The 113060-nt window shown below is 31.5% G+C and overlaps 3 protein-coding genes and 1 long non-coding RNA gene across 7 annotated transcripts; 2 read left to right on the top strand and 2 right to left on the bottom strand.

Moving 5' to 3' along the window:
* The first annotated feature begins 1489 nt into the window (after positions 1 to 1489).
* On the top strand, positions 1490 to 31331 carry LOC144837029 (Krueppel-like factor 6). Of its 2 annotated transcripts, none has more exons than XM_078692021.1 (3): positions 1490 to 1643; positions 18602 to 19187; positions 27336 to 31331. In XM_078692021.1, exons 2-3 carry the CDS (start codon positions 18614 to 18616, stop codon positions 27509 to 27511), a joined length of 750 nt encoding a protein of 249 aa, XP_078548147.1. In that variant the 5' UTR covers positions 1490 to 1643; positions 18602 to 18613; the 3' UTR covers positions 27512 to 31331. The 2 variants fall into 2 exon arrangements, with proteins under 2 accessions (XP_078548147.1, XP_078548140.1); XM_078692014.1 differs by lacking the exon at positions 1490 to 1643 and adding an exon at positions 7390 to 7758.
* Positions 31332 to 41731: 10400 nt separating this feature from the next.
* LOC144837064 (uncharacterized) lies at positions 41732 to 99840 on the bottom strand. 3 transcript variants are annotated; one of them, XR_013611433.1, is made up of 6 exons: positions 90465 to 90677; positions 89695 to 89724; positions 87547 to 87649; positions 61898 to 61992; positions 42423 to 42505; positions 41732 to 41918 (listed from the first exon to the last, which is right to left on the bottom strand). It is a non-coding gene; the product is annotated as an uncharacterized LOC144837064 (long non-coding RNA). The 3 variants fall into 3 exon arrangements; XR_013611440.1 differs by lacking the exons at positions 87547 to 87649; positions 89695 to 89724; positions 90465 to 90677 and adding an exon at positions 66093 to 66169; XR_013611432.1 differs by lacking the exons at positions 41732 to 41918; positions 42423 to 42505; positions 89695 to 89724; positions 90465 to 90677 and adding exons at positions 47286 to 47476; positions 99797 to 99840.
* Positions 97087 to 99592, bottom strand: LOC144837046 (ankyrin repeat and SOCS box protein 8-like). Its single transcript, XM_078692032.1, has 4 exons — positions 99510 to 99592; positions 98859 to 98910; positions 98027 to 98283; positions 97087 to 97731 (listed from the first exon to the last, which is right to left on the bottom strand). Exons 3-4 carry the CDS (start codon positions 98255 to 98257, stop codon positions 97102 to 97104), a joined length of 861 nt encoding a protein of 286 aa, XP_078548158.1. The 5' UTR covers positions 98258 to 98283; positions 98859 to 98910; positions 99510 to 99592; the 3' UTR covers positions 97087 to 97101.
* Positions 99841 to 99923: 83 nt separating the features above from the next.
* On the top strand, positions 99924 to 112358 carry LOC144836963 (TGF-beta receptor type-1-like). The gene is made up of 9 exons (XM_078691918.1): positions 99924 to 100090; positions 101691 to 101990; positions 102560 to 102724; positions 103155 to 103382; positions 105784 to 106014; positions 107171 to 107338; positions 107801 to 108082; positions 109376 to 109506; positions 109669 to 112358. The coding sequence occupies exons 1-9, from the start codon at positions 100018 to 100020 to the stop codon at positions 109792 to 109794; spliced, it is 1704 nt and encodes a 567-aa protein (XP_078548044.1). The 5' UTR covers positions 99924 to 100017; the 3' UTR covers positions 109795 to 112358.
* The last annotated feature ends 702 nt before the right edge of the window (positions 112359 to 113060 follow it).

Here is a 113060-nt window from a genome sequence, read left to right as displayed (position 1 = left end):
TTTAATTAACCAATTATTATTTTGTTCTTCTTGTTAAATTCACTAAAATAACATGAAGTGGATACTGCTAACATTAGAGGGCGCTAAACAGAAATTCACAAGTCACAAGAAAACGGATCCAAGATGAAGTTATATTAAAACGACAATGACGATGTTGATGATGACGATGATGATGATTACGATGATGATGTCAAATGATGATAATGTTGATGACAACGATGATGGTAATGATGATGATGAGTGGTAATGATGATGATGAGTGGTAATGATGATGATGAGTGATAATGATGATTATGATGATGATGAAGATGATGATGATGATGATGAAGATGATGATGATAATGATGATGATAATGATGATGATGATGATGATAATGATGATGAAGATGATAATGAAGATAATGATGATGATGATGATGGTGATGATGATGATGATGATGATGATGATGATAATAATGATGATGAAGAAGATGATAATGATGATGATTAAGATGGTGATGATGATAATGAAGATGCAGATGATGATGGTGACGATGAAGCTGATGATGAAGATGATGATGAAGATGATGAAGATGATGATGATGAAGATGATAATGATGATGATGATGATGATGATGAAGATGATGATGAAGATGATGATGATGATAATGAAGATGATGATGAAGATGATGATGACAATGAAGATGATGATGATGGTAATGGTGATGAATATGATGATGACGACGGTGATGATGTTGAAGATGATAATTTATTTATGATGATGATAATGAAGATGATGATGAAGGTAATATTGATAAAGATGATGATGAAGATGATGATGAAGATGATGATGAATGATGATGATGATGTTTCGATCATGATAAATAAGTAAATGATGATAATATAGATAAAGATGATGATCATCAGACCATGGTAATGATGATAAAGAAGGTGGGAATGATGGATGATATTGATGTTAATGATGGTGATGATGTTGATGATTATGATGATGTTGCTGATAATAATAATAATAAAAGTTTATAATTAAGATGGTGAAATAATGATAATAGGATGTTGAAGGCCTATTATTAATAGTCTTAATACAGTAATACTAGGTGTATCTATTTATACAACAGTAATAGTAATGACAACAATAAACATTTATGAGACCAGACTCTAAAATAATTAAAATATACATACATAAAATACAAAAAGTAGTATATTCTAGTTCTTCTTCTAACGTCTACAGAATTTTAAACTCAATTTCTGGTGCAAACCAGCAGAAAAAAAAATGTGTAAACAACAGGATAAAATGACTAATGCTGGAGAAATATTTAACGGTACCTGGAGAAGGAATCTTATTAAAAAGAAGCAATTGCATAAAAATTAGCATTGTTCCGTCGCTCTCTATATGAACTTTTACCTTCAAGTTCAAAACGTTTCTCGCGCGCTCATGAATATTCATGATGGGTGTAGACTCAGTCAGCGAATGAACTGATCGGTCGCTGATCGACTATTGAAATTCTAGTTAGTACCAAGTACGCTGTGAGCTTATATTAATTTCGAGCCTTTTTGTTGATTTTTACAATGATATTTTACTTGATAACAGTGGAAATGTATAAAACTACACATTTTAAGGGATATTCAGTGGTTGGAAAACGCAGGTATGTTTTTAAATTGTTTTTATTGAATGTGACGTTCGCTAACTGCACTGTGTTCCTTCGTAACTCGCTTGTAAACAAAGCGATTTTGTAAGTTTCCCTCTACCAACGCCCTATTACGCCACGACAGATTTTTTCCACAGAACAATACTAAAGCAGCGTTATTGGTAATGATATCCTATATATGTGTATAAATATATGATTGTTTAATAGAATAAGGGAACGCAAAGGAAAAGAGTTTATATATTATCTAGGCTATGAAATATACTATCCAGTTCTATGCCAGATGAGGCCATCGTACCATAGGCCTAGCGCCACCAAGATACGTTGCATATCGGGTGTGGTTGGAAATTGCGCGATTATAAAATTCATCACATAACATTCCGAATTTCTAGTTTATTCTTTATTGATTTAAATTCTTAACTCCTAAAAATAATTTATTAATAATAGAACTGGTGTTTTTGTTTAAAATTGTGTTGAAAAGAGGTTTATTACAGAACTATAAAACATGAATTATAACAACGAATATTTAGTTTGAGATTCTTCGCCTGGAGGAAGTCCAAGACGATTCGTGACATATACTAATATCTAACCATTGAGCAGCTATACAATCTGACTTGATGATTGTAGGCCTACTCTACTATATGGATAATAACATACAACATGTTTCTTTGTTTTCTTATTATTGACATTATTAAGGAATTGGTTAAGCTTATGTAATGATAGCTAAAGTAGGCCTATTGGTGAAAGAGGGTCTGATGAGGAAGAGAAATTAAGGTTTAATACGTCTACATCATAGATTAGATTTTTATTAACATTCCGTCTGAGAAAAAACCCAGTATTTCAACAGTCTCTTGTTCATGATATCAGTAGCCCTATTGGTAAGACAATTGGCTGGAAATCACTACGGGATGTATTCTCTTGAAAAAATGTATTAATTACATATTTCGTGCTTACAGAGAGAAATCATTACTAAATATTAACGTTAAACCAGGGCGGTACAAGATACTTATGCTACAGTATTTTTACAGTTTGTAAGCCTAGGCCTATACATGGAATTTGTTTAAATTGTGTGCGCGTTGATTTTGTTAGAAAGGCGCTTAATAAATAAAATTAATACTATAAAACTCTATAGTTAAATTCAAATAATAAAAATGTACACCAACAAAAAGGTGCCAATATTGACTAAAACCATAAACTACTACGACGTATTGAATGCTAGGCGTGTGCTTTTATATGTCTGGTCATATGGAAATTTACAATAGATGAATATTATGTGGTTCACTGCATCCTGGGAGATTTTGGGAAATACCCCCATTAGTGGTATTGTTCTTATGCGGCCTGGTCGTTGCTATGGGATACGTTTTTAACAGTATAATGAAAAAACCACAGAAAAAATATTTATTTGCAGAAAAAATAATAAAAAATGATTTAGCAATAATGGATCGGAAGTCTGAGAAAAGTGACATAATTTGGTGACATGTCAATAATAATAATTCCTGTATTGATGCTGGGTCTTAGGAATTCATGATATGTTTTTCTAATAATTACTTAGTCATGTACATATGCACATATTGCAAGTTCATGATAAACAATAATGTTTTAATAGCCAGTGCCTTTAATAAACAGGTTCAATAGACCAATCAATTATAGTTTTTGTTTTCAATGATGTGGATAAATTGATATGTGTTTACTTTAAATTCACTTATTCATTCAAAATAAAACAGTAGGCCTACTTAACATGTTAAAGGAAAACATGTGATCCGCGTTAAGTAGGCCCACAACATTACATCGTTTATACGTGTTTGAAATTTAAATATTCTGTTTGCTAATTAGGCCAAATGTTACATATTTCCATTAAAAAAATACTGAAATATAAATTTTAAAAGTCTGTCCTTGTTAGCAATTATGATTCAACGTGCGTCGAAAATACCTTTCTTAGAATCGTTGACGTCTCAAACACAAAACGGTAAACTATTACATAATCTAGCCTATAACACGATGTCTGAGCTCATGATATCATAAACTATTATCATTTGATTAGTACATTTATTTTGTAATTGTGTTCTTACCTCCGTTCGTGAGCACATACTTAAACGTGGATGGTATGTTGAGTGTGCAGGCTTGTTGTCGGTTTATGTAAATTTACCACAAAAAAAAAACAACTTGTTTGACGTTCACATTTCAATATATTATATTTTATTTAAAAAATTGTGTGACATTTAATATAATATTTTTGTAGCAAAACCAAGAAAAATAGCATCGGAAATATTTAATTTGTTTTGTTTATATTGCTGTCTGTTGATGTGAAAATAAATATACAGATACTGTATACATACACACTCGAGGCACTTCAAACGATGATGATATGACAAGCGTTAAAATTGATATAGCGCCCTCTATAGTTGAGTACATACTTATTTGGGATCTAGATAAAATACGGAACTGTTATTCTTCCCTGCTTGCTTGAATTCATAACTTTAATTTGATCATAGACTTTTGTTTTGTTTTTCAGTATGAAGTCACTAGCATTAGCATTAAGTAAATTATGTTTTCTTACAAAAAATACACGATGGTAATAATTGTTTAAAACGGCACTAAATTCCGTGTAGATAGTCTACCGCTACTCACACACAAAAACGTCTATTTTCAAATTAAAAACAAAGTTCTTTCAGGATATTAGTAATTACCTGTTTTAATTATCTTTTAAGTGCTTTTCAAATATCATTTAGATTTTACATTTTAACTCTGTATTTCCCTCCAGAATTGTGAACAATTGAATAGTTTGGTGAGCAGGAATATACAAGTTTGTACAAATGTCTTTTTTATTTAAGTCCCACCATTCGGCGTTTCGATTTTTGTATGGAATGAAAGTACGGTGATTTTTATCTAAATACTATTCTAATGGATCCGATTTAATATAAAATATATCATCGTAGAAGATATTTTGTATTCGATTTAATGAGTTTACGGAACATTTAGCGCCCTCAACAATTAAACAACTTTATTACGGTATTCATTACTCACATATTATCCACAAATACGTGTTTTTTTTACACAATTATTTTCTTAATCTTTCAAACCTTGACTTTAAATGCATTCAAATACAAATCCTTTTAGTACTATAATAAGCTTCCGGGTTTGATCAACTTTTTTTCTGTAAAGCGGCCATTATACTTCCGCCCACAAACATATTTGTGGTTTTATTATTTTACAAAAATCTTTACAATATGTACACACAAGAATACGTCAATAAACATACATACACAAACCTACGTAAAGTGACCTTCACCATCTATAAAGGAAACCCCCAAACTCCGTGTTTTGGGGTTTTTAAGTATGATTAAAGGCCAATTTACACTGACGAGCGGTAATGGTAATACAAATATAGAATCTATGTTATTCCTTATTATGACCATCAACGCGAAGGATAGTACAGATTCTACTAAGCGTGGTTTCCACTAGAGACGCAACGCGCAATGCAAGCGTGTTGACCAATGACAAGCCAGTGTTCGAATAATCTAACGCTTTAGTCAAATCACTTGAGTTACGTCCTTGCGTTGCGTCGCTAGTGGGAACCAAGCTTTACCGCTCGCCTGTGTAAACTGTCCTGTAGAGCTGAGATTATAAAATCATGGCGAATTCTCCATGACATAAGTGAATGTATAAATGAAAAAAAAAAACAATGGACTTGATAATGTGGGCCTGGATGTCTAATAAGGACGCTGTCGAATAATGGTTCCGGAGTGTCTTACCGATTGGCTATCCGGAAATGGGCGATGCCTGTTTGGGTCAAGAAGGTTATTGTTTTGAGAGGATGTAGATCCTGAATTGTTTTCCGTTATTTTCAAGTTGATGCTCATCGTTGTAATATTATTTAGCAATCGTATAAACAATCGTCGCACAGCCAAGGTCCTACTGAAATACGTTCTGTCAGTTTAAGTAAAATATGAGGTTGCAAAAAAAAAAATACAGTAATATGCGTGTGACTTCATTTTATATTCCGAGGGTGGTTCAGTCGAAACTGATCATAGGGGCCCTCACGATGTAGGGGCCCTCACGATGTAGGGACCCTCACGATGTAGGGGCCCTCACGATGTAGGGACCCTCACGATGTAGGGGCCCTCACGATGTAGGGACCCTCACGATGTAGGGACCCTCACGATGTAGGGACCCTCACGATGTAGGGACCCTCACGATGTAGGGACCCTCACGATGTAGGGACCCTCACGATGTAGGGACCCTCACGATGTAGGGGCCCTCACGATGTAGGGACCCTCACGATGTAGGGGCCCTCACGATGTAGGGACCCTCACGATGTAGGGACCCTCACGATGTAGGGACCCTCACGATGTAGGGACCCTCACGATGTAGGGACCCTCACGATGTACGGACCCTCACGATGTACGGACCCTCACGATGTACGGACCCTCACGATGTAGGGACCCTCACGATGTAGGGACCCTCACGATGTAGGGACCCTCACGATGTACGGACCCTCACGATGTACGGACCCTCACGATGTAGGGACCCTCACGATGTAGGGACCCTCACGATGTAGGGACCCTCACGATGTAGGGACCCTCACGATGTACGGACCCTCACGATGTACGGACCCTCACGATGTAGGGACCCTCACGATGTAGGGACCCTCACGATGTACGGACCCTCACGATGTACGGACCCTCACGATGTACGGACCCTCACGATGTACGGACCCTCACGATGTACGGACCCTCACGATGTAGGGACCCTCACGATGTAGGGACCCTCACGATGTAGGGACCCTCACGATGTACGGACCCTCACGATGTAGGGACCCTCACGATGTAGGGACCCTCACGATGTAGGGACCCTCACGATGTAGGGACCCTCACGATGTAGGGACCCTCACGATGTAGGGACCCTCACGATGTAGGGACCCTCACGATGTACGGACCCTCACGATGTACGGACCCTCACGATGTACGGACCCTCACGATGTACGGACCCTCACGATGTAGGGACCCTCACGATGTAGGGACCCTCACGATGTAGGGACCCTCACGATGTAGGGACCCTCACGATGTACGGACCCTCACGATGTACGGACCCTCACGATGTAGGGACCCTCACGATGTAGGGACCCTCACGATGTAGGGACCCTCACGATGTAGGGACCCTCACGATGTACGGACCCTCACGATGTACGGACCCTCACGATGTAGGGACCCTCACGATGTAGGGACCCTCACGATGTAGGGACCCTCACGATGTAGGGACCCTCACGATGTAGGGACCCTCACGCCGGTGTGTGTATGGAATACAGTACACATTTTACACTTCTGACGGGGTTTTCCTAGGCAATGTAAATGAGGTACACGAAATATTTCTAAATTCCTTTACAATATTTCGTATTATTGTAGTACTGTATGCAGTCTATATTTAATAATAAAATTACATGGCCCAAATAATTAATATATAAAGTACAGGGAACATCAAAGATTGGTTGAATCGTTAGAAGCTAATTGAGCCATATAGATACTTTCACTTGTTTTTAGTTATTTTACGATTGACTGTGTCATATCTGTATTACTAATAATGATGATTTTCAGAAATTAAAATCGAGAAATTAATACTAAAAGGTTATCATTTGACTTAGATATCGAAAATAATAAATTTATATTTTAATATCGTTGTAAAAAAAAATGTGATTTAACTTAACACGTCACCGCTGTGGATTACACTACCAGTGCGCTGATTGGTCAATTGTGACCTGAGTTACTTAGATGGCAAAACGCATTTTGATTGGCTATCATGCTAAGTAGCCGGTTGATTATGGATTCTTTCGATTCACTATGCATTTCTATGTTAGTCATCGAAGCCAGGCTAGCTAGGACAGCGTTAGTAGTTTTGTAGGCATTCTAGGATTTTCGCAACCCTTGGACGGTTTATAGCCTTCATAGCTCCTACTATTTTCGCTCGTTTGTTGGCTCATTGACTTTAGTGTGCTTTGCACCTAAGTTTGCCTGCAAAGATGGATGTTTTGCCGAGTGGTGGGATATTCAAAGAGTTGCAGTTGGTCCACGATACTGGTTACTTTTCGGCTTCAAGCTCACTGGAAGAGGACTGGCATATCGTAAGCTACTTTTTTTCTGCCACTTGGCAACTAATATGACCATTAAAAATAAACAAATAATGGAGTATAATACAGACTTTGTAAATTAGAAATCTGCAGTACGTGGAATAAAACCGGTACATCATAGGACGTCATCACCACCACCATCATGAGTTAAGTGACTAGACTTAACCGGTTCAATGCAAAATCATAGATGGTTTTAATGTTTACCATTTTTGGGTTATAAAACTTATGTTTATGCCACTCAGTCTCAAAATAGTCAGTCATACATATAGTTGTGCAAATGAGGCAAAATCAATGCAATATTTAAGTGCCTACCAGGTAGTTTTTCATAGTAGTGTCATACAAACTGACACCAAATTATTAGCATACATACTGTATGTACTGTACAATTCTATTTCTGGATTAAAAAATCATGTTGATCTATAAAAAAATATATGTATAATCTGGAATAAACAAGAAATCATACGAAGAAAAAAAATCTTGGCTTAAGCTGTCGTGTTGAAACTATGCCGGGTTCGTTGGTATTAATAGTAAATACAAATGAATATAATGATATACGTAATTTTATTGCATTTTTTAGTATCACTTTAGTACAGTAGGAAGTGTTTGACTTTGAACACCAAACTAGGAAGTAACAATAATTTTGACCTATTGTATAAATCTACTTGTCAAACCAAAGTATAATAACTATTTTAGTTCCTTATGAGAAAACATCTGTATTTTGTGTATACAGTATATTTATAACATAAATGCGATTGGTACTGCAATAGCCGGTTTACAATGTGACACCAACTCTAGGTCTTGTAACAGCATGATACCAAGTTTATTATGCTTCAGTAATTTTACAACCCTGGAAACTTTCCCTTCCAAATTTATATGCGTCTTTGCCAATGTCATGAATACATGCATTATGCTGTAATAGTACGTAGTTATATGCATAAATTAACATTAATGACTGTACATGATTATTAATTAATTTGTATTAATTATAATTATCTAAAATTAAGTCTAGTAGTACGCTAAAAGAAACAGATTTACGGATTTTATTGAAACATTTTCATAATTACATTACTTTCAAATTAATATCAAATGTTATAGTAAATTAATATTTTTAATTTATTCATCAATAATTTTTGATTTTACACCAGTGTACCTGATTTCATTATGGCTGCCAATCCGGTCTATTTCAGCTCCACTTATTCGCTATGAATCAAACTTGGCTGGTTGCCAGAACTTAGCTCGTTCATAATATCCTAATATGCAGTCTGATGCCCTTATATGGAAAGCGAATAAATTAGCAAATATTTGACCTCCAAACAACTGCCAATAATCGGTTTGGTTTGATTTCTATAGGCATGGGCACGGAATGGTTCTATAGCCGAGTCTAGGGGATTCATGTTTTTTTGCCAAACATGTTTTTAACTCTCAACCCTCTTGTCCCAATTTTTTTTTATCTCCTGGATTTTTTTTCTCTTTTTATAATGGTATTTTTTATTTAGAGTTTTTTTAAATAAATGAGAAATTTATATTATTTTAAGAATTCAGAATTACACATTTTTTTTGTAGGATAGTTATTTCCAAAGGTTATTAAGTAATATAAATATTTATTATGTGTCACATCAGTCATTACATTTGTCACATGATTGGAATGTCACTTAACTTGAATCATTTAAAATGTGTTTCTTTTCCTAGTACTGTACACATTAATGAATTTAACATTTCTGATTTTGATTATTTATTTATTAAAAAAGATATTTATAGTAAAATAATTATCCTTCCATGTAAATTGTTCAAGCCAATATTTTATTTTAGATACAAAATATTTATATTTTTTATGTTCATTCAAATGTTTCAGATACTGTGCTTATCAAAGGCCCTTGATATTAAATATTAGGAACATCTCTATTCCGGGTAAACCCCTTATAAGGGGACACTTTCCTGTGAAATCAAGAAAGGGAAATATTAAGAGGATAATTTCCTTTACTGAATGGGAGTCAATATACCCCTATTAAATAAATTTGGGTGTTTTATGGTAATGTTTAAATAACACCACAGTACATACTTGACAAACCCCTATTACAGTAAGAAGACATTTCTATGGGCCCCCAAGTTGTCCTCTTTATAGGGGTTCTAGTGTTGTACTATGAATATGTAAGATTTAACAAGTAAATCCATATTACTTTACATACTTTTTGAGTACTGTAAATACTACAGTATTACACTATTATTGAAAAGCACTATTTTAAGCATTTTAGGCACCTGGATATATACTATAGTTATTGGAGCTGTGTGAATTAACAGACATACCAGTATTAGAATGGTTTGAAAGGATTTGTTGGTCCCATTCATGCGTTCCTGCGCTCTTGTGAACGCAAACAATGACCGTATTATATCCTTTATCTGTTTATACTCAATAGTATACATTTTTGTTTTCATGAAAAATTCCTGATTTAGAGATTCAAGCATGAAGAATAAGTGAATTTGTTTGTGTTATTTTGATGCTATCAAATGCCAGGCCCTGCGGGGGTTAATAGCGAGGGATTTTGTTAAAAACAGGGGGCCATTCTTATGCAATCAATGCCAAGCCCTGCAGGGGTTTATATCGAGGGATTATGTTATAAGTAGGGGGCCATTCTTATGCAATTGAATGCAACACTCTGTAAGAAATTTGTTTAGGAAAACAGCCAATGAGAACCAATGAATTTAAAGATATTTCCCTTTAGATTCCATAACTTTCAAAACGTTGAATCTTGCTGGTTTTGAGTTCACTCTTAAATTACCAGAATTGTTTTTTCAATAATCCATTACGTGGAAGGAAATAGTTTCTTTCAGTTTAATTGGGTTCAGAGAATGCGTATGAAAGTCTTTAAATAAACAGTTCTAAATAAACCGGACTGATTTCATTTTTAATGTCTTTAAGACAATTGATATGGATATACAAAGCGATGAAAGTAAACTATCTTCACCTCAAATACACCCGTAGCCAAAGTTGTAAAATGTTAAAAGAACCCTTAAATACAGAGCAACTTTTCTTTACTTTTAAACCTTCTAACTGGACCACTACGTTACTGAAAATGCAATCCAGTCAAAAGAAAAAATAAATAAAATCTCCAACACATTCATTTGCCTCTATATATTATCATTTGATCATATCCTTTAATCCATACATTCACCATTTGACTCCAGTTAGCTCTGCAATTGGAACGAGTGAAAGCACATCACATGGCATGCCTCACTTTTGAATCATTAGCCTATTTTAAGAAGCCAGAGATCGGAAAGAAGACCTCGGGCTGGTGACTAGAATTCCATTTGCGTGTTGCTTACATTCATTGGGGCAATTAGTGTCCATTATTCTCGGACAATTCTTAGTGATGTATGCCAAATGTGTTTACACACTTACCAAGACCATTTTAGGAATATCGGACATCTTGCCTATGGATGCTACAATTACTATATAAATTGAGATCCATTAATATACTGTACAGTGTACCTTGCATGCATAATACAGTAAAGTAAACCCCTTTCTACGGTTCATTTCAAACACATTTTTATTGATAAATTTGAGATGTCCAAGGAGAATAAATGTATAATATAAAATGCACAGCTGTCAAAGACTGTCTACTAACTATTTATGGTTAAAATAAACCTGTTTTCATAATGTACATTTCTACCAGCATTGATAAACAGGAATGACAGTTAACATTTTCTAAATTTTGACTGGTAATATTGTGATGTTATTCCTCTTTGGTAATGCGAAGTAAATTTCAGTATTTATCATCTAAGTGTAATGTTTGGATTAGGCTGTCTATGGAATGATATAATTGAGATCAAATATGATCGTCATATCATTGCTATAGTAAAAGTGATGCAATTCACATTTGTCATTGAGGGTGTGTACAAGGTTACACTTTTTAAGGAACTTTAGCATTAAATAATGCTAAAATGGTGTACTGTACCTTGCACATTAAATCCTACTGTAACTCGATGACATTGCTTAAACTTAGACTAGAGAGAAATTGACTAATTGCGCATTATTAGGACAGTATTAATCCATATACTTTTTGCACTCAGTAATATTAAACCATACTTAGACTTTACTGATGTATATTCCATACTTAGTGGATTCATAATTATTCATAATACAGAAATGACAATACTCTCCTACTACAGTACCAATTCTAACTTTACTTACTTTATGAGTGGGTGTTATAATAGAACTTGGCAGCACTGTAAATGGGTCAGTTTCACATTCCATTCCTGCACTGTGTAACTTGATCATGACCTCCGACCTACAACATACTGGGTATGGAATTCTCACTTATTCTACAACCTGTTGGGAGTGATTCAAACACAGGAAATTTAACACTTATTTATGAAATGGTATATAATTCTATTTATTAAATTTGTTAAAGTCTACAACTTCATAATATGAAAATATTATTAAATATGAATACTAGATCTATACAGTATTACTTAGGTATTACGAATTAACCGTAGAAACATCGGGTAATATCATTTCATATCGTCATACAGAAATTACACTATTATATGAGGAATTCTGAAGGATGGAATACTAAATAGTAAAATGATGGTACTTTTCTACAGTAGGTTAATTGAAAATTTATTTTTAAAAGATAGTTTAGATTAATTTAACAATTTGGAAGCAATAAAATAGAATCTAGAGTTTCTTTTATTAGTATTTTCTATGAATAATGAAATACAAGACTCTAGGGAAAAGGTTATCATTCAATCAAACACGTCATTTGCATATCGCTCTTTTTTTTATAATAAAGGTGACATTTTCTTTATTGAGCTTGGATGAGAGAAGCTAGTTAAAGCGTGTGAAACTGTGTTTGCAGTCGTTGTTTTTTACTTGTATAATTACGTTCGCAGGTGATAATAACGGAATATTGTCCCAATGTAATTTAAAGTAGATGCTTAATTATTCTCTAGTGTAGAATTAACACAACTGACTAATGGAGTTTGCCAGGTCGTACGCATTCATTTTAAGGCTTCATAATTGCTAATAGACAGCATATGCAGACTGTATACTCTGTATCACGTCCCTCAAAATGGCGTCATACATCATCTCCTATCTAATACTGTACTCTTTATGTTACTGTATAATGTTGTTTTCAGTTGTTATTTTTAAAATGTGAATTTAAGTCTACAATGAAAGTAAACATGTATCGGTTGCAGTTTTGTTGTCGCGGTCTTGTTTTGTCTAACTCGTATTAAAATTAAAGTAACTGTAACTATATTTAAATAAATTTAGTGCAATTCTTATTTGTTATACAATTTTATATCCAGGTTTACTGTTTATAAATTCATAATTAAAGAACTACAACAACTTGTATTCATCACACAAATATGAAAATCTGCAAAACCCATCATATTAGTTATATTAGTGTCAATATTAACCATCGGTAATTTAATTATGGTAATTTAATTCATATGTAAATAGATGACGCTGAGCTAGTTGGGTTTTAGCGTGGAAGTGAATTATTCAGAGTGACGGGCGAATTAGTGTTTGGTATCATGGGTAGGTAAAATACCAAGTGGATTTTATTGACTTATCTTCCCAAGGCTTTTAGGTCATCTAATGCAACTTAAGACGAAGAATTAGATGATGTACTGTAAATGATTAATTTAAAAAGATGATGCATGTGTACTCATACATTATGTGTTAAAAGCACATTGTATGCTCAAAGGTCATTCATCATCACATTATTTATTTATTTCACTTCTCTAAACCAGTCATTCACTGATAAATTTTTCCCATCTCATGCAATTTTCAATTCCTTTTCTCCCATATTGTCCAGTTAAAAGTTCCCAAATATTTCTTGATACTGTACAGAATCTCTAGTATCTTATTTTTTTGTCTTCCAAGGTCCAATACATTCTACCTGCCTACTATACCCTGGAAAACTGTACAGTACATGTGTATTGTACAGTCTGTATACTGCATTCATACTATGTAAAATACTTTGTTCAGTTTTGAATAAGTTTGAATGCAATATACAGCAGATGACAAAGACAAGATAGCTCAAAGGTTTTGATTGTTTTTCGATTATTTATCCACATTTTCCCTCCCTCATTCTAGTATCGATGAATGAATACATGTTGGCACTAATCCAAGCAGATGCATAAAAATCAATAGGGCTGAAAAAAAACTGCAGATTTGTATTTGAAATTGCGTGTGGTGTACAAATTGCAAATTAAACCATCGGACACTGGATTATCTATGGAGCAATTTACTTGGATTATTATGTTAATAAATGATGATAATGTCCATATTTCATTTCTGGTACGCCAGGCATTAAACAAATTTTGGCATATTCATGGAAAATATGTCGCATTTTCAGCTTTAGTAATGAAACAAAATTTCACATTTATTTGTTTGATGCTGCAAATTTTTTAAATACTGTAGTAGCAAATTTCATAATGTTGTAATTTAATAAATAAATGATATTCTAAATTGTTGAAGTTAAATGATGAAGTTTGTTGAGATGCTTTGACCTAGATACTTTACTACCAATTTCTCTCAAGGCCTAACATTCTGTAGTAGTAGTGTTTTTATTAATTTTTACTGACCAATTTGGAAGGTTTATTGTTACAAAATTGAGATGGACCCCATGGGTAACATAAACAAGCCTAGGGTGTAATATTGGGGTCAAGCTAGTTACAATCATAATATAGATACAGGTGGGACATCACCATCCAGGGTAGTATCAAACAATTTCACTTTCAGTCCCTGGAAAAAATTATCCCTTTTAAAAGTAAAATGCTTATGTATTTTGTATAATATATGCGATATAAACATTGTAAACACATAACACATAACACATTGTAAACACATAACTGCTTGTATGAATGTATACATAATTTTAACATCAACAAAATTATTCAACATTATTCAACAATGTTTACTGTACTGTATTTAACTGTATCTTGTCTATATATTTTCCTTCTGGCCCTGTATTATTTTTAACTATATATACTGTACATGCATATACTGTATGTAATACTTTAACTATTAACTGGCATTATACTGTACATGTATATTATACAGTAGTACTGTAATACTGTACAGGGCATACATGTATATTATTTTTGCCTGCTTCTTAATAAAATCTATAAATTCATAGTCAGCTGATGATAGAGTTGACAATACCAGCATGTTGGTGCTTGTTGTATATGATTCACATTCATATATTTGAGGGTTGTCACTTTTGACAGTTTAAACCTACCAGGTAAACTTCTGTCATAGAATCCGAAAAAATAATTCTAGAAACGAAAAAAGGGGTAATGCAAGACTTTTTGCAATTAGGAATTTGAAATAAATGTTTGCAATCACAAATATTAAGTTCTTAGTATCATATTTGGTATATTTAAGCATGAGATGCTCCTTAGGGGTCAACCAAATGTCAGTTAATCCACTGCCCTTGAGATTGAGATCGATATTAACATAGCTAGTCTACAGTACCTTGGTCAGATGGAGGAGATTACAACATAGCACTCTTCATTATTAAGATTTCCCTTGAGTTTAGAGGCGTGATAACGGTAAGCTTTATATTAAAACCTTTGCTCAAGATTGATTATTGCAATAATGTTTGCAAGGAATAATAATTAAAACTCACGAAAATCCATAAAAAAAATATTGTTTCATGTATTTTTGTTTAATGTATTTTGTTTCTCTGTTTCTCAACTCGATATGTTGGTGGCCTGTAGACACACAGGATTAATAAAAATATATGTGAATCGATCAGCGGTAAAAACGCAAGCTTTGCATCAACCAACCAATCAAAGTCATTTTTATTGATTAGCGTTTCATGATTAACGTACAGGCTTCATGTTTTTTCTGACATTTCTCTAATAAAAGCTTTTTAAGAAACTGCACTGAAAATTAGAATGTATTTTGTTAGTGAAAGTTGATATATTATGACAGGATCTACAGTAATGTATGGATATGCAAGTTTTACTATTTACTTTACTACCGCAGCGGCACTAATTCATGAATACGTCTATTGTAAGCACATGAAGGTGTGTACCGTTATGTTTACATTTCCCTTCGTTAAACACTTTCACCCAGTTTCAAGATTTTATAAGGAATAATACTACAATGTACATAACTACAGACTAAAATGATATCATTTCAAAAAATCTTGTCACAGTTTTTTCCTTATTTTTGTTACTGTCAGTTTAATACTCTCATAATGAAGTATAGAGAACAATTAGGTTTTATCTGCAACATGTATTTTTGGAGAATTATTTCTGGATATGTTTTGCTACAATTTAAATATGTTCATTTTGCTATACTGTATCTACATTAATTATGGTTTAGATCCCCCTATCCATTCCTTCGTTTTGTGCTATTATTATTTATGTATGTTTATGATTATTCGAATGGAAATAAAGAAAGAAGACAACAAAAATGGTGTTTTTTTAGAAACATAAATCAGAACAAGTCTTTGTCTGAACTTCGTCAAATGACTGGTTCCAAATGTCAGTTTCTTTATCATTCTACTTAAATTGGTTTGATTTCCTTATTTTTTTACTGATAACATGTTACTTATACTCGTATTTCATACTTGTTTTATTGTGTAAAATCAAATTAAAAGCATTTAAATATGAGATAAATTGAGGAACTTCCTGAACCACAGGTAATAATCTTGAGCAAACATATCATATTTTGTATTTGCGTACAGTATTACAGATTTTGAAATAATTGTGTAATCAAATAAACTGTAATTTTATTAAACCACCTTAATATTACATTAAATTATAAGAAGATTGTATAGTAATGTTCTTACAATGTTATTTTATCTCCTTACTTATGCATGAATTAATTGATTTTGTTTTTAATATTTCAAAATAAAAAATAATCGAGAAACGTAGATTGATTAATTTTACGACAGAGCTTTTTAATTAAAGAATGATATGTTTCTGACAATAATAGAAGAGAATCCCTTAACGGAGATTTTGAGATGGTCCCTGAGTGTTCAGACTATGTATGCAGTGAGTCAACTCCATATTGATCTTTAGCGTTATTGCATGCACGACTTTATCTTGTCTACTTTTAGATTACAATTTTTGTCGCGTCTGTACACCCATGCATCACGAACGCACATTCTCGCGGGAATCGGTAATGAATAAACCGAGAAAATAAATCTTTGGGGATTCATGTTGGGTTTCTTCCTTATATAGGCATGGTCTACAATATTGATTGATTGTTTTGGATGAAATGCAATTAAAATTCTATTTAGATTGAGTGGCATATTTTACAAAGTCTTTAACAAAGCGATGCGGGATCTTTTGGTAAAGAGCACCTATATATTCAAATTATTATTATAAAAAAGAACTAATTAATAATAATATTATAATGATGCAGTACAGTAGTAGGATGACATGTACAGTTTATTGAAATGTGATTGTACACATATCATTACCACATAGTACTACAAACTTGACAAATAAATGCTATTTTTTGCTGGTATCCCATGATTCTAATGTTGTTTTCACGGATTTCGACAACAATACAGAATTCAATTTTCATTTTCCAAATAGTTTCCGGTATAATAGTTTGGTTCTTAGAATATTTAATACTACAGGAGGAATGATCTAAACAAAATAAGTTGTTTGTTGTTACTTATACTATATTAAAGTGGGTTAGAAATATCCCATTTTAAAGATCTTTTGTTGTTCACCAATGTTTCTAGGGGGTGGGGGAAATACACCCCTGGTTTTATTAATTAACTAATTGTTTAAAAATTGACTTGTGAATGAAATTAGGTCATATATTAGTTTGTCCAGGAAGTAGTTAATTATATTGTTTTTGTTTCGTTTCTAGTTTAATAATTTACTTAGCTAATTTGAGATTTATAACCACACTTCCTCATTCCACAACTTAAATGATACTATATTTAATTCAAACAACGTGCAGCATTTATTCTTTTTAATATTTTTTTCCTTTTTAATATTTATTAAAAATAGTTGAAACAATTCAGCTCAATGTTGCTTACAATGAAGAAATAGAAATTGGTTTTTACCAACTTTATATCGCCTAGTAGAAATGTAGGCCTACACATGTCGATGCTAATTTCGTTTCCTCCCACTTTTTAGCTTTGATTGCTTATTTCCTGAACTTAAATGTATTCAAATTGCTTAATTAGTTTGGTTGAACCAAGACTCAATTCTTGGGGAGTTACATGTGAAGATAGCACAAGATGCAATAAACCAATGTAAACAACATTAACAACATTTCATGATATTTAATGTTCCCTACTACATTGTTACCTCATCCAAATGTTATTTTATTGTGTTGAAAATACAAGGAATTTTTTAGACCACTACATTAGCAGCACCATTTACAGTTTGTAGGAACTTAAGTTTCTATTAAGTAAACAATCAATAGAGTCTGTTAATATTTATTTAGTGGTGTTTGTACTTTTATTGCAAACAGACCATGGTTTCTTATTTAAATTGCCGTGTACTTAAGTGCTTATCATTAGTCATCTTCGCCCTATTCAAATAAGATATATTGTGTTACGAGACGAATGGTGTTTGGTGGAATGTTTGGGTGTTGGTATTTACCTTGTACTAATACACAAATTAATAAACTATGCATATATAATTATAATTTACTTGTTTGTATGCAGTATCGTCATAGAGCAGCCTATTGTTTCTTTTATGATAATTACAGTATGTTTGCAATGAGCAATGCTGGTGACATTTACGATGTTTGAGTGTTAGGTGGGAGACAATGAGGCCTACTATTTGAATGATTTATTTTTGGTATATTTTCAAAATAATTTAATGTTAAATTTAATTGTTCTTTCAGAATTGTTTGGAAATGGAACGATACTTGAAATCGGAACCATGTAGGTCACCAAAGGTCAAAGAACCAGAAAATCCATGGAATAGATTCTTAATGAAATGTTCAGATATTGACCAATCAGCAAGTAGCTCAGATTCTGAATTAAATGACAGCAAATTTGATACAATTAGTCTTAGCTCTAGTTCCAGCAGTATTTCATGGGATAGTTCAGGTGAACTTTCACCTTTACCCTCAGCATCCTCATTAACCTCCGACCCTTTTAAAGCAGAATTCAAGACCTTTAATTTAGTGGAGAATAGTTTAACACCGCCGTCATCGCCAGAACTTAGAAAAACACTTTTACCAGTAGCTGTTCCTGTAACTACGTTAACTGTTAATGTGGTGAATTCCGGTAATGGCGTCTTGAATCCTGGATTTCGAATGCCTTCACGCGGCGGAAGGACTATTTCACAAACTCGTAACTTTACAAAGAAAACTGAGTCGTCGCAAGACGACGATAAGAGACGCATTCATAAGTGTCCCTTTAATGGTTGTAGGAAAGTTTACACTAAAAGTTCACATTTAAAAGCCCACCAACGCACACATACAGGTGAATATTTTAACTTTATATATAGTACTGTAGTGTTATTATAATATTATGTTTAGTTTCATTGTTTAATGTTGTTTGTTTCCATCCACATATCATAACCCTATTATAGTATAAGCTCATACCAAATTTGGAATAATTTTCAAGCAAAATCAATAGAGGCGAACAAATTACAATTCATGGTGAGTTGGTATAATACCAATCTTTTCTCCCAAACCCAACATCATGTTGAAGTGGGAGGTTGGCTGTACACTAACATGAATACAACATGTTTCTATGTTCTGGTAGTTTTACAATACTTTACATAGTTCATGACCCCATTCTATTCTTAGTTCTGTTACTCAGTACAGTGAGACTCTAGGGGCAATGCTATCATTGTATTATGTCATACAGTACTCAGAAGATTTATTTTCTGAGAACTCTTTTTCTAAAGCAAAATATTTCATTGAAGATAAAATATCAAAAATAGCCACAAGTGGCAATTAATTTGAATCCCCTCAAAACTGCTTATTTTGTTGGAATTTGATTATTAATACAGTTATATTGTTTGCATATTCTACTGCATGTTAGTGGTGTACCACAAACTTTATATCATTTATTATCATTCGTAGTATTACAATGCTGTATTCATCAATGTTCTTAATTGCATTGTACTGAATCGATTCACATTGTTGAAATAGATTTGCATAAAGTACAGTGATTTCCTTTTAGCTATGCAGTAATAGACTACCAAATTGAACTACACACACTATCTATTGACAAAATGTTCAGTGAATTATCGTGGTCAATAGATAGTGTTTGATCTAGCCAGTAAATTTAATTAACGCAGATATTAAAATCTAGAAGCCGACTGGTTTGTCAATATCGTGGCCGATATTCCTGGCAGGATATTTTTAAGCGCTCAACACAAGCTTTGACGTGCCCTAGAAATTAGTGACAATGTTAATATAAAACAAATTAATCAATCAAAATATCTAAAAATGAAAGAAAAAATCCTGTCATCGTTTCAGACTATAATGTTTAGTGGCATTCTTTGAATTTGTTTGTGGTTACCAGGGCAACTTTACAAACAAAATGTGACATTTAAGAATGTTAAATGTCTAATAAAAACAATTGGTGGCTCAATAGGCCACTTAAGCAGTACTTGCTGACATGTTAAGCAGGCCTTCATACAGTACAGTGAAATTCATTATTGATTGTAAATGATAGAAGTGAATATACAATTTCAAAATATATGTAAATTCAAATATTTTATTTTGTATTTAAATTTTAATTATTATTCAATTGAATAATTTCTTTTCTTGGCCACAATTAATAAAAAACCTATCTTGAATTAGTGCTAAACAATACCAAGTCTAAGGTAAGAGTCATTTCAGCGCATCATTACCGATCTCGTGAGATGGGCAGTACAACTGCTATCTTCCTTAATAAACTTGATGTACTAGTGCAAATGATATATTACACAAGTCTGACCTAAAAAGTATTGTTTTGATACATAAAGAAAATAACAACATTGAATTAAATGCGGTAATGTTCTTTGTATTATTTAGTCCATCTAACCAGAACAGATGGACTAACGATTTAAAACAAAGAACAGTTCTAATTAAATTGCTTTTTAAACGGCCTAATTGTATAGTACAGTAGGTTAGCAGACAATTGGACGACGGATGAAAAAAAACAGATCAATTTTACATAAGTTGAGCTTGTCTGGTTTTCCATAGATTTTGTTTTCTATTACGATTTAGGAAAGAGACCTTTATTTAGAGATTCCTGGTTCCTAGTGGATTCATACGTAATCACAAAGGTGTAGGTAGATTTTAGGCTCGGTTTGTGGCTTAAAAATAAACCCAACATGACAGCGTGTAAACCTGATTTGCTACAGGTAACACCCTGGTTTAGACTAGTCATACCCGTATTCACCAACTTAAGTATTTCCTTTAAAATATAGTACAGACTTTCACTTAATTCAATAAATAATCAAGAATTTCACTGAAGTGATATTCACTTTTTGTCAGTAGAATTTTCCCTTAGCCTACAGAAGTGTGAATGTTGAATATGGCCACAGGTAAAGTATTATATTTTACTACAGTCAGTAGTCGGCCATTTTGGTTTCACTATTACAGACCGAGAAAAACCGAGTTTAGATATTGATATTTCATTATGATATTGTAACATAATACATTTTACTGCTTGGTGTATTCAACAAGACCTAAAACATTTGTGAAAGCCCTCAGGTGGTGCCAGATTAAATTACAACATTTCAATAAAGAACTAACGATGTAAATTTTTGAACTTTTCGAACAATTTGTTGATTTTAAAAATTGTATAAACAGCAAGAGCTTTCAAAGATAAAACTGATACCAATGTACTTAATAGTTAGCCAACCTTTATGGTTCTTAAATATTTAAGTGATAACGGAGACCGATAAGAAGCAGATCGTATTTGTCAGGCCTAGATGTTGAGAAAGATTTAATAGCATTCGAAACGGCTGATACAAAATGGTATTATATGACAAGCAAGCGAACATAAAATTCACACCATGTATTCAGGTACCAGAGGAGAATTCACATTAGTTTAGACATGGTTTTGTGAGGGGTTGCTTGACAGAAGGAACATAGTTAGGTAGAGGATAATTTAGCCACATTTATACAGAGCTCATCATTTGTAGAATGACACTATTCTGCCATAGTATGTAATACAATTCCACTATTACACAAATATTTCCACATATTTCAAAATCCTAAAATTTGTGTAAAACTAGGTCAATAGTATTATTTTCATTTGTCTATTATTTTAGCCTTGAAGTGGGTAATTTACATTGATGTAATGTTTCGGACAACATAACTGTTTTTGTGTATATTTACCTTAAATTGGATTTTTTCATGGTGGGATTTTATAAACATTAACAGTGAAAGTTTCCAAATGTTTATCTTTAAATTAATGCCCGATTCTCACAAAAAAAATTGTGTAATTTCAAGATAGATTTAAATATGTGTATCAATAATAAACTCTTCTTCTTCATCCATTCCCAATGATTAATCACTTTTCCCAATGGATAATAAAAGCTTGAGTAAGTAATTGCTCTAGATTTCCACAAGGGTCAATAGACAATTTTAAAAGCTTTTGCGCTGGGAATTTTTAGATGGTATACTATAAAGCACCAATACAAAATGTCTTATTCACATTCACACAAGTGGTCTTATTATCAGCAAGGCCTACTTGATGAATGCATTCTTTTAGGCATGGCGTTGACAATTTGTATTGGGTTCAATTCAAGTGTTTAGCCTTTACTGATTATCTCTAATATTCATTAATAAGAAGGCTAAGAATTATCAAGCCAACAGATGAGTAATGATGTCCAGGAATGTTGGGAATTTGTTGATTAGGTTTATAAAAAAAAATTACAGAGATGAAACTACTGTAAATATAGTATATCAGCCACGAGAAATAAAGTTGTAAGGTTGTGATTGTAAGGAAAAAAAAGGAACAATCCCCTGTGCAGGCCACTGGGTTATCAAAGGCCTCTGTGAAAAAGTGGTCAGGTTGAAACCTTACCAACCATACAACTGGTGACTACGGCCCTGTATGTTTTACAGAAAGATAGGAAGTAGGAAACAAAAATAAATTCTAGTACTACTGTAGTAAAGAAATCTATTCCAGAAATCTTGGCTTGTTTCCCACAACATTTTTTATGGCATCTGTCATCAAGTGTGTTGTTTTGCGTTGCTAGGAAACATGATGTGTACAAGAATTTGCCAGGCTGTTGTATGTGTTAGTTTTATTATATACTATTTTCCCAGGTGAAGCATTTCACTTTCCCACAACACCCCAGAGTGAGTAGAAATCAGGTAGCTATAACTTTCACCACCTTGATCCAGGGACCGATAAAATAGATCCAGGGGCCAATAAAATGCAATCCAGAGGCAATACTCATCTTAGCACATCATTGAGATCACTTAACCATAACAAACTCCGCTTGATCCCACCACGAAAAAAGCCAGGAGACACCCTAGAATTGACCCGAAACCAGCTTGGGACAACAAGTTTATTATCTATCATGTTGTGTTTAAGCGGCTTTCGAGATACCATTACACAAGTTTGATGGGTGATAGAATAGCGCAAGTGGTCCATCACCCACGGTTTGGGAATTCCTCATTCTTTAAAGCTTGTACATTCTATACTTCTTGGATAACACACTGATAAATCACTGATAAACACAGTTTCCTTCCCTTGGTTAGGTCAGCACATATAAATCGTTCTTCCCACACAGTTTAAAACTATCAAACTCTGATTGACTATGTAATATCTTTCTAATAAATAAGTAATGGTCAGCTCTAAAGTAAAGAAAACAAATACCAACAGAAGCTTGAGGGTGAAAAATGCTTACAATTTATACCTTAGCACAACATTTACAGTGCTCTGTAGTGAATCTAAACATATTTTAAATTTTGCAACTGAGATAGTTAGTAATCATTGCTTTACCAAATAACTACATAGAAATAATAGTACAAGTCTTTCAATGGCAACTTTGTCAATTATTAATAAATGTACAACTGTGGAATTTTATTTTATGTGATTATTATTGACATTCTTTACTAAAGAAATTATAATTTCATGGTTGCTAAGGACCGCTAAAACCCTAAGTGGTCCTTTGTTGGAGGCAATATAGAATTACCTAAATAAAAATATTTATGATATATTTAAGTTGACTGAGGATACTGGTACTGTAATTGAACTGGGATTAAATTGAATATCCAGTAATTTATGTAAATCCAGTAATATAAACAATATTAGAATAACCTTATAAGGCCTGATGCAGCATTAGTCTGCCATATGTGTTAATAGCATGCATGTGACTAGTATTATAATGCCTGTTAATAGTTACGTTTTAAAGTAGGATAACTACTACAATCAAGCTAAATATTAATGACTAGGGTGTTTACTATGAAAACTTGCATTACATTTTAAGAGGACAATAATTGGTGTCTGTTCCTTCCGCTGTTCGTAAACGACTTGGCTGTTTTAAAAAGCTTAATACCGATTTATCTAACGATTAGGTTTATAACCAAGAGGCCATTTTAAGGACTTCTGTTAAAAAGTAGGATTGAGTATACTTAATTTATTAAGTTTATACTTAATTATGCGAACACTAGCTGAGTTGAATGCTCAATATGTTTGTTTTTACCAGAATTGATTATACAGTACCTTATCTTCTAGTTCTAATTAATTGTATACATGCAATATTTTGCATAAAGTACATTCACTATCAAGTTACAGTACATTCACATTTTTAGTTATTATGTAAAATTGCAATGATTATCTCACTGTATAATGAAGGATGATCTCCTGTGAGAGTATTGTGTATGACATAATGAATTAAGCGTTTATCAATACATTACAAACTACAATCTCAATGTATACATTTGAAAAATACAACAAAAATTAATCCGCGTCATTGAGAATCTCAATATCTGCATGACAAAGATGTTGATTTAATAGCAACAAATGCAAATCTATGCCAACAGTGAAATGAATAATGATGTAGACAGTCAACAATATAGACCACGGACAATATGGACAACGAATAATACGGACAACGAATAATAGACATGGAATAAGAGACAGTGGTATACTGTATTAAACTAGAATCAAGACTGTATGAATAATAATGGCATCGAATAATGATGGCATCGAATAATATAGACATCGAATAATGATGACATTGAATAATATTAAATCAAATAATTTTGTATTGTCTGTATTGAACTAAAATTTTGAACAATTAGTAGAATCCTGTTCTAGAATCATGTGATATCCTTTTTATTATTTGTAGTTCAAAGGTTAATTGTTGAAATTAGCATAAAGCTGGTACTTGTCAATTACAGACCAACTTGACCAAGGTTTGTTGAAGGACAAGAGATCTGTTCTCATCCTTTTCAATGCCAACATTATATTATCCACATTGAATAATCAATGACAATAATGTTTACAATTTTGTTTTCAAATGTTAATGTTTTTGCACAAGAGTGTGCTAGAGAGATATAGATATAAAAGAGATACAAATAAAAGTGTTTGATAAATTATTTTTATAGATTCATAAAATCTATTTTAACTTATGATATACACCTACTAAAGTATGTACTTTATAAGAAAACAATATTATTTAAATAACCATATTAATTATTATTAATTAAAATTATGATAGATAAACCAGAAATAGCAAACTATAGTTATATTATGTTCAATTATAAATTTAATACAGTATACAGTACAAATATCTTAGCGCCAGGGAGTTGTATTAAATATATTACAACTCCCTGATCTTAGTATGATATTTGTTAATTATTAAGCTGTCATCAGCTGTGTTATTGAGTGGCTACTTGACCATAGACCTTGTAAAAACCTTGGGTCAGTTTCCTTAATATACACTGACCTTCCGGAAAAACTATTTGTTATATTATTATTTGGCGTTCAAGTTCAAATTAATATTTTTCCAACCCTGGACAACCATAGTGTACACTGTACAGCCAAATTTACTTTTAGTTTTTAGTAAAAGTGATGATTAATATTTGGCAGTTCTTTTAATTGAAACAAGTCAGAATATATACATATTATTTATGGGGATTACAACTTTAGAGTCCATCTTTAATAAATGATTTACATTACATACAGACATGCTATTTTTATATTGACCATCTCCCATCTGACCGTCCAGTGGCATCTTTAATAAATAAATAATGAAACCAAAAGTAGATGCATTTATTGAAATTTATTTTAGATGGCTAGGGTTCACAAATATTTTACTGGTTCACCAACTAATATACAGAACTGAGGCTTATTTTATTTTTATGAACTATCTGTACTAATTTAATAGGAAAACATAAAGCCATAGAAAGTGAGAACCCACTGCAAATGTACTATGAAAGTGAGAGACGCCACAACCAGTTTTAGAATATTCTTTCCCTAGAGGAAAATTTTAAAAGGAAATTATGATTCTGTTCACATGATCATTAAACCAGCTCATGAATATGCAAATTACTTGTATTAAGTATTTCTCCAGGGATGGAATATGTTGTTCATTTTAACAGTCAAATTTTGTCCAGATGTTGTGGTGATGTAAGGTCAACATTAATGTACAGTTACTATACCACTTTACATACATTATCACAATCGGGTCTAATTTTAGATATAATGCCAATCAAATGTACACAATTGTACAACATGCAGACTTGGCAGTTAAATTAGGAATTAACTCGCTATACAGTATTATGGGTTCAACAAATAACACTGTTTCAACAAATAACATTGTTTCAACAAATAACATTGTTTCAACAAATAACACTGTTTCATCTATAGATTTTCCATAATGTACAGTAGTAGTTTACTATATAGGCTTTCTGAATCTAGTAAAATATTGTGAAACCCTGGTTTCTTTTCATAAAATGTAAGATGTGTGGTTGATGTCTATGAGTTGATCATGTGATCTTGTTTAGTTGAAAAATAGATCAACAAAAACAACTCATGATTGCAATACAGGAGGGCCTACTGTCATGTTCTGAATAATTATGATGACCTAGCTAGAATAATTTTTAAAAAATTTATTATTCTTTTGTAAAACGTTTACTTGCAAATTTATTGTATAATTAATGATTTTGACATTTTAATTATATTTAATAATTTTAATTTTGTGAGTCTAAAAGGAATGTTTTGTAATATTGTTAATTCAACGTCATAGTCTTATGATTAACATCAATATAGTAATATAGTTTTATGAGGAAATCTTGATCAGTGATTGGTTTAAAAAATACATTACATGCTGGTTGCCAAATAAAGTGTATTTAACATGTGCGTAGTTAAAACTAAAATAGTGTAGTTAACCATGTGATGTTTTGACAGTGCAGTTATATTGGTTTGGATAATTTGAAATATATTAATACAACTTTACTATCATTTATTTATAATAATGTTACACATCCAATTGAATATTTTATAATAAAACATTAGTATGTATAAATTATAAAAATGTAATTTCCATAATGCGATAATGTTAATATATGGTATTTAATCATATTTAAAATGTGCATATTGTGTTTACATGAATCACCTGTCATTGCATATAACTAAATACTTGTATTTGTTTATATTTTCCAGGTGAGAAACCGTACAAGTGCTCATGGGAAGGGTGCGAGTGGCGGTTTGCCCGTTCTGATGAACTAACGCGCCATTATCGTAAACATACCGGTGCTAAGCCGTTTAAGTGCAATCACTGTGATCGCTGCTTCTCACGATCCGATCATCTCGCTCTTCACATGAAACGTCACTTGTGAGGTATTTACTGACGCTTTTCTTCGTGGAAAGAATGGTTATATGGGAATGTAATGATTCGTTACGAAAAACCCAGCATAGAAAGATAGGAAGTGAGGTATGATGACCAAGGCATTGGTTAAAAGGATAGATTTTGTTTTGTTTCAAATATCCTTATGTGATTGGACAGTTAGAAGGGTCGTCATAACAACCATGATTGCTTTGGTATTCTGGACTACAAATTGGGTGGAATTTGGTTTTATCTTATAAATACATTAATGGTATTTAGTTAGGGCAAACACGTTTAGTTACGCATATCTCGCATTATCTGATTGCATGTTTAAATGTATCAAAGTTGAGGGTAAAGGTCAAGGGTTATTCATTTATTGTGAGGTCATGAGAAGCCAAAAACATTTTTTTGATGTCCGCAAGAAAAAAAATTCCTAAATTTACCAGAAAAAAAGCTAAAACTATTGAATGCTTATTTAAAATGTCAGAGCAAAGTCGACTTAGTGTGAGAACAGGATAAGATGTTCAATCAAGCAGAACCATTGAATGACCTTTGAACTGCTGGTGAAGTAGTTTTATAAACCAAAGACAGATTCAAGCCAACCAATAATTTGCCAATTAGATTTTAAAAATTTGGAGATAATTTGGTGCACTTGTTAAACTTGGCCCATTCCAGCGAGCAAGTCAGTGGTAATAGGAAAAGTTTGTTAAGCATATAGGTATAAGAGCAATTAAGACATTATGTAACCCCCAAAACAGTTAATACATTTAGTAAGGATTTACTTATGCTGTCTCTATTTTTATAATCATTATGATACTTGCCACTATTAATAATTGTTGTAATTAATTAATCATATCATTATTATAATTAATATTAGGGATCATAGGACGACAAAATAATATGGTAATAGTTACTATAATTAAGTGCATATACAGTATTGTAAAAGTATTTTAAGCATATAGGATAATTAAGTATAGCTATAATTGATATAAAAACTAGGTGTAACTATTTAGTGTTGTAAACGTAAATGTGATGGATCCAAAGAAGAAGTGTTAACCGCATTCGGTGACGACCTTGATACTCAAAAACATGAAAGGTCACAGAGCCTGAGGTCAACTTAGCGAATGAGTACATGCTAGTTATGTCTGCTGAAAAGGGTTAAAAAATATCTTATTAATATTAAGTGTTGAGATTTGTAAAAGTTTAAAAAAATTGTGAAGGTCATTAATTTGTGAAGCTTCCTTCCGGGATTTTTGAGATCCTGTCATCGCCTTTTGGATAAAGTGAACTGTTTGAACCGGTTCTTGACCAATTACTGTCCCTCATAGGTGACCGATCATGTCTCGAACCCATGACAACAGTAACTACATTTATGCCATTTAAATTTTTGAAAACTAAATGTATTGATTCGTGTGTGTACCGTTTAGTACCACTGTATCCCTAACCAAAAAAAAAACTAAAAACGAAAGAAAAATATTCCTGTGAATTGTATAACATAGTAGTGTCGTTGATAAATCTAAAGTATGTATCCCAAGTATATCCTATATGTTGTATGTGTGTATTTGTGGGTATATTCCAAATGTGACAAAAAAAATGTCAAATGTTTTGTGAAATTACAAGTAACCCTTAAATAAATCAAACCTATTATTATATGGTTGATTAAAATTTGGTTATTTTCAGGCAAAAAATAGTTGAGCCATGAATTTTTTCATCAGAAAACACCTGCTTTTAGGCAATTTCCCTTGTAAAGCAATCAATAGTAAGATTCGCATAAAGAAAAACACAATTACCGACAACCATTCTTTAATTATCTTAAATTAATTCAATACGTAGAACAAAGTAGGCTTTAATTTTGTACAATGCAAAACAGCTATAGCTCAAATTGTGATTCTAAAATTGAATTTGTGATTGTAAAATTTCAGTTTTTAAAAAAGAAGCCTGGAATTATGTAGTGAGAAGAACTTTGTTTTGATTATATGTTGTTTACATTGTCTACCAGGAGAGTATCCCTTTATTCAATGCATACACTAGTAGCTTAGTATTTTTTTTATTGGAAGAAAGTTTAAATATTATTTTTTTATATAAAGAATATATACATATATAATATATATAATATAGTGCGATGTATACATATATTGTGTATATCCACTATAAAAAAAAGTCCTTTATGATATTAAAAATATCATTAAGTACCAAAATTACACAAAAAAATGATTTTTTAATTGGTTAAAATTAAATTTTAAAGTAAGAATATAACTAATTAATCATGCACATTTCATATTCAAGTCCTTTTGTAATTCTAATTAATATCAGACATTATTAGCAGATGCTTAGGCTATGGCCGATGGTCGATGAGTCTTTGTGTTTAAGCCTAGCATCTGCCAGTTGTTACATATACACGATGCCTATTTTGATGCATAATTTTGATATATCTTTTTGGTGTTTCAAATGTTTATTATGATCCATTTTGAACTTTTTATTGTACTTGCGTGATCAAAACTTTCCTAAGATTCCATAGCTCTGAATTCTTGATGTAGCTTAAGGTTTTAGTATTAAGTATTTAAACATTTATACTACCATAATAAGTAAACAGAATAGAAGCATTTTTAATTAGCTGCATTTTTAATATAACATAGACTTTACATGAGTAATCCACTAAACTATTCATTCTTAACATTCTTAAGACTGGTCACATAACATTAAGTTCTTTTATTGTGGTTTTATTGCACTAAAACTACTATTATTTGAAAACGTCTTTTTTCTACCATATTACCCAATTTAAAACCATTGCTTCAGGAAAGAAATACAATTTAATTAAATAGTATATTTGTGGGAAGATATGACTAATACTCTAAATATAATCATCTCGATATAAATAGTATTTGTAGTGCGATGTCAAAATGTGGCAAAACATACTGTAACATATAACATAACATCTGATACTGATATGATGAGCCTATATTGACACTATCTCCTCTCCTCTTAAACTTGACCAAATTTCATACTTAAGAAGGTAAACTTTGTCTGAGTGAATACTTTAATTTAAGATATGGAGATATTTTTACCTAAGTTCTTTTTGTATTTTAAGTACCTGATAAGAGAAATAAGTTGGTACCATTTTAGTGCAATTTTATCAATTTTGGTCAGATATTTTTTATCAATAATTCAACGCAAAAACTGCAGAAAAATAAAAGCAAAATAATAACAAGCAAAATATTTTAATAAGAAGAAAATTAAATAAAATATTTGAAAGGTAACTGCAGCTAATATGGGAAAATTAAGTGTAACATTTATTTAAGTATTAATTTTTATTTTACAAAATTCATTAATGTATGTATACAAATTAGAGTTTAGTATGAATTTACATATTTTTTTTTATAATCGTATATAAAACATGATTTACTGATATTTATCAAATTCATGTATAATGGTAGAAAAGGATGTATATTGAATTATTACTGTGTTTTATGTTATTCTTTCCACTCCTCTATAGTAAGCAGTTATGTTTACTTAGAGTCCATGTTCTAATGTGTACGACAACTCTGTTCTATGTGTATGACAACTCGCTTTGTATTTCCCATATTAGTACGAGATAAGATTTAGTTTAAATTAATAGTATACTCTACTACAAAGGGTATTTTGATATAAAACCCATCTAGCTTGTAGAATAACATTATTAATATTACTCCTTGTTATTGTTATCAAAATTGGAGTACAGCTCATTTCATGTGCATATGCTATTGCCATATAAGGTCATATGAATATGCGTTTGGCTTCTTAATTAGTCAGCCTGTACTGGCTGTCAGCCAATCGGCTTGCAGACAACCGTACTGTGCATATTATCTGTTTGCATGACCTTACAGCTAAAAAGGTCATGTGTTATTTTATATCTTCTAATGAAGATCAATAATAAAATGTTATGTTATAAAAAGCGTACATAATTTTGTTTTGGTAACCAAAATTTTCTATCCGAATATTTGCACTACAGTAGTTAAATGAATTATTTTATATCTAATTATTTTACTATTAATTTCAATTTTTAAAACAGGCTTATGCGTCTTTATTCTATTGTATATGTAATGTAATGTATATTAGCTGAAAACTTCTAATAAATAATAAAATGTAAACTAAAATATATTACTTTGTAGTTTTTATTTTTTTGGTTAAATATGATTGGAGTCCGTATGCTTGGTAGGGAATCTCCCTGCTAGACGGTTGTTTTCCTTAAAACAAAAAAAGGATTACAATTCTTTGTCTACGCCATGCGCCATGATAGACTGAAAAAGAGGCAATTATAGTATGAATTGGTGATGTATTTTAATTGATGAAGAATAATATTTTCCCGGAAAGGGACTACAATGCTGTGTGTTTACCCATAGCGTAGGCTGTACGCCTGGTGGATACGATGACAAAGTGACAGTTATAATATGTTTTGATGATGTACATTTTTAAATTGAGGAAGATTGTTTTCCTGGAAATGGACACCAACAATGCTCTATGTCTACCCATAGCGTATACGCCCAGTGGATACGCTGACAATTAACAGTGACAATTATAGTATGATTTGGTGATGTACACTTGGCCCTCTGGGAGACCAGTCTTTGACTGAAGAGGTCGCCAAGTATAAATAAAATATTTCAATTCAATGTACATTATTGAATTGAAGAAGAATGTTTTCCTGGAAAGGGACTACAATGCTGTGTGTCTACCCATAGCATATACGCCTGGAGAATATGAAGATAATTGGTGATGTATTTTAATTGAGGGATTGTTTTCCTAGAAAGAGACACCAACAATGCTCTGTGTCTACCCATAGCGTATACGCTTGGTAGATACAAGGACAATTGGTGATGTATATTGAAGAAGAATACAGTAGTCCTATAAAAAGAAAAATGATTGAAATCTCTGTCACAGTGATAAATGTGTTTACTGTTTTTGACAATTACTAATTAATGTTTATTGAGGATTTTCATAATGCTACAAACAACCTTTAAAAAATGACTAATTCATGTTTATAACGTATTGATTTGTTTACGATGAGTGTACGCTACCATGAAATAAATGAGCACAGTTAATTAATCACCATATATAGAAATTGTATTTCTTATGACGATGAATCATCAAAGAGATTGCATATGTAATGGTACTCTCATTAACATGTTATATTACTATAGATTATGAGATATTTTAGGACAATTGGCTTTTTTTCTAGGCCAGGCTCCTTCAGAGCTCATCAAACTTTGATAGGAAGATTATTGGCAGACAGGCAAATGTTATAAGGATTTCTCAAGGTTAAACAACAGTCTCTTTTATATATTTATGGTTTAAATTCACGATTCTTATAACTATAATTCTTATCATATTCCGGTTGAACACACCAGAACCATTATTACTACGATAATCTTATCCATCCTACTGACAACCGGCATCAACATGTTTGTATTTACCACCATCATTGGTTACCACCACAACCGACAAACTCACAGATCTTGGCAACTCATCACGATTGATCACAACCAGTACCTCATAATAACAACCAACCATATTAATTTTATTACCACTGAACCAGAACCTCATACTTTATCACACCATGACCGTCTTAACAGCCAGTACCTGATTATCACCATTGAACATGACCAGAACCATTTTATCTTCATCATCTTCATTGACTGCCATAGTCACAACTGGCAAATTTCTGCCACCACAACACCTTCACCCTTCCATCAAAACCCAACACCACCATAGTCACAATAAATATTTTTCTACCAAAGTTATTTATCGTCATCATTAAAATATATTGCAGTAGTTTGTCTTCTCTTGGTTTAATTACGAGACAACGGATCGACATTTCTAACTGTATAACGACAATGCCAGGTGGCTCAGCGGAAGTTACCACTGATCGCTCTCAGAGAAATGTATTGATTGCTCATAGTCGGAATGATTATGGAGGCATGGACGAGCATTATCCTAAAGCAGTAGTACTCAACCTAAAATATTTCAACACACTGTATCAGAAATTCATGCATTATAAAAGTTGAAATCTAATTTCCGGTTTATGCGCATAGCAAATATTCAAACCTATAAATAAACATACCTATTTTAATGAATGTATTGAATGTGTTGCTAATGTAGAGAATGTATTAATGTTTGATTGTGTATTAATCATATGCGCACTTTTTATTAATAAAAATGTATAATGACGCAGTCAAAATGCCAACTTAATGAATCCAACTCGTGATGAAATATTGGAATGATGAAAACTCACAAATCTGTTCACATTCAATCTGTTTTTTAATGACCGTCTTTACATTTTTCAAATGTTTGTATTCTCTTCAGGAAAGTCCTTAAGTAGGTTAGCTAATAGTTCATTTGTAATTATGTAAAAGTTATTTATGGAAAATAATGTTTAAAAATAGTTTTTGTTTAACATATGTAGTATACATGAACTGAATACTGTAAATATAGTATAACTATGGAATAAATTTATTAGTATTTTGTTTATAAACAGATTTTGCAGTTTTGTTATCAATAGGGACAAAATAGTAATCAAAACTTAACAGATTGGTGACCTTAAAATGACATTATTACATAATTGATAATAAGATCTTGTTCATAATCTAATCATAGTCTGCCCCATTAAAAGGTCAACTCCCAGTTACATAAAAATGACCTCTCTGATGTAACACAATATCTGACAAGAATTCTAGTGAAGTCCTGAGAGGAGAATATCTAGAGGTAACTCACTCCCTCTCAATATGAGACAGATATCATGTTTTTATGACCCTGAAGGTCAAAATATCTTTGCCAAGTTCTTCCTCTAGTTGTCATGGCGATGATTAAACCTGTCCGCATCACCCGAAGGATATATTATTATAGAATCAGAAGAAAAACAATTTTGTTTTGATGAATAATATGAAAGTCGCATCTTATATTTTTCATAAATAATTTCACTTTAGAAAATAACATTTTGTGTTTTTTTACAAATTTGGGTAATATACATATTAATTTCAAGAACTGTGTAATCGATTTAATAAGAATAACTGTAAACTGTAACATTTGATTTCGTAGAGAAATATATATCATTGTTAAAAATTAATTAATTAAATTTTCAGTATATCACCGGGCGGTTTAGAATTCATGTTCTGTGCCTGATGTGTTTATATACAGTATATTGCATTTACACATTATTATATTTGAGAAAGTTAGATACAACAACTTCTAACACATATGTACAGTATTTTCATAGTAACAAAATCTAGTTTAGCAAATCTAAATTTTTTAAATCAGTTGCAATTAGTAATTGGGAGCTATTATTTATGGTATTTTACCACCGAAATCTTTGAAGGTCGGAAAAAGAAGGGGATACAAATGTATTGTTGGAATAGAAGGAGTGGTGTAAAAAACAAGATAGAAGCTTACACATTCATTCATAAACCACTTGCTACAGAGACCTATTGTAAACCACTAATCCAGCCATTCTTCAGTATCACTCAAGTGAAGCCACTGTTATCCTCTAACACACTATCATTCACTTAATTAATCTTGTGTGTGTTTATCAATTTTTAAACAATTTTGTTTTTTTACAAATATTGTGTAGGAGGGACGGAGAGAATACGCAGCTTTCCGTCATTTCCTGGCGGTCTTTAAATGTCATTACCATAAATCTGGTTATTGTCATATTATTTGTTATTTTTTGTTTTCCCACCTTCACTAAAGCTCTGTCTATACTATCACACTAGTTTGACAAAAAAAGTGTGATATGCCCTAATATGATATGATGATACATAATGTCCATATATGGGCACATTACATTTTTTTGTCACATAAAGTTTGATAGTGTAGACATAACTTACCACATTTACAAAATGTGTGAAGTCCTGTACCTGAATTGAGATCATTACTACTCAAAGGACTGGTGATATATACCTACCCTGCATATTTTCCGTGCCATAGAATCTAAATTATAAAATACTAAATTTACACAATTTCCAATTCACATTTTATCAAGAAATGACGAGGAGTTAATTTATTGTTGCAATAAATGCTAAAACTAATATTAATAGGAGTAGGTATTCTATTTCAGCTTAGATAGGCCTAGGCCATGATTGCTATAGTAAACATAAGCAGGCAAACCACCACCATCTCCTACTAACTTATGACTTATTCTAGGCTAGGCTAAGTATATCATGATGATGTAGGCCTAGGAATAAGTCTGTATTTCTGATTCTATTTAATTCCTTTAATTACTCAATCTATATAACAACAATAAGAAAAACACTAACCTGTAAATATATTAATATCTGCAAGTTAAAATAGTGTTTTAGCAGTTAAATCCAAGGTTATTCAAATTTGTTTAATCTACACTAGAAATGTGTGATGCTTGCTTTGTTGTCTGCCAGTGGGATGTAACTTTCAGCCAATCAGGGAGCTTCATTTCAAACAACATGTAAGAGCATGACATACACAGATCATATTATTCATTAATTTTATGGTGTTTCTTTATTCATTTATAAGTGAAACATCATTTCCATTTATTTTATTTATTATCTATGGAAACAAGCCTTTTGGCTTAAAGTGTTATCCCCTGCTTTCCATGTTTACTTTCTCAAGTTTAATGTTTGTATTATTCTATGTATTTATTTTCATTCAAATGTTATGCTGTTTTATAAATTGTTCTGTTCTTGGAAAGAAATAAATATTACTTACTTGCAGATAGTACAATATATTCCTTTTGTAATGAATACATTTATTTTTAATATAATATACAAAAAATACCAATGCACATGATTTCTTGATCTATATTCCATTTCAAATTTTCTTGAACTTAAACTTTGTTTAAATTCTAATTCGTAACTTTTGTCGTAATTTTAGTCGGTAGGCCTACGGTACATCTGTCAAAATAAAGCTTATGGTTGGGTATGGTCCCCTATTCACTGTTATATCCCACTGGCAGACAACAAAGCAAGCATCTTGACACATTTGAATTATATTCTTATATTCTAATTTCATAATTAAAAAAAAAATAATTCACTGATGTGATGAGATTAATCTAGTAATTAATCAATGGATGTTGTTAAAAAAAATGATCAGGTTAAAACCTGACCAAACACACCAAGGACATGGCACTCTACATAAATGCCACCATATTCCTCGGGTACTGGTATTAAGCTTAGTAACGTAAGCGCAACGCAAGTAATTTAACCAAACACAAGCAATGGTTGATCTAAATTGTCAATTGTCATTGGTCAACTCGCTTACGTTGTATTTACGTCATTGCATCCTAATTTGAACCATAAGCTTTAGTTGAGAAGCTCTTAACAAAAAATATTTAATTAATGGTCAGTTAGTTTGGAAATATTTAATTTAAATTCAAGGGAAGATAATAAATACGATTTAAAGAGTATTATTTACTATTTAAATATCTACACATTAACAATTCTTAGAAAATAGAATTCAGCATTTGTTATTATACATTGAGACCCTTAAGCAGGTAATGGATATTTTTACCGACTGTCTACAATGGCTTTTGAATGTCCAAACAGTCTGTCATTGATAGTATCAATTCAACATTTACAGACAGCCCTAATGGGCAAGCAATAGAAAGAAATGTGTTGTTGTATAGTGACTTGATGAAGAGAAATGGGAGTTATTGCTTGCAGTCGGCTAATGACATCAAGGTACAGATACTCTGGATGATGATGATGATGACGTATCTTGTTCATTAGCAGTTTTTCTGATAATTGTGCAAATCTAGTCCTTGGAGAATCCCATATTTAGAAAAGAAATTATGTCTTTTAAATAATAGTAACAAAATATATTTAAAATACAATCTACATTAAATCATGAAAGACAAAAATAGACTTTTCTACCAATTTTTCTAATCATTTTATTTTATTTTCTTATTTTTATTTCAACAATATTTAACAAGAGTGGTCCATCTAGCCCAAGCTGATCATTAGGGACCCTCACTACAATACAATTAAACAGGACAAAAACATAAAAAAATACAGTTGACAATAAAAATGTGTATTTTCATGGTGAAAGAATAACCGTCTATATTATTTATTGCTCATTTTAGTTACAATCATAGGACTGCTGGCTCTTGTAGTTGCAGTCTCTGACCAATTCTCCTCTGTTTTTTTTTACATGGTTTGTTGGTCAAATAAATGAACTGAAATAAAATAACAAACATTTATAGAAAGATCAAAAAATCTACTGTATGTCTTATCTGTTTTTCTTTACACTCAAAGGAACCAGTGGCCGTATTCAACATTCACACTTAGGCTAAGGGAAACATTTACCGTTTAAAATTTAAAAAATCTACTATCTAAGTGAATACAATTTAAGGGAAATATTTAAATATTTATTTAGTTAAGTGAAATACTTAATATTTAAAAGGAAAATTTCACTTGTCACAGGGTAAAAAGTAGGTAATAAACAGGCTGATACAGCTACCCTGGGGTGCACGCAGAATAATATAATACTTGAAGGCTGTCAGTAGTATTAGCTCCTTGAAAGCCGGATATACAGGAGAGGATTTACTTCCTATACTCCCACTGACAATATCCCTGGAGCCAACGTAGGATGGATAGTAGCACACTTCACACTAGACATATTCATGCCATTTAGTAATGCAAATATTAAACTAAAGCTCTGTTTACACTATGAAACTTTATGTGCTCATATATGGACATGACGATATTATATCACTACCATATTTGGGCATATCACTACCATATTTGGCCTCATCATATTTTTTTTTGTCAAACTAGTTTAATAGTGTAGACATAGCTTAAGCCACACTGGTATATTTGGGTCAGGTTATTGTAATGGTTGATTAAGAATGTATGTCAAATGCTGTAACATTAATGTGTAAAGAATCTCAGACATACTTTTGTTATTTCCAGAGAATGTTTGTCATACCCTGGAAAACTTTCACTAGTTGTTGAAAAGTGAACAACCTTGAGAAGGACATTTTAGCTGATAACTTCCTTAAAATGATAGTTGCTGACAGTTGCGACAACATCCTGGCAACTAATAACATGAATGAATTACTTTCTTTCTCCTGTGGCTATCGTGAAAGTAGGCTACATTCTAAATATGGTAGTATTCCTGTTCTATTATTATAGTATTATAAAAAATATGCATAGAATATTCTGTATTCCAATCAATATTTTGTCATGGCGTTTATTACTTTATTCATTGGTTTCATAATTTGTTATCATAGCCATCTAATTACAAAATTATTCATTGGTTTAATAGTTTTATATTCAAGCTAATTAATTTATTTATTAATTTATTCATTAATTCATTCTTTATTATTTAATGAATATTATTCATTCATTCATCCCTTGTGGATTAATTAGTTCATATCGTTCATATATTACACAATGTGTTTATTATTCAAAGAATCAATAAACTCTCAACTCAAACTTAACTAAACTTTATGTAACAACAAAAATGTGATGTGCCCTTATATGGACACGATGATGTCATATCAGTACCATAATATTTGGGCATATCACGACCATATTTTGGCACATCAAACTTTTTTTGTCAAACTAGTTTGGTAATGTAAAGTGTGAGCTTAAGGATAAAGATAATAAAGTTAAAGCTATGTTTCTTGTCTTGTATCTGGTGGCTGTTATAATGTTTTTATTCAGCCAGAAAGAAATTATTTCCAAGGAGGCGTCCTCAGTTACGCATCTCGTCTTGCGACATGGGCAGGATGGTTTTGTGTTTTGTCTATTACATTTTCTATTTCCTTTTTTTTACTTTCATGATCCATGCAGATTTTGATCTTCCTCTTTTCATTTTTCATTTATTTATTCAACACAATTGGTCAAGAGGTTGCGTAACACGTCATAACACGTAAGTGTCCGCAACCCCTACAAATCAACAACACCACTAAATATACCAACGATGATATTTTTTATTTTATACCATTTTCCTCTGTCATGGGCAGGGTGATTGTTTGTTTTGTCTACTACTTTTCTCTTTCCTTTTTGACTTTCATCATACATTGATGATATCTTCAACCGATAATGCCAAATGATTTATCTGTTGTGACTCAGATTTTTGTAGTTTTTTTCACAACTTAACAACATCTCACAGACTAGACCATCAACTGCATAATTACCATATGCGACTAATTGGTCACATGACTTGTATTGATCCATTCATGACGCATAATTTAGTGTGTTTAATCAAATCAATATCAAGAGTTAAACTGATTGACTAGAATGAATAATAAACCAATGAATGAAAACAACATTTACTATAGGAACTGTAATCATGCTGACAAAGCAACAAAAGGTGATGACGACGATGATGATAATATTGATTATGTGATGATAATGACTATGGTAACAATAACTTGATAATGATGATGATGTTAATAATGTTGAAGACAGAACAAAATAAGATTTGCTTTTTCTTATAGTGTAAAGCTCTGTCTAACAATTTTATGTGACAACAAAATCTGATGTGCCTATCCATGATGATGTCATATCACTACCATATTTAGGCATATTACTACCATAAATGGGCACATCACACTTTTTTTGTCAAACAAGTTTGATAGTGTAGACAGAGCTTTAGTTTTGTTTTCTTATGTGGTCATCAGATCCTCTATGTACTGTATCTCAACATATGGCATTATCCAACCAGTATAATAGGCAAATTATGTAATACAGTGTCTTATATGTATCACATATGACACCTGTATTATGGTTAGGTTGGTTAGGCTAATGGCCTATGATACGTCAATATTGCAGAATTTCCTATAATACTGGATGGGTATTATATACATTTATATACAGTACCAATAATCGGTTAGTATAGTATGTGTACATCTATCACATCTATGTAAATAATTAGATAATTTGCTTTAAATGTCATTATAAGTATATTTGTAATGTAATAGTATAAAAGGAAATTAATATTATTTTATTTAATTATGTTTTTTTATGTTTATTTAGGTTACTGATTCTTACTTTCATGATATTGCGTGTAGATATAATAATTTGGTGTAAAACAAAACTGCTATAGAAACAAAAACACATCAGCTAATAACCAATGAATGTATAACATGGACTGAATAAGAAGAAACATATCTCGGTCATCGTGTCTAACTTTAAAGAAGAGAAGACAAGCATCATATGTGGGTCAATTAACTTTAAATATCAACTTGTCGCGTTGTAGCGTTAATAAAAATAATATCCAATCTGCAGACAGTACATTTTCTATCTTATTAGATCTCATCAGTGCCGTATATTTATTTGGTCACATATGTACAGTAAACAGATTTGAGAATAAAGCTCTGTCTACACTATCAAACCAGTTTGACAAAAAATGTGCCTTAAATGGTGGTGATGTGCCTAAATATGGTAGTGATATGACATCATCATCATGTCCAGGAATATCACTACCATATTTGGGCATATCACTACCGAAACAAAAATGAATAAATACATTTTTATTTATTTCTAAATGTCTAAAAAGTAAAAAAAAAAGTCTAGAAATGTTATAATACTTGATGTTTTAGTTTTCATCTTAAAGCTATCTCAAACTTCATGTGTTTATCTTTAGGAATGATTTATGGATAAGTGAATTATAAAATGAATGCCACACATCAACGACTGAATTTCTGTCATCAATATTAGCGAGCAGATTGTGCGGTTTACTTTGTCTCACCATAGTACGTTCGTTAATAGGCAACGCTATCAATTACATATCTTTTCGCAGTATATTATTGATTCTAATTTGAATGTTCTAGACAAGCATGATATATTCACCTGATCTTATGATAGCGAAGGAGGAACCAGGTCGTCTTTAATCAGTTTCTTTATACCATCCATGTAATGAGTGCAGTTGAAAAGATGGTTGTAGCTTAGAGCTCTGTCTACACTATCAAACTAGTTTGACAAAAAAAAATGTGATGTGCCCAAATATAGTAGTGATATGCTCAAATATGGTAGTGATATTCCCAAATATGGTAGTAATATGACATCATCTTATCCATATGACACATCACATTTTTTTGTCAAATAAAATTTGATCGTGTAGACAGAGCTTAACAACCAAAACGTTGATATATTGTAATAACATTATTTTTTAACCTTAAACCGCAAACTTAAATAACTAAACTTACTAATGTTTATTCATCATGTAATCCTTTAAACAACTATCAAAAATGTTTACATATCATAATAGATATTTTTTCACCATTTTATTTCCTATTCTTTTCTAACAATAATTTTGCATCATTAAATTATAGTCGCCGTGATTTATTAGACAACTAAATCAAACATTTTATGGTTTCCATTTAATTCCTTTGCAATAAATTGTACTCACAACTTTACCGAAAATTCTCTTTCAAGAGCATTAAGGAAGTTCAGATTCATAAATACATCAACAACCTATAAAGCAATAAAAAGATAAATCAAATGATAATACAACTATATAATAATTACGATTACTTCCTTGATTTATAAATAATCATTAATTACACAAATGTATAAATAAGCATATATCATATTAATCTATATTGGGAGAAAATTTGTACGTTTGTTTGCTATACAAATCGTTCTTATTGCATGCATCCATACATGGGGTATAAAAAAACCACAATTGCACAAGGAAGATTTTAAACTACATTACTGCTATCCTGGTGATAATATTTTTCCTAGTACAGTATACATTGCTCTTTTTGTCTGTTTAATGTTAAGCTTTATTATTATCATCATATTGTTAACCTCAACGATTTGTTTTGGTGTGCATGCATGATTTTGGAGATTTTCTGTGAAATTAGATCCAACCTGTTAATGTGCACAGAATGATCATTTGTTCACCAGAATTTGTATTTGGATTAATAAAAAAACAGTATATTAAATTGTCAATAAGGTCCAATGGTCTACACATGCCCAATGATCCAATGTTCAGTGGTCTACACATACCAAATCAATGGTCCAATGTCCAGTTCAAAGGAGAAAATGAGACAAGAAGTCTACTTAGGATGACAAATAAAATAGATGAAAATGAGAGTGATGACAATAATGACCAATATCAGATAATAAGCCTGTTTGTGATGCCACCAAATATATTAATCGCTTATTTTAATATAGACAATATTCATACATAGACCGCATAGACCGTATCAAGTTTTAACAAAGTTTATCTTTAAACGATTTAAAAGATAGTGTTGTAGACGAGTGAATGTCAACACGTAAGGTTGTTCCATTTCAAGTGCACCTTTATGGTGGACTTTGCCGGCCCCTGCCATTATTCGTGTCTTCATCATTCATCTTCAAGGCAGGATATGCCCTTGAACAAATCTATTGGAATGGAGATGTTTTGTCATGAATACACAGGATTTGAACCCATGACACCTGAATCAAAGGTGAAGCACCAAGATACAACTCCTCTACTGTTAATCTAGCATTGATTTATATGCATTGATACACTATGAATAAGATATACATAGGCCTATTTACGTAGACAATACACCTGTGATAATACCGTCATTATCCCAAACACTAATCTCAAGTATAATATAAAGCTGTAATTGACTTTCTCACGGTCCGCTTACTTTTGCCTTTTGTGTCCAGGGTTTTAACAAATCACAATTAGAACTGATCTCTTACAAAAGACCTCCACAGTCCCACGATGTGAAAGAGGGGATGTAAGACATATCAAGGTTCTGAACAAGAACTGAAGAATTCAAATCACATAATGAACTCTTGTGTAATTAAGCAGATTGAGTTCTTAAAATACCAACACTACTCATTTGTCATTGATGTGTTGTTATAAACATAATCTCAGTTTTTATGTTCATTGTATATTACTACTGTACTCTCTTGGAATGTTTAATGCCTTTTTTGTGGCTACTACCAATTTAATGCCGCAAGGTTTCCAAACAACGATACCTTCATCTTGTTCTCAAAATTTATTTATTTCTTGGAAAAAAAAATATATTGAATTGAAATTGAAATTCTGTAATTCCTTATTCATTGATTTTATTGTTTGACATAAAGAATATAATAGAAAAACAAAAATTAACATATTTTATTTAACAAATTGTATTATGTTTATTTGTTTTGTGTGTACTACTCCAGACCAATCAGGAGTATTCTTTACTGTTCTTTAAAAATTACTCTTTGCTCCAGCGCAAACAGTGAAAATATCAAAATATGATTTAGAAAAACATTAATGTTTGTCACTATAGCTGTATAATGTTATGATATGACATTCATCATCTGTGAATATTACTTGAAGTTGTATTATGATTTGGAATCACTACATTTAAATGTGTCTGTTATTTAATGAAAAAATGCAATCTGTGTAACACAAATATCCCTGGATCCATTAGTGGCAAAATGATAACAAAAATCCTGGTACTGTAGTTAAAGCCTTACCAATGACAGTGGATGAAGCTTAATTAGTTTGCAATTAAAACAAGATTCTCAGGGTCACTAATAATTAGCTGCATTTGGTTTCTTTTAATATTTCATGATTGAGAAAAACATGTTTAGTTGATAGATTGGTTTGCTTATATTTTAGTGGTTAATCAAACAGCATTGAATGTTAATAAAGAAATATGATCATGCCTTTATCATTTTTAACCATAGTAGGGGTGGGGGGGGGGGGGATGCACTTTAGTGAAAAAAATATTCTGGTTACAGGCTTGGTAGTACTGTATATCATTATTAGGCCAACTAGTATTGCAATTTTGAAAATCACATACCATTACACAATTTAATTATTTTAAACACAATCATTGTTCAAGTTATCATTTTTCCAATACAAAATTTATTGTAATAATATAAATAATAACTATTAGAATATCATAAAATAGATAAATCAAATTGCACATGATGACGATTTCACATAAATAAACAATAATTTATAGCATCTTGATATAGGATCAAGAGCTTAATATTTAAACTGAAGGACGACATCACCTTGCAACAGATGTTGGTAATGATATTCATGAGATAATTATTTGCATATAAATAATAATAACTATAATACCGAATGTATTACAAAGTCGAATACAGTAGGACCACGCTTGTCTTTGTCCCTTTGCTTTGTGTCCGAGGCAGACCCGACTCAAGATCCTGTATCTTTCTGAGATCCTGCCATCTTCCTTTTCCCCTCTCCTCAGATTTATTGTTATTTGTATACAGTATGTTATTAACGAATTAAAAGACGTTTACTATATAATTTCAATATAAAATTTAATGACAAAAAGAGAGATCGACGTTTCGGTACCATCATAGAACCATTTTCAAGATCAAGTGAATACAAAACAATAATAATTATGTGCACTAAGCACCAAAGTTGGTGACAGGAAATGCTAATTGAGGGCTAATTAAGTATGTTATTTCTTATTTATTCCATTATTGTTTAAATCTTAAAAGGAAGTAAATAAATGTTATTTTGAATTTAATTGAAAGGGACACCTTTAGGACCCAACAAGTGTCCCCTTAATAGAAGTGTTTTCTGAATTGGATTGGAAATATTGTTAAAACATGTATTTTCCCTCATTCGTTTCATAACCAGATCTCCTCTTAACTGGATTGTCCCCTAAATAGGTGTCATAAAAAGGGTTGTACTGTAATTATGAAAAATATTACAATGAAACCAGAGGCAGAAAAAGAGGATTTACTCACTTTTTATACTTATCAACAGTGTCATGTTCAAAATCTATAAATGCTAAATTACTATACAGTGAACCAAACAATTAATAATAATGAATTTTAATTCATTATTTAATGAAAATCTTAAACTCTAATATAAATTTGTTGTCACGAAATATGAATATCATCATAATTTATATTCATAAATTTGAATGGTAAAGTAATTAGAGATTAAGTATTTTGCTTTGAAAAACCATAAAAATATTGTTTTAATCAGATGATAAGATTTTCTGATGAAAGTTACACAACTAACCTTTGAAATCAATGTACTAGAAATTATCATGAAAGAAAATGCCAGTTGCGAATGTAATAATCATGAATAATGAACATCCGCACATTTCTAGACAGACTCAGTTGAACTCTGACCTTTTGGACACAAGCCAAGTATGCGAGCAAAGCCTGAGGATGAATACTACTATTTCTAACATCTAGACTTCCATAGCAACGCAAGAAAATGCTCGTACAATGAGAGCAAGATTTACTAAATGGATTGTTTGTGAGCCGTGTCAAATGAGCATAGCTTAGGGAAATTCCACGGTAGCGTAATAATTGATCGAAAGATTTAAATTTTGAGAATTCTCAATAAGTAAGGTCTACCACGTGCTGCCAACCTTATAACATTTTTCACAATTAGTCGATATTTAGTATACTTTTTCTTTTTATGCATCTTTTTCTATTGTACATACAGATATGATGTATGCTGTATTATTGATTTATTATAATCTTATACAGGTCTGTCACATGCTGCCAACCTTACAACATTTGTCCTCAAAAGGTTTATTATTATTTTTACACGTTTAGTCAATTTTTATGTATATTTTTCTCTTTTTAAGCATTATTAACAGGCGATCTTTCCCTTTCTATTGTACAGCTATAATAAATGCTTTATTATAGATTTATTATAATCTTATACAGAGAGTCTGTCACATTTTTGTCCGAGAGGCAATGTGTAAAAGTTAGTAATCTGTTTAATAAGTATAAATGTTATGTATTTAGAATATTTACCCTTGATTGTCAATCATTATACCTTTAATGGTTTTAAAATGATAATAATTTATCCAGGTGTTTATAACTTGAAAACATAGATCCTTTATTCTAGTTGCTGAGAATTGCTGAGAAATGAACTCAACAGAAATTAAAGACACAATAATATGTACAATTCCACTAGTAGTATCACATAAGTGCAGTTGATAAAATTATCATACTTCTAAAAATAATAATTCTGTGTTCTGATTAACTAAATTTGAGAACAGAAAAGATAAAACATTAAGATAACATTTATCACATCAAGAAGGATTTCATTATTTTGACAACAGAAACACACTTGTACAGATTAAAGTGAAAAATCCATAATTAAGAATGAAATTCGGTACGGCTCTTTGATGTACAACGTGGCAACAAGCCTGGGGCAACCTTGCCATTGAGTAGCAAATTAAGTTCCATAGAGATATCTAGATTAACAAGAATTATATATTTTTAATTCTTTTGTTTTCAACAATGTTCTTTTGTTGTAGGAATAATATTAAAAGTACTGTGACAGCAATATTCCCATATGTTTCTTTAATATTATTATATCTTTATTTGTATTAATGCATCCGGCACTTGTTATTATTTTAGCAGTATTCAATAATTATTACATAATTTGTGTTTATGTAAAGAGATAAAGGCTAGTGAAGTAAGCATGTAAAATCAGGGAGATGTAAAATAATTTATTTTACATCTCCCTGGTAAAATGTATTTCTAATGTGGTTCTCAGTGGTAATGTGGTTTATATATTACAATTGACATCCGCACCTTCCCAATATTATGATGGAGAACAAGATTGTAAGGAAGTTTGGGTTTATTCCGGATTAATTAAGTAATTCTTATAGGTTATGCTAATGACATCCTCAAATTATCATAATTAATTTGTAAGACATCTTTGTTCATCATTTGTTATAACAAAAATCATTATCATTATAATTCTATGGACCAAAGATTCCGAAATAAAAGATTGAATGAATGAATAATCATATTTATTATAACTTTTCCAAAATACTTTGATCATGGTTCATCTTTAAAACATTGTGTATCACAAATTAATACCAAGTGATAACAGAACAAAGAATCTTTTGTGGCTGTTCCTACCATTTGTCTCAAAGATGCTTAAATTGCATCATCACACTAATTAGCCATCTTCAACACAGAAGATGTTACTATGTTCTTTATCATCCCGACACCTCAACATCCACGTAAACCTGACGACAACATTCCAAAATCTTTTGTTTTCTTTCCGCAACCTGTCAAAGTACAACGTACAAAGCAAAAATTAGACGTGTCAAAATTAGGTGACAGATACGAAATCTATCTCGAACACTTCAATAGCGTGTCATTAGTGAATCATTCATGCATACATAATGAGGTCATTGAAGCATGCAACTTCTTTGATTACTTGTTCATGCGTTTACATTAAATGCACACATCATGTCAATTAGATGTTTTTTATTTGAAGAAGCAACTGCAATGAATCATGGGTAATAAGAAAACACACATGTTTTATCGTCATGCTTGAATGGACAATGTGACACATGAAACACAAAATCCAACCATTCCATATTCGACTAGAAAACAAGCTACTGTCGTCAGTATCATTTTGTAAAAAATAATGATGTGTACACAAATTTTGTGTATAGCCTGTGATGGTAAAGACAATAAAGATGATTGTGATGATGATTGTTATCATGTCTGTTAATCTTTTAAATATAGTACAGTTAAATAAAATAAAATTTATTACAAGCAATGATTAATTTTTTAGTAAAAGTCATAAGTTTTCGTAAACTGATGCAGCCATATTCGGTGATTGCTCTCTTCCACTGGTGGATCACCTTAAGATTCCTCTCTCCCAGACTTTTTGGAAGTTGACCATTTATGTGGTTTGTGGGAGTGGTAACAGTTAACAGCTGACTGTGGTCTAAATTCATAGTAAATGTTATGGCTGAGTCTTTAAGTGCTTATGTGGTCTGTGGTCAGAAAATGTGTAGTCATTTAGCTGTTGAAAAGTACAATAAAGTTTTTGTTAATATTTTACAGAGGAATGCAATTTAGCCTAAGGAAGTATAATAAAGGTTCTCTACATATTGTTTTTCATGCTTAAGAAACAAATGGTTAATAAAACAAATGTTCTGTCTTTTATATTGAAAAAAAATACTAAAAATGAAGTGCAATTTCGAAGAAAAAAAATTGAAGTTGTTTTATAAGCAATGGCAAAATCAAACAATGTACAGATGGTTCTCTAAGGAAATCAATATATTTTGAAAGGTGGGTGGGGTTCACTGAAGAAAGAAGCAAAACAAAAAATGTCCTCCCATCACATACCCTACCTCCTTACCCATTTCAGGATCAGCAGGAAGGTTGTTTCAAAATTTAAAACAAAAAATTATAAATATTGACACGAATTATCAAATTTTATTGTCTAAAAAAAAATTAATAAATATATTAAGGCCACACACAGGTTATAATATTGATTAATTAGAATAAAAGTAATAAAAAAAAGTGAAGCAAATTATATAAACAGCTGTACAATAGTTAATTAACTAAAATGATGGGAAGCAAGGGAGTTTATTAGGCAGTACTGTGTAAGCAACTTGCGTGCAATTCATATCCACACTTGTACAGTAGAAAAGCTTTTTCACACAAAGAAAAGTTGTGAATTGTTACGACGACAATAATGCTATTAATTTTAATAAAATGATAACAAAGAACAGATGATATGTAGAATAACAAAGACCAATTGGGAAACAAATTGATGTCAACACGAATATTTAAATTTTACAACACGATTTTATTTCATGCGATAAGAAATTTTGTGTTTTAATTGGCAGGAAGGTTCATGAAAAGGCAATAAAACAGAAAATTTAAAGAAAAATTATTTTTTTATAAATTTTAAAATATTTAATTTTATAAAAGGGTATAATAATATATTATTTTGTTGTATGTATGATTATTAAAATTAAATGCAAATTATTACAAAAAAACAACAATGCTAGGGTAACACAGTTCATGGGAGGCAATATTTTAAACGACATATGCTGTTTTTAATTTTGTCGTACTGATTATGTTGTTGTGGTGTTTAATGTTACACATTGATTATGCAATTGTGTTTTTAATGTTACGTGTTGATTATGTTGTTGTTGGTGTTTAATGTCTAATGTTACACATTGATTGTGCTGCTGTTATGTTTATTAATTGATCGCTTGTTCTGTAATAATAGAAGTACACAAAATTGTAAATTTACTTTCATTAACAGAGGAAAATATGAATGCAGGCAAAAGGGCCTTTGAATTACAAATTTTTCTTATGCTAATATTTTCATATAGTGTGGTAGCATTGTAGTGGTTGCTTACCAATCCCAGGGGTTGGGTTCAAATCTGACTATTACATTTAAAAAGAATGTATCTTATTATCAGTATCTTATATGGGATGAAGATTGCTGTTAGAAGACATGATACTGCAGGATGTTAGATGCCATACCGTTAGTATATCAGGTAAAAGTATACATTTAAAAATGCAAAATACTATACGGAAAAAGTTTTAAAAAAATCATGTAAAATGCATCCCAACAGTAAACAACAATAAAATAGGTGAAATATTCTTCACCAGGTTTAATGTTAATTATCTATGTAATATAATATATTGTAAATTTACTTTCAATTCAATTAAATTCAATTTTATTTTCATAAGATACATCATTGTGAAATAACATGACAGTTTTTTTTTAAAAAGTAGAATGCACTTATGCTGGAGAAACATGAATAAGCCCAAAGGGCTTTAAGGCTAGTTCCACTAGAAAAAAATAATTCAAAAAGAATATATAATAAATGTTTCAAAAGTAGTCAATAATTAAATAAATAAAAATAAAAATATGAATAAATAAATAACAAGAATAAAGAAAAATAAAAAATTAAGCTACATACACAAGTACAACAAGAAAAGACAACTTTCATTGTATAGAGAAAAATATGAATGCAGTTAAAAGGGATTTTGAACTACAAATTACAGATGTGTGTAGTAGCACTGTGGTGGTTGACATGATAACAACTTAAAATACAATATGGTAAAGAAAAATTAATTCAAATGATGAAATAAACATTAAGTGAAAGAATCCTTATTTATAGTACACAAAATGCATCCCAATATAATTAATAAAATGGGAGAAATACTCCTCACCAGGTTTAATATTAATTATCAATAGCTACTACTACCAAAACCTTCGGGGGACTTTTTGATTAATCATCAAAATAAAGTATTAAAACAATGCCTAGAAATGATCTTGTATGATATATGGTATTAGTAATAGAATCCCACAATTAATATACAATAAGTTACTGTAAAGAAAATGCATTAATATATCACAAAAGAATTAAGATAAATGCAAAAATTAAATGTGAAATACATTTGGGAGGATTATAAAAACATCAACGTAAGTACAGTTATTGCAATCTAATTCCTAAATGGTTATTTCTCTAACGTAAATCTCATCACAATCGATTGTGACTCACTACTGATTAAAGAAATATAACAATATAAGTCACTTTGAATTATAATTAAAATTGATTGATTATTTTGACTTTATAATCTAGCTTAGCATGCAACCGTAAAAACTCAATAAGAAATGTAAATAGAAGAAGCTTTGGGATAATGAACAATCAAAATCATCAAATGCATTTCGGATTAATGTTTCCAAAAACTCACTCAATGAATATTTTACTCATTTACAATGTGGGTATAACTGGAACTTCAATGCAATCTGCAAGTAGTTCTATATTATCTTTTTAATCGGTTATTACTTTTATAATAGTAGGACTAGTACATTTTAATATACTCTATTTATTTTATATTAAAAAAGGACCCTAATGAAAATTAGCTACTAACCTTTTTGGCCTATCCTGGAAATCTTCTAGAATAAGTAATATTTATTTGTACTGTCAGTAGTTAATGTTATCACTTTGTATGTATTTTTTTAAACGATTGTCAAAATAAATTCAAATGAAATGCAATATATTTAGATTAAATATGTCATTATGTCATTCCCCATGATGACATAATTATGTTTAAATACTGAATCCTATCAGTTGTCAGTGGATTATGTATTTTACTTTCATCCATGTAAAAAGTATCCGCTTAAAATGTTAGAATTCTGTTTGCATTTGTTAGCTTTGTCCTACTATTGGATATTTCAAGTCAAAAAGTTAATTTTTATTCAGTAAACATTTCTCAGGCTATATATATTCTGTAGCTGAATTATATGTTATTACTTAAGTTTCATAAGTCATAATATATGAAAAGCATTTATTTATCATATATTTCACACAAACTAATACAAAACCCAAGTCATAGCGAATCCTTGTCATTTGATTGGTTGATATTGTATCATGTGCAATGCATTATTTCACTCATCTCAATGATTGGTGGTACTATTGCACTGTCAACTTTTTGGAAACATTTTGAGAATTTTGTTGATTTTTGGTGAATAATCATCTGTTACGCTATTTGTCTTGGGTAGATATTACGTTTGCATTTATCTTTTTCAGGACTCTCTTTCGGTAAATAATGCAGGATCAAAATCTGTAGCGTGATTGAAAACTGTACCTGTTGTGCACCGCAACAGAATTCCAAAAGGCTGCATCCTTTATCATTTTATTAGATTGAAGAGGCGGTCAATTTGATAACATTTTATTTCTGAACACTATGTGTATTATCAAATAATGTATGTTTTGTATTCATTGAATGAGGAGATATAGTAGGACATTTAGTATGCTCTTTATGTATAAACTTTATTGCAACTGAAACTGATGCACAGTACAACTCATTGTTTTTACACAAGTTTGTGATATTACAAAATAATCAAACACAATATAAATACGAAAAAAGAAAGAATTTGAAAAAGAAAATTACTTCTTGTTCTTATAAATAATAATAGCTGCAGAGTTTACTGCAAGTTACTAGAAATAAATAATTCTGCTACAAACTAGATGTTGAAAGACAATTAAGATGATGTAAGATTTATAGCTTCATTATTCATGCTGTGCACATCCTGGATGCTATTATATTTTAACTTGTAAGAATCATTTATAGACACTTACATACTTAGGTACGCCGGTGAAACAAGGCACCCTAATGGAACCCTAATCCACCATACAGGCACCCTAATGGAACCGTAATCCACCACACAGCTAGCATGTCCCATAATATCAACATTAAATCATTCAGATCTTAAAACTACATGAAACAACGATGTTGTATTTTTCAGTCATCAACATTAAACCATTCAGATCTTAAAACTACACGAGACGATGTTGTATTTTTCTGTCACAGCGGTGAATGCGACAGACACAATATGTCTGGTGTAGATAATGAGATGGGCATAGATGGGGTGCAAATTTTTATATCATAACCGGCGGACCTCCTTCCCTACCTACTAAATTAATAACAGTAATAGACAATTTTTTCAATGTTTTGATGACTTTTTGCTATTTCCTTTGCCACTGCTTTTCGAAAGAATTGTATTAATACAGTACTTAATATACACCTTTACAATACTGTATATCATCTCATGAGATATCATCTTTCCATTGAATTTCAAAATGTATATATTCCTATACATAATATGAGCAGAAAATTGCATAACGCAATAGCTGCAATAATCTCTTATATCAGTAAATACTTGAAGTGTGTACAGTACTGATATAAGAACTGGTAGGTAATTTTTATATACTTTCATTTTGAGTAAAACCTTTGTGATGTACCGCTACATAAAATTGTGGATAATATAAGCTGGTTTGATGAATCTAGACGGCTACAAACCAAGCAAGTCAATTAACTAATTTAACTATAACTGTATAAAGTGAAATTTAAGCATAGACAGTAGTTTCAACTAAATATATATATAATCCAGATATTCCCATAAATAATTTTAATATTTCTCCATGATTAAATTTGAAAAATTTGATGTGCCCATATATGGACATGATGATGTCGTATCACTACCATATTTGGGCATATCACTACCATTATTTGGCCACATCACATTTTTGGTCAAACAGTTTGATAGTGTAGACAGAGCTTTACTAATTTTATTTGTAAGTGTTAATTGGACTTTAGATAAAGGGAGAACATGTATAAACTATTAATAGATTGAATGAAAATCCAGAAAAGATATGTACAATAAACAGCAGAAAAAATATGCTCTAAATGTAGAGTATGCAAAACACTTAAAATGTCTTAATTTGCTTAAGTTATCTAAAAGAAGCTTTCTTTCTTTATTTCCATTTATATGCTCTCTTAATCAATGCCCTTTGCAAACAATATACAGTCATTTATTTGCGCAATAGTCATTGGGGAATTGTAAATAAGTTAAAACTCAAATACAATGTACTTAACAGCACATCGTCTTGTGGTATTATTACAAATTGTTTGTAGTAGTATTATGTGTTTTATTTGAGTCGTCGCTAAATGTAGCAAATTGAGGGCTTTATCACAAACAACATTTCTAGCGTTCAGTGACCTTTAGAAAACATTGAACCATTCCTACAAATCAACATGGCAATGTTGCCGCTGTAAAAACAGAACAAGTTATTTAAATATTTATAAAACTTGTATCCATTCAATTCCAGTACATGTCAACACATCATTCTATTTAACTTTTGATCACAATTTATACTTCTTTTCTCTAATAAAATATATTAATCAGAAAGCATATCTGATGAGTGATCATACATTACAATCATCACATTGAAAACAGTAATTAGTTTGCTAAAATTGCATTATGCAAATGTATTAGTAACTGGCATAGCTAACAAAATGTAGGGCCATGGGACTATATTAAAGCAAGAATAAGGTTAGATGTTTTACATAAGGGCTAGTCATACAAGCTTTTTGTAAAAAACGAGGTTGAACACACTTTGACTTCTGACTATTATTAGTATTATTTCACCATGCAAACATTTAACAAATAATATCAAATTGACACTGTGTATTATTTATCAAATGCTCTAGTAGTAGTAGTTTCCACAAAAATTGATTTTAATATAACATTCATGTTTGAGGCAACCATACTCTGGCCTATTAAATTACATTGACATGTTAACAAAAAACATGATGTGAGAATTACTACATATTGTGATTGTAATTAATAGATTTTAATTATGAATTATATAAAACAATAAAAACATATGAAGCTAAAAATTAAGGCTAATGTTGTAATATAAAAACACAACTATATGTACTGGAATTGGAGGTTCAGACCTAAATTGGAGGTTCAGACCTAAAGCCAAATTGGATTAATGCAATCTCCACACACATTTTTTTATCATTTATATTTTTTAAAAAGAAGAAAAATGTATATGTATTGTGTTATATTTTGTTTGAAATAAAATCTGAAACTGAACTGAACTACAAACCACCTACCACCAAATGCTGCTTTACTAAGACTATCACCAAAACATATGTAGATGATGAGAAAGACCAATAAAATGTATTACTTGTTACATATTGTACAATAAAATTGATATCCTCTGATTTGCATAAAGAACAAAGACAACAACCTGATGAATATAACAAAATTACTTTTGTTATCATTCATTCTTTTTAATAACAAAACTATGATTAAAAAATATACGTTCTACTTTTGTAGACAATTTTGTCCAATATACTTTTAGTTTATCATCTTATAACAACAAAAGATGCATCCAGCTCCATTTTATGATTCTATAATTTAGCATGTGGAGAATTACCAGTTTTATTCTATATACTTCTGAGCAATTGATTAATATTCCAATATAACAAAGTATTGTAAAAAGATATGCGTGCTACTTTAAGTTTATGAATGTATATTTTGTTTTGTCTGAGAAGATTCTATATAAAAATACGATGGCAATCAATACAATAAAGATGTGATCCTCGCTGTTTCCATGGTAAATATAACAAAGAAACTATTAACTCATACAAATTACTTTTATGTTTTTATTGTATTGTCTATAAAAGTCAAGAATGAAATTAGAGTGGATGCAAATTAAAGCTTTTTCATCATCATCATCATTTAAACCAGCCAATATCGATTTTAATGTTTTCTTAATAAATACATTTATAACTATAGTGTTTGGTTGGTACAATAGAAAAGCAAAACAAAGTTCAAAATATAAGACAATAATTCCAATTAATAGTTGAGTAGTTGATTATAAATTTAGATTATGTCTGAAAAAAGCAAACTCTGACCTTGATATGATAATTACTGTCTAATGAATTATTCATTTTCATTAATTATGACATGAGTAGATGTTATTGCTTCATAATATAACTGATTAAGAAATGATCAACTAGAAGTCATTGTAAACATAAAAGGAGAATACTGTAAATAATAATAAATAATAACAATGGTAGTCTTATATAGCGCCTAATACAATGTTTCTAAGCGATTCATGCATAAAAATGATCCATAAAATATCCTAAGATAACCAAAAATGAACAAAAGCAGAGGGTAAAATGTGCTTTTAATAGGGGTGTCCTCTGAATAGTGATGTTCCAAAAAGGGTTCTACTGGAGTAATTAAATATGCTGGTGCACACACAATAAGTTAAGTTCCCATTTCAAAACCTACCTTCCAGTCTAGCAAATTGATATTGTAAAAGTTGTTATGCATTAAAATGAGAATATGATTGTGAATTACACTATGTAATGAAAAATATAGGAATTTGGGAAGGGAGAGTGAGAAGGGAAGGAATAAGATCAAGAAGGAAAAAGGAGAAGGAGCGTCCTCACTGAAAATATTGGTAAAGCACCAATAGCTTTATCGTTATCACTGCTGACAGTAAAACATTCATTAGATTCATTAGTTTTGTATGGCAAGAAACAGAAGTAAGTTTGAAGTATATGTAATTCATAAACAATGGAAGACGGAAACGAAGGTCTGTACTTTGCAGTTATACTTCAACTAGGAGGCAGCAAGGACTCAACATTACGGCGACAGGATCAGAGCTTGAACCCACATCCTTTGGATTTTGAGAGCGCCACTGTCCCCCCAGTTACACAATAGTACAACAGAAACTTCAACTACTGGTTTACATGGTGTAGCACAAACCTACTTCACTTACATTTATGAGTATTCCTAACTCACAATATGGATTGGAACAAATATTGAGTATGAATAATTAATCTAATAAAATCTTAAATTATGTCAAAGTGATTAAACAATCCTCATTTCGTATGAAGTGTTAATTAACATGAATATTCATGGTCTATTCATGAATATTTATGTTCTATTTCTCTTTGTTCTGTTGAATGGCTTCTGTTGTTTTTTGAGTCATTAACAGTCGGTGAATTTCATTCAAGATTGCATCACCACAGGCCACCTAACACCGATTGGTCGTCGATATTAAATCTCGCTACTAGAAATTGATTTTTGACGGTCAGCGGTTCTAATAAAGTCTGGTGGAATTGCTTGACGGTATCGACTGAATGCGTTAAGTTGCACCGATCCGATATTTTACATTAGCAGCTGCACTGCTGTCGTTTTAACTGATCAGATTTTCAGAGTGGGTTTTTTTCAGTATTGATTCAAGAGTTTCTTTGTGGTAAATCACAGGAAAAAATAAAAAAAGAAGTGACAATACCTAGGACATATTTTACGTAACAAATTAGATGATTCTAGTAACATGTTTGCCATGAGGAGAATTCCCTCTTTTTACGAGCATCCGCAAATGAGTCTATGCTTTTAGAATAAGAGTTTTGAATAGTGAAAATGATCTTGTTGGTGTACTACGAACTATCTGTTCGATCTTCAAATCTCTTTCCTGAATAAAAACCTATTTTCATGTGATTTTCCATTGTATTGTTTGTTGTATATATGGAATTTTTATTCTGAAATAAAGTGATCAATCAGTAAGGCATTCTAATCAAATAACACTGTAAACAAAATTAAAATTGTATGTATTATGCAATATTGAAATGATAAATATTAAAGTAGAAAATGTACCTCCATGATTCAAACTAAATAAACTGTAGATGGATTTATTGTGATAACCCTTCAAATTACAAAAATAATACCATATTTATAGATCATCAAAAAACAATCTTCTTTTATTAAACATAAGAATTACAAATGTTTTTTAAATGGACATTAATAATTTCGAAAATAGAAATTAAATTGGTCATTAAAGGCGCATCAAGAAAATAACCTTTTGTTCAACCCATAGGTTAGCGATTCAAATGATTCCCTAAGCTGCTAATTATGTTTAACCAACACTACACGCTAGGATCATTAATATTAAAGTACGTACTACTATTGGTCGTGTACTATTTGAAAGCCGTATAAAAGTCAGCCGAAGGTAGGTCATACATCAACGCGAGAGCACATTTAACTCCGCACAAGAGTGATTCTGAACTTTTCGTGAGTATTTAATTCCATACTTCGTACATACGGTAGACATCAAACCAAATTATTGATTTTTTTTTGTATAATGAATTCCACTACAAGGTAAATATATTCATAGATATTCATGCATACATTGTCGAATGTTTTGTGAAGACAGTCATATGAAATGATGTAGTAATAATGATGGAAAATGTAAAAAGCTCTCATCGTAAGTTATTGTTACGGCATTGACCGTTCAATCTCTCACAATACTAGTCACTTGATACAGATAATTTATGTTTAATATTAAATGTCAAAATCATTACTTAGACACGCAAAATAAATCCTCTAAAGTTCTTACGCGGCTCTTTGATTTCTTGTATTCACACTTGCATGTATGAGATTACTACTTGTTAGAAAGAATTTTATAGTCTGTGACGGATTACAGAGATTGAGATGAAGAGTATGTACCATGCAGGACCTCCATGCATGTACTAATAATCCCCTCTCCCCACTACATCCCTTAGACTTTAGAGCCTGCAATGTAAAAATTACCCCAAATGTAAACATTCTCAATAAATGTAACAATTACCACAAATGTAAAAACATATACCTGCAAATGTAAACATAACCACAAATGTCAAAACATGTCAACTGCAAATTTAAAAGAAACTGCTTAACCACAGATGTCATAATACAACTTGTCTACAAATTGAAAAATATATATTTCTACTTCTACCACCCTCCCACAATGTATTTGATTTGATTGAATATATATTAGGCTGAATTTTTTGAACAGATGTGTACCAGAAACATACATCTCTCCCTCCACAACCCTGGGGATGTATTATTTAGTAGTTTTAACCCATAGCAACTCCTTCAGATCCTGTTTTAGCCTCACTGGAAAAATAAATGCATGAACCATGGAGAGAGATGAGAGATGCTTTAGAAATAAGCAGTAAACATTTTCAATATTCTTTATATTAATACCTGACACTATTAGGCATAACCTATTTCTGTCAGAAGACTTGCTTCCAGTGGAGCTTCTATTCAAGTGCAGCTGTTTGCCTAAAGCCCATCTACTATTAGCTCAGCAGTTATTACCCCAGGTAAAACTTATCACTACATTAAATACAGTTAAGTATGCAATGGGCAGGTTTAAGACATCGCCTGTACATACAGTGTTTACTTTGGTATTTTTATTTAGTATGACAGCCCTAGAGAACTAAATATGTTCATGAAACTGAAGATTGAGATTGAGATTGAGCTTTACACTACAGCAACATACTGAATAAAATTATGGCAATTTATACATTATGTAGTGGACATTGTCTCCATGACCATCATTGTCAACATAATTGACAACATTGTCACCATTTTCAATTAATGTTCTTGTCATCATTTCTGTCAATGACAATTGAGATTGTTAGCATCATCATCCTTCTCATGCCACAAGATATGATCATATGTCAAAACATATCTACTGCAGTTACTGTAGTAACTATACATTCTTACTGTAGTAACTATACATTCTTACTGCAGTAACTATACATTCTTACTGCAGTAACTATACATTCTTACTGCAATAATGTTGTTTCAATGTAGAAGTTAATGAGGCAGTCACTGCAATAAACGGTATATATGATATTACCAGAAAAGTGTTGGTAAATACTCGCATAATCCGGTTAAAAAATCAACAAAATGTAGTTACTGCATGAACTACAGTAGAACAATTTCAACATGGTCCTAAATGAAACAGGAAACAACATCATCATACAAAGAGCTGATTGTGCAAAACAGAGTTTTTCCTTTGTAGTAAATGTTGTAATAAATCAAGAATACCGCTGAATAGCAAGGGATACATTGAAATGAATAGGTAAGTGTACAGAGTCGAAAGAGTGGGAGATAGGGTACAAAGAGCAAATTGTTCAATAAATTAAAGAGAAGTAATAAATATTCAGGCAGGGTATAATGCTAAAATATTTCAATAACATATTTATAGTAGATAGTAAATACAGTAGTAAAAGCTATTGAAGGGACTGCTACTACAGTATAGGCTTATGAATGTATTTGTAAAGCTTTTGATACAACTGTCAAACCATATTGAGGTTACCTCGAGGACTAATGTGTAGTATTGTTAAATGCATGGTACGGTAATTCATTAAGTCACCCTCAGGTGTATAGGATCCTCATGTAAATTAATGGGAAGGGGAAGATTGAAAGAGAGAGAAGGGAAGAGAAAATGCAAATAATAATCACTTTTGGCAATTGTAAATTGTATTTAATTTCAAAGTTATTTAAATATTAAGTTAAATATCATGAGATATAAAATATACACGCTGGGTACTGTAAAGCGCTTATTAATTACCATTAAAACAAATTATTGGCACTAAAAATTAATTATTTTATTTTCTTTCACAAATCAGGCCTGTACGCTAAGTTGTTAATGGGTTTCTTTTCCAGTAGTAATAGTGTCCATGAATTGTCCAGCTTGTCGTGCCTAGGTTATGCCAAACTCCAACACCCATCTACACACCCCCTCCCCCCATAACACCCATTACATTTTTAATTATTAAAACACAAATGTCTTTTCTTTACTAAAATGAACCTTATTTTACTTTTGTAGAGAATATCACAATACAATGAAATAACAACAATTTTAAAGAAATTCTCAAGAAATATATATTTTTTTGTTAGTAAACAAAGCCTTGTTTGTAGTTGACTTCTCAGTAAGATGTGTACTATCTCAATTGTCAGGGGAGTCAAAGGTTAATGGCAGAGTATTTCCAGATTCTTTAAATAACGTAATACTGTACGTCACAACAAGCTACGTCACAGTATTTTCCATTACTGTACTTAGACTTAACTGATTCTCATTACAAACATCTAACGAAAGATTTTTTATACAAGGGAAAGGAAAAGCGAGAAAAGGAGAAAAAAGGAAAAGTGAAGGAAGGGGGAAGGGAAAAGTGGGGAAGAGAAAGTGGTTTGTATTAAACTATTATTGATGTAGAGAGAGAATTTAATTTATGTTTGGTATAATACCTTTTAATTTAATAGCAAAGTAGTGATAAACTGTTTACTTCTAAATTTACACAAGTAAAGGCTTGTATCAGACTTTATTTAATAAATTAAAGGTTTGCATGGCAAATATCAGCCAAAGACATTGAGACATTCTAAACGGTTGGTAAGGTTTCAACCTGACCACTTTTTGACAGATGCCTTTGACAACCCAGTGGCTTGAACAGAGGTTGTACCTTTTCTTACAAAAACCGAGCACCACATTTTTTCTAGTGGCTACTTCACTGCTACTATTACTACTTATCTGAATGTTTTAAAAATAAATTTCACAAAGTTGAAGTCGGATAATTAATTCTTGCTAGACAATAGACACTAATTAAAGTGAAGTGAATGGCTAAAATGAGTCATGAAATTGACAAATATATTACATCAATTTGAAGATGCAAATGAAGCAGATGACCATTGCAATTAGTTTGTAATATGTGAATGTTGAGATAGCCACTTGAAACAACAATAACAGAGAGACTACAATTACGTGCACAATCAAAGACAAATGAACATTTGTCCATGGAATAATTAACTATTGAAGATTATAAATTTAATTTGTTATTGTATTCTTTAAGAAAGAAAATCAACAATCATGTGACTACTTCAGATGTAAAAGTCAAGGTTGAAGAATGGATGAATTAGTTGCCGTGGTTGAAGTAGCTGCAATTGACAATTGATAGTGAAGTGAGCCTGCCGACGACAGTAATGTTTACTTTCCCGATGTAATTAACATTAGTGAAATCATTACTTCATGTTATTTTAAGATTAAAGCTTTTTTTCCCTTCAGCTATTTTTATCTTTTAGCTTTGCCGAAAGAAATATAAATTAGTAAGATCATGCTTTTGCACAAATTATACTCCTCTTGAATTGAATAGAAAGTCATGACAAAAAAATATATTAAGGGTTTTTTTTCATTATCATTATTATCGTCATAAATATTGACATTAAAATGACTAAAATGTAAGTGTGGACAGGCAAGATAAAACTCTGTGTCATTTAAGTCCATAGGAAAATTACTGAAAAAATGTCTATAATGATGTGGGTTGGATCTCAATGGAGATATACAACCAGAAAGAAAAACAATAAAGTAAATAGCCAGAAATAATATGGCAAGCTTTTGGAAAACACTATTCTTTGATCGTCTGTGTCATGTCAGTCATCAACCGCAAAAAAAAAGGTAAAAGAAAACACATAAATTTAATAATTAAAAATAAAAATACACATTTGGCTCATTGACTTTACTTACCAATAATGGAAGAAGCAATTTGATCAATAAGCTTGGGATTAAGTTTTATAATTAATCTGACACACATCATTGACTATTCATCTTTATTTCCATATCTTAAAAGGAAAAGAAGAAATATATATTAAATTTGTATTACAAGGCGCCCAGACAGGATTATACAGGTCTACCGATGATGGTTTTTAATGACGGAGAATTAATTTACAAATATCAAACCTAACTTACATTACTACAGACAAATAAGCACAAATTAGTTACATGGCTGTCATTGTCACGTTCCATTTTGGTTTTAGTAATTTATTAGTTTTACTAATTTATCTATCTCTTGTTATTTTGTCAGACTGCAGGAACAGATTCAACAGGCCTATGTTGGAAATGTGGAGAATAGGTTGCATAAGGAGATGGAGAGAGGAGGGGACACAGGGTGTCAGACATCCTCATTAAGAAGAATTAAATATAAATAGGTAGTATAAGGAGAGAGGAAGGGCCAGAAGGTGTCATCCTCATCAAAAAGCCCTCTTTACTTCATATCTCAAAGATAATACACAAAATCCTCCTCATTACTGAGAAGAGCTGTAATATTGTAACTTTTTTCTCTTCATAAAGTATATAAACAAAGGTAATACAGTGGTTCTCTTCATAATGCTTTATATTTATTTTAATTTAATTGTTATTGTTACATGTTTATGTCTCGTCATGATGTATTTTTGCGAGGGTCCCTAATGATCAGCTTCGGCTGGATGGACCACCCTCGTAAAATATTGTTGAAAAAAAAAAATAAATCTCTGGTTGGTAAATAGATAGACAGCATGCGAAACGTGCATTCAATGAAATGGTAAGCATAAAAGAGAAAATAGATGAATTATTAATATGGGAGTGTAATAAGGTATCTTGAACCCAATTACAGAATGTGTGGCGTGATGTTTCCAACCTACATTCAATGCGTTCAATCATTTTTACTTAATACATTTTTGTCATGATAAACGCTGTCATAGTATTGATAAAAAGCGAACCAAATAAAGAATTTGATAATGTATTATATGCTGGGGTGTCCCCAAGATATTGCGAAGGTGGCATTTTTGGGTTTCACACACACTTACCAACCCTCTTTGATGTCTCCGGGATATTGAGAAGGTGACATTATTTTGTCACACACACCTCCCAGCCCACGTTTGATGTTTCAAGGATATTGAGAAGGTGGCACCATTGGCTCATACACACTTCGCAGCCCTCTTTTGATTGGCTATGACCAAGGACCTAGGAACAAGTTACGTCATGTTAATTCATTGTTGCGAAGTTGAAATGTGCTTCCTCACTCTATTCTTCAACACAGTGTTGGTTGTTTCTAAGTCCAGATGACAACCAACAAGGTCCGAAGTTGTCACAATTCTGAAGCTCCCTATTCTAGGCCAGCTAGAGTGTTCAGGTGAATTGACAGTACAACAATTCAATCAATCAATCAATCAATCAGATTTATATAGCGCCAGTATCCATAATAATGTTCAAAGGCGCTTGACAAAGTTAAGCAGGAAATGCCTCTGTGTAAAAATGGGTTTTTAGTCGTGTTTTGAAAGTGTTGATGTTTTCAGATGTCTTTATGTCGATTGGCAGTTTATTCCACAAAATGGAAAAAATTAAGAAAATTAACAAAAATTAACTATTACATTTTATGTCATTATAATGCAAGTCAGTTTTCACTGTGTTTATATAATATATTGTTAAATAACAACTAAATGGCTGCAACAACATAAAGGATTAACAATAGTCTCTTATTACTATGGCAACACAATTATGAAGTAATGAGAATTGTTGGAAAGAGAAAAAATGAAAATATATCACAAGGAAAAAGTAATAGTAAAAAAAAAGTAGAGAGAAATTATAATAAAATAAAGATTATGAAATGATGAATAAAACATTGAGAAATTTTATAACGAAAATATGAAGAGAAAAAAAAATAATATGAAAACGTCGATAGAATAATAAAGGTATTAATATCATAAATAATGTATGAGTTGTTATCCACAGCTCTCTAATAAAAACTGCATGCAAATGAGTAATTTCCGTTCAGCAGAATTATTCTTCTTTTGATTAATTATTAGACAAGAAGAAATTAGAATGGCTGTATTTAACAATAACTACTAATAAATGCATCCATTGTGGAATATTACATAGAGCGTTTTCTTTTTGGAGCAGTGTTCCAATTAAAAGTTGAAACTTGTAGCACATGTCCAATCCTGACTGGTACGTTTGGCCATTTTTTTTATTTGTGAGGTACATACAGAAAGCATGGTGGTTTAGGATAGAGATAACATTAAATTAAAAAATATAAGCATTTGCAAAATTGACAAATTTTATAAATTGAGTAAAAGATGTATAGGTGAAGATGCTGCAAACATGGTAAAATGGGGTACTTTATTATTGAGTTAAGCTGCTTTTTTGTCAAATACTCTGAGCCTAGTAAAGTAATTACTTGATAGGCAGCCTTTCATTATTAATAGTTAGTGTCAAAAGTGATTATAAGTAATTAAAATTTGGAATGTGGTACTCGAGTTGATTGCTGTCATTTGACATGCTCCACTTAGAAGTGAGCATGTTTAATTAAAGCAATTTGCTAATGAGTATAGCAAGATAAGAAGAAACATCATCTACAGATGATAGATTACCAAGAGAGTAAATTAAACGAATATTGGAAGGAGATATGATTTTGTTTAGGTCGATTTTAAATACCTAATGGGGTAGGATTATTTTAAGTGTTCATTTTACGACAAATTACTTTTCATTCTGATAAACAACAATTAAGATTTGAAAATCAGTGATAAAATTGTCAAAAAGAAAATATGCTGTTTGGTATAAAGGTAGGTTAGGTACAGTTCAAACTACCAAAACTTAATTAAAATGACTTAGTTACATACTAAGCACGGTAGGTCATTCATTTTTCGATTAGTCCCTACCTCTACTTATCGATTATGTAATAATTATTAATGTATAAATATTATGTTTACTTTTTGGGTGCCCTGTCTCATGTTCCTTTCGTTTTGATGCCTATATATTTTATTGTTTTGTGCCTTGAGACAAATAAATGAAATGATATGAAAATGCTATCTAGGCTTTTCAATTGAAAGTGATATTTTTCAACATTTAATTCATATTGTGTAATGTCCTGACTAGCTGGCACTCAAGCGGTGTTTTACCCAAATGTATAGGCCCAGCAGGATGTAATTATTTGGTAGGAAGAAGGAATAGTAGTACTTGGTACAACCAGATCCAGGTACACTGCAATTACAATGAATCAATACCACAAGCTGAATATTATAGTAATTGATACTTGACTTTTTCCAAATACTTCCTCTGGTGTGGATTGATTTTGCCTTGAAAGGCCATTACAAACTTCCTTATCTAAAAGTAGTTTTTAAATATATTTTCATTTCTGTTTGTGAGGATGCTGAATATGAACATAATCCCTGATGAACTGGACACCTGATACATAAATAAAACATTTCCATAAAGAGGGAAATGAAAGGTTTTTTTAAAAATAAATTTATCATTTCACGATGTATTCTGAATACCAATTTCCCTGTTGAAACTAGGATAACAAATGACAATGTATTGTGGTTAAAGTGACACTCAAGTAATGAATAAAGTAAATTATTTATTATTTTAATTGATTATTTGAACAAAGATACTGTAGTTAACTTTGAGAACACAAATTGTAACTTTTCTGAGGTATTTTATCACTGTCAGTTGATAAAAAATAAACTTTGAACCAATCACAGCACAGATTAGGTTACCAAGGCTACCAACATAACAATTGAACCAGTCAATGCAAGGCGGTCAATATTATTAAGTCACAACTTAAGATTATGTAAATCCTAATAATATTGAACCATATCACTAATTTGAACATAAGACCCTGGAATAAAACATCAAGTTAATCACCACTTGCAAACTATGTCTTACATAGGCCTACTATAATGTCTTACATAGGCCTACTATAATGTCTTACATAAGCCTACTATAGTGTCTTACATAGGCCTACTATAATGTCTTACATAGGCCTACTATAATGTCTTACATAAGCCTACTATAATGTTTTACATAAGCCTACTATAATGTCTTACATAGGCCTACTATAATGTCTTACATAGGCCTACTATAATGTCTTACATAAGCCTACTTCCTGCATAATGTCAACTCTTACATAATGTCAAATGATATCAACAATAATTAATGTACAAAATGATCAAAGTTTAGCTGTTTTATTCTCTGCTATTTTAACTGTCACTAAATAACATTACTTCCTTCTTTCAATTTTTTCCAGGATATATTGGCCAACATTTTTACTCAAATCTCTGGAGAAAATTACCATAAATTATAAAAATAATTCACATTCCAATAAACCCACACATATAATTTATTTTATATTTCTGTTACAATTTGTATTTTGTTATTTATGATGAATCAATTTCTGTAGGCCTTCAATGTCACACATTAAAATGTAGTACAGATGGTAGCATGAAATATGAATTATGATTTCATATTTATTATATAAAAAATAGAAAAAAAATAATTTTGTTGCGAATTCCTGAAGCAATCACATATAGGGTATGAACAAAAGTTTACCTAAATTTAAGTATCTGTTTTACATGATATTATGTTGCTTTATCTTTCTGAATTCCTCTCCTCTACATAGTGGTGACGTAACACAAAGCCCCCTAGTTTAGCACTCCTAAGGAGCCCTCCTATGCTGGGTAGTTGCATTGGAATGCTCATGCTCTTGAACCCCTTAAAGCTCTGGAGCCCCTGGGTTTAGCCAGTGGAACGCTCATATAGCTGTTACACCACTGCCTCCTTTTTTCCTCTCCCTATACAGTATTGTTTGGATATAGTTTTAGCTGGTGCACATGTGCAATCTAAATAATACAAGTTTATTCATGTTGTGGCTTGTAATGCACTCAACAACACGTTCTAATTCAACACCTATTAAAAGGTGTAGTGAGTTAGAACGTCTCTAGCCTAAAGGCAGTAATTAAATAGAAAAATGGCAAGCCACTTTATGTCATAGAGACCTACTTTTAATAAATATTATAATAGTATAAAAAAGTATAATAGCACATTCACGATCAGGTTTTAGTGTTTGCGGTATGGTCTCTAATTAGAATTGCAGGTTAAATTTTACAGTGACACGACGATGTGACATCACAAAGTTACACTAATATCAATGCAGACATACTACTCATGTGAAATTTAATTGCGTATTCAAAAAGCACCACTTCATGGTATCACTAACAATATTTATGTTCATTGGTCATTAAATGTTTATATTTGGATTAAGCACTACACTTACCCCCACTCACACATACATAGAGGAATTCCAACATCAAGGCCAATACAATATTTAAAACTTACAAAATAAACAAAGGAAACATTGTCTTTGAATTAAATTCTTTCTTTAAAAGTTCATTTAAAATTAAATTTTAAAATGGAATAATGAGTACTTTATACCTAAATTCCCAATACAACTAAAGTGATAAATCCAATATTAATCACATCGCAAATTAAATTTCTCTCTGTCCAGAAGATAAACTTTATTTTACATGAGCATCTTGCAGTTTGGACTGAATGATTCAAAAGATCATTATGGGGATATCTATACTGTACATTTCATTGTACTTGGAGTATTTTCTTCCCTATAACATTATGTAAGTATGACACAAATTAAATTGATTGATTATGAAACCATTATTTTTTATATGATCAAACTAATTAAACCTATATACACAAAAAGCAACACGTTTGTCACGTTTATCACTAAAATCAATATAAAAATTACAAATTAAAATGGTAATAATTTTTCTGCAATATACTACATATTTTCTTCAATAAATAATTAATATATAATAATTAAATGTGCTTTTTATAGGAGTAGTTATTACTAACTGTGCCAACAAAATAGGGGAGGGGTCAGAAGATTGGCTGAAATGGCCTTAAAGTTAAATTTAGACTTTGAACATGGAATTAACCTCAACTCTTTTCACCAATACAAGTACTGTAATAGTGGAAAACTCATTACACTAACATTTGTATTTCTGATTCTTCAACCATCAAACAATATATTTCACATAGTACCTAGTCTTTTCATAAATGTTTAATCTATATCTGTTCTGTTTTAATTTATATTGACATGTTTACTTCATCTGATCCAATTTCTATTCATCCAATCAAAAAGCTTTTAGTTTGCGGAGTTGTGTCATTAGTTAATTTGAATTTCAAGTACTTGGGGATGTCGTTCTTTAATAAGCGATAAACAGTGTCACTGTTAATTAACAAAACAATAAATATTGTAAGTCCTATAAAACAAGACAGTGGGCAAGCAAAATGAACAAATTCTGCTCTGTATAGGTACTCATTAAATTACAAAATGTTTCTTTTAAAAACAGTCAAAGTAAAGGGCGGCGCTGAAACTGTGCACCAGAAAGGCGAGTTCTAGCAATGAAAGTTGCCGGGCCAAAAAGTTTATGCAATTACAAAAGAAGTTTTGTGAACTTTGTGAACATTTGTCTAATTGTTGCTGAATATTATTATACCATCCTCCTCTATCTTATTGCCAACAATCATTACCAATTCTTTTAGATGAATAAAAAATGTTATGAAATTTATTGTATGGATTCTGTGTAGCAAATCATAATATATTGTATTCATAAATATATATGTGAGCGGCATCATCTTGAAGTTAAGATTATTATTTTGTTTATGATTACATTTGCTACCGAGTAAATGTAATAAAACTACTTTTTTCATATTGATGGTTGGTTTTTTTATGAGAGAAAAAAAATATATATTAGTCGTGTACCATACGACAACTCCAATAAATATGCTAGTCGTGTCATATATAATTTTTTTTGTAAGCGATTAATTTCACGATAACAATTACTGGTGACTAGTGATGCATGGAAATAAGAATTTAGAGTCGTAATTACAAATATTGATTGAAAAGTTCTGGTTGAGCGAGCAAGTATTAAGGATCGTAATAGAAAACATCCATGTTGACGTTATTCAATTGGATATTATAATTAAACAGGGCCAAGTACTTCACAACTAGGTGTCTAGTCGCTTCGTTTTGTGCGTACCATTTGGAAACAGTGATGTATGAATGAAATGTGAACAATTAAACGGAAGACATTCATTGGTCGGTTGAGCATGAAGCAAAAGCCAAACACAAAGTTTTTTTTAAGTAATACAGTACAATAATTTGATTAAATAAAAGGAAAGAATTCCTAAAAAGCTTGTCCATGGCCACCTGTGGTCGGTCCCAATTTTATTTAACTTTTTTTACTGATATCCATTTTAAGTTCAACTTAATTTATTATTGATATAAACAAAAAGTAAAGTCACAAGAGATATACATTTTCAGATAAATTAGAACATGCTTAAGAGCTATATATCTAAGTTCCTATAAATTATCAGAAATGAGTATACATGATGCCGATACATTCACAGCTACAAAACACAAATAATAAAATAAATATTTGTTTTATTGCTTATTTTCTTGCTGCATCAAAATGGTCAAAATGTAAAGTAAATTTAGTTCGTCAGTGCGTCAGTAATATGGTCTGTTGTGTAGGAAAGTAGGGGATGTGTGTGGGAGGGCTAACCTTGAAATGTTCATACAGAGGAAGTAACCAAGTAACTTATACTTTAAATAATACAAATGATTTATATAGTAGAAAAATACACACAAAAAAGAGATCAACAAATCAATGAAAAATAATGGTATTGTTCAGGGTGGTGTGCAATGTGATGTAATATTGGTTGGATTTTGAGTAAAGTACTGAATTTATGTATGAATGTTCCATTTAAAAGATTGGTTAAATTAATATAAAATCCTAAAAATCTCAGAAAAGTTAAGTAAATTTATGTCTCAACTAATAAGTTAGTAAAAACAGGGGAGTTTTAACTCAACCCCAGAAAAGTTAGCCTCATCAAGGCAGAGCATTTAACTCAGGAGAAAAGTTGAGTAAAGACAGTTAATTCAATACAATTCAACAAACATTTATTTCATCAAATGCCATACAAATAATACAGAGCATAAAAATGAGGACCAACCTAGAAGTAAACTCGTCTCAGTTGGCATACATCTACAATATAGTACACAATCTAGTGAGAATTAATAAATATAGGCTGTGTTGCATTTCTGGAATTTTAGTTCATTCATAAAGCCTCCTATATTACAATACTTTATTACCCTATAGATATTATGGAGAAGTAGCGTTTCTTCTTTCTCTGCACCTTTATAAGATCATAACATTTACAAATTGCAATTTAATTACTGCTAAACCAAATGACACAGCTGATGAATAGTCAAATTAAAGAGAAATTATTCCAGTTTATCGTATACTTGTAATTAGAACAATGTATATTAAACAGAGACTGTCTGCAAACAAAATAATAATTTGCATCATCACACTATCCACGGCGATTATTCTTAATTATCGCAGAATCTAGTTGCACATCCTGAAATCAATAACCATCATCAGATACTGCTTACTCCAATTTACAAAAACACAAAATAAGTAATTACTTAAGACGCGGGTTGAGCACCAGATATTGAATACTATCAACGATTTAACGAGACAAGATAAAAGAATTTGAACAGAAATGTATTTAAATAAATGATGCAAGGAAGTAAAAATCTTTGTTACAGTTGAAATTCTGATGAATTTGAATAATTTCCAGGTGTAATTCCAAAAAATCGTTGAAGTTGTTCTCATTTAAAGCTAATATCAGTGGGTGGGTTATTGAATATATATAATAATATAATAATATATTGAATTACCCAAAAATAAACGTGATCAACACGAAAAAGGAATTAACAATGCTGATGAATTTGCATAAATTCCAGGTGTATTTCAAAAAAATCGATGAAGTTGTTCTAATTTAAAGCTAGGAGTAATATCAGTGTTAAGTTATTGAACATAAAACATAGACATTACCCAAAATGCAATGCACTCATTAGACATTACGTTACGGTAGTCAACTGTTTTTTATCTCTTTCTATCTTTGCATACTGTAGCAATGATCTGTTAAATGACGTTCCAACAATAGATAAAATCTACATTCAGACACTTTTTTGTTTAATTTCTTGGCAACAAAAACAGGCTCTCACTTCACATGAAGTGCCTCAAGTTTAATTCTTAGAATTTCTGAACTTGTGGGAAGATCTATAAATGGATTTAAGTTGCAAATAGTTGCCAATCCAAAACAAAACAAATTTAAAAAAATGTTTTTTCAGGAGGACAATGTATCTTTGTATTGTATTATTAATTTCCACTGTAATGAATTACTCATAAAGATATTTGTTTTTAGTGATTTTTTAAAGACATTTTTGAAATTTACATAAATTGACTGGAAGACCAAGTTTTCTATCAATTCGATGATGAATAACATGGTATCTCGCAGACCATGCAGACAACATGTTATAACACAAATCCATTGATTAGTCCCCACCTATCGTTTTTGGCGTTTTTCAGAATTAAAGACATTGATTATCAACATTTTGTTTTATTATTTGAGAAGATGAAGTAGCAAGCCATGTGCTGACATATATTGAAGCAACATGATCACCTTGTAACAGTTTTTAGCAACATTAGCAGGAAGGGGCTTAAACCAACATTGGCTTCCTTCCGGTGGTAGCAGACAGCACCACATGTGGTGAGGTTATTACCGACACTATTTGTGTTTCCTTTGGGAAAATGATGCCCTAGTAAACCTGAACATCCAGGCAAAGTACATTATATTGCTTTCCTAATCCAATCAGGGGAAAAATGGCAAAAGGCTTTCTACTTTGTAGGAGTTTTATGCGGTTAAGTTTTGACAACTCTTTAACATGACCACAGTGCTGATTTTGCTGAATCCTTCCTCTAGACTATATACTTTCTTTTTTTGGTTATTTGCTCAAACAGGTCCTGTAACACAACATATAATATTTTATTTATTTTATCCTAAAAACCCACAGAAATATGGTACAGTACTGTGGTAGGAAAGGTCTGCACACAAAACCCACACAACTTCAAAATAAAAGTATTTATTTATGCCAAGGTCCTGGATAAAATATCAAACCCACATCTAACCACAACATTGTGATAATAATGACATTATCTTTCTTTTTTGTCAGTTTGATACCATATTTAGGCATTTGATATTGTATATTATGACTGGTTTGTCACCATAAACAGGACAATATAGGAACTACATACCCTGATTGGCAAGCCATTTCATTTACAAACATTTCTAGAAAGTTTTCTTTCACTTTTAAGTAGCCTACAAGAATGAAACACTTTCTTGTGGGTGTCACAAAATCACTCTAAACTAATACCCTAGACTTGAAACTCTACAGAAATGCAGATGTACACTTTCTATTCAATTTAAATCTGAGTATTAAAATAACAAACTTTAGAATAGAGAGCAGGGGCGTATAAAGGGGGTAGCACTAGGGGCATTAGCTGTCCCCCTGGACAGCTAAAACAAAATTATGAACTACTAGTTGTATCTGTTATTGACAAACAATTTATATTTATATTTAATTAGCTTGAGAGTTGTTGATGGTGGGGGTAGGGGAAGCGTTGTTTCGCTATCTGAATAAGACTGAGTATATAGTCTTAACGCTCTGGGTATTAAACAAAATGGCAAAAATTCAGTCAGATTACACTCTGTATTAACATGAATTTACCAAATTATTGTTCCTGAAATTAACCTAAATTTGTGTTTTTTATTCTGGATAGGAATATAATCGGTCATATATGGCAGTAGGTAGTACCATTAACCCATTTGGTTGTGTGCACATTATCAAGGCCTACAGGCGCTTCATATATTACCCCAATAATTGGAAAAAATGCCTGTGGAACACATATACTGCTCCCTGGAGGAATAATCTACTTCTGTTGTATGTTGTAAACAGTCAACAAGGTATGTATTGAATGTTATGAGTGCAAACATTATTTTATAAATGTCATCCGAGATCTGAAAACCTATTCAATTTACTGCATTCCGACACATCATGAATCAATTTATATATCCTATTAAAAATAAATAAAATTTGACCCCTAAAAGTATAGATTAGAATAAGAACTATTCTATATAAAGATAGAGAGATCTAGCAGTATAGTTTTTCATTGATGGATATTTGCACGTATTTACAAGTTTTTTATCAACCGGAGAAATGTCAGCTGATGATAAGAAATGTATAAAACACCTGAAATATAGGAATTTTAAAAATATTATAAAAAGAGATTGTTTATAACATCAACCAGCTGTTGGCAGAAGCTTGAAGAAAGATAGACTCTCCTAATGACACTTGTCAGATGGGGACAAGAAATACAATAAACATTACAGTATATAGTTTATATTACTACTACAAAGTTCAAATTTTGTTCAACACACAACAAGTTGACAATAATTCCTTGTGCACAATCGACCAGAAAGTAGCGTTTAGATTGTAGAGTTATAATCTCTAAATAAATCAGTTTATGTTTAGATAAAGTATCTGTGATGAAGCCAAGCAAGGTGATCTAATATTAATAATAATATACATACAAACAAGTGCCACAAAAATCACTATATTACGCAAATTAAATCAATTGAGATTTAAAGCTTTTTGTAAAAATGTAAAGAATTTCTGACATTTTCAGTATTTATAATATACTGTGTTTGTATTTTTATCTATCGAAGGAATTTGTTTTCAAACGGAAATGAAAGGTGAAATGAATTGAAACACAAAATATGAAAAGTAGCAGAACAGAAAATGGAAAATGAATGCAACAGCACTTCCATATTCCATTCATGTGCCATACTACAGTGATATTCATTGTAGAGATACCATGTATAGAGAGCCGACAGAGGGAGCAAGATTTTAATATACAGTTAGGTGAAAATGGCAAATCAGCACTGTCATCATGTTCCAAGAGTTGTCAAAACCATATAGATTATCTGAAAGTAGAAAGTAGGAAGCCTTTTGCCATTTTCCCCTGACTGTATAAAGATATCCATTGTATTTAACTTTGTAATTATATTTACATTTAAACTTTGTACTCTCCTATCCACTGATTAATAAAAAGTTACAGGGAACAGATCAAATAAATGTTTGAATACTCTTTCATCTGGTGCTTTTACCAAGTGTAAAATTCACATAAAAATATTGACTTTAAAATCTTAAAAGGATTTATTTCACACCTACTGACTATGAATAGGGCTACTTGACATTGTGTCTATTGAATATGACACAATCACTCTTTTGACAAAATCTGGGTCACCTGTGGAATAGCCCAGGGGAAGCAGTTGTAAAATTCCTAAATTCCCTCTGTGAAAAGTTTGCTGTCAAATTGGTATAATACACAAGTATGTGTGATGCAAAAGACATATTGGTTGGTGTTTTATTGGATTTTAGAAACTTTCATTTTGGTACTGGTATTAAGTACATTCTTTAGTTCAGTGTATGTTTGTTGGTTTACTTATTTATACTTCTATATGTGTATATATTTGCAAATCAATTAAAACTGAATAAATTGTGATTTAATTGTGAATAAAAGAAGCAAACATCAAATTGATAAGAGAAGGAAAACCCTGAAAATGATGAAATAAACGAAAGAAAAAAAAGGAAAAAGACAATATTCCAAGGAGAAAATGAAAAGAGGATAAATGCACCAAGGGATGAAAGAAGAAAAGATTAAAGAATGATTGGTTTCCTGTATACTGTATAGTTGGTTTATTGGCATAGAAATAATTAAGTATACTGTACTTATATTCAATAATGAATGAAAATCCAACCAAATAAATTAAAATAACAATTAACATAAGCCTAATGATGAATGATGAATCATTGAATACTTATGATGCATCATAAGACGCCCACACAGAATGCCAAGCACTCAATCCAGTCATCACATAAAACCACAAATATCGAAGATTACTATATATACATATGATGCAACGCATGCTGTTTTTATGTTAACATATAACATCAGTTCTCCCACAAATGTATTCCCTAGTCTTCCCACCTTAAACAAATACTATTCTTAGAAGGCAAAACACTTCAACCTTCCTAACACCATGTTTGTTTAATAATGGTTTAATGTTTTTAAATTTGTATAGAGCAAAATACAAATAGTCTCTATGCCAGCTTTGGGGGTTCACCTTTGCCACCCATCAGAGCTTAGAACCCCCAACATCCCACATTTGTCAGATCCTGCCTGAACTGTTTATTAAAATGGTGGACAGGGAGGAAGGGGAGTATTTGCATGACCCCAAAGAAGAAAAATCATGATTTGATCTGACCTTGGATGAATACAGTTGAATGATTTAAGAGTATATTACAATAAATATTATATACTTATGTGCTTTTTTATTGAATGGCACCACAATTCCCAAATCAAATTAAGTTACCTTGCATGGCCTGATAACACACATCAAAAGCCACCTTAATAAAGTAGAAACACCCAGGTAGATTGCCCATAAGTCGTAAAACATTCTGCATAGTGGATATATGAGTTCATATTTGCAAAAAAAAGCAATAAAATAAATTCTATATTTATCCAATCCTGTGCCTTTGGAGTAAACACAATCTTGTGTTGCTTTTCACATTTTTTTTTTCAAATTAATGCTACATTCTATATAAAAACAAACTATGAAACTATGGAAAAGTATATTATAATATGCTGAAGGATATGTATAAAAATAGTGAATGATTAGAGTTTTTTTTTTATTTATTACTGGCATTGGATTCTTATTAATAATCTTGATTAACGTTTTACCTTGCATGACTGAGTAGTACTACTGTAGTAGTAAACATTCTCATTTAGCTTTTTCAATTTGCCTGCAGAAAATAAATCTTAACTTAATAAATTTAAAGTGACACAGCGATTAATAAATCCATTATATTTTTGTGGAGTTCAAATTCAATGACATTACGCAGCAGTGTGTATTTTATAATTTGTTTTTGAAATGAATTATAGAAGGACAAGGTCGAAGTTGAAATACCTCTATCCATCAATTTGACATGCATTTGGGATAACTCTCCACCTTTAAATGGAATTCCAATACACCTTCCCACCTCATTAAAAACTTTAGAAGCAATCTAACACATATTTGGCTTTAGGTTATATAGAAATGTATTTGTTGTAATTCCATCAATTGTATTTATCCTTAGTTCTAGGGGGAAGATCCAGGGAGAAGATCCAGGGGGAAGATCCAGGGGGAAGGTCTAGGGGGAAGTTCCAAGGTATAGATCTAGGGGGAAGATCCAGGGAAAGATCCAGGGAAAGATCCAGGGAGAAGATCCAGTTGGGAAGATCCAGTTGGGAAGATCCAGTTGGGAAGATCCAGTTGGGAAGATCCAGGGAAAAGATCCAGGGGAAAGATCCAGGGGGAAGAACCAGGGAGAAGAACCAGGGAGAAGATCCTGGGGGAAGATCCAGTTGGGAAGATCCAGGGGAAAGATCCAGGGGAAAGATCCAGGGGAAAGATCCAAGGGGAAGATCTAGGGGAAAGATCCAGGGGAAAGATCCAGGGGGAAAGATCCAGGGGAAAGATCCAGGGGAAAGATCCAGGGGAAAGATCCAGGGGAAAGATCCAGGGGAAAGATCCAAGGGGAAAGATCCAGGGGAAAGATCCAGGGGGAAGATCCAGGGGAAGATGCAGTGGGAGTGTTACGGACACATGCTTCCCCCTTTGACAGATGAAATGAAATAACTACTTTTTTGATATCTATTTTTTAAGCGCTCTCCTTGATCCACTCCTGAGATCCCAAACATCCAGAAACAATATAACATATAAATTGTTTATTATAGCAAACACTTCAAAATATCCAGTATAGAGAGAAATACCAAACTTATATAAAAGGGAGGAAGGCACTTGAGAAAGTTGAGTAGTAAATAAATCGTCATTTTATCTTGTAAGAATGTTGGAGATTTGTATGATTCAATCAATGGATCTCTAGAGGGATTTATATTCATTCACAAAGTTGATCTAAATGATCAGCATTTAAATTCCTCAAAAATTGAGCACACGCCAAAGTGAAAGTCAATTCAAAGAAACCGTTGTTGTCGTCATTATTATTATGTGGTTATTTTGAAATTTGTGGAATGTTAATATACTATTAGAAAAAATGATGCAAGAAATCCAAAATATATACTTGAGTTTGGATAGTTTCATTTATATTTCAACCAATACTTCATTTTATTAAATTTATTTGCATTTGAGCTTTGAGAATGTTCTATTGAGGTTCTCTAAATTGTGGGTCACCTACTACATTTTCATTCATTCATTCATTCAATGTTACGAGGAAAAGAGCGAGTGGGATGAGGTGAGAACATATCATATGTGTTCTCGCCTCATCCCACTCTGTCTAATGAATATCCTCCAATTATCACAGGATAACATTAGCTGTGATTGTTGTACGCACTAGAATTAAGAGTACAGAGAACGAAGTTAGGCTGATCCGGATCATAATCCATCACACACACTAGAATTAACATAGGGCTACATTGAACAAAATTAAGCTGATCTGATTCATAATCCAAGTTGTGACCACTTAAATATATTATACCTCCATGTCAACATTAATAATATAACTCTGCTGATGTATCGTTGCTATAATTCTGATGGTGGCAAAGATCCCTGGTTTAGCACTCTTAAGGGGTCTTCCAACAATGGGTAGTTGTATTGGGGCTGCTCATGCTCTGGGGCACTTTAGGCTCTAGAGCTCTAGCGCTCATACCCACATAGCTGTTACGCCACTGGTTTCAGAAGTACACTCAGAATGTAATGTTAGACAAACAATAGAAACACATTCAAGTAATTTGCGTTTGTAGAAGAAGCTAACAAGCTATGTAACTCTGAAATAAAAGAGCGTGTAAACATTGTATGATCATAAATACTAAGAAATAACTATTGACCAGTGGTTGACCTTCAGAGTGACCATTTTAGACTGACCTACTTTTATGATGTAGGTCAGTTTGAAATGTAAACTGTGTGAAAGTTGTCCAGAGGATCCCTTGATGGCACAAACCTTGTTTTGGTTTTTCTGCTATTATAAACAAAGTGTGAATTTTATTCTATTTATTGGTAAAGGTCAACACTTACATTGTAAAACACTAATTCATGATTATGTGGTCAAATTGGATAACAATTTATTGCCAGTCAGGACAACTGAGAACATAGGTTAGGAAAACATAATATAACACTGCAATTTGAGTTATTTTTGGTTGGAGGGTGGGATGGGGTTTGGGAAGGTGATGATACTTCATTGGCTACTGCTAATCAAGAAAACAGTAGGTTCTAATATGATCAACAGTTGAACTCACTACAAAATACAGGTAAGGTATTAACACACTGTGTCCTGTGATCTTACTCTTTCAGTAGAGCATCCTACAAATTGCTAATAACAATTATAATACTGATAATTATACTATTTGTGAGCTTTCACACACGATACAATATCACAGATTTGTGTGATTTGTCATTACATTTGTATGTCACAACTGATTCTTTTACTTTTAATTTTTTTTTTTCAAGCTATAGCCCACTTAATCAGAATCTGAGAATTCATACTCAACAAAAAAAAAGTAAGTTAAAGCCACCAACGAACTTTACAACTCAGCGTACAGACCTGCTTATCCTAAGCTTTAGAATGCTTAGGCCTAAATACATTCATTTTCTACATTTCCTAATTTAGGCCTACTGTAGTACACTCTAAATTTAAAAACCATCATCATTTGCGTTTTACATAGTTGAGAAATATTTGTAGGATCGCAACATCATCCTTGCATATTTGTTTTACATCTGAAGGATATCGACTCTTAACGAGCATGATCAGAATCAACATTTGACCCACATTTGATGACCTCTTCGATAATTTACTGCGAGTGATACACTGCTACTAGCAATCCAATAAGATAGTGTGGTTCGACTGCAACTTGCAAGTAATCAGAAGCTAAAAAATCAATAGAGTCCGGGGAAATCCTAAGAGATTCTACATGAAATTACATACAATGTTCATTTCCACAAGTAATTATAGATTGTGATGATGTATCATGTTTTGAATTAACTTTAAATCTGATGAATACTACAAATTTAGTGTCTTTTTGGCCATCAAGCACATTGTAAAGACGTGACTGGAATGCGCATGAACATTCAAGTTATTCAATACACATAGCAGCAGTGAATTTCATCAATGTAATATGAATTAAGAATATGATTTGTTTTAAATTTGTTTTCAAGTTGATACAATTCATTTATTAGTTGGAAGAATTAAATAAAGATGGGAATTATGAGCAGACTAGAAACAAACATCTGTAAATAGAATTTCTAGTAATATCATTATGCTCTTATCAATAAAAGTATCAGATATCAGATAGTGAAATCCTAAGAAGCTTTTGGGAAATGTAGAGATTAGGAATACATAAGTTATTTTAAAGTGCCTAGTATCATAATAATAGTTTGCTAGAAATATACAGATTTGATAGATATATACATATTAATTATCTATAAACTGGGTAGCCGTCACTGGGTAATCATATGAATCTAAATATTACAGTTTAATAAAGATATTATTTTCTTATTTTTATTAGTAATCTTAAATATTAAAACACAATAATGTAAAATTAAAAACAAAAATTCATATGGATTGGATGGAGAGTGGTGTAAGGAGGATTCAGTATTAATAATCCAGTCTCAAATTTTTATTTTTTACTTCATAGGCGGATTCAAGAAGGAGGGAAGGAGTGTCAGCTAAAAATTGCAAAAGATAGGACATTAGATGTAATTTCTGCACTTAATTTCACAATTTTTAAGCCCTGGACCTCTCTATTCAAAACTCTATATTCAAAATCCTATATACGCCACTGTACTTAAATATGTTGACTAAATCCTAGTTATTTTCAAGGATGATATGCATATAATAAAGCATCAATAATTTTAATTTAGGTATCTAAGTTTTTAAAATTATAACACTGTAATAATGAAATAAGCATCAAAACTAAAACATAATGCTTGAGTATTCACTACAATGAACAACATGGGACTATCCATGATTCTGATTGGTTGATGTTAAACCTGAATGTATGCTGAATTCGTGAATGAGATTCAACATAATTCAATCTATCAACATGAATATTAATACACAGGCTAAAGAATGTGGCTGTTAATTGGACAGATGTTACTAACAATTACCCTGGCTTCCTCTAGTATAGTGTCTCACTACAATCATCATTTATTATCAAATACAAACACATTTTTAAATTTTATTTCAACTATATTTAATGAGGGTTGTCTATCCAGACGAAGCTGATCAAAATTTAAAACATTAAATTATAGCTTTGTTTACATTTGTTACTATTTCATTTGTTTTTGTCTTTCTATAAATTCTTTTATATTTGCGAACATCTCATTACAAATCACAGATCCCATAATATTCTTGCAATAAATGAAATTATTACAAAATCTAAAAAAAGACACTTTTATGGCCATGAGAGATCTTATAATTATAAATTATGATTTTACAGACTATTAAAACAAAAATTGATATTTTATTTGTTTTTGTCTTCTTGAGAGCTCTGACCAACACTAACTGCATTAATTCATTAATTAATAGTTTGTTAATTTATTGGCATATTTATTTCATTTTGTGGGAAAGTTTCACCAGATTTCGATTTGGAATATAGAGCTAATTTCTTCGAGACAAGTGGATTTATCACAAATTTAATTTTCTATAATGGGTCACAAATTAACGAATATCCCTTGATTCAGTATAATTTTATAATACACTGGAAGACGATACAATCTATTTTTAGGTAAGTTAGGCTGATTTAAACTGTTGTGCTTTGCTATCGAGTTAAAGTACTAAATTTGGTTGAGTCACAACCAGTCTTGACGTAGATTGGAGTTTCAGCAATTATCTTCAAAGTCCAATCCAGTTACAATTTTTGCAAAATAGACAAAATTGACGTTTATTCGAAATTGGCTAAACAACAAGGGAAGGAATTATTCATAGCAGCTGGATGGAGTTTTCATCTAAAATGTCAATTCTATAAATAGATTGAAGAAAAACAAGTAAAACGTCTTGATTTTTTTTTTCACAGAAGAAAAAATGAAATGAACCAATCCAGTGCCACTCTTGCAAATTGACTCATTCTTCACACTATCATACCTCCATACATAGTCTCCATTTCACTCCAAATGAATATGTTTAACTTTATATTGTTGTTCACATCATATTTTATAATTTTTTAACTAACTTAAGAATCTTTCACTAAATTCTCTTACACTATCAACATCTCTCTTACAATGTAATGTTTAATATGAAAAATATTTAGTCATGTGCACTGAACCTTTATGTAATTATACGTATTATGCATTTTATTTTACTAATTTTTCACTGTCTTAATAAATATGTCTTGAATAAAATGAAAAGAAATTAGAATAAATAAATGTGGGAGAATCACACAAAAGAGAAGAAAAAGGGCTTTTACAACCGATTTGAGATTGTAACATTAGTTAGAAAAGCGTTTTTTTTTGCGTTTGAACGTAGAAGAAGTTAAACCACAATGTAACTTCAATATATCGCAATATATGATAGAGAGACGAGCTTAACATAGCATCTAGCTTAACTACCAAATTCTAAAAAATATCAAAACTAATAAACATCATAATATATTTTTCAATAAATCATAGCATAGTACATAAACCTACAGTTTCCTGACATCTGAAAGGGTCAGAGAGGTCAATGACATGCAGATTCTATCTACAGGAGGATTTCCTCTCAGGAGTTAAAACCGGAAATTCATTTCTATTCGGTAGCTCATTTCCAAAACGTATCCTTACTTTAGGACGATGAGAATCACTTTATATTATCATAAAATATAAGAAGTACAGTAATGATTTTTAAGAAAGCTAATAACAAATATTGAAAGTAGAAATGATTGATGTTAGCTAGTCTGAGGACTAATTGCTACTATGGACCTGTCAACTTACATCTGCATACCATTACAGACCAGACGGCACACACTGAGGGCAGCAGACTATGTTTTAGTTATTGTTTTAAGATGCATTGTTGAAATGTAAAATTTAAACACAATATAATTTTTCTATAAAAAAAAATAAATAAAAAATAATGTATTTCCAGTTTGTGATTTGTACCTGCATATGCTAAGCTTTCATCAGGAGAAGACTTTTCAAATGAGAGAGTGCTTACTAAATATTAATAGTCAAATATAGATATCAAAGTAGTTCATAATTTCATTTTAGCTGACAAAAGGGGGAACGCTCGCCCCAACCAGATGGATCCACCCTGTTCATTATTTATTATTAAATATTTTTCATCTTCTTCTTGACTATGGAATTTATGTTTTATTTTGATGTAATAATAAAAAAGCAGACCATTTTAAGGAGTGTCTAATGTACACAACATAGTAATTAACTTTCAGTTTTATTTCATGGTGTATAATTTGGGAAGTTGATGTAGAGCAGTTTCCTGTAAAAACATATTTTTATGTCCAAAACAAAAACCATACCTATCTAAATAAAAAAGTACAGTTAATAAACCATAGCTATCTAAATAATAGGTTATAAAACTACAGTTATAAAGACCATAGCTGTGTTCATACACACTAGAGTTAAACATGAATGAATAGGTCCAGTGTACACAACTAGCTCATGTGCACTTTAAAGAACCTAGTACATCGTTCGAGACGAGTAGGGGGTCACCCCGGTGTATTAGTACATCACAGCCACTGATCACCAACTGGGCCCTCTGGGAGACCAGTCTTTGACTGAAGAGGTTACCCAGTATAAATATATATTTCAATTCAAATATATATTTCAATTCAATTCAATTCAATGAATAACAAAGCTAATCCTAATCAGAATTATATCTGACAAAAGTGCTTGTTTTGTGAACTCTTATAAAACTTGATTCGTTTACAGAGCTACATCTGATATGGGTTAATAAATTGCTGGAATTTTTGTAAAATATGACAATGTATGATATGTATATTATAATATTTGTTTTTTGCACACCTTACATAATCTGGTTTCACAAGAAGGTATGATCAAGCAAATATCACAATAAGGGATTAGTATATACACGTCGATCAGAACGTAACAAGTAAATCTTAATCTCCTTAATACAATGTTGGATTAACTGTGTATCTGCTACATAAGAGCAGGAAATCTGAGATTTATGTGATTATATAAAAACAATTTTGAACACAAGATTTATAAACCGCAAAATGAATACATTTTTGGTGGAGAGGGTGCGCTGATGAGCTTGCTACTTAGAAATACAGTAAATTGTAGTACTACTTAATTTGAATTACATATTTGTAATTGAATAACATGTGAATAGATCAATACTCATCCCAAATTCTTGGTCTTTAGCAAACTTTTAAATTTCTAATAAATTTCTCACAGCTTTCCTAATCTTTATTGTTTCAAATTAATAAATATCTATGGAGAAATTATTTTCAATTTTCCTTTTCTTTTCTAACTTGCTTAACCAGCATTTTTTTAACCTGATATATTAAACAAATAACAGACAATACAGGATACAACAAACAATAGACCTCTATTCTATAAAATCTTAAAATTGCTATAGCATTGTTCATTTTTTTTTAATATGTCTATAAAATTTATTCTTATAATGAAACATTTTACATCGACTAAACTACGTTTTATTCTTACTATTGAATTCTTTATCATTTATAAAATAAAAAAGAGAAAAAATTTGTAATATAAAGTACATGTAGTAATAAATATAATCTTTACATCCTGAAAAAGTACAAGTCACCTATACAATTTACATATTAATATCATAAACAAGATATCATTATTCATATGTGGTTTAAAGCCCATTTCAAATTTAGCCTTAAAGCAAAAGATACACATGCTATATATGATGTTGATGCCACATTTAAATCATAACCTGTAAAGCTCTGTCTGCACTATTAAACTAGTGTGATGTGCCCAAATATGGTAGTGATATGCCCAAATATGATAGTGGTATGATATTATCATGTCCATATTTGGGCACATCACATTTTTTTGTCACATAAACTTTGATAGTGTAGATGGAGCTTTAAAGCAAAAATTCTAACCGATATAAGACCAATAGAAAAACACATGCTATATGGTGTTGATGCCACATTTAAACCATAACCCATAAGATTCAAATAACATCAAAGCAGCGACAAATAGGTCATAAATCAATATTCTTTTCTTTTAGTCTTTCTCACCCCATCCCTTTTTCTTTTTGATCCCCACACACATAGTAACAATTGACGAAAAAGGGAAAGTTGTCTAACAATTTTCGCTTTCAGCTCAAGTGACCCCTATATTTGGTGTTAACCCTGTTCTACATTTTGGTCCCTGGTAGTATAAGCACACCTGCTTAAACTTGACAAAATTTAGCAAAGGACAGGTTTATATGTTCTGTAGTACTGGTTTAGTGGACGTATTTATCTGTTTGTTTGTGACAGACTAAAAAATAAAATCAACAGAAGCAAGTAGGCATATCAAGAGTGAAGTAACATGACTCCTTGTGTTTAGTATGGACAATTAAATTCTACAAATCTCAAATCTAAAATACAGATGTCTACGTACAATTTTCAGTAGAGCATGACTTATTTTTCAATGTTGTGTGATGTTGTACATCTAGAAATGGTACGATCAATACTTGGCAGATTGCCAGGCTATTCATGTAATATTAATGTTAAAAGCAAAATTCTAAAGACTGCATATTAATGTTAATACCAAATTCTAGTTCAGCAAAACATATTTGTCAATCATAATTCTAATATTAAGCAATTATTAATGCTATTTTAAGAACGAATAACATTAATGTTGATCGTCAGTAATGCAAACACGAACTGAACACGTTTCTTTTTTGTACCCAATAGTAACTAGATTCAATATAATAAAAGTAAATTAATTAGCAAAAAGCTAATGATTTGATTTCATGATTCCATTCACATTTATTTGAAACAGTCCAAGAAAAAAGAACAAGCAAACACAGCCAAAATGAATTCAAATTCAATGGATAACTCTGTTATTTTCCAGGGCTAATAAGGGCTTGTAAAAATATAAATAATACATTTTTTGCACTACTTACAGGCCTATTGTATATTGAATAATCATTTTTATTATTTAAGTGTAGGCCTATTATTGACAATTTTTAAAAGTGAAAATAGCTATTACAAATGTGAAAATGAAATTCCAAACGACAACCAGCAAATAATAAAATAGCTATTTATTATTGTTGAATATTTTCACTCAGCTGATTTTATTCAACTTTTATCAAAAACACTTGAGGGTAAAATTCCATAAAAGGCAGTTATTCATCACTATTTTCCTGTTTACAAAGTATAAAAGCATATATGAATAATAAGCACGAGTGAAAGCATACCACAGAGTGTAAGGACTAAATTTCAATAACGACAATTTCCATCACCAGAGTAACTTAAGTCAATATGAAATTTATTTTTAGTCATTTTAAACTTGTGAACACGGTTCTTTGCCCAGGAAAATACGGTTTTATAACTAAATTTGTTTGGTTTTTCTTGCAAAAAATTCCTTACAAAAAAGAAAAGTACCAACACCAGTTTAAGTTCTACTTCTTCAATAGAAAAGAAGAAAGTCTGGCTCAAAACATATCATTTCAAATGTTTGGTTCTCTACACCCATCGGTTCTTTTTACTATTAAGGAAGGAAGAAAATAAAAGAAAACGTGAGAAGCGCCATAAAAAATAATAACATAATGTACAGAAAAGAAAACAAAGGAAAAGAAAATTAGAAACTGACGTAAACACATTTTCTGTAAAGAACATTGCACTGGCAGGGCAGAACCCACGTCAGGGCTTCGGACTCACGTTCCCCTTTGATAGTTAAAATAAAATTTTTATATGATAGCGCTTTCCCGTAAATCCTGAATGGTACACAAAATATGAGTAGTAGTTATAAGGTGAATCACTTTTCTACAGTATCAGAAAATTTGAATAAATAAGAAGTGAAAATTAATATGTTAAAAGCTGAAAGACGTGTTTTCCATAATAAACAAGATTGGTAAGAAAGGCTTTCGGTGAAAGCATCGGGCTGAAGAAAGAAAAGCTTTTATGAAAATTGGTAGGATAATTGAAATGTATAAGTGCATTTTCATCATCACATTGTTCATTATTACAACATTACTAATGTTGCGTACGTGTGATTGTCATTATTACTGGGATTAAAATGTACTATTATTGCAATTGATGTTGTCAAACGCTGTAAGCGGCTCTTTTAAGATTCTTCAGGTTTGTAGGCTGCAAATTTTGTTTCATTGATAATAGATTATTTTGGTATAAAAGGTAGCTACATCTTTTACAGAAAACTGCAACTACTTGCCATGGCTAATTATTACAAATGGATATTGTACACTGAACTGATTATTCAGCACACCTGAATAAATTCCTGTCATTTGATTGGACGATTGTAAGTCACATGGCATGCAATAGTACATACTATTTAACGATCGTGTCTATTTTCACTCAGGCTGCGTCTCATGAAAATAGAATGTCATCTTTCACCATTATTTGTATACTATTGAATGATAAAATGATAAAGCTCATTTATTCACCTGTATTTCATAAATACATTTATTCAAGGTAAAAACATGAGTTCACCTTTGACCTTTATAACTCTATTATCGATTCCTTCAACAACGATCTACTACGCCAAGATTGCATGACAAGGCTGAAAACACCCTGATAGCTTCTCATAGATCAACTTATTATTCGCTACTCTCAGTTTCATATGTAGGAGTTTTAGTTTTCATTCTAAAAATAAAAACTAATACGTTTACGTATCTTTGTTGGATACTTGGCATTTGAGTATGGATTATATAAATCGCCTTATATATGGATGGGTACTAAATAAATATATAAATCCATCATTTCACCTAAAAAAATAATGTTTTTTATACAGACACTGAAAGAATAATATGAATCGAACTGTTGAATATAATATTTGTTTTTGTGATGATAATAAAATATTTCAAACATTGTAATGTCAATCAAATTATAATTGTTGTTAATATAATAGTTAATATTACTTGTTTATAAGTTTTGAATTATATTATTACTTACAATAATATTTTTAATATTGCTACTAAAAATATTATTTTTAAAATGATAATCTTTAAATAAATGTTAAATTATGAATGTGATGTAAAATATTCTAGATTTTAATGAAAATATGGAATAATATTAAATTATTATAGTGGAATATTAAATTATTATAAATGGGATATCAAATTATTGATATGGAATAATCTTTCAAACTACTGAACTATATTAAATTATTATAAATGGGATGCTCTATGGAATAGTGGACAAATCTTTCAAACAATATCAAATTATTATATATGGCACGCTACAGTAAGTGGCACAGTGGAGTAATCTTTTAAACTATATTTAGCTACACATTGTTCATACACACATGGACAAATACAAATCATCACAAAATACAAAATCTGTGACAAATCCTACTCATATATTATTTTACTTTGAGAATGTAAGCAAAATATTATTTGTTGTCCAGATATGAATGAAACTTAATGAAGCACTATTACTATTTACCTTTCATCTTCGTCACTACATGTATATTATATTCAGTTAAATGAAGCAGGGCAATAAACAAACAACGTAACATCAACTTGTGTGCATCTTTTAGATCGTACACCTGAAAGAAGAAATAACATAAAAGAACTTTTCTGAATGATTACTGAGGTATAATAAAGATTGGAATGTTCCCAGGTGAGGTGTGTGGGTTACAGACAGGTGGAAGTCATCCAATTACTATCTTTCAGGTGTGTAAAGCTGTTTAATATGGGCTTCCGATTTTAATCTTACAGATGATAATCATTTTGATTCAGTTGCTATTCTAATGAAGTTGACACAAGTGTAAAGAGGATAAATAATGATGATGGTGAAGATGATGGTAACATTTAGTGAAGCAGTAGCTTGGTGATGCTTGCCTTCCAATCCCAAGATCCCGGTTTCAATCCTGACATAATGCCAGGGTTGTAAGTCTTTCAACTCCACTCCTTAAGCATCAATGAGACTTGTCTAAACTATCAAACTAGTTTGACAAAAAAAAAGTGTAATGTGCATAAATATGGTAGTTATATGACATCATCATGTCTATATATGGGCACATCACATTTTTTTGTCACATAAAGTTTGATAGTGTAGACAGAGCTTTAGTTTATAAGCACAATATATAGTTTATCCATCTTGGCAACTTTCTCGCATTTTTGAAAAACTATGGTGGTGCTAAAAATGATGGTGCTGATGATGTGTAAATAATTAAGTAATTTGGTGAAGTGATATTGTTTTGATATTAATGATATTGCTGGTCATAATCATCCTAATCAATGTATCATTATCAAGTTTATTATTAAGCTGAACTAGAGATGGTGTATCTATACTATGCTATAACCTCCAATGTGCTAAGAATAATATAGTGTGATTTATAAATCAAACATCCATATTTTTGGTCTACCAAACTGATCCAGGTACCTGGATTTAATTAACAGGTCCCTGGATTTAATTAAAACTTTCAAAAGATAAATCTACAGTAACTCCACTTTAAACCATTTTCTGAATCACAATTGTAAAATATAAAGTCAAACTTTGTGAATGGGGATGCAAACTCTTTAGACAGGCTTACGTCGGATGGCTTACTGACTCCATTAAAGTCAAACTTTTGTTAAAGCGGACATTCTGAAACTAATTCAATCACAACTATTGTAAAGGGATTAAAATCCTGCTTGAGTATTATTGACTGCCTTGATTTTGCTAGGCGCATTGTTCACATTGTAGGCATTTCTTACCATAGAATTTTACGGTCTACCTGTTGAATGGCATCCTGTTTAATTCAAAGCATTTAGTTTTACTTGGGATATGTTGATTAAAGAGCTTTAGTATAATGGGGTTACTTTCAGAAACAATCATTCAAAAAGTGACTGAGAAATTTAACTAATTTTAGTGCCTTTCTAGTGCCAGAAAAAAAAACACCCTGATTTGTAAAAAGAAAAACCCATCACACTGGTACAATGATAGACACATTTCATATAACCAATCAAGCGATTTGCTGGTATCTGGTCCATCATAAATGTAGACAAATATTTTTTTCCGTATAGCTTCATTATGAGTATGTTAAGTACAAAAACTTGAAGTACTAAAGTAGATTCTTAACTGTATTTTGAAGGTGTTGACTGAAACCCACCCTAAAGAGTCAGCCTTGTGTTAATAGCTAATACATTCTAAGCAAAAGGAGCACCAATATGAATATAACATTTGTTTGGGATACTAATCAACAACCAAACTTGATGAATGTTATGTAAATGTGGGAAACGGATTATAACCGAGTCAGTGTTGTAGTAGGCCTAGTAGTGACAATAAAGTAAAAATAAGAAAAAACATATAATGGGGAGGTGGGACGGAAGCTGATCCAGGATTTTGAAATAGGAGGGGGAGAGGTCTAAAAATAGTAACATGAAGAGCTGAACTCAACCTAATGACCTTTTTGCATTCGGAATTTTGATATTTAGGGGGGTTGGTGGTGATACTACTACTCATCACTGTACCTTTTGATAGCCTCTCTTCACTGCCAACCAATTTGTACATTCTATTCACAACACTGGTCGAAAGGAAGCGATAGAAAAGGAACTAGAAATACAAATGAATTAGTATGTAAACTGATACTAAGACTGAAATGCTTACCAATATCTGATATCCCTCTTTGAAAGAGATCTATTGAGAAAAAGAAGTATTAAAGATACTGAAATGAAACCCTGGGCAAGATGATTGATATCGAAACTAGAAATCATACTTGATATCAATTCTCAATATTAGAGGCATTTCAGGGTAATCAGGTAAAAAATATCTGTTGGCAGCTTTATCTGTTAAAAAAAGGTATTATGATCTAAACAGAATATTATATTATAGCTTTGCTAATTTTCTGGCTGTTTTACTTTATCGTTTTGATTTAGATTATTTAGACTTATTTTATTTTGTATCTCCATTGAGATCCAGCCACTCTGATATACACAGCATTGCCATTTTTGTCAGTGCTTATTTTATTTGTATATCCATTGAGATCCAGCCACTGATACCCACAACATTGTCATTTTTGTCAGTGCTTATTTTATTTGTATATCCATTGAGATCCAACCACTGATACCCACAGCATTGTCATTTTCAGTAATTTGCTTTTGGATTTATATTATTATATAATATACAGAACAGAACATAATAGAACAGTTTCAATGTACAGGATTTATTGTACTGTATAAGAGGTAGCAGGACAAATCCTACAAACAAAGAGATACTTTTTGTTGATGAGCTGAAACATGAAATTGAAACAACCACTACACTACTTTTAAATTATGTTTTTACTCGTTTAAGAATCATTGTATTGATTAGTCAGACAATCTATAGATTACATACATTTATGAATTAAATTCATTTTAAAAAAATGAAATCAAAATTACCATTATTTGAATGTTTTCATGGTATTCTCCATCATAGCCATAGTTAGGATTCAAATTTTGCAAATTGTATTTTCTTCTTTCTATCAAGCTCCTTTAAAGATCTGAATATTGATTGGTCAGACTATTAATAGATTACAGTCATTTAGGTAAATTACAAAAACATTAATTAAAAGGTTCTTTTTGATGTCAAGGTTACTGAGATGAAAAATGGTAGAACGACGAGGCAATTTGTTTCACAATGGAGACTAAATCCAAGTTGTCGATAAATTTTAAATGCATGAGGAGGTAAAAAAAAACCCATTCCATACAAAAAGAATATGTCAGTTTGATGTATGGCAAGTATCTAAGCATAAATCTCACTGCTTTATATTTTTTTTTTATTTTCAAATCTGCAAAACCTGAAATATAAAATATGCCATCATTCTATAATTTAAATACACTTTTGTTTCAATACGGTTTTCTAAGAAAATAGATAAGTTTTACTTTCTTTATTCTTTAGTGGCAAATGTTCCTGTAAAGAGCTAACACTAACAGCAAACCACGTAGGAAATATAACCACCCCACCTAGAAAAAGGAAAATTTTTACCCAATATTGATTGTTCTTGTTGATCATAGATTTTTAACAATTTTTTTATTGAATTGATAAGTTGGTAGATACATTGGTCTTAGTGCTTTAATACATGTATTGTACTTCACATGGCCATTAGAATTTAAAATCAGGGTTTCATAGATAATCCACGGTTGGACGACTACAGTAGCTTAAAAGTTAGAGATTACCGTACAATAACAAAGTAGGCTTAAATAAGTTTGGAGGTTTAAATCTATTTAATTCTCTTTTAAGGAATGTTGAACATTCAACGGTATTTAATCTTCTATAGTAGACAACCTTAAAATGCTCAGATGATCACAAATAATACCATCAAAACCTTGAAATCTTTAAATGCTGAGTTAATTAAATAGCTGTCTTTTATACAGCGGTCCACCTCTAGCACCGGTTACCTAACAGGGAGGAGCCATGTTACCTGATTTTTATGAGACAATTGGATAATAATAATAATTATTTTATTGGCGGAAGCAGGATTTTAAAATATGGAGAGGGAGTTGGGGCAAGGGTCTAAAAATAGTTAAATTAATGAAACTCGCCCTTGAATCAACTTGTGTGTCTTCTGTTCAAATCTTTGACTTCTGTCCATCAAAAACTTAACAGCAAAGAAACTTTTTTTAAGCATCAGACATTCACAATCACCTGTTTATTTGAGAGCAATGTGTAATTTGTATTATGGTTTTGCTTTGATGATTATGGAGCCAGCTCTCACTCCCCTCAGGGAGAATCCGTCTAGAGACAGACTCCGGAAATAACAGTCTAATTATGTAATAATTATGGAATTCCCAATGTTTATACTAGCCACAATTATTAACGATAATTTGAACGATAATAAGGAGCACTAACAAATGTTAATCATTACAATATTATTTATTTATATTATTATATAAAGTTATTTACTAATACAAGTCTTACTATACAGAGTACTGAATTCAATATATAATGTCTACTAGTTCTGAAGATTGGGTTAAGAAAGAGTGGCTTTTATACCAGTAGATCACAATAGGTTTCATCTATATAAATTGATATAAAATGAACCCACAATTGGGATGGGTTTATAACTCAGGGTGGGTTTCAACCACAAGCTGGGCTTCTCGCACTGAATGGATGTATACGCACAAAACAAAAAAGCAGCACAAAAATCTTTTAATTGGATTGTGTGATTATTGGATCTTTTTATTATTACTCAACGATTAATAAAGATTAAATATTATTTTAATTTTTTAAATGATGATAAATTTATGATATAATTTATAACTAAAAACCTGTTGCCAGTCTATTGGAGTATGATTGGATTTGTATTTTTATTGGAATACATAATTATTTCTAGATACCAATTGATGTTTAGTAATCTAATACAACTATCTCTCTTTAAATACTGCCATCATCATCACCATTAAAAAGATCTATCAAACATTAACAACCTGAATTATTGTTTAGTAATCTAATACAACTATCTCTCTTTAAATACTGCCATCACCATCACCATTAAAAAGATCTATCAAACATAAACAACTTGAATTATTGAAGATTGCTACAAAAACGTAGCTTAATATTTGTTTGTATCCGGAAAGTAGTTCAAAGGGAAACTCAGGCGTGGAAAATACAGTAGTTGATGAAGATAACGGAACGTAACATCTTTAATCAAAATAAAGATGGGCATGAAATTAAAGACGAAATTGATAATGCACTAGCAGTACTGTATACAATGTAGGACTCTAAAAATGATATAAAGGTGGGCTTTAAAATAAAAGGTAAAGGTACTTATATTTGTCCTCAAGCTTAACTGGAAACTGAGGAAATTCAGATTTGGCACTAAACGGACCCACGGCAGCCAGCAGTGCAGCGCCTGCCAGATCAGCACACTGGGAGATGATCCCCTACTCTTTAGAAGAAATTGAAGATAATGCACTGACACAGTGGTATATGGCGTAGGATAAGGAGTTGTAACTAGTAATGTATACAGACAAATCAAACTCCTCTCAAAGAATGGTAAAGAAAGAGGTAATGGTAATCCAAGCTTTTAGTCGTCTAACTTTACAGCTGATCTGCAATAACAGACAGAAAGTTCAAAGCATTATATCAATAAGTGCAAAAACAACACAATTTTTGGTTAATAATATTCTACAAAATAACATCATCTTCTATGGTATTTCACAGTTGATTAATCATTGATATTTTAACTATTGTTCTCAGGAATTCCATTCTAGTGAATCACCCATTTAGTTACAAGGCAGAGGAGCGAAACATAACAATTGTACACAAATATACGCACAGACCATACATGTTAGCCAGTCACCCGCAAACGTGCTCTGAATACCATATACTTAATGAACCTTAATGGAAAACAATAAAACACAAAACTAATTATAAATACTTCTAGAGTTGTTTTGTCTATAAATTATACTAATTACAAACGATGTATTGTTATTATTACATAGCCAGACATGTTGTGTTCTTGTCAGCTGATTACAGCAACAAAGTTCCTTAAAATGGAAAGTATGATACAACACGTGTTGCGTTACGAAAGTAGGTTGTATTCTGAGAGAACAGCAGAACTTAATTCAACAACCTGACAACCAAGATAATCATTGATAACCAGTACTACAGTTAACTCTGCAACAACCAACACCTCTGGGCTAGCCACAAAATGTCTGGTTGCCCAAAAACACTGATTTTCAAATACATACAAGAATACGTTTTTTTGTGATTTTTTCTCATGACAAAACATCTCCATTCCAATAGACTTGTTAGAAGACTTTGTTTATGTATATCATCGTGCTAGCATCCTGTGAATGGATTGTCACCTGAAATATCGGGAGAGTGAAAAATCCTTGAAAATGTACCTAAATAAATAGTTTTTGTACAAAAAGAAATCAATTTGTATTTTGACAACACAAACCAAGTAGGATTCAAACCCTTTATATTCAATTCAAGATCGCGCCTCTCTAAAAATGTTTCTAGAAAACTATTCACGCTATATTGAGAAGTCAAGGAGATACGGATATTATTTTCTTGACATTAATACAGATGAGGATAGCTATCATAATGCTTTACATGCCCAAGGACAATAATCTTAATTGCTCTTACGAACACGGATTACTTACGTCGAATGAAAATAGTTACACGACTTTTATTACATCATTAATAGTACTTGAATGGAAATCTTTGCACGATTTCCCGTGCAACATTAATGTATCTGAAATGAAAAATCTTGTACACGATTTTCTTAATATCATTAATGAAACCAAAATGAAAACCTTAGCATTCTTGGATTTACAGCATTAATGGATATGGATCTTGCATATTTTTCCGAACTTGAATGTTAAATGCAAAATTACAATATTCATTATTTTTTATCAAATTTATAACAACTATAAATGTTCTTTACAATACCTATTGTAAGAAATTTATCACATTTTTCTCAATGTGGAACATTAATGTGTTTGTGTTAAATCGTTTACAATATGAATGTACTCAAGACGGAAATCTTCACACATTATACTTTCTAATATTAATGTGCTTTATGCGAATATCTTTCTATATCATGACGGCAAATGAACATCACACATTTCTTACAATAAGAAATCTTTCTATCGGGTCGAAATAATAAACTGTAATTTGGTCAACTAGGTATTCTTGCTACAGCTATTGTTAAATTTACTTTTTTAGATGTTGTTATAAATAAGTGAAATCAAATTAGACGTTCTTTCTGATACAGTGATGTAGCCACAAGATGGTGGTGTGGTGGTCGCAAGAAAATGGAACAATCTCTGTCTAGGCCACAGGGTTGTCAAAGGCCTCTGTGAAAAAGTGGTCAGGATGAAACATTACCAACCGTACGGGTGGCTACGGCCCTGTGATACTATTAAATTGTTAATAAATGTGATCAAATTAGATTAATAAAAATAAATATAATCAAAACTTGAAACAATTATTATTCCACAGAATATAAATATGTAACAAATATTACATAACTACAAACTTTTTGTTTATTTTTCCTCTTTCAACAATCAATTAATATTTTTTTTTATTAATCTCAACATAATCCTCTGTGTCAGTATCCTTCACCATAACACAGAGAGATAGGAGTATAATAACACAACAGTTATATCAATAATTATTACAAATTGTTTGTACATTTCTAACTATATAGACAAACAATGCTATCATTGTGTACAAATATAAACAATAAGGCTCTTGAGGTACCTGGATATTGTGTACACTACAGTACTGGTATTGTGAAAAGCAAAACTGTAAACTATAGAGGGAGCTATTATGATTTTCATACTTCTTACCTGTAATATCTACAGAAATAACAAAGGCTAGAAAAGCATGATATGCGATGGTAAAATTTAATATTAAAAAAAAACAAAACACTGTCGACTTTGCATGAAGAATGATGAAACAATTGACAGTTCCCACACAGAACACACGAAAAGTGGCGTTTTAAACAATAATAATATCCTGGATTTATATAGCGCCTAATGTAAGTAAAGTATCTTGCCTAAAGTTACAAGCAATGCGGCGAGAGTTGGATTCGAACCACGATCTCACGATTAGTAGTCCAACGTCCAACACACTGCTCCACACACCCTCACTAACGTGCAGCAATGTTCGTTGGTGGGGATGGGTGTGATGAGGCTAATATGGGTTGGCAATAGAAAAATCAGCAATTATAGGAAACAAAATATGAACAGAAACTCGTAGGTATAGTTACATTGTTGCTTATATATTACAAAAACACATTATATTTAATCATGTGAATAAAATGTTTGTGGCTTAGGCTGCTTTGTGCTTTCCTGGCAGCTAGTGACTATGATTTTATATTTTCTCCTTGCGTTGTGTTTGTTTAATTTCTTGATTTGTATAATATTTTGTAAAATGTATCTTTTGCCTGAATAAATATTAATAATATATTTAAAAAAGAATACAATACCAAATTTAAATTAATAGTACATTTATTGATTCCTTTTATTAATATTTACACTGCAATTAAAATGTTAAAACATTAATCTACTAATGCCTATAAAAACTACATTTATTTCTTTTTTGTATTTAATATTATAATATAAATGTTGGCACATAATTATAGTATTTCATTTTAGAATATAAAGTACTCTTTATAGCAAAAAATAGATTTACCTACTTATAATATTAATTATTTAATACAGTACCTTGTATTTAAATATGTTTGTGAAAGTTTATAAATATCAAACTTTATCAGAATAAAAAGCATTCTACATTTCGTACATTGCACAGCAAATCCTATTAATACCAAGAAAATTGAAATATTAAAATATTAATGAATGATTCGTAATATAAAAACATATTGCTATAGAAATGGGGTTAGACAAATTTATTGTGCAAAAAAAGTAGATAAAAAAATGTAATCGATCAAAATAATTGAGATATTTATTATTATTTTGATTATTGTCAGTAAGGAAATCACAAATATCCAGGTATACCTACCAATACCAAAATATTTTTCTAATTATTACTGAACTTTCTTAAAGGTGATAAAACGGATAACTTATTCGACTGTATATACTATCATTTTGCTGCCTCAAAATTTATGATAAAATTATGAAGACTTTAAACAAAAATTATTACGACATGTTTTAAATCGCTTTCATATTGTTTTTGAGTGGTTGTAGATAACAGGCCCCTACTATACAACATGATAATCTCTCCAATGAAACTGTGAGCGGAGTTTTTTTTTTTTTTACGATTATCTGTATTTATGTGTAATGTTGTGAGGTAATTTCCCGCATGACCGCAATCAAAACGGTACTGACGGTGTAGATATTCAGAATAGTATTCACCAGCTAATATCGATCTAGCATGTCTGATTGTGTGTTTTTTTTTCATCGGTGTCTTTCAACCTCCTAAGGTACAATTTAAATTCTTAGTAAAAGTTTTTTCTATTTTAACTTTTCTTTTTAATTAATTACTAAGTATTGTTAGGCGCTCTGTTCTTTGTAGGGCGCCATATAAAAACCTGAATAGAATAGAATGAACTAAATAATGCAATTATGTTTGCAGTAATAGAAACCGTTGCATTATGACTGGAATAGGAAGTTTAGCAATGACTTTAGGTAGATGTTTACCCTGTAAACATTTGCGTATACTGTATCGACACAGCTGCTGCAAACTACGACAGTTTTGACAATATGCCAACATACGATTGCACATTTCCCGATCACGTTCCACTAGACTTGGTAACTGACCGTCCATCCGAAGGTCAAACTGACCTGCAGCTTGTATGAGTAAGTTAAGACTGAGCTCGTCCCGAGGTTCCAACCCGCTTGCCAGTAAACAAGCGGCACGAGATATTGACGTTTGCAAGCCAGAGTTTACGGCATGTACGTCAGCACCGTACTCTAACAGAATACTAATGCTCTCGTAATTGCATTTGTGCGCAGCCCAGAGTAGTGGTGTATCATCATTATAATCAAGAGCATCAACATAAGCTCCATACCTTAGAAGTAATCTTACACATTCAGATTTGTTCTTGAAGCTGGCCCAATGGAGTGGTGTGTTCTTATTGGCATCTAATGAGTCTGGATTGGCCTTGTGAAGCAGTAACAACTCCAGGCATTCTGCATCCTTTTCTGCTGCATAGTGAAGGGCAGTTCTATGGTAGCCATCCACACTATCAACCTAATAAAACACAAACATTTAATTATTTCTTTCACATCTGACAGAAATACTGCACACTTTTGCAGACCAAGAGAAGTGGGAGAGGGCTTCTTTTCAAGATGGGTCTCTTTTCAAAAGTTTTATGGTATTTTCAACACCCTTGAGTGTAGCACACTTAAATTTGGTATACTTCTATACACAAAAGTACAAATGGCACACTTACAGCACCTCTGAATGAGGATTACACCGACAATTTTCAAGAGACAAGGTCTGGTGATTCATATTTGAATGAGCCTCACACTAAGCATGTACTTACCTTGGCCCCTTTACGTAGCAGCAGTTGAACCATCTCATTATCACTGACCATGCATGCACAATGAAGAGGTAACAGGGTTCCATGGGCTTGGTTTACATCAGCTCCTTTGTTGATGAGTTCTAGAACTGTGTCATGTGCATTCAGACGACAGTCACTTACAGCTCGTATCAAACGTTCAGACAACTGATAGTGTTGCTGTGCTGTCTCCATGATGTACCATGCAGTTGCCATTACACTACTGAAGCGTACATTCACACCTGCAGAAATGTGAACATATAATATGTGATTATGTATACAGTATGTACCATGCAGTCGCCATTATACTACTAAAGGGTACATTCACACCTGAAATGTGAACATATTTGTGATTATGCGTACATTATTACTTATTATACTAGGATGGAAGGGCTTATTGTTCTTCTATTTGTAGCATGTTAAAGACATGGTATATAATTTTTTTCCTAACAATTTACACAATGAAATATACTAAGGCAATATTATAATATTCATAAAATTATTAATATTCTTATGCAGTAGCAGGTGTAGAAAATGAATAAAAAATACTTTTGAATAGGCCATTTTTGTAGTTTTAATAGTTATTCACTTTTACAGAAATATACAAAAATAATGATTTATATATTAATTCAACTATTTAAGTTACAGTTTTATGTAAATGTTTTTTGGTCAATTGAATGAATTTGACATTTAAATGGCCTATGTAACAAAATAATGTTTAAATTATTTTTTCAGGGGCATCTATGAAAAATAATTGCTATTTGTCTTCATACTTCAAATACAGTAGGCCTAGGCCTATAAAGTATAAGAAATTTACCAATTTTTATTAAATTCCTTGATACTTTTTCATCAATATAATTCCATTGAACCTAAAAATAGAAATGAAACAAAAAATAATTATTATACATATCAACCTGTTCAGGTGCCAACATTTTTTATGTCTTTGCACAATACTGTGGCTTTGTGTGGCGAATCCAGTTGGGGGCGAAGCCGAAGGGCGCATGTGTTACTGAGGAGATCTCATTGATGACAATGGAGGGACAAATGAGCTAATAAGTTCTCAAAGTCCTACGGTTCAAGGTATATTCAAGGTATGTGCTTTAATTAAATTTTTTTAGATGGATGAAGAATTCCTAACAACATAGGCCTATCCTCAGCTTGTTGTGGGGTACAACACCTTAACTTACAGGCCTCTCAGCTGGCTACAAAGGAGGGAGTCGCCCTCTAGGCCTAGGCCTGCTACTAAGCTAAATAGTAGTCCATCTAGCCTAGGCTCCTAGCCCTATGCCTCCTTTTAATAAAAGTTTACTGTAGGCCTAGGCCTAGGCCTAGCTAGCTAGCTAGTTAGTTAGTAGGTAGGTGCTTGCAGTAGCTTTATTTTTAGCTAGGATTAGAATAGAGGATACTGTAGCCTAGCTTAGCTAGTTATGCCTAGCTAGACCTAGTTAGGGATGAATAATGTACTAACCAAGCGCAGAAAGGAAGACTCTCGATGACAGAAGACTGGGGGGACCAAAAACAGAACTTGTTTGTTTGTAAATTGAGCTGCCGGATATCGATCTTCGTGTCGTCGACGCGGTCGACGACCTCTCGCTGCTGACATCATGAATAATTAAAATCATTCGTACTCTTTTTTAGGCAAGGTTATATCTTACAAATCTAACATCAATTAATAATATGAGTAATATAAAAGCGTACTTAAATAACGATAATAATAAAATATATATCAATAAATATCAAACACAATTAAATTACCTTGCAAAATAGTATAAAAACATTGGAAAAATGCATGTAGCGGATTAATTTCAAATTACAAAATGAAGAAGAGGTCAAACTGAGGTGAAAGGTTACAAATAAAGTTGACGAATAAATCGGGAAAATGGTGACTGCTCTCGTTGTTGAATGATTGTTGTTTCATGCTTGAAATGTTTTTCGTGAAATGTGGATGTTTTTATAATGTTAACAATTGATTAAACATGGAACTAATAAGTTGTAGATATTTAGCTTTAACTGTTTTTGTAGTGTGTTTTGTTCCACATTGTGTCACTGGTAAGTTTGAACAAAAAGAAAGTGGTTAGGAAAGTGGAATAGGATTTCGTACACCACAACAACGTATTAAATGTCGCCAGCCTACCTAGCCTGCTGGATGGATCTAGCCTTGCTTATTAGAAAGTCTACGCTTTAGCCTAGCTTTGCTCTACATAGAGGCCCATGCTACATGCCTAGTATAGTGGACATAATAAGGTAGATTAAGGCCTAGGCCTGTTCTATAACTAGGTATAGTCTTTACTTTATTTAGGCTATTAATTGGGGTCCTCCTAAATACCAAGACCTACCAAGACCTACCAAGAACTACCAAGACCTGTCAATTTAAAGTGTTAATTTAACGAAATATGATATATATAGACTTCTAATAGCATTTCCAACAATAAAACCTTAATTTTAGCGCGATATAGACACCAAAAATGTTAAATAATCGACAAGCTTCGCGTTCGCGAAACGAACTGAGTTGATGCATACATTGCGTCACAAATGTCCGTATTGCGTCAACTAGTATGACCAACCAAGACCTACCAAGACCTGTCAATTTAAAGTGTTATTTTAACGAAATATGATATATATAGACTTCTAATAGCATTTCCAACAATTTCAGCGCGATATAGACACCAAAAATGTTACGAAAATGTTAAATAATCGACAAGCTTCGCGTTCGCGAAACGAACTGAGTTGATGCATACATTGCGTCACAAATGTCCGTATTGCGTCAACTAGTATGACCAACCAAGACCTACCAAGACCTGTCAATTTAAAGTGTTATTTTAACGAAATATGATATATATAGACTTCTAATAGCATTTCCAACAATTTCAGCGCGATATAGACACCAAAAATTTTACGAAAATGTTAAATAATCGACAAGCTTCGTGAAATGAACTGAGTTGTTGATGCATACATTGCGTCACAAATGTCCGTATTGCGTCAACTAGTATGGCTCACTGACACTCGACGCAGTTCTCCTGTCATAGGCCTACTGGGTCGTAGGCCTACATTTAACATTTTTGGTGTCTATATCGCGCTACAATTGAGGTTTTATTGTTTGAAAAGCTATTAGAAGTCTATATATATTATATTTCGTTAAAATAACACTTTAAATTGACAGGTCTTGGTAGGTCTTGGTTGGTCATACTAGTTGACGCAATACGGACATTTGTGACGCAATGTATGCATCAACTCAGTTCGTTTCGCGAACGCGAAGCTTGTCGATTATTTAACATTTTTGGTGTCTATATAGCGCTAAAATTGAGGTTTTATTGTTGGAAATGCTATTAGAAGTCTATATATATCATATTTCGTTAAATTAACACTTTAAATTGACAGGTCTTGGTAGGTCTTGGTAGGTCTTGGTATTTAGGAGGACCCATTAATTGCTAATATTATGTAATGATATTTTTAAATATTTAATGGAAGTAGACTATTTAGAGAACACGCGTTGGAATTTAAGACGTCTAGGCATACTATTACTAGCCGGCACCACTGATTTCTGATTATTGCTTTTATTGCATATTCCCAGTATTTGTATACAAAGTTAACGATTCATTTGACCTGCTGGTTTTAAAAATGTTTTTTGTTTTTATTCACCATTTTTCAGGTATTTTGTGTTCTTGTGATGATCCAAATGTGAAATTATGTGATTCCAATTATTGTGATGCTGGAAAGAAAGGACAATGTGCAAAGGTTATACAGAGAAAAGGCAGAACATTGGAAACCTTATTATTTTGTATTCTTGAAGAAGATCTCATGACAATAGGGAAAAACGATTCTGCAAAGCATATCAGTTGTGTGGAGTCTGCTCCCTCAAACATGTATGGGAAGAAGTGTTGTAATGATGCTGACTACTGTAATGAGAACTTGGACATTATAATGTTGCCATACACACCTATACCAAGTGGTTAGTATCAATAATGGGACTTACTATCTGATCAACCAGGAATTATTATTTTCCACATTTTAAATTTGTGCATCTAATATAAAATGTGTTTTGTTTTTAATTGTAATCCTTTTCTGTTATCATAAAGTGCAATTCAGCTGAAAATGTTACTTTTTTCCTGTTGCTAAATGTTAAGAATGTATTTGTATGTTTATAATTGATTAAAATATACCAGTGATATATATAGATAAATAAACAAGACTTGTAACTTGCTAGAAGGGTTGCTACTTAGATTTAAGGAAACTGTGTCAAAATCGTTCTGTCAGTTAACTATTTTTACACATTTTTTCAGGCATGGACACTGAAATGTAGTTTATGATGTATTCTCTGCAATAAATGGTGTATGTTTTGTAAATAATTCCATAAACAGGTTAAATATTACTGTAAACAAAATAGTATCAGTAAACTGCAGTAGAATAATTTTGGCATGGTCCCTAATGGTTTGTTAGTTGTAAACAAAATCTCTAGCCCTAATACATAAAAATGTGTTGTATCTTTTGTATGCAGGAATGTATTTGTTTTTCTTGTAGTTATATGTAACCAACCACTACACACTGGTACTTGCAAAGGATTAGGATTAGTGAGGTATGCGTACATGGCACAAGCTAACCGTTGTGTAAAGTTTGAGTATTCTGGATGTGGAGGCAATGAGAATAGCTTTACAACATTAGAGTTATGTGAAGAGACCTGTAAAGGTATTGAATCAAACATTAGTAATTTACAATGTTGATTTTATTAATTTTTTTAAATGGAATCTGGGAGGCATTATAGTAATAATTGCATATTTTCCTCTGCCATTTTGTTAGCAGGATTACTCAAAAGTTATTTCCCAATTTTCATAAGATTTTAAAGGATGGATTCATAGCTATATTGAACAACATGTGATTGGATTTTCATATGCTTAGGTCAAATATCAAGCTGACCAGAGCAATGGACAGTTTGACCATAGAGATTTTCATTGTAAAACCTTATACGTCTTTTTTGATATGTAGCATTGGTGGTGGTTTGAGCTCTCCAAGTGCCCTTCTAGTTACTTACTGTATTACCTTTGTTTATTATTAATCTCATAACTTAACAGCCAACATCATCTTTGGTTTATTGCAATATTCATGCTTTTCTTGACAGATCTAAAGGACAGCAGCAAGAACAAGTTTGATACACTGGAACTTGCAGCTCTCATTGCTGTGCCTATATGTTTCATATGTATCCTGATAATGATTATCTTGATAGCTCGGCATTGTCAACAGAATATGCCTAACATGTTGATCACTGACCCTGATACTACTCAGTTCTTAGATGGAGGTCCTAGCCTCATTGATATCATTGATCCAACTCTACCTGGTTCAGGATCAGGTAAGTTCATCATTTATACAGTACCTCCCAACTTTTTTCAATGGCCAATGAATGAGAAAAAAAATGTATGTAGTGCCTTATCATGAAATAAATCAACTATGTTTAGTTTTCTACCGAATAGGCATTGCGGTGCTACACTATCGACCAAAAAATACACATAATCATAGGCCTAGGCTAACTTGTGCTCAAATTAATTAATAACATGTAGAACTATGATTGTTATTGTTAGTTCAAAATGGGCAAAATAATGTATAATATAATGTGTAATAATGTAATCACTTAAAAAGCGGCCGTCATGCATGACTTGGCAGGTGTATTTGTATACAGATAGCCGCAAACATATTCAGGGAAATAGCTACCATTAGGATTCTTCATGATAACTAATATTAGTATTATTCCTAGTGTTATGGCAGCAGTTTCCTCACAAAGCCATTTTTTTTACCCAGCAAGATTCACCAGAATTAATTGGTTCCAACCGGTATTAAAATAGTGTAAGAAGATATATATCATAAAATAAGAGTACAGTAGATATGGTAGGCTTAGCCCATAGAGCTATAGCTCCATGGGCTAAGCCTAGATATTAAATACATTACACAATAGCAATTGGAAGCTATATCCGTTGGATTGATAAAATATTTAAATATATTTTGACATTTTTGATAGATATTTAGATATCTATGCTTACAGTATATCACTTCACAATTTGGTCCAAAATAAATTTCAATTGGGAGAATATTGTGTAGAATTTATTAAATTTCTTTTGTTTGTACTTTCATGCTATGGCATTGACATTTTGGATTTTAATTAGAATAATGTATGCTAATGTTCAGAGTATTAACATATCTACAGAGGGTGCTGCAGACAATAGCATTGTTTATCTAATGTCATTGGACCTTGCTGGACATACAGTATTAAGATTATTTTGTTACAAGTTCCAATTACGTTCATTTCTGTGCTAAAAAATACTACATGTTTTTTGTTGAAAAATCACAAATATGCATGTTAATCTTTGTCTGGATCTAAGTTCTGTTTCACAGAAATACGCATATGTCATTCTATGCTTTATATTTTTTTTTCATACTGTATACTTTACTGTATATTGTAACAGAATTTAGGGGAAAAAATAGAAATTGTTGAATCTCGTCACTTTTTTTGTACCAATAATTATTTTTTTTAAGGTAAAATTACAAAACAAAAATACCTTCTTACTACTTAGAATATGTAATATTTCACTATGCGTGTTTGTTAAGAGTACTAATGACTTAATATTATTAGTCTTTACTACTTCTCTTTTTCTCTCTCTGCTAGTGCGTCATTCCCCTGTCTAGACATTCGTGTGGGAAACCTTTTATATCCTGTAGCTAGGCAATTACATTAGATAATTTGGGATGCCCATGTGATTTCAAGAATAATATGAAGCAATGAAGTATGAAATACTATGTCTTGTCTTACACATTATTTTACAGTTGATTAGTCAATTTCTGATTGTCTGATTTTGTTCAGTTGAGGCTTGGTGGTTATGATGCTTGGCTATCAAGTCCTAATTTTTCTAATGACAATTTATAACTCCACTCCCAAAGACTTGTAATAAGACTTTGTTTATGTAGAGCATCTTGTGTATATGTTTGTCTTGTGAACGGGATTGCCACCATTAAGAAGGATAGTGAATGATTGGTTATCCATGACAATTCGTTATCCTTCGCTTATGGTTAACCTTAGGCAATTAAATATATAAATACAAAAATGTACAGTACTGCTTTAAATACATTTGTTTCTTAAAAAAAAGTGCTTTATCTTGAATTTTTCAACTTATATTATAAATTAATTTTTTATCGCAGTTGTGATTCAGATATTTATTTGAAAATGTATAACTAGAAATGATAATAATTTTTTTTTTTTTTTTCTAGTATTAAATATTGTTGGATTCTTTTTTTTTTTTTGTAGAAACCAATTTATTATCAATATTTTTGAATGTTATTTCTAAATTCTAAATAGAAATAATAAATTTTAATCAAAATGCAAATACTGTAACTAACAGAGCCCTGTTGGTACATTGATCAGTGTCAAATACTGTAACTAACAGAGCCCTGTTGGTACATTGATCAGTGTTAAATAATAGAATAATCTAAAAGCTAATTTAAACGGTTAAGTAAAAAACAGATATGAGACTTGTCAAGCTTTTGGAAAACATTTCTTATTTTAAAAAAAATAATAAAAATGTTGAAAAATATTGTAATGGTTGAAATATGATAATAAATATAAAAGAAATGTATTATTTGACCCAATTAATTGAATTGGTATAACATGAAAGACATGTACAATACATATTGCAAGTAATTACCAACAACATAGAATTTATCAGTCCAATTCCTAACTCATTATCTCTTTCTCACATCTACAGGGCTACCTCTACTTGTGCAGCGTACAATTGCTCGCCAGATTACCATACAAGAATGTATCGGTAAAGGGCGTTATGGGGAGGTGTATCGTGGTAGTTGGCGGAACGAACCAGTCGCTGTAAAGGTCTTCTCTACCCGTGAGGAAAAATCATGGTTCCGAGAGGCAGAAATTTACCAAACTGTTATGCTTCGGCACAAAAATATCCTTGGATTCATTGCAGCTGACAATAAAGGTATTGTTGTAAAGTTTCTATGTACACTTTAACTTTATTATGTTTTTTTCCCTGGAGCTTGCACGAAAGAAGAATGAATATTGTTCTAGTGCAGACCCTCATACAATGTAGATCATATAATAACCATCTAATGTCAAGTAAAAAGTCATGAGGTTATTTCTCTGTCCTTTGTTCTACCAGCGTTCCTGTTCTTAACATACATCAAACATTAAAAGTAGGCCAGGTTAGGTTAGCTAAAAAGTATCCATGGTAATATTTTGTTACAGTAACCATAGAGATATTAATATCTCTATACAGTAACTACTGTAAAAAAAGTATCACAATGTGGTAAGCAAAATAGGTGACAGATATTTATATAATAAATGTGTTATTCTAATCTACCTGTTTTTTAAAAAGCAACTCCATTCAAAATTGTTCTACTACAACTGAATGCAAAATAGTCTTGTTAGTTACCTTGACTGACAAAACACTTAACTTCTTATTCAGCTTAAATTCTTATATAATAAAATACAGTATATTGATGATTTATTGTAGCACTGTAATGTTAGTACAATAATTACTTGGCATGTACCTGTTGTAATGGCTTTTAATTTATTGACTGGGGTGTGTTTGCAATGTCATTGCTTTATCCTTCTATATAAACCCATGTCTAGACAATCATCATGACATTGTAGTAGTTGATGTCCTTTTTCATATAAAAAAAGACAAATTAAAACTGCATGCTTGGCTGGATACTGTGGTGTGACATGTACTGTATCATTAAAAATGAATTCAATAAATACATACATAATTTATAAATATATTAAAATAAAACAACATAATTGGTAATGGTAACTTGGACATTTCACTATTAATTAAAAAACAATATTTGAAAAAAAGTGAGGCAAGTCATCTCCAAATTTGTAATGCCAATGATAAGATATTAGGTTCTGTCCAGGACTTCATTTTACCATTTTTAGGCCCCACTAAATAAAAATCTTGGACCCAGCACTGAGCTTGCACCCCAAGTGCACCTCCAGGTCTGCCCTTGACATGAGTTTTAATAATTTAACGTGTGTATAACATTTAAAGATAGAAGATTAGACATCTTTGCGTCACAGTATTTTCATTATTTTAGAATTTTGTATGTTAACATTTCTGGCGTCTTGTCTTTCAGATAGTGGAATTTCAACACAGCTTCTACTGATCACAGACTATCACGAGTATGGCTCACTGTACGATTACTTAAATCGTACAACAATCACTGTAAACGGAATGATTAAAATGGCCTGGTCAATTGCTAATGGTCTAACTCATTTGCATATGGAAATCATTGGAATGCAAGGTATGATAAACTTTGAAGTAAACCAATTAACAAGCTCACTAAAGCAACCAGGGCACTGATTGGTCATAACATTTCAGTTGTGTCTTTTTCATTTTGATATTCAAAAACATATTCACAAACATATTCACAAATTGAAAACAACATAAAAAAAGAAGCTGAACTTTTCACATGCGGCCCTATACACATGCGACCCTATACACATGCTTGCTCAAAAACATACACAGTGGCGAACACAAGTGAGATGCGCAATGTCTAATTACGATTAGCGTTTAAGATGATGATTTATTTTTTATTTGATTTTCTTTGTATTGTATGTTTGTGTCCATGGATGAAATAAAATAAAAATGAAATAACAAAAATTAATGAATGAATTTAATTAGAATTTAACCAATAGATTTTACTATACTAGTGTATTCTAATTTTGATGTTTAATAACCTTCATCTAATTATCTTTAACTATAGGCAAGCCAGCAATTGCACATAGGGATTTAAAGAGCACAAACATCTTAGTGATGCGTAGCGGCCAGTGTGCCATTGCCGATCTTGGCTTGGCTGTGCGTCATAACTCGGCAACAGATGAAGTAGATATTGCTCCAAACCACCGAGTCGGAACTAAACGTTACATGTCGCCAGAGGTCTTGGATGAGTCCATTAATATTCATCACTTTGATTGTTTCAAGCGAGCGGATGTCTACGCTTTGGGCTTAGTTTTCTGGGAGATTGCCAGGAGATGTACCATCGGAGGTAAACAATCAAACATTTTTCCTTTTTTTTACAAAATCAAAGATTCCATATCAATCTCAAATTATGACATGTTATTTCCATTTACCCGGCCTGCCCCTTTTACTTCATTGTCATGTTGCTGTTACCAATACAATCAGGACGACTGCTACCCTATAAAGTCATTTTTATGATATGCGCATGCGCTAGGCAACTGGAAAATTTAAGCACTTGTTCCGTGTCATTTCGGCATTCGCTCTCTTGACATGAGTACGAGTGGACATATGACGTCATAACACTGATGCTCATTATTGCATTGGTGGCTGGATCTCAATGGAGATACTAATAATAAAATAAACAATAAGCTAAAACATCCAGAAAGAATAGCCAAGTCCTAATAAGTGTTTTTTGAGAGATATAATATTATGATGATTTGATTTGATTTGAATTTATTTGGAAAATCATCATAAAAAATACATAAAAAGTGATTACATAAATTACAGACATTACAAATAATACATTTAAAAAAGATTTTCCAGGATAGCCCAAAAAGCTTATCAGCTTATTTCCATTGGGATCCTTTTACAATCTAAAATAAAAATATAAACATTACAAAGTATTGCATTAAACACGTAAATAAAACAATAATATAAAAAACAAGTTAAATTAAAGACTATGATTGGACTTATAAAGTTATTTGGTAGAACAGAAATGTGATTTAACATTTTTCTTAAAATTAAATTTGTTTTCTATTTGTTGAATGGAATGAGGAAGGTTATTCCATGCCTTTATGCCTGTATAATAAAACGTTTTAGATATTTGACTATCAGATTTAGGAACTGAAAAACCATTGACACTACTTCTAGTCATATAATGGTGGTTAGATGAAACTCTTTGAAACTTTTCAGTCAAATAAGGTACTGATTTTCCATAAAAAATCTTATGAACATGATGAAGTTTGAGTTGGCAAATTCTATCCTCTACACATAATTGACCGATTTGGTTCAGTTCGTCTTTACCAATATGTGCACGATTATTTTTATTTAATATAAACCTAGCAACTTTATTTTGACTGGTTTGGAGTCTTTGTTTAAGTTTTTTAGAAACACCTGAAAACCAGGAGCAACATGCATAGTCAAAGTGACAAGTAATCAGTGCCGAACATAGAATTTTACGAGAAAAGAAATTTAGACATGCAGAATGTCTATACAAAAATTTAAGTCTTGAATTAGTCTTACTAAGAACTTTTTGAACCATAGATTCTCCAGACAGGAGAATGATGATAATGTTTGTTTGTGTTTTTTTTTTTTTTTCAAGGTTTCGTTGAAGATAGTTGTTTGCCTTACTTTGAGTATGTGCCGTTAGACCCCAACATTGATTTAATGAGAAAAGTTGTTTGTGTTGATCAATACAGGCCTTCTATCCCCAACTGGTGGAGTTCTATTGAGGTATGTACAAAACAAAATCTAATTAGGATGACCTATGTGTAGAGGTTGAGCAGAAAAGGTAGCCCATTAATAGGGTGACCCTCCCCTCAATTGCTATTGAGTATGCCATATTTGTTTTTATATATTATATATAATAATACAAAAAATTGTAAATTTTTGCAGGCTATGCGTATCATGGCAAAACTGATGAAAGAATGTTGGTATCATAACGGGGCTGCTAGGCTAACCACACTGCGAATTAAGAAGACATTGGATTCCCTCGCTGCTGGAGAAGATGTAAAAGTTTAAGGCTATCAAAGCCAATATTGAACAATCTATATAAAACACACTGAGCCATATAAGAATGTTTCTACATTAAAGATTAAAGCTCTGTCTACACTATCTAACTAGTTTTACAATAAAAGTGTGATGTGTCCAAATATGGTAGTGATATGACATGTCCATATGGGTACATCACATTTATTTGTCACATAAAGTTTGATAGTGTAGATAGAGCTTAAATGGGAAAGTGTGTGAAAGGTTATGTCATGATACCAGTTATTGAAAGTATTATGGCTGTGATATTGAAGTTTTATGACATATTATTTTTGTTTGCTCTTTCATGCTTACCCTGGCATACATAGGTTTCATAGAAAATGCATGTGTCACACATGTCATATAGAAAAGCTATGTACATGTGTTATGCATGTTGTATAGAAAAGAGACTTTGCTAATTGCTACCCATGTAATGGCAACCCTTCCAATGCTACATATAGTAAGTGCTTATGTTATTGATGTGAATTTGATATTTGAATTACTTTACACTATTGAACATCAATGCATGTGTTTTTACAAACAATATGTGTAGTACATGTATACTGTCTGATATACATGTAATGTATTTTATGCATGTATTTGAAATGATCAGTTCTATGTGCCAGGCCAGTAAAGTGTTTAATTTGATTTTGATGATGTTATTATAACATGGACTTTACCTTTAACATCACATAGTTGATAAATGTGTTTCTTCAAGAACATTAATTGAGATGATTTTGTCTGTAAATATAAAACCAACAGAGTGGGTGGGTGCTAATATGAGACCCTTTAGTCTGGTCTGGAGAAACTGTTCTTTCTCTCATGGTTAAAGTAGCTTTATTCAGATGAGGCCCATTAGTCTATTTAGGGAGGACCATTCTCTTTTTTTAAATATATTCTCTCTCAAATGACAACCATTGAGTATCAAAATGTAACAATTAAAAGTAAGAAAATCAATGGTGTGTAGAAATGATATGAGTAAAGTACAAACTGAAAAAAAAAAACAATTTAAAAACAATTTAAAAACTACTGTACAGTACATTTTTATAGAGTAATTTTATAATTTTAAGAATATTTTTATTTTGATTTTTGACTTCCATCGAGGGTAATAATACATAACGAACAAATTGTGTAAAAATAACTCATTATTTATAACATTTTAAAATTCTTTTTTTTAATTATTGTAGATATCAAATATATACCCACCTTGTTCATATCAAAGTATGTATGTGTATAGTTATTAAAAGTTGCAATTGTTAACATGAGCTTAATAATGTATAGTATCATGCACTGTTAACAAGCCCAATTGTCTTTTAAAACATCCTCCATGATTATATCATGATACTACAAGATTAGTGACGTTTTCTGGACTAATAGATTAGCGATATTCTCTAGATTACTAGATTAGTGATATTCTCTAGATTAATATGAAGAGATTAACAATATTCTCTAGATTTAAAACATCCTCCGTCATTAAATCATGTCTTTAATACTACAAGATAAGTGACATTTTCTGGATTAATAGATTAGCGATATTCTGTGTATTACTAGATTAGTGATATTCTCTGGATTAATATGAAGAGATTAACAATATTCTCTAGATTAATTATAAAAGATTGTTGATATTCTGTAGATTAATATAAAGAGATTAGTAATATTCTCTGGATTAATTGTAATAGATTAATGATATTCTCTGGATTAATTATAAAAGATTAGTGATATTCTGTGGATTAATATTAAGAGACTACCTCTGAAAATGCATGTGTAACACTAATAAATCTTATGTAGTTACTTAAAAATACATAAAACATTTTGAAAATAAAATTCTTCCATTGTAACATAAATAAGTGAGGGATATGTAGATGAGGTAATACAAAATAGCTAGCCCATAACAATTATTAAATTGTGTACAAATATTTGATTTTCATCTCATCACCAGTTTTTAGGAATTTGGAAATGGGTTCTTTTTTCATCTTCTCCATGAGCTGGTTCCTTTGGGATTGGTTCCTACTTAGACGGAACGAACCAACGTAGGCGCAAGTGAATTGACCAATCACAAGCGACAGTTTGGATGATCCTCACTTTGATTGGTCCAATTACTTGTAGTGCGTTTACATTCTTGCGTTGCATTCTTGAGGGAACCAAGCTTTGGTATCATTTTCATATAATCATTATAAATAATTGCATTTAATAGAATGAATCAAGTATTTCTTCAAATTGGAAAGTATAAACATGATACTTCGTGATTACATCCTTTCGATTGTTTCTTAGATTAAGCATCAATGTCTTTTGAATGTTAAGTACATTTGTATGTAGTTTTATATCACAAGTATAATTAAATAATAAGAATATAGATTTTATTGAGCTACAATCAATTAATTTACATAAAACCACTTGTATGCTTATTAGTAAGATTATATGATACGCTTGTATACTTTAAAAATAAATTTCTTTTTTTCATGCAAAAACTGTGTCAATGATTTACTTTTTTTTGTACCTGGGCCATGAGGCAAATGATGCGGTCACCTGACCAAAATGTTACATTTATTTTCACCTCCCAAATCTAAAAAAAAAATTTTTAAGTCTCAATCAATAACTCAAATTGTACTGATTTCATACAGTAGATGTGATACAATGAATTAATGAATGAAAAGAATATGGTATTTTAAACAACAGAAAATGAAATCATTGAGTACGAACTCCATGATATAATAGTGTAGAGTTAATCCAGATTATGAGGTTTATTAACACCAGATTATTGTTAAAGCTAGCATCACTAATTGCTGGATCTGTCACCAGCCCAAATCAGCTCAACTTGTTCTCATAAAAGGTTTGAAAAAGAGATTAGAAATAACAGTGTTGGAACATGGACTAATTGCTTTGTGATAGGACAGCATATTAGCTGCATGCAATGATTATGTGCAAGAAAAACTGTGTAAAAAAAAAGAAATTAGGAAAGTGTAACAGAGATTTCCTACAACAAACAGTACTTCTTTTTCGAGTAACAAATTTTCACCATTTTTTTGTCAACAAACTTTTTAAATTGTGAATTTTACCATTTTTCATAAATGTCCCTGTACTTTACTTGGGGATGCATTTTTATCATTGTGTCAATGATGAATTACAATATAAAATATCAGAATTATCATTGTGCCCTACTGTGTAGTCTAGTTTTAGATAATCTTTCGACACATTGAATAATTAATTATTTGCACTGATTACTAGCTGCATTATTATGGGAGTATGTTTCCATATATGTT

This window comes from Antedon bifida, chromosome 1 (assembly GCF_963402885.1).
Source record: "Antedon bifida chromosome 1, ecAntBifi1.1, whole genome shotgun sequence".
NCBI lineage: Eukaryota > Metazoa > Echinodermata > Crinoidea > Comatulida > Antedonidae > Antedon > Antedon bifida.
Note: the sequence above shows the minus strand (reverse complement) of the source record. Positions and strands in the feature narration are given on the sequence as shown.

Coding starts and splice junctions, on each gene's coding strand:
- LOC144837029 (XM_078692014.1), top strand. CDS start 7,657: ATGGATGTTTTGCCGAGTGGTGGGATATTCAAAGAGTTGCAGTTGGTC. Junction 7,759..18,601: donor TGGAAGAGGACTGGCATATC/GTAAGCTACTTT, acceptor TTGTTCTTTCAG/AATTGTTTGGAAATGGAACG. Junction 19,188..27,335: donor CCACCAACGCACACATACAG/GTGAATATTTTA, acceptor TATATTTTCCAG/GTGAGAAACCGTACAAGTGC.
- LOC144837046 (XM_078692032.1), bottom strand. CDS start 98,257: ATGGCAACTGCATGGTACATCATGGAGACAGCACAGCAACACTATCAG. Junction 97,732..98,026: donor TGCTACGTAAAGGGGCCAAG/GTAAGTACATGC, acceptor GTGTTTTATTAG/GTTGATAGTGTGGATGGCTA.
- LOC144836963 (XM_078691918.1), top strand. CDS start 100,018: ATGGAACTAATAAGTTGTAGATATTTAGCTTTAACTGTTTTTGTAGTG. Junction 101,991..102,559: donor ATACACACCTATACCAAGTG/GTTAGTATCAAT, acceptor TTTTTCTTGTAG/TTATATGTAACCAACCACTA. Junction 106,015..107,170: donor CATTGCAGCTGACAATAAAG/GTATTGTTGTAA, acceptor CTTGTCTTTCAG/ATAGTGGAATTTCAACACAG.